Raw genomic sequence first — 144179 nt, 5'->3', positions numbered from 1 at the left:
TTTCCTGGGTAGTTTTGGTTGTAGCTTGACCCTTTGGGATGGAGTTTTCCTTCTAGTACCTTCTGTAAAGCTGGGTTTGTGGATAGGTACTGTTTGAATTTGTTTTTGTCATGGAATATTTTGTTTTCTCCATCAATGGTTATTGATAATTTTGCTGGGTAAAGTAGTCTGGCCTGGCATCTGTGTTCTCTTAGGGTTTGCAGGATCTCTGTCCAGGCCCTTCTGGCTTTTATGGTCTCTGCTGAGAAGTCGGGTGTAATTCTGATAGGTTTACCATTAAATGTTATTTGGTCCTTTTCCCTTGCAGCTTTTAATATTTTTTCTTTGTTCTGCATGTTTTGTGTTTTGATTATTATGTGGCGGGCAGTTTTTCTTTTCTGGTCAATCTATTTGGTGTTCTGTAGGCCTCTTGTATGTTTATAGGCATCTCTTTCTTTAGATTGGGGAAATTTTCTTCTATGATTTTGTTGAGAATAGTTTCTGGGCCCTGGAGTCTGATGTCTTCTCTTTCTTCAATGCCTATTATCCGCAGATTTCTTCTTTTCATGGTGTCCTTAATTTCTTGGATGTTTTGTGTCAGCAGTTCCAGATTTGGCATTTTCTTTAATGGTTGATTCAATATCTGTGATTGTATCATCTAGCCCTGAGATTCGTTCTTCCATCTCTTGGATTCTGTTAGAAAAGCTCACCTCTGTGTTGCTCACCTTCTTCTCTGAGGTCTCACGTTCTCGTTTTTCTTCTGTCTGTATGTTTATCATTGAATCCATTTTCATTTTCAGATCTTGAACTGATTTTTTGATTTCTTTCATCTGATTTTTTGTATATTCCTGAGTTTCTTCCATTGCCTCTTTATAGGTCTTCAGAGCTTGAACCATTTTATTTATTTCTTTCATCTGGTTGTTTGCATTTTCCTGCAATTTTTCCAGTTCCACTCTATGTGCTTCTTTTATGTCTCTCACCTGTTTGTCTGCGTCTTCCTGCATTTGATTACGAATTTTATTTGTTTCCTCCATTATCATCCTCATTACTAAGGATTTGAGGTCATTTTCTTGTATTTCCATTATATTTGAGTTCTCTGGGTTGTTTTCTTTGGGATAGCTGGAAACTGGAGACGCCATGTTGTTTTGGGGTTTTTTCATATGCTTTTTCGTTGTCCTTTAGACATCTTGCCGTCTTTGTTTTTGTTGGGTAGCTTCCAGAGTTGAATGGAGGGTGTCTGACGATAGATTCACTTGTTTTCTCACGATTTCCCTAGGCTGCGAGCTCAAAGCTTCACTGGTGTGGATGTTAGGAGGTTAGCCCTGTTGTTCTGGTCTCTCACAGCCAGTGATCCTCAGCCCCCCTCTGCTATGGATCTTGCAATTGTTCTGGGTCTCTGAATGAGCGTTGGGTCAGGCCAAGGTATCCACAGCCTTCTGTGTTCCCTGCCAAGTCCAGCCAGGAGCACTGGGACCGAACCACCGGCAGAACTCAGCTAGATTCTCAGGGCCTGAACCGTCTGCCAAGCTCAGCTAGGGATTTTGGGCCCAAAATGCACACAGGGTCCAGCCAGAAATTTTGGGCTGGGACTACGCACCAAGCTCCACTAGGGCCTTTTGGCCCAAAGTGCATGCTGTGGTCAGTTATTGACTCAGGGCCCGAACTGACCACCAATCTCAGCCAGGAATTCTGGATTCAAACTGCACACTGTGTCCAACCAGAGTCTTAGAGCTGGTGGAACCGAGAGCTCTGTCCAGCCTGCGCCACAGCAGGAGAACTGCAGCTGCTCTGAGTTAGTGCCAGTGGTGGAACAAGTGCTCTGCCCAGACTGTGTCACCGCAGGGGAGCTGCCGCTGAGCTGAGGTGGTGCCTAGGATGGAACTGAGCACGTCACCAAGCCTGCGCCACAGCAGGAGAACTGCAGCTGCTGTGAGTTAGAGCCTGTGGTGAAACCAAGTGCTCCGCCCAGACTGTGTCACCGCAGGGGAGCTGCCGCTGAGCTGAGGTGGTGCCTAGTGTGGAGCTGCGAGCTCAACTAAGCCTGCGCCACAGCAGGGGAGTTAGTGCCTCAGGCAGAATTGCTTGCTGGGCCGGGCCAGTACCCGGGACTCTGGGGCCGAACTGTCCGCCGAGTCCAGTCTGGGTCCAAAGGCTCCACGCGACCCAAATCCTGCCCCGAGTCCCCTCTCCCGCAGCAATTCCCACCAGCCACCACACCAATCACCTCCACCGGAAGGCTATGAGCTGCAAACCTCAGCCACCGCTGCTGGTGCCGCTGGTGCTGCTGCCTCTGCCGCTGCCACTCCGATCAGAGAAAAACCACGCTCCTCCCGTGTGCATGGGGCACACAGGACCTCCGCACCCTGGTCCCTCCTAACCGTGGAGCACTCCCGCTGCCGTGATGTTCGGACCTCGGTGTTCCTGGTTCAGAAATCTGTGCAATTCCCTGAATTGTTCACTGGAGCCTCCAAACACGGTCCACACTGCTCGCCGCCATCTTGCATCAGGCGTTTTATTTTGATTGAGGTATAAGGAATGGATTAGAATATGATAAAGAGATGGATATCTATAATCCAGATATCTGTGCTTGAAAAGGTCTGTTGAGCTTGTTCCACAATAGCCTGTCCCTGTGGGTTACAGGGGATGCCATCAGAGTGTAAAACATTAAAAGTTAACCATCAGGTTTTTTTTAAATCTTTTTTTTAATTAATTTATTCTTGTTACATCTGCCAAGAGTCACACGTTGTCACCGTAGCATGAGCGTTGCTACAAAGGAGACAACCACCAAGCTTGGTGTACATTTTAAGAATTGTGTCCAATGGTCAGTGTGTGTGGGTGTGTGTGTGTGTGTGTGTGTGTGTGTGCATGTGTGTGTGTACAAGTTTACATGAGGCTCAAGTTGCACGTGGACATGTATGTCAATACACGTGTGTGTGCAAGTTCATGTGGAGGCCAGAGACCTTAGGGTCACTTCTTCTGTACTACCCACTTTTATTTTTGACAGTCTTTCACTGACCTGATGCCCCAGGGCTTTGCCTGTCTATAGCTCCCCAAGCCTGGCATTACAGGCTTGTGACACCACACTAGATTCCTGCCCCTCCTATCACCTATGGCTTTTTTTTATTTTGTTATGTTTCATTTTTAACATATATGTTTATATTATTACACATGAATAAAATAAACTACACACAGCAGGAAGAACCATGAGACAATCATGAGTTATATAAATGTTACATTCATAGTGATTTGGCTATTTGTATTTGTCAAACTTGAAGTAAACATCTTTCCTATCTCCTCGGGTCTAAATTTCTGAATGAAATTTAATAATAAGTGTATCTCATCTCTATTAAATTAAATCATCTATCTTGATCTAAAAAGATCTTTTGCCTTAAACAACTAAACTTGATTGTAAGACTATCTGGTCTTCAACACCAATCAGAGACTTGAGAAGGAATAAAACTTAAATGCCTGAGTGAACCAGGACTGCAGGTTAGCAGCTTCCAAAATGGAAAAAAAATGACTGAGACAGTTTACTGCCTGACCAGTCACCCAAAACTCTCCATAATGTTGTAGCATCATCTTTGGCCTTCTATCCCAATATCTCTACCAAGCATATTAGCAAGGCAGGAACTAATGAGGACTTGCTTAACCTGTCTCAGCAGAGTTCAGCTGTCAACTCTAAGCTTGCCCAATTTTAGGCAGCATTCTCTCTGTGGCAGAAACAAGAACATTTTGCCCAGTGGCTGGTTTGCCACGTTTGAAGGCATCTCCATAACGAGGCTCTTTGATGCTCATCATCTTCTTTGAGGTTGGCTGGGTGTTGCCAGGAGCTAACTTGTCTTGTTGTCCAAAAAAAATCTTTAGAATAATAACAAATTCTTTAAATTCCATATTCTATAGAACTCTGAGGCTTTTGAAGGCCTTATTTAACTATTTCACCTTATGTATCTATAGAATCATATCTATATGTTAGACCTAGGATATATATTCTTGTGACAAAATTAGACCCAGCAGAATTGGACAGCTTCCTGGACAGCATTGTAGAAAGCCTCTGATCCCATTTGGTCCAGCATTTCAGTCTGTCTGACACAGGACTCCTATTAAGCCTGGAATCTCTCAACATTTAGAAGAAACTGGACCACAAATGTGATCCCTGGCTTGCTTAGTGATTTTCCCCAATTTTGGGGCCACTTCTAAGGTATTATTTGCCCCAAATCTGCCAAAAAAAACCTTAAGAGAATGATGCCCCATTTCCTCTAAGGGAGGTTGGGTAGGGTTCCGTTTGTTCTCTTGGGCTACAGATGCTTACTCATCGGGAGGTGGTTATAAGTTATTATTGATCTTATACAGAGAGAAAACTAGGTTGGACTCAGGGAAGTCTCACTTTTCCTTTATCTGTCTTTTGTAGGTAAGGAGATAGGAGCTGAAAAGAAAGAAAGGGAGATATAGAAATATAGAGGGAGGATAGAACAAAAGGTAGATGATTGAACCTACTCCTTAACTCAGGGTCTTAATTGTTACTCATAAATAATGTTATTTTTAATTCATTGGTATAGAATTTTGTATATCGATGCAAATCATGGTCATGTTAAATATGGCTTTTTATGGTTAATTTAATTACCTGGGAAACTAAAGAGAAATATACTAAGCTGAGATGTTCATCTCGTGGGCAAACCCACACAGCAAACAGACAAGCTCAAGATTATTTTGAGCACAGGATTATCATTTGAGAATGTGGCTGAAACAACAGGAAGGCAGCAGCCAGCCTCTATTGTCTGCCTTTGGTTTCTGGGAATTGAACTCAGGTCCTTGTGTTTTCACAGAAAGTTCATTACCGACTGAGCCATCACAAAACAATGGCTTCTGGATCTCTTCAGAGTCACAGAGCTCCCATGAGCATGGATCAAACACACCTCAAGCTCCCAAGCACAGCTACAGCCTCTTAGGAGCACTTCATTTCTTTCTCATGAGACTGTGAGAAGTTACTGCAGGCTAGAGATACATCATACAGGGAACTGGGTCCTGGATCTGGGTCCATGAAGCCTTGGTGAAGGTTATGTTTGTGAGCTGGCATGATGAAGCCAGGCTGCTGAGACTGGAAGAGAGCAGGTGTAGGGTAAGTGGTGAATAAAGATACTTATATTGAGGAACTTCTATTGTGAGCAGATGAGAAAGAATGGAAGGCTGCTGGGAGACTTTTTTTTATTCTGAGTCAGATAATCGAAAGTGTCCAATGGTAGAAGGCATAGTTAGGATTTAAGGCTCTTTAAGGCATTCTATCTTATACTAGAGCTCCCTGAATCAAGAACACTGTCCTCTCAATGTGAGACTGGGTCTTAAACAAACAAAGGAGGAGCTCCATGAGTGAAGATCTTTTCTATTGTAGTGGGAGCTACATTGAAGAGACACTGTGCCTCAGCACCACATGTATCCATTTGTGGAGAGAGAAGCTGTGTCTGCCAGCACACTAAAAGCCCCTTGAGGGCAGAGTCCCTCAGAATGAGCACTCTCTGGTGCCAAGGATTATGTCTCCTTCATTTGACTGAGAAGTCCTGAGAGAATACATTGTCTCCATTGGGCTAGAGGTCCTGGAAGCAAAGGTCACTTCAGCCCCTTCCTTACATGAGTACAATGTTTCCAGTATTGAAACTGACCAGACACTTCTCTCCTTCCCTGTGTCTATTTCTATGCTTTTAAAGATTGGCTTCTTCTAGGAGGCAGCCTGTTCTTCTGATGGGGATGTTGCCTTGCTGTGTCCTTGACAACAGCACCCCCTACAGATAGACTGTTAGTTTGACTGTCAGTCACCCATGGGCTCATATTTTGAAGATTTTCCCCAACTGGTGGTGCTGTTTGGCATGAGAACTTTAAAAGGCAGGGGCTAGTTGACAAAAGGAAGCCAGTAGAGCCTGGGCTTTGAAGATGGAGGCCCTCTCCATTGCGTCTGCCCCTTCTAGTCTTCCTGCTTCCTAGCCTGCTGTGAACAGCCTTCACCTTACACTTCTGCCATCATGATCTGAGATTCCCTCCAGGAGGGATCCCAACCCTACTAAAGCATGAGCCAAGGTAAGTCTTTCCTCCTTCAAGCAGTGCACACCAGGCACTCTGTCTCAGAAATGTGGAAATAATAAAAAGACACCGGGAAGGCACACAAGGCCAAGTGATGTTTATCCTCCAATAAAATATACATCATACTCTCTGCAGTGGTTTGAATGAACAATGTCCCCATAGGCTCATGTTTTTGAGCACTTGGCCCCCAGTTGGTTGCGTTTGCAGGAGGTTATGGAACTTTTAGGAGGTGTAGCCTAGCTGGAGGATGTATGTCGCTAGGGCAGCCTTTGGGGGCTGATAGCCTCACTGTCTCTGTCTCTCTCTCTGTCTCTCTGTCTCTGTCTCTCTCTTTCTGTCTCTCTCTGTGTGTTTCTCTCTGTGTGTCTCTCTCTATCTCTCTCTGTCTCTCTGAATCTCTCTGTCTCTGTCTCTTTCTGTCTCTCTCTCTCTGTCTCTCTCTCTCTCTCTCTCTCTCTCTCTCTCTCTCTCTCTCTCTTCTTTCCTCCAGAACTATAAACCAAAATGAGGACTTTCATTATAAATTGCTTTTGATCATGCTGTTTTATCATAGTTACAGCTGTCCCCGTCCCGCGGGTTCAGTTATTCGGGTTCTCGAAGAAGGTCGCGGCCTGTAAATGAAAAATGGGCGAGAGAAGACACGACTCAAGAAAGGGTGTCTTATCAAGAGTCATTTACTGAAAGCAGGTGTATGATTTTTAAAGTGTGCTTCAGGAAGGGCGGGGGAAGGAGGGAGAGCAGTGGGAAAGTACAGAATCTTCCGGGGTAGGAACCCCTGGGACAATGTGTGGGGCGGGGGGAGGAGACAGGTGGCCCCGTGGTCCTCTCCCAGAGACCACAGCACGTCAGATGTTCATGTACCGTGACTTCTGAGAAAGGCTACAAAGCCACGGTACACTGAGTGTTCCTTTTCTCAGGGCCAAGTTCCCTCTCCTGGGGCCAAGCATGATGTTTGCGGTTTGTCCGTTGCCAGGCAAAATGTTTGATAAGTTCTTTCTGTATAGGCTGGCTGGAAAGGGTCAGCTGGAGTTCAATGCAACCAGGGTCTCTCAGCTCAGCCAGGGTCTCTCGGCTCCCAACATACAGCAAACTAACTATTATACTTAAAATTATTATTACCATATAATTGAGTAATTATCTTCATAATTTATTGAATTAAAAACACATAGAGGAAAGGAGAGGTGGCTCAGTGGTTCAGAACTGGATGCCCTTCTGAGAACTTAGATTCAGTTTCCACGCCACATGGCAGCTCAGCACTGTCTGCTACTCTAGTCCTGGGGGTCTGATGCCCACTTATGGACACGTGGCCACGGGCATGCATGTGGTACACATACATACATGCCAGCAAAGCACCGTGCACATAAAATAAATATATTTTAAAGCAACATAGAGAACACATTTCTGATTTGTACAGAACATTTCTTTCCATCAAATGGAAGCTATCAGACAAAAAGGGTCTCCTGTTGTATTATTTTATATAGGCAATTTTAAAGCCAAAAAAAAACTAACATAGGAAGAATATCCTAAAAATAGTGCCTTTCTGTCTGTTAAAGGAGTTCAAGGCCATCCTTGGAGACATAGTGATTTTGAGGGCAAACTGAGCTACTTGAGATCTTGTCTCAAAAACACTGTGACTGTATTTGGAGGTTAGGGATTTAAATAGTGATTGAATTAAAAAGAAGCCATTATGGGCAGCCTCTAACATCATGGCTGCTGACATCATGTGAAGAGGCCTGGACACAGAGGAAAGACAATGGGAGGACACAACAAGAAGGTGGGCATCTGTGAGTTCCTGGGACACCACTCTGGAGAAGCCAGCACTTTTGCCAGTGTGTTGATCTCAGACCCCATATTCAGCGTTCCTGTTCTCCAGATTGAATCTATTCCTGTTACTTAAGCTCTCCAGTGTGTAAGCAGAAAAATGATGAGTAAGTGTCTATGTGAACAGCAAAATTAGTACTACTGAAAATAGTAGGGCTGGCAGGTGGCTCAATGGTAGGGTTTTTGGCAAGCTGAATTTGAATCCCAGAACCCACGTAGTAGAGGAATAGCATTGATTCCCATGGCTGTCCTCTAACCTCCATTCAGGTCTGTACACACACACACACACACACACACACACACACACACACACACACACACACACACTGTGAGTCATTCAAGTAGATGTCCACCTGAAAATTTCAAATTTACTTCATTTGCTAAAATGCAGATTTTCAGCCTCCCGGAAGTGGCTGTGCATGCCTTTAATCACAGCACTCAGGAGACAGGGGCAGGTGCATCTGAGTTCAAGGCCAGCCTGGACTACAGAGCAAGTTCCAGGACAGCCAAGGGTACACAGAGACACCATATCTTGAAAAACCAAGATTTTTTTTTAAAAAACAGATTTTCTTCAAATATTTTATTGGTTGAATGGTGTCCCCCTTTCACTACCTCATTTTCTGTTCATGTCTTGGAGCCTTCGAATATGACCTTATTCAGAAATAGGGTCATTACAGATACTAATTGTTAAGGTGAGGTCGTTAGAACCCTGACCCTAGGACACAAAAGCGAAATGTGGGTCCAAAGAGGTGCTCACAGGTGACATTTTCTACTACCCAAGGAGTCCAAGATACCAGAAACTACAGCCAGAGTATCCTGAACTGACTCCAAGCCCTCACAAGGATCGAACCAACAGGCCGCCTCTTGTCTCTGCCTCAGAGCCTTAAGCCAATTAAGTTCTGCTACTTATAGTGAGGGGTGGGGAGCACTCCAGGAAGTGTAGCCTGGAGTGTAATTCACAGTAAGTTGAGAGGTTAAAGAATTTCCCTTTACGTTTTTTTTTAATTTATTTATTTATTAATTCATTCATATTACATTTCAATTATTATCCCATCCCTTCTATTCTCCCATCCCTTTCTCCCTCCCACTTTCACCCTATTCTCTTCCCCTATGACTGTGACTGAGGGAGACCTCATTCCCCTGTATATGCTCATAGAGTATCAAGTCTCTTCTTGGTAGCCTGCTATCCTTCCCCTGAGAACCGCTGGGCCTCCCTATCAAGGGGACATGGTCAAATATGGGGCACCAGAGTTCATGTGACAGTCAGACCCCATTCTTCACTCATCTGTAGAGAATGTCCTGTCCCTTGGCTAGATCTGGGTAGGGGTTCAATGTTTACTGCACGTATTGTCCTTGGTTGGTGCCATAGTTTGAGCAGGACCCCCAGGCCCAGATCTGCCCGTCATTATGTTCTACTTGTAGGTTTCTAGGACTCTCTGGATCCTTCTATTTCCCCATTCTCCCGTTTAGAAAAAGAAGAAGAAAAAAGACTAGAGGGCACCATATTGCACAGCATAGGTGTGACCATCAAGAGGTTATGTTGACAATAATACTAAAGTCTACAGCATGTTTTAAAAGTAATACTGATATGTTTAACAATGAAGTAAAAGTGAACTTTATCTGTTTCTTATCTGTTAAAGACTGGAGAATTTGTTTTAATGTAAACATTACATTCAGAATTCTTTTTACACTCACTCATTCTGATTATCCTGAAAATGTAATTTAAAAAAAAAAGAATTTCCCTTTACCCTAGCAACCACAAGGTGGCTCACAACCATTTATAATCAGATCTGATGCCCTCTTCTGGCAGGCAGGTCACCTCCAGATAGAGTGTTCATATATATAAAATAAATAAATAAATCTTTAAAAATAAAAAAAAAGAATTTCCCTTTCTAAAGAAAGTTGTAAAATGGATTTATAAGGGGTCTTGCCAGGAATAATAAGTTCTAAATAAACCAACTTTAAAAATCATTTAGGCCCTAAGTAGGCATGGCTTAGTTTGTCTTTAACAGTTTTCAGTTCAGATGTCTTTAGGAAAACCCCCATCATCTCTGCAGGTAATTCTGGCACTATAGCTGTGTGTGGAGCATCCTGGCTGTGCCATCAGGAAAGAGAAACCAACCAGACCTCAGGGTGAAGGGCTTCCTTCTCATGTCACCCCAGTTTTTGGTCACAGGGCAGGAAAAAAATCTGGCTGTTAGCCCCCACATGCCTCTCAGCCCAGAGTCCCCCTGTGAGCACTTGGAGTGAAGGTTCCTGGAGATCTTATCCTCTCAGGTGGACCATTCCCCTTCTGTCCAACCTCTGACTCTGGAGAGCTTACTATGACATAGGCAGAAGCCACCTCCCCCTCTGTACATCCTGGTGGCCCCACTGGGTCCAGGATTTAAGACTTCATCAATTCTAAGGACCCTGATGACACCAGAAAGGGCTTCTGTGGGTAGCCTTGGCTGTCCTGGACTCACTTTGTAGACCAGGATGGCCTCAAACTCACGGAGATCCGCCTGCCTCTGCCTCTCTGAGTGCTAGGGTAACAAGCATGGGCCACCAAATCCAGATTCTGCAGGATGTTTTTTACATCAAACTTTGAGCAAATTGGTTATGTTCCTTCCCCCCAATGTCTAACCTAAGGTCTTGGGCATCCTTGAACATGACAAGATGTCTGCTCACATGGGAATCATGTGCTGGTTGAAGGTGATGAAGACCAAAATGTGTTCTCTGACAAACAGATTCATAAATCTTCAACCACATCCTCACAAACCAGATGCAAAAATAGGTTAAGAAGGTCACAACAGGATGACATGGGATGCATCCCTAAATGAAGGATGGATTGGTACCTGTAAATCGATGAAAGAATACATCATGTGCTAACATAGAAGTGAAAGCATCCAGCCACCTCAACAGGTGTAGAACAGGTATTTCATATGATACAATCTATTTTATGATTAAAAACCTCACAAATTAGATATGAAAAATGAATATACTTCAAAATCCTAAAGGCTATGTAAGATCACTACCTTTATGTTTCTGCTCAGTTTTATTGAATTAGCTCATTTTATATGGTTTCAGATGCTTTTAACCCAAATTTAGTTTATTAATTGTAAGAGTATCCCTTTATTTATTAATTTGGTGCTGAGGACCAAACCTAGAGGCTTGCACATGCTAGGCTCATGTTCCCTCACTGAGCTACAACTTCAGCCACTTACCTGTTCTTTTCTGTGTTTGACTGAAAACAAGCTTTTTTTCTTTTTTCTTTTTTATTCTTCTCTTGTACATTATAACCCAAGCCCAGTTTCCCCTCCATCCATTCCTCTCAGTCCCTCCCTCTACCCCAGACCCTCTTCTGTTTCATTTCTCTTTTTAAAAAAAAGCAACCCTCCCAGGGATACCCACATAACAGGCCTAACAAAATACAATAAGCGTGGGCACAAACCCTCATATAAATGGCTGAATGAAGCAACCCAGTAGGAGGAAAAGGATCCTAAGAACAGGCAAAAGAATCAGAGACACTCCCACTCCCAAAGGGTCCGTGTTTGTTGCTTCAGTCTCTGTGAGCCTTTATGAGCCCTGCTTAGTTGATTTTGGGACAAGTTCTTTTTTTTTTTTTTTTTTTTTTTTTTATTCTTGTTACATCTCAGTGGTTATCCCATCCCTTGTATCCTCCCGTTCTTCCCTCCCTCCCATTTTCCCCTTATTCCCCTCCCTTATGACTGTTCCTGAGGGGGATTACCTCCCCCTGTATTTGCTCATAGGGTATCAAGTCTCTTCTTGGTAACCTGCTGTTTTTCCTCTGAGTGCCACCAGGTCCCCCGCCCCTCCAGGGGACATGGTCAAATGTGAGGCACCAGAGTACGTGAGAAAGTCATATCCCACTCTCCACTCAACTGTGGAGAGTGTTCTGACCATTGGCTAGAACTGGGTAGGGGTTTAAAGTTTGGTATCCTAATGCCCTATGGTCCTGTGATCCTTTATGCCCCCCTCTTCTGTGGCGTTACTCTGGCTCCCTCTCGTGTTTATCTGGGTCCACTACCTTCTTAAGTTTCCATCTCATCACAACAGTCTGGGCTTTTAAGCGACAGTTACACTCTAAAACATTACACCAGCTCACTAGACTCTTTCACTGTATCCAGAATTTCATATTTTCTACAATACTAAGATTATCCATGTTGTTGGAGTCAAATAACCTAATATATTGTGACGGTCCTTTTGGCCTCGGAAGTTTTGGGTCTTCGTTGTTTCTATATGAAGCTCAGTATTACTTGATTTTCTAGTTTGGTGGAGACTTCCCCAGGAATTTTGGTGGAAAATGCACTGATATCTTTTGTCGGGTTAAGTATGGAGTTTCTCTGGTTGTTTTCTTTTTCCTGAGTGATCTGTGCATCAATGAAAGTAGCATATTAGTGCTCCATCTGATATTATATCTAGATCCATCTCTCTCTTTATATCTGGTAGTGTAACAGAATTTAATGTGTGTAAGTTGCCTGGTTTGTTTCTCTATTGCTGTGATAAGACACTGACCCGAAGCAACTTGAGGAGGAAAGGGTTGATTTGGTTGACAAACCACAGTCCACTGTTGAGGGAAGCAAGAACTCAAAGCAGGAACCTAGAGGCAGGACAGAAGTAGAGACCATGGAGGGATGTTTTCTCTCCATGGCTTGCTTAACTTGTTTTCTTATCCAACCCAGGACCACCTGCCCAAGAGTGACACTGCCCACAGTTGGCTGTGGGCCCTGCCACATCACCCACTCATCACGACAATGCTCCCACAGCCTTGCTCATAGGCCAATCTAATGGAAGCAGTTCCTCCACTGAGAGTCCCTCTTTGCTAGAGGGCAGCTCTAGCACAAAGGGTAAAGCAAGTCATGTTGCAGCATCTGTGAATACCAGCTGATGGTTGGTGCTTCTCTCCGTGCTTTAGCTCTTCATCCTTCAGCCTGGTAGCCTTGCTAAGTGGGTCTCTATATATATATACACTTTCGCTCTCAAAGTTCCAGGCAGGCTGGTAGCACCGCTATTTTGGGGCTCTCTATGCATACAGTTTAACTATCTAGATAAGGTTTAGTTGTATATGAAGCTTAATTCCCAGGGGATGCTGGCCTCTAAAGTAAAAGAGAGGTATCATGGAATCGAACCCTGATCTTTCAGATTCACCTCTGAAGCTTTATCAATTGCCCTATTGAGTCTTCTTGTTTTTCTGCCACCAAAACAAGTCTCTGGATAAAAAATTTTATTGTTTGACATAACAGTATCTATGGCTAAAAACTTTTATTGTTTAACGGCAGACGGTCTTCGTCTTAATCTTTTAACTTAGAGTACAAGTGAACCGCAGCCATGAGAGGTTCTTGCTATAAATAAGAGGAGCTATAAAAAGGAAAACCTTAGTTCCTTTTCACTTAATGGTTTAGCAGTGAACAGTTGTTTGCTGGCAGCGAGAGTCCTAATGAAGAAGACAGATAAAACACTCATGACTGCTTATCACTTACCAAACATATCTTTATCTCACACACACACACACACACACACACACACACACACATACATACAATCAATAGATGAAACAAGAGAGCTCCCAAAAGACACTATTCACCTACATATATGTAAACATACAGCTATACATACAAATATATACATATATATGCATATAGAAAAAATATACAGACAATTAGATGTATAAACAGACAGAGACATTTTGGGATGAAGCGGGTGGCCTCAATAACTGTTTAACTCTGCCTTGCGTGTTTGTACAATATAATGCAAAGGTTCTCTATGTATGTAAAAATTACCTCATTGAAAAATAGATAACAATTATTACATAAAAAGGGAGTTACAGTAGGACTACTGAACCTAATACATAACTAGATGCTTTGTTTATTATAAGTTCAAAGCAGTGGTTTTATCTATATGCTCATTATGAGTTCAAAGCAGAGGTTTTATCTTTTTCTCATTTCAAGTGTACATTATATGTTCAAAGCAAATTTTATTTGTCAAGGTTTTTCTAAAAAATGGGTGTCTGTCTTGTCTTGTATAGCTAACCATTTCCTTTGTTTCTATGTTCATATGGTCTTTCTTAGCATGGTGTACATCTAGGCCATATTCTTGCACTAAACCTGGAATGAATGTATCTCCTTGATTATTAGTTTGTTTCAGCCTTGCTTTCCATCTTGCTGTAAATCAAGTGCTTGACATATGGAGGTTCACAGAGGTCCTGTCGGGCTTTGCTGTACTGCAGGAAGGCTTTTAAATTACTTGAATCAAGTCAGAAATTCTTTAAAATCATCATCAGGGATTATGAAATCAACTATTCATTTATACAACACTAGGCCGTTAAGGTACATCTTCAAAATAATCTTCGGAAATCTGCCCAACAGAGCAAAGCAACAGACACTGAGGGGCTCTGCCATACCAGATACATGAGACAAGCATGGAGAGGCAGTATAGCAACAGTAACCAGTCCTGAGGTTAAATGTTTGGGGGTTAGCACCATACCCTTTCCGATTAATTAAATGAAGTGTGAATCTCTGCGAAGACCATACAGAAGACTTATAGACATTTGAAGAAGACTGAGAATATAGAGTCCACATGTTAATAGTAAGCTGTGAACTATGTTAAACACCTGATAGGTGTGTTTGTGACTGATCTCTAGACATCTCAGAGCCATCATATTGTTGAGGAGTCACGTAAATCTAGTTATAATTAGCAAAACATGAGGTAGTTAGACGTATCTCATATTTTTTTAATCTGTGGAAGATAACTTGTTCTAAAGCATTAGTTGTGTTTGTTAAACCTTGACCATTTCTATCCTGAGTAATCAGTGCTAAGGAAATATTTAAGTCAAGGAATATATGTGGCTTAACAGTGTGTACCTGTTGAAGTGCAGAGGTAGCTTAAGCTGACATGTAGATCCTACTATCTAGAATAAATAGAGCTATACGTCTCTTAGACTACAAAAGAGCATTAACAAGCCCTGCTAGTGCATGCACAGCAAAGTCCTCATATCAAAGCTGTGAGAGAATAACAGGTAACAATGCCTACACTGAGAAAGAACATTAGGGCTCGTGGCATAAATTTCAAAATAATTAAATAGCTTTTTTTTTAAAACAGGAAACGTTATACACAGACCCATATTAAGTGATTTTGTATATCCCTTGTAACCCTTGGGTATGGAATAGCAAAGGTGAAATAACAGGATTAGGGATTATAACAGGTAGAGGATGCAGGTGCCAGTCCTCCTTGTCTTCTTTTGGTGAATTATCTGACACAGGCTGGAGATGCTGATGGCTGAGGTGGGTGGAAATCTCCGCCTTGTTGCTGGAGCAGGGTGTCTCGGCACAGTCAATTGATCTGGCATCCATAAAGGTGGGCCATTGTTTAGGCTTTGAACTTTTTCAAACCTACTTTTTTGGGGGTTCTTTAGTGCTTCTACCTCCCTTCAAACCCACCTACCCCGGGTAGGAGAGAAAAGACCTTAATGGAAATAAGAGACCTTTTTAGACTCAGTTCCTTGGAGCAATCCCACTGGCATAGTTGGCAGGATTCCACAGACATGTTAAACAGATAACAAACAATTCAACAAAAGGTGACTACAACTGCAGCGACTGGAACCTGGTGCAGCAGCTGGAACCTGCAGCAGCAGCCACTGGAACCAGGAACCTTGAAGCACTCACTGGAACAGTTCTCTCTAAGGGCCTCTCAAAATGGAGTGATGAACAGACAAGGCCAAAAAGCTCCGCCTCTTGTTTTGGACATATATATCCTCTCAGAGTTTGTACTAGGATGTTTATGAGTTGGCAAAAACCATGCTCCCACAAGAGGTGGTTCCTCTTATAGAGGACAAACATCACCTGTTCTCTCACAAGTCTGTTTTCAGTGGAAAAACACTGCACAGTCTTACACAAGTCTGTTTCATATCCTACACTTGGGATAAAAACGAAAACATGTTTACATTCACTACATATCCTCATTTCTATTAAAGATAAACTATAGACAATGACAATAACTATGGGGATTATCTGGTAAATAATTACATTTACAAGGTCAAGTCCATTTCTCTTTCACAATCTTGGAGAAAGTATTCCACCATCTATCCTATCCTAGTGAGTCCTCTCATAGTGGTGAAAGTTTCCCTAAACGACTTTCTTATCATCACTTATATTTATCAACCTATAAACATGTCTTTATCTCTTAAACAACTAAAACTTAAGTGTAGTAATACTATGGCAATCTAGTCTTTGACCCCATCAGAGACTTAAGAAGGAAATATTATCTAATATGAAGGAAGTGCTGGCAAGCAGCTTCCAAATGTATAGACATGACAGACAGTTGACTGCCTGTACAGTCACCAGAGGTTTTTCTGTATCATTGGGGCATCCAGTCTTCAACCTACCAGCCCAGAATATCTGACAGACTTTTCTGTAAAGCAGGAATTTTGAAGAACTGGCTCATCTACTCTCTGCAAAGCTGCATAGTCAATTTCCCAGTGTCATGTTTGATCACAGTTTGGACAGTCAGTCTACTAACAGCAGTAGATATAAAAACATTTTTTTTGTTCTGTGGCTATTTTGCCACATGTGTTTCTTTTATGCCCATCATCTTCACTGAAATAGATTGGAGGTGCTGCCAGGAGCAGATGTGTCTCTCTGTCAGAAAATCCCTTTGTTACTAAATGCCATATTCTGTACATCTCTGAAGTATTTGAAGATCATCTATCTATTTACTGTAGCGCATAATCCTATCTGTCTGTCTATCTACCTACCTATCCATTTATCTATCTATTTATAGATCAATCAACTTACTTGTCTATCTCAGAATATCTAAATATACAAACATTGCTTGTTTCTAGCTATGTACTATCTGCTTAAACTTGAAAACATACAAGTGACTAAATAAAGCTTATTCTGTAATTAATTAAACTAGTATCTAATAAGACTACAAGTAATAATTATAGGTGACTAACTACTAACTTGTATCTCCAACCATCCTGAACAGTTTGCAATAGTTAGCTTTCATAAGACTAGAACTTTACATCACATTTTCAAATTGTTTCCATATTTACAATACATTAAGCAAAAGTTGAACAAAATAATCTTACATTTCTATCAATATACAATGCCAGTGTAAAATATTTTAGACTAGTAGATTCAATAATCTACCTTATATCCTATAATTCTATATCCCTTCCCCTTTTTTCCATTGCCTTTTTAATCTCTTTTCCTCTAAAACTAGGTAGGATAGGAAGATAAGAGAGAAAGAAGGATAGAGGGGAGAAAAAAGAAATCCCTAAATGTAACCTTTACTAACTTATAACCAGCCCCCCTTAGACAATAACAAACATTGATAACCCACCACAAATACCCACACCACCTATTGAGAATGGAGACATCATTACTTTTTGCCATCTGGGGGTAAAAACATCTTTTGGGTACCCTTAGAAAATTAATATATTGCCCAAGCACTAGAAAAACTCTGTCCAGTCATTTTGGATTGATCCTTTAGGCTAGCCCTTTCTTTGGCTGTGAGTCTAGCCTTTAATGGCTGAGCCATCTCTCCAGCCCTGGGATAGCCCTTTTAAAGTCGATATGCATGCAAATTCTTGAGGAAACAGTAGCTGAGGCAGTCTTTGGGGCTAAATCACTTAGGCTACTTGCGTTGTCTTCATTATTATCTGGTCTTTTGCTCTGTAAATAAGCAAACTTTTAAAAAATATTAATATAGGTACATTTCTACACATATATGGTGGATATAAACATGTTTTTGTTTTGATCCCAAGTGTGGGATAAATATTGACTGTAACCATGTTTTTGTTTTGATTCCAAGTATGAGATGGGGAACAGATTTGTAAGAGAACAGGTGATGTTTATCCACTTAGAAGTTGAACCATCTCATGGGGGGGGGCTTGGTTTTTGCCAGCTGAAACACATCCTAGTACAGACTCTGAGAGGAGATAGACAGACAGACAGACAGACTGATAGATAGATATGAGCCCAAAACAGGAGGCTGGGCCGTTTGGGGTCTTGGTATTATTTGGCTGTTCATTGTTCCATTTGAGACCCTCCTAGAGAGAACTGCTCCAGTGAAGGCTTCAAGGATCCAGGCTCCAACTGCTGTTCCAGGTTCCAGCAGCAACTTTGGTGGAATTGCTGGTCTGCTGAAATCCAACTGATTATGCCAGGGGAATCACTCCCAGAGACTGAATTCAACAAGGTCTATTTCTCCTGTTCCCATAAGCCTCTCTTCTCTCCCACCTAGGGTAAGTGGGTTGGAAGGGAGGTATATGCATTAAAGAAGCCCAAATAAAGTAGATTTGGAAAAGGTGAAGCCAACAGGTGGAGCCAAACGTGCTTTAGGCATAATGGGTAACCTAACTTTTTAAAAATTAATTTATTCATATTACATCTCAATTGGTCTCCCTTCACTTGTGTCTACCTGTTCCTCCCTCCCTCCCACTTTCACCCTATTCTGATCCTCTAGGTCTATGACCAAGGGGGACCTTCTCCCCAACTATGTGGTCATAAGATATCTATCAAGTCTCATCTTGGTAGCCTGCTTATCCTTTCTCTGAAAGTATATACTCACTTATAAATGGACACTAGCCCAAAATGGATGTCCCATGAAAGTCTTCACTTACAAGGAGCTTGGGATAGATGTGAGGACATCCTATTGGGACCCAAGGTGAGAGAAGTATGGGAGAATGGGAAAATTGAAGGATTCGGAGGGTCCTAGAAACCTATAAGAAGAACATCATGATGAGCAGATCTGGACCCAGGGCGGATCTGTTCAAACTACTGCACCAACCAAGGACAATACGTGCAGTAAACATTGAACCCTACTCAGATCTAGCCAATGGACAGGACATTCTCCACAGTTATGTGGAGCATGGGGACTGACTCTGACATGAACTCTGGTGCCCCATATTTTACCACTTCCCCCTGATGGGGAGGCCTGGTAACCTAACTTCTAATGTTGTGAAGGAAGATATAGATTTTGAAGATTTAGAAATGCTATTTCAGGGCGTCAGCAGAATCGCAGCTGCTGTTTCAAACTTCTTTTCTACTTTATACCCACGGGGAATTTTTTGTTTTTTCTTTGTCTTTTTATTATATTACATTTTTTTTTAAGATTGGAAGAAAGACCAATAACATTACAAAAACCAGAAGCGTCATTAAATTCTCTCATTCTGGAAAGGATTGCAGAGTTAGCTGTACAGCTAGAGAATTTGTGGGTAGAGGTTGAAGCAATTGGGAAACAAAAAGTGCTGTTGGTAAAGGAAAAACACCTGGTGACTGAGAGCCAGCGTTTCCCACAATTGCCACCCCACCCTGCTCTGTGCACCAGGTGGTGAGAGCACCAGCATGTGAAAGGGGACAGAGAAAAATGGGAGCCAGACAGGCTGTAAAGATTCTAGAGGAACAGGAAAGCAGACAGGCCAAAAGGGCTTTGGACCCAAGTACTCTGATAGAGGGATTCTGTAGGGCTCCACACACACAATCAGCATTTCCAGTTTTTGTGCAACTGCTTTTTTTTAAATAAGATATGGCAAAATATCACTGCTAATGGTGGTGGTGAGGCTTCTAAGGAGATAGCATGGCATCCAGTAGACATGCTAGATTTAAAGCATTTTAAAGAGGGTATCATACAGTATGGAATGTATTCAATTTATATTAAGCAAATGTTAAGTAACTGGGCTATGCAGAATAAACTTACTCCCCAAGATTGGAAGGGATTGCTGACAGCTGTGTTAGAAGCTGCTCAACAGTTACAGTGGTTATCATGGTGGAGAAACGAAGCCATGAGAATAGAACAACAAAGTATGACAAGGGGGATAAATGTTGATGAAGATGAATTGCTTGGCGACAGGCGTTATGCTGACTTAAGAGAACAAAACCGATCTGATGATGTAGTAATTGAACAATGTCGTGGCGCGGCCTTAAGAGCTTGGTTGAGGAGCCTGGTGAAAGAATCACTTCATTTACTAAGGTATTTCAAGGCCCTGGAGAATCCTTCACAGAATTCTTACAGAGACTGGGTTCCGCTCTAGACAGAGCCATACCAGACCCTGAGACCAGACAGGCATTGACACTGATCATGGCGTATGAGAATGCAAATACTGAATGTAGGAGATCAATTAGACCATTAAAATCATGAAGCAGCCCATTAGATGAATGGATAAAAGAGACAATTAATATTAGCTCTCCGTAGCATCAATATTATGGGCAAGCTGTAGCTAGAGGTCTCAGGTATCAAAACACCTGGTGCTTTAATTGTATGCAAGGTGTACAAATCATCTAAAGATAAGTTTCTGTCCTATTTTTGAGGAGCTGTAAGGCATAAGCTCTATACATCTGTTTGAGCTGTAATATCCACGCTGTGTGAAAGGATGGCATGTCATGAGGATCATATAGCCCATAAGATTTGCTTCCTATGCGAAGACATTCATGTTTCAGATAGCAGAATGTCTTCCCTGATCAGATCTAATCTTTATAAGTTATGTTGGCAACCATGTTTCTATTCCATGTAGATACATAAACATAACCATGCCCCTATCTCAAAACAATTGCAGTTTCCATTACATTGTCAACAGATCTTTATAGTATATTTTTTTTCTATAACCCAGTGTCTCTCAGTGGCTGTTGGCTTTTTTTTCACCAACTTTAAGAAAATTTAAAGTACACAAAGCTTTATTTGATCTATCCCTGGTGGTCTTTACTCTTCCCTTTTGTTTAATAAGCACCTCTTTTAAGGTACAATTAGCTCTTTCTACAACTGCTTGTCCTGTTGGATTTTGTGGTATACCAGTAATGTGCTTTGTACTATAATATATAAAGAGTTTCTTTATCTTATTGGATACCTATGCAGGAGCATTGTCAGTCTTAATTTGTGTAGGTATCCCCAGTAATTGCCATTATTTCCAATTAAGTGTGTAAATACACAATCAGCCTTTTCAGAACTTAAGGAAGTTGCCCATTGAAACCCAAGTATGTATGAATGGTGTGATGTATGTACCTTCATTTTCCAAATTCTTCAAAATGAAACACATCAATCTGCCAGATTTCATTTCTTTCGGTACCACTGCGGTTACTTCCGGCAGGCAATGGAGTTTGGTTATTCAAAGAACAAGTAGGACACTTTTTAATTATCCTTTGGCTTCTTGCCAAGTGATAGAGGAATTTTTTTTTCTTTAAACCTTTCCTGTTAACATGATGCTTCTAATGAAAATCTGAAGCTTCTAACATATTTCCTACTTCCTACTAGTAATTGGTCAATTTCCTCATTTCACTGTGCCAATGGACATGGTAAACCCATAAGCGACCAAGCATGAGCACTATATCATGTACAGTTTCCAGTTCTGATGTCCTGCTGCAAGCCCATGAATATCAAAGTCAATTCCGAGTTATCAGGAGTACATTCAGCAGTTCCCATATCCAAAACAACTCTTTCTGCATATTGAAAGCCAGCAATTAGATTAAGAGATTGATGAAAATCTAACAGTGCCATAAGGATTGCGCACCATTCTGATTTTTGAACTGAGGTATATGGGCTTTTGATCACCTTGGCTATTTTGTCTGACTTATGACCTGCCATTCCCATCCTGATTGCATCAGTATAGAAGGCTGGTGACTCTGGAACTATTGTTCTTTTTGCAACATGTGGAAGAATCCAATTACTTCTTTTTACCTTTGAAGTTCTGTGTTTGGACAATGGGTACAGCTTGTGGTTTTCATTATTACACATATCAATACCTTCCCCCAGAAGCATTTGCCATTTCACCCCTAATTTTATCATATTCTCTCTCTCTCTCTCTCTCTCTCTCTCTCTCTCTCTCTCTCTCTCTCTCTCGCTCTCTGACTGCAGAAATATTAATCTGAGTACCCTATTGTTGTAAATGTTCCCTTCTCCATGAATTTATGGGTATGTCAGCCACATAGAATCTCAGATTTCCTGTTTGCCCTTCTGGTCCCACACATTTAGCCCACTGTCTACTTTGTCTTATTTGAGATACTTTACTAATTACTATAAATTGTGTATAAACCTTCTGAAGTGCACAATCTTGATTCTAAAACATTTGATGAAACCTTCTATTTCAACACCATTCATTTGTACCATTAATGTGGGCCCCTGATCATTAACCATTCTTTACCAGAACATTGTCTTCTAGTACTCCCAAATGCACCCATTCTTTCTACTGGAGAGACTTTGCCCTTGATGTAAGGAAAGAGGAACTGCTAAACAATTCCATCCTCTGCATTAATTTGCATCTCCTTCTTTACATATACCATGATTTTAATTTCTTTCTTAAAATCCTCATATATAATACCTGGATGCACAGTAAAGCCTTGAGAAGTTAGTGCACTTCTTCCCAAGATTATTCCTACTGTCCCTGAAGGTAAATGACCATAAACGCCAGTGGATATTTTGTAACATTTAACCTGTGTGGATAGTGTGGGAGATTCGTACGAGGCCAGATCTGAACTGCATGGCCTTCAGCAGCATGAATTAAATCGTCAGTGCATAGTCTTTATCTTCCTGCATGTTTGTTACCTCCTGACTGACCAAAGAAAGATGGCTTCTTTATTGCTGTGGGGCCACCATCTAACTGGCCCCTACCTTTGTTTCTTTTTTGTAGGGCATATTTTTTATATTTTATTAATTTATTCACATTACACCTCAATGGTTATCCCATCCCTTGTATCCTCCCTCCCTCCCATTTTCCCCTTACTCCCCTCCCCTATGACTGTGACTGAGGGGGACTTCCTCCCCCTGTGTATATGCTCATAGGTTATTAAGTCTCTTCTTGGTAGCCTGCTATCCTTCCTCTGAGTGCCACCAGGTCTCCCCATCAAGGGGATGTGGTCAAATATGGGGCACCAAAGTTCATGTGAAAGTCAGACCCCACTCTCCACTCAACTGTGGAGAATGTCCTGTCTATTGGCTAGATCTAGGTAGGGGTTTGAAGTTGACTGAATGTATTGTCCTTGGCTGGTGCCAAAGTTTGAGCAGGACCCCTGGGCCCAGATCTGCCCATCATAATGTTCTTCTTGTAGGTGTCTAGGATGCTCTGGATCCTTCTATTTCCCCATTCTCCCATGCTTCTCTCGACTAGAGTCCCAATACGATGTCCTCCCCTCTGTCCAACTTTCCTAGTAAGTGAAGACTTTCATGGGACATGCCCCTTGGGCTAGTGTGCAGATATAAGTGAGTATATACATTTGTTTCTTAATGGTAAGAGATTACCTCATACATCTCTCTCAGATTGGCAATCTCTAGACCAATGATTTTCCTTCCCACAGTGGCTACAATATTCTGGAAGTCTTGGCATATCATTACCATCACAGCCAAAATCTCCTTATTCTCTTCCTTCAGTACCAGAGTTGGTGCACCTGTTATTTTGAGGTCTAGAACTTTTAAATTTACAGTTTCTTTGCAAATGACTAAATTTACCATGATTAAGGCACTGGGTATTTTGATATCTGAGACCTCTAGCTACATCTTGTCCTATGATATTGGTTTGATGCTCCTGAGAGCTAACTTTAACTGCCTCTCTTACCCATTCATCTAGTGGGGCTTCTTGTGCTTTTAATTGTCTAAGTGCTCTCTTATATTCTGTATTTGCATTCTCATATGCCATGATCAGTGTCAATGCCTGGTCTCAGGGTCTGGTATGGCTCTATCGAGAGCTAAGCCCAATCTCTGTAAGAATTCTGTGAAGGATTCTCCAGGGCCTCGAAATACCTTAGTAAATGAAGTGATTCTTTTACCAGTCTCCTCAACCACCTCCCAAGCTCTTAAGGCTGCAACACGACATTGTTCAATTACTACATCTTCAGATGGAGTTTGTTCTCTTAAGTCAGCATAACGCCCTTCACCAAGCAATTCATCTTCATCAACATTTATCCCCCTTGTCATACTTTGTTGTTCTATCCTCGTGGCTTCGTTTCTCCACCATGATAACCACTGTAACTGTTGAGCAGCTTCTAACACAGCTGACAGCAATCCCTTCCAATCTTGGGGAGTAAGTTTATGCTGCATAGCCCAGTTACTTAACATTAGTTTAAAAAAAAAAAAGATGAATGCATACCATACCATATAATATACTCTTTAAAATGCTTTAAATCTAGCATGTCTACTGGATGCCATGCCATCTCATCCTTAGCAGGGCTGTGTTGCACAAAGACAGGAAGGGCTGATGGTGTCTGTGTAGCCCCAGAGAACCAGAGCACTGGCCTCTACAGCCCTTTTGGCCTGTCTGCTTTCTCATTCCTTTAGAACCCTTTCAACCTCTCTGGCTTCCTGTTTTTCTCCACCCTATTCCAAATGCTGATGCTCTGAACACCTGGCATGTGGAGCAGTGTGGGGCGGCAAGAGCAGAGAACTCCTGGTTTTGGTTATCACCAACTTACAACACCTTTTTCCTCCATTTGTCAGTGGTGCTATTTGCTTCACAAGCGCTTCCATCTCTACACATAAACAGTCTTGTTGCACCACCAGCTCTGAAATCTTTTCCAGAATTATAGAACTTAGTGACATTTCTGGTTTTTCATATCTTATGAGTCTGTCTTCCAAGTTTTTTTTAATGGAATGCAGCAAAAAGACAAAGCAAAAACAGAAAATTCCCTCTATGTATAAATCAGGAAAGAGCCTTGCAACAGAAGGCCATTTGCTGACACCCTGAAACATTATATTTATACCTTCAAAATCTGTATTTTCCTCAATAGCATTATAAGTTAAGTTACCATTATGTCCGAGCAACATTGGACACTCCATGAAGGCTTTGAACTTTTTCAAACCTACTTTATTTGGGGTTCTTTAATGCTTATACCTTCCTTCTAACCCACCTACCCTAGATACAAGAGAAAAGTGGTTAATGGAAACAGAAGAAGTAGACCTTTTTAGACTCAGTTCCTTGGAGCGATTCCACTGGCATCGTTGGCAGGATTCCAGTTGACGAGTTAAACAACACACCAATAATTCAACAAAAGGGACTGGAACCCAGAGCAATAGCCGTAACCCAGAACCTCAAAGTGTTCCCTGGAGTGGTTCTCTGTGGCAGCCTCTTGAAGTGGAGTGATGAACAGACAAGACCAAGAAGTCCTGCCTCTTCTTGTTTTGGGCTCATATGACTATGTCTCCTCTCAGAGTCCGTACTAACATGTTTATCAGTTGGCAAAGACCATGCTCCTGCAAGAGGCGGTTCCTTTTCTAGTGGACAAACATCACCTGTTCTCTCACAGGTCTGTTTTCAGTGGAAAGATACTACATACTGTTACACAAGTCTGTTTCATATCGCACACTGGGGATCAAAACAAAAACATGTTTATGTCCACTACATCCAGTGTCCTGTGGAAATACGCAAACAAAGCTTCTCCCAGAATGATACATCCGGTTCCGCTTGTCTGGTGAGTGAGGCTTTTTATTTTGACTGTGGTATAAGGCATTGATTAGAATAAGAAGGAGGAGTCTATAATCTAGATATCTCTGCTCTAAAATGTCTGGTGATCTTGATCCAAAACTGCCTGTCCCTGTGGGATAGAGGAGATGCCAGTAGAGTGTGAAACATTAAAAGTTAAACATCAGTTTTTAAAACCTTTTGAAGCACACACAGTAACCAGTTTCTAAGGCTCTTACTATATCCAAATTTGTAAAACATTAAAATAAAAGCTGTAGTGTATCTTTGAGAGCCTCCCCAGATGACGCAGAGGCACTAAGACATAAAAATGGATGGCTCTGCTGAGCTAACTCTCAAGGCTTTCACTCCTCTGAATGGGGACAAGAAGTGAGCTTTCTCAAAAAAAATTGATAGAAAACAAACCAACAATATAAGCTATAGTAGTGGTGCACCCCTTTAACCCCAGCACTTGGGAGGTGGAAGCAGCAGATCTCTGTGAGTTTGAGGTCAGCCAGGGCATGTGGTGAGTTCTAGAGCTGCTGAAGATACAGAGCAAACACTGTAGGTAGAGCTCATTCTCAGTATACTTCTTCCAGATGTTTCCACTAACAGGCAATGGGAGTGTAAAATTGCAGCCCATGGACTAATATTCTTCACCCTCATCATCTCCTTCAGCACTATCTGCCTCAACCTCCTCACAATCCTGTTCTAGAGCAACCATGTCCTCAGGGGCCCCAGAGGACTCCCCTCCTCCTAGGCTCTCATCCACACACCAGAGGCACAAAGGCACACTTGGCCCATGCTGTAATTTTCCCCCAGAGTTTCTTTTTTAAAAGGTTACATTTATTTACACTCTAATTCAAGGTCAATCTGGTCTATATAGTGAGATCTAGGATGGCCTGATCTACATCGCGAGTCCTTATTTCAAAACAAACCAAAACACACCTAAAATGATCACATTTATTTGTTTATTTATGTATTTATGTATTAATTTCTGTGTGTTTTGTGTATGCACATACATGTGCATGATACAGCGAGCATATGGAGTTCAGAGGACAACTTTCAGGAGTCATTTCTCTCCTTGTACCACATGGCTGCTGGGATTGAACTCAGGTATCAGGCTTGGTGTTAGGTGCTTTTAATGATGAGCCAACTCCCATGACCCTCAGCTGCTTTCTCCATCTTCTTCCTATTTCTCCTCCTCCTCTTCACTATAATTAACTCTGAAAACACTTAGGTTTCTGAGAACAGTGAGACTCTTGAGTGGATAAAGAGATTCCTGGTCCTGAGGCTCTCAGTTTGCCTCCCCGGCCATTGCCCACTTGCTCATCCCTCATGTTCCTTCACTGGGAAGCCAGTAACCAGCTTCCTCTCCCTTGGCAGCATTTCTAGTCAGGGCCTCCTCCAGAACCAGCTGTCAATCAAATACAGACACATCCCTTATCTTCCTGGTCTTTCAGGCCTCCTCAACCACCACCATGTCTGTCTGTTTTCATTTCCTGTGACATATTTACAAATTCTTACAGACTTGATGGGTTAAAATAGCACCTATTCATTCTCTCACAGTAGTGGAAGTCAGACTCCAAGATCTGTTTTGCTGTGTACAAACCAAGGTGTAGTGACCCCACCCCAGCCTCCATGAGGTTCTGGGGGAGAAGCCATGTCCTCACCTCTGTAGCATCCTCCAGCTGCAGAATCAGGGGTGTGGCATCTGCTTCAATGGCAGTGCCATTTTCTTCCCATGGCAAGACTCTCTTTGCCTCCATCCTATAATAATAGACACATTGCTGTTCTATCTAGGATCTACCTTGCTAATCCTGGATAATCTCTTTATTGTGCCTCCCTTACTTTCCTCACTCCTGCCACTCCTGTGGCCCTGTGAGGCCACATTTACAGGTTCCAGGGATCAGGTCCTGGACATCTTGGGTACCACTTGGAGATCTTTAGAGTACTTCAGCCTCCATCCTTGTAACCTTCCCCCTAGACACCCAAGAAAGCAGGTTTCTCTCTAGCCTTGCCCCTTCTTCACATCTCTCATGATCCCAGGGGTGCCTGGGAAGCTGTACTTGCTGGTAGCATTCGTGTGAGGGGCTGAGAGCCCCAGGGCCCTGAGGAGTGGGAGCCTTTTCTTGATTGCAGTCCTCCCACCAGCTCTGCCACATTCTATTTAATAAGCCTTCCTCCTTGAAGCTCTGTAGGCTCAATTTTCTTAACAACTATACTTTGTTATGAGCCTATTAAATGAGTGTACCTCCCTTATCACCCAACTAGCCTAAATAAGAGGAAAAGGAGATTAAGGAAAACCAGAATGAAACCTGGTGTCAGTTCCTAGAAATGATTCTCCAGGATTTCATCAGGATAGCAATCCCACCAAAGTTGCTGCTGGAACCTGGAGCAACCGGAACCTGAAGCCTCAGCCAGAGTCCAAAGCCTTGACGCCTTCCCTGGAGCAGTTCTCTTTAGAAGTGTTTCAAAGTGCAGGGATGAACAGCCAAAAACCAAGCCCCAACAAAAATCTCCCAGCCTCCTTATTTGGGGCTCATATCTTCTCAGTCTATTCAAAAATTTTTTCACCAAACTCCCCGACAAAGTTGTTCAACTTCTAAGTGGAAAACATCCTGCTCCCTTCCCCATCCCACACTTGGGATCAAAACAAAAGCATGTTTATCTCCTCTTCATCTCCCCCTTTCTATTAAATATAACAAACTGTATACAGTAAAAATAATTATGAGAATTGTTCAATAAACATCACATCTACAAGGACCAGTCCATTTGTATTTGACAATCATGGAGAAATTATTCCACTATCTATCCTATACTTAGAATACTGAGTCTCCTCCTAGTGTCCAAAAAAAATTTTGTACTAAAGCTTATAGTAACACTGTGGCTATCTAGTCTTTAACCTCATCAGAGAACCCAGCAGGAAATACTATCTAATATGAAGGAAGTGCAGGCAACTTCCAAAGGTATAGACAGGACAGAGAGATCTGACTGCCTGGAGAGTCACAGGAAATCTAATCTTCAGCCCGCTGGCCCAAAACCATCTGACAGACTGCTCTGAAGCAGGAATCCTGAAAGACTGGCCCACCCAATCTCTGCAAGGCTGGGCAGCCCATTTCTCAGTATCAGGTTTGATCGTAGTGGACGGTCATTCTGTCATCAGCAGTAGAGATAAGCACAGTTCCTCAGTCCAGTTGCTATCTGCCACTCTCGTTTCTTGATGCTCGCATAATTAGACTGGAGGTGCTGCCAGGAGTGGGTGTGTCTCTCTGTCATGCAAGCCCTTTATTATTAAATGCTATTTTCTGTGGATCTCTAAAGTGTTTGAAGACCATCCATCTATCTATTATATCCATCATCAATCTATTCCTTTTAAAAACATATAGAAGAAACTAAATAAGGCTTGTTCTGTAATTGCATAATTTAGTATCTAATAATATTTAAGGTGACTAACTACCAACTTTTATCTCCAACCATCCTGAACAGGTTATAACAGTTATCTTTCATAAGACTAGAACTGTACATCACCTTTTCAAATGAGTTGCACATGTATAATACATGAAGTAAACGTCAAACAAAATGATCTTAAGTTTCTACCAACATACAATATACAATTCAAGTTTCCATCAATATACCATATACAATACATAAAGAAAATGTTGAATAAAATAGTCTTAAATTTCCATCAATCTACAATACCAATGTAAAATATTTGAATACCAATATAAAATATTTGAGTCTAGTAGATTCAATAATCTACTTTTTTATTCTATAAATCTGTATCCTCCCTTACTTTCCCTTCTTCCCTCCTTTTTCCCTAACATTAAATAAGATAGAAAGATAAGGGAGAGAGAAGGATAGAAGAAAGAAATCCCTAACTGAAGCTTTTATTAACTTATAACTAATCCCCCTAGGCAAAAATGAACATTGGTAACACACCGAAAACAGTCACCCCCACCTATTGGGAATGGGGGAATCATTCTCTCAAACTTATTTCTTACTGTCTGAGGGTAAAAACATCTTTTGGATACCTTTAGAAAAATAAGATATTGGCCAAGCACTGCAAAAGCTAGCTGTATCTGGTTTTGTCCAGTCTTTTTAGGATCGATCCTTTTGGATAGTCCTTTTTACAGTTGAAATGCATGCAATTTCTTGAGGAAACAGTAGCTGAAGCAGTCTTTGAGGTTGGATCACCCAGGCTACCTGCTTTCTCTTCATAATTATCTGGTTTTTGCTCTGAAAATAAGCAAACTTTCACAAGTATTAGTATAAATATATATATATATATATATATATATATATATATATATATATATATATATATATATATATATATGGAATATGCAAGGAGCACAAATTATCTAAAGATAAACATCTGTCCATTTTCGAACAGCGTAAGCCATCAACCGTATACATCTGTTTGAGCTGTAATACCCAAGCTGTAGAAAAGAATGTCATGTTATAAGAACCAGGCATCCCTTAATATTCCCTTGCTATACGAACACATTCATGTTTTAGGTACTAAGAGGCCTTTCCTGGTCAGATCTAATCTTTATAAATTTTGTTGGCAACCATATTTTTTCACTCCCTGTAGAAACATAGACATAATCCTGGTCCCATCTCAAAACTTTTGCAGGTTTCCAGTCCATGATCAATAAATCTTTATAGTAAATTGGTTGTCCTACTTTCTCAGTCTTTTCTATAAGCCAATGTCTCCTAGCTGCTGTTGTCCCTTCATCACTAACACTAAGAAAATTTAAAGTGAACAAAGCATTATTTAATCTGTCCCTGGGGGGGGGGGAGGATTTACCCTTCCCTTTTGTTTAATAAGCATCTCTTTTAAGGTACAATTAGCTCATTCTACAACTGCCTGCCCTGTTGGATTTTGTAGTATACCAGTAATATGCTTAATATTATAACATGTAAAGAATTTCTTCATCTTAAGGGACACATATGCAGACACATTGTCAGTCTTAATTTGTGCAGGTATTCCCATAATTGCCATTATTTCCAGTAAATAAGTGATTGCACAATCAGCCTACTCAGAACTTAGGGCAGTTGCCCATCTAAATCCTGAATAGTTATCAATAGTATGATATACGTATCTTAATTTTCCAAATTCTGCAAAATGAAACACATCCATCTTCCAGATTTCATTCCTTTTTGTACCCCTAGGGTTAATTCCAGCAGGTAAAGAACATGTAGGACACCGATTAATTATTTCTCTGGCTTGTTGCCAAGTGATAGGGAGCCTTTTTTCCCAACTCTCACCATTAACATGATGTTTTTCATAAACTTTTGAGGCTTAAAGCACATTCCCCATTAATAATTGGTCCATTTCCTCATTTCTTTGTGCCAATGGACCTGGTAAACCTGTATGGAACCAAATATGAGTATATACAGGGGATAGTTTCTACTTCAGATGGTCTTTTGCAGTTCTATAAATAATGTAGTTAATTCAGAGTAAATTTAGCAGTTTCGATATGCAGAACAACTCTTTCTGCATACTGAGAGTCAGTACCAACAGCACCGTAAGGATTGCATATAATTCTGATTTTTGAATGGAGGTAAATTGGCTTTTGATCACCTTAGTCACTTTATCAGACTTATAACCAGCCATACCCATCTTATTTGCATCTGTATAGAAGGTGGGTGCCCCTGGTATCAGTGTCTTCTTTACAATACTTAGAAAGATCCAATTAGTTCTTTTAATAAACTGTATAGATTTTCTTTTCTTTTTTTTTTTTTACTTAACTTTTTTTTATTAATTTATTCTTGTTACATCTCAATGTTTATCCCATCCCTTGTATCCTCCCATTCCTCCCTCCCACCCCCCTTTTCCCATTATTCCCCTCCCCTATGACTGTTCCTGAGGGGGATTACCTCCCCCTGTATATTCTCATAGGGTATCAAGTCTCTTCTTGGCTACCTGCTGTCCTTCCTCTGAGTGCCACCAGGTCTCCCCCTCCAGGGGACATGGTCAAATGTGAGGCACCAGAGTACGTGAGATTTTCTTTTTGGGTATTTGTTATTAACTTCTCCCAAATAGTTACTACAAGCCCTTTGCCAATCTTCGTTAGTTACCCATAACGACATAACCGCAGAATTAGTAAGACGCACTACAATATCTCCCGGGTCTGTCCCTGGTGGTTGATGCAATCTTATTCTTCCCTTTGTAATCAATTCAGAAGTTTTTCCTATGCACGTTTTCACCTTCTTGCTTTGTTTATTTGCTAAAAAAAAAAAAAAAAAAAAAAAAAAAAAAAAAAAAATCCATTCCATGATTCTATCTTCCCTTTGCATAAGGAGCCCAGTTTTGAAGGCAAAATAACCAGAATGGAGCCAAGTTTAGGATAATTCTATCCACATATGCCTTTTGCAGTTTTTGCTCTACAAAAATTAACTTTTCTGCTTCAGCTATTAGACACCTTGGACTGTTTAAATCTGAATCCCCTTATAACGTTTGAAATAAGTTACTTGACTCATAGGTAACTAGTCCAATTGTAGGCCTTAACCAGTTAATGTCTCCTATTAATTTTTGAAAAGTCATTTAGAGTTTTCAACTGATCTCTACGGATCTGTACCTTTTGTGGTCGAATTTTTTGTTCAGTTATCTTGTAGCCTAAATAGGTAACTGAATCTCCTTTGTATTTTTTCTACAGCAATCTGTAATCCCCAGTATGGCAGGATTCTTTGTTTCTTTAAACATTTTTTTCTAAAGTCACCGAATCAGAATCAGCCAACAGAATATATCATCCACGTAATGGTAAATGGTAGATTGAAGAAACTGCGTACAAAGCATTTCTAACGGTCATTGTGCGAAATTTTGGCATAAAGTGGGGCTATTCAGCATTCCCTGTGGAAGTACCTTCCAATGGTATCTCTTCATTGGACTACTACTGTTCAGTGTAGGCACTGAAAAATCAAACCTAGCCTTATCCTTCTCCTGCAAAAGTATAAATAAATAAATAAATAAATAAATAATTTTAAAAACAATCTTTTAAATCAATTACTATTATAGGTCAAAACTTGGGTAACAGGGAAGGCAAAGGAATTCCAGGCTGTAAATGACCCATTGGTTGGATTATCTTATTTACTCCTCTCAAATCCGTTGTCATCCTCCAGCTGCCCGACTTCTTTTTTAACCACAAACACAGAAGAATTCCAAGGGCTAGTAGACTCTTCTATATGCTGAGCCTCCAGCCTGCTCTTGTGCTCAGTGATGAAGCACCTGCGATTTTTCTTTTGTTATGGGCCACTGCTCTTGCTACACGGGGCTGTTTGAAATCCATTTTAGGGGCAAGGCTGTTGATACATCAGCAGTGGCCCCTCTTAAAAAAAAAATTGGAAACTCAATACCTGTCTGAGTTTGGACAATGGACAGAGCTTGCGGTTGCTCCTGATTACTCGTTTTAATATCTCCTCCAGATGCACCTGCCACTTCACCCCTAGCTTCATCGTTGTCTCTGTCATTGCAGGGATATTAATGTGAGTACCCCATTATAATCTGAGTACCCCATTATAGAAAGAGATCCCTTCCCCATAGTCTATGGCTGTGTCATCCACATAGGGTCTCAGCTTCTCTGTTTGCCCTTCTGGTCCCACACACTTAAACCACCATATGCCTTGTTGTATTTGAGATAATTTACCAATTCCTGTCATTTCTGTATTAACCTTCTGACACGGCCAATTTGGATTCCAGTAATAGTTCGAGATAATCATGATGTCAGCTTCAATATCGACCAGACCTTGTATTTCAACACCACCTTGTATTATTAATTTGGGTCTCTGATCATTAGCCATTGTTTGCTAGAACACACATTTCCCCGTACCTCTGTTCCCTGTTTGTTCTACTGGAGCAGCTTTGCCCTTAATGTAAGGAAACAGTAACAGCTGAGAAATTTTCTCTCCTGCATTAATTGGCATCGCCTTCTTTATACATGCCTTGATTTTGATCTCCTCTTTACAATCCCCATCTCTAATACCAGGATGCACAATAAGACCTTGAGAAGCCAATCCACTTCTTCCCAGAATTGTCCCCACCGTCCCTGAAGGCCAAGAACCATAAACACCAACACTTAATTTGTAGCATTCAACCTGTGGAGACAATGTAATAGATATATCTGAGGCCAGATCCAAGGCTGTGCTGCCTTCAATAGCATGCATTAGGTCATTAATACCTAATTTCCGTTTTTCTGCAAGTCTGTTACTTCCGGACTGGCCAGGGAAATCTGTCTTGTATTTTTGTTGGTGGGACACCAAACTGTTGGGCCCCTCCTGCCATTTCCTGCCTGCAAGATATGACCTTGCACGTCTCTTTTAGATTGACAATCCCTAGCCCAATGGTTTCCTTTCCTAGATTGGCTACAGTACCCTGTACATCTTGGAACCTCATAATCATCATGGCCAGAAGCTCCTTGTTCTGCCCTACGAGTACCATTTACTGCAAATTGAGTGCACCTGTAATTTTGAGGTCTGGAACTTTTAACCTTACAGTTTCTTTGTACCTGACCAAGTCTGACACAATTAAAGCACCAGGTCTTATGATATCTGGGACCTCTGGCCATAGCTTGCCCTACAATATTGTCTTGATGTTCTGGAAAGCTAATATTAACTGTTTATCTTACCCGTTCATCTAATGGAGCTCCTCTTTCCTTTAAGAGTCTAATTGCCCTTTTAGATTCCGTGTTACCGTTCTCATATGCCATAATGAGTTTCAGTGCCTGTTTGGTGTCAGAATCCATTATTGCTCTACCTACCACTGATCTCAATCTCTGCAAAAATTCTGTGAAGGCTTCCCCAGGCCCTTGAAATATCTTAGTAAAGGGAACAGTTATCTTACCAGGTTCCTCCACCATGTCCCAAGCTCTTAAGGCTGCAACATGCTGTTGTTCAATCACTGCATCATCATGTTGGACTTGTTGTCTATGTCAGCATATCGCCCTTCACCAAGCAATTGATCTTTACCAGCATTTATGTCCCTTCCCCTATTTTCTTGTTCTGTTCTCTGTGTCTCCCTTCGCCACCATGATAACCATTGCAGCTGTTGCTGAAACCAAACTTTTCCAATCTTGGGAAACAAGTCTATGCTGCCTGGTGCAGTTACTCAGTATTTGTTTAACAAAAGGGGAATGTAATCCGTACCTAATGATAGATTCCTTAAAATGTTTTAAGTCTAGCATATCTAATGGACTCCATGACATTTCATCATAACCCCCAGCACCATCCTGAGGAGGCACGCGTCTTACAGTAACTGGGAAAGGTGGTGGTGACTGTGTGACTTTGGAGGGTTCTTCTATGGGAGCATTTCCTCCTCCAAAGACCCTTTTGTTTTTCTGCTGTCCTGTTCCTCTTGGTTTTTTACTACCTCTCTGGCTTCCCGTTTCTCTCTGCCCCCTTCCACATGCTGGTGATTTGACCACCTGGTCCATGGAGCACGGCGGGTTGGCAATTGTAAAAAATACACTCAGTTACCAGGTTTTTCTCCTTTATCAATGGTGCCTTTTGTTTTCCAATTGTTTCAACCTCTACCCTCAAATTCTCTAGTTGTACTGCCAACTCTGTAATCTCTTTACTGACCCTTCCAGTTTTCACATTTTATCAGACTTCCAATCTTTTTTAAAATATTATACAGTAAAAAAGACAAAAACAAAAACAAAAAATTCCGTCTGGGTATAAAGCAGGAAAGGACTTTGCAACAGCAGCTGTGATTTTGCCGGACACCCTAAAAGAGCATGTTGGGCGTCACCTGTAGGCTCAATTTTCTTAAAATTTATACCTTATTCTGAACCTATTAAGTGAGTGTACCTCCTTTATCACCCAACTAGCCTTAAGAAGAGGAAAAGGAGATTAAGGAAAACAAGAATGAAACCTGGGTGTCAGTTCCTAGGAACGATTCTCCTGGTGTAGTCAGCAGGATTTCAGCAGACTAGCAATCCCACCAAAGTCGCTGCTGGAACCTGGAGCAACCAAAACCTGAAGCCTCAGGCAGAGTCCAAAGCCTTGACGCCTTCCCTGGAGTAGCTCTCTCTAGAAGTGTCTCAAAGTGCAGGGATGAACAGCCAAAAACCAAGCCCCAACAAAAAGCTCCCAGCCTCCTGTTTGGGGGCGTGTGTGTGTGTGTGTGTGTGTGTGTGTGTGTGTGTGTGTGTGTGTGTCTCCTCTCAGTCTGTTCAAGGATATTTTTCATAAAGCTTCCCCATGAAGTAGTCCAACTTCTAAGTGGAAAAACATCCTGTTCCCTTCCCCCATCTTACACTTGGGATCAAAATAAAAACATGTTTATTTCCTCTTCAACGCCTTCATTTTCATCAGTTTAGCCATATGGCAGAGTCTCTGCTCCTACCCGTTAAAGCATCTATCTTGAAATCTTCACCACACATCTAGCCACCACTGTTTCTGTCCTCCACAGAAAAGGCACCCCAACTGACTGAGGGACCAACCTTGGCCTCCTTCATACAGACTGGTCACTGTGTTAGAGAGCCCCTGGCCTATTTCTGGGAGTGTTTTTCTACTTGAGCATGTTGGAGGTCTGTGTAGCCCTTCCTAAGTTCTCTCAGGCTTTCCACTGCCCCTGTGGTGGAAGCCACAATACCACGTGCATTCCTTGCTCTTTAGGAATCCCACTCAGGAAGGCAGCCATCTTGAGAGGCCTGTGCCTTTCTGCCCCTCATAGCATGGAGCACTTATAGAGTAAATACTCTTCATGCAGCTGTTGACGTCCTCTCTTAGCACAAATGACATTCATTGCACCTTCTTTCCTCATAAAGCCCCAGCAGGAGGAGGAAAATGAGGAAGGGCATAGAAGCCTGTCTTCAGTCAGTCAGTTTCCAGGCTCTGTTTCCTTATGGTCTCCCATCCCAGGGAGCAGCAGGGTGGAAGACAGTTCTCACAAAGTAGATGAGGCTTTCTTTTTTTTTTTTTTTTTCCCAAGACACAATAAAGAATATATTTTAAATACAATATTATAATATATGATCAGAAGCTCTAAATGTTCATATTTTTACTTACAACAGCAAAATATAAAAACAGCCCAACAATAGTCAAACAAACAATAGGGAAGTTATTTTTACATTTAACTAAATTATTCAAAATCCAAATAATCTAGAGAATAGCATTTAAAAGGTTCAAAATGCAATCATACAAAGAAAAGGAAGACAGATGTACACCCTGTATGACAAATTATGTTATGTTTTATAGAAGATATACTCAAATGTTAACAAAAGTAAAATTACCAGAGGCTAGAGAGGTGGTTAGAGCATTTGTTGCTCTTGCAGATGAGGCTTTCTTACACCTATTTCTGAGAAGAGAACCCAGGGCCAGAGAAGTTTTATAACCTGTTCTGCAGTATTTTTCTTTATTTTCAGATTTATTTCATTTCTCTGTGCTATGTCCAGGTATCTGTGTCTTTGTATGTGCACAATTGTGTGAGCACTTGCAGATGGTCAAAAGAGAGCTTTGAGTCTCTGAGTTATGCTTTGGCAGCAAAGAGCTGCATTTGTGTAGCTTCTTCAGGGTCTCAGTGGAGAGTTCAAAGTAGATGAGTGCTTTCCATTTTGCTCAAGGCAGTGAGGGCTCAAGGGAATAGCCTAACAGCTGTCAATTACAGTAACAAGTCACCTCAAACCCCCAGAATCATAGCTTATTTAAAGAAACATGAAAAAATAGTCCTTACAATGAAGATATCATGAACACTAAACAGTGATCCAAAGGCATTTTCCAACACTTATCTTCTGCCTAGAGATCTCAGGGAGTGGTAGGCCCCTTAATCTACCTCACTCCCCCTGCAAACACTACTCTCAGGGAACTTTTCTCCAAGGCTGGCTGAGGATGACACTCTCAGAGCCCCTGGCATGAGGACAATGCTCCCCCAGCAGTCTCGTGACTTGTGGTAAGGACTGAGCCATGACATCTGTGCCCTCCACATCTGGATTCCTGCTAGGAGGCTGTGATGAGGAGGTCAGATGATGACTGAGGACATGTGTTCAGGGCTTCAAGAACCTTCTTGAGTTCTTTGGTCAATGCAAGGGAACCTGTTAGATGTCTAAAATGTCACTGGAAAGGTGACAAGCAAACTTCATGGTTTATGGTTTCTATGACTACAATTAGATTAGGAGACAATGCAGAGACTCAGATGATGGCTGGCATAAAATAACAGTCATGTTTTAAAAGAAATAATAAAATGGCATTTTCTGAGTCAATACAAGTGAGGATGGCCTTGGGAACTCAGATTCAGCTTTCCCTGAGTGGCAGACTCTTCTACCCAAGGAGAGACTGCTTTGTATGAGCATGGCTAGTCACCCAACAGCAGGTGGGTCATACAGCCAGCTGACTACAGAACTCTTCCAGTTCATATGCTATCTCTCCTGAGGCAAAAGAAGCTCTGCCAAGGTCAAATGATGTCAGCTTAGTTTGAGGTTTGCTACAAGCTTGACAACCATCAGGCTTGGTGTACATTCTAAGAATTGTATCCAGTGGTGTGTGTGTGTGTGTGTGGGTGTGTGTGGGTGTGTGTGTACACGCGACCCAAGCTGCATGTGGATGTGTATGTCAGTACACATGTATTGTATGTCAGTACACATGTATGTGCAAGTTCATGTGGAGGCCAGAGACCTCAGGGTCACTCCTCAGGACTACCCACTTTTCTTTAGTGACAGTCTTTAAGTTACCTGAAGCCCCAGGGCTTTGCCTGTCTGTACCTCCCCAGGTCTGGGATTACAGACTTGTGCCACACACTGGATTCCCACCACTCATATCGACTATGGCTTTTTTCTTAATGGTTAATTTAATTACCTGGAAACTAAAGAGAAATATACTAAACTGAGATGCTCATTGTGTACACAGACCCACACAGCAAACAGACAAGTTCAAGATTATTTTGAGCACAGGATTATCATTTGGGAATGTGTCTGAGGTAACAGGGGAGCAGCAGCCAGCATCTGTCGTCTGCCTTGGAAGTGAACTCAGGTCCTCGTGTTGGCACAGAAAGTTCATTACCGACTGATCCATCTCACAACTTTGGCTTCCAGATCTCTCTGGATTCACAGAGATGCTGTGAACATGGACCAAACATGCTACAAGCCCCCCAAGCACAGCTACGGCCTCTTAGGAGCACTTCATTTCTCTCCCGTGAGACTGTGAGAAGTTACTGCGGGCGAGAGATGCATCATACAGGGAAGTGGGTCCTGGATCTGGGTCCATGAAGCCTTGGTGAAGGTGGTGTTTGTGGGCTGGCATGATGAAGGCAGGCTGCTGAGCTCAAAGGAGCAGGTGTAGGGTAGGCGGTGAGTGCAGATACTTATATTGAGGAAGTTCTATTGAGAGCAGGAGTGAGAAAGAATGGAAGGATGCCACTTTTTGTAGTCTGAGTCAGATAATTGAGAGTGCCTGGCGGTAGAACTCACAGTTAAGGTTTAAGGGTCTTTAAGGCTTTCTATCTTATTCTAGTGTCCTCTCAATGTGGGATTGGGTCTTGTACAACCAGAGGAGAAGCTCCATCAGGGAAGATCCCTTCCGTTGCAGTGGGACCTAAGCTGAAGAGCCACTGTGCCTCCACATAACTTGTATCCATTTGTGGAGATAAAAGCTAAAAGGCCCGTGAGGTGTCTTTTTTTTTCTGCTCATACAAAGGACAGAGAACCATCCTTAGTTGTTCTGTGCATCACATACACTGTAAATATTTATAATTTTACGACTGTATAACGCTTGTGAGAAATTATATGTTTTCAGAACAAAAGAACCAGACGCTGACATTGGATCAGACCTGACCAGGTTCATTCCTCTCAGCATGCTGGACACTGACATCCTGCATTCATGTTCCAGCTTCAGTTGCTGTTCCTCATCAGAACAAGACAGCTCCTAGGACACCTTCGAAGAAAGCTTCTGATCTCAATTGGTCCAGCATTTCAGACTGTCCCACACAGGACTCTAATTAAGCCCAGAATTTCTCAAAATTTAGCAACTGAACCACAAATGCTATTCCTGGTTTGTTTAACAGTTTGCTCGATTTTATTTGGGCCCTTACAAAGATATTATTCATCCCAAATCAGGTGGAAGAAACTTTAAGAGAATGATGCCCCGTTTCCCTTAAGGGAGGGTCAGGTAGATTTTTAGTTACTTTCTTGTGCTATAGAGGGTTATTTTCTATGGAAGTTGGTTACATATTATTATTGGTCTTATTTAAAGAAAAAACAATGTTGGACTCAGGCATGTCTCTCTTTTCCTTTATCTTCCATTCTTAGGTTTGGAGATAGGGGTTGCAAAGAAAGAAGGGGAATATAGAAATATATAGGGAAGATAGAACAAAAAGTAGATTAGTGAATCTACTCCTCAACTTAGTGCCTCAACTGTCACTCACAAGGTTATTTTTAATTCACTGGCAGAGAATTTTGTGTATTGATGCAAAATAAGTTTAATTTTAGATACAGTAATATAAATTCAAATATAAGATTATTCTTCACACACATTAGATATATTTCTACTCTAATATGAGGTATTGCACCCATATGATTCAATTATAACACAAGGTTTACTTCCAAGACCTTGAAAGTGCTATTGCAGGCTGTTTAGGGTAAATAAGATAGACAAGTTAATTGTTACTTGACCGGATCGTGGTCATATCAATTACAAGTACATTTTTACCACAAGAATATACATCCTAGGTGTGACAAATAGATATGATTCTGTAGAAAGATAAGGTAAATATAGTTAGATAAGGTCTTCAAAAACTTGAGAGACATAACAGAATATGGCATTTTAAAACGTTTTTATTATTTTAGAGATTCACTGACAATGAGACAGGTTAACTCCTGGCAATACCCAGCCGACCTCAAAGAGGATGATGAGCATCAAAGAGCCTCCTTATGGAGATGGCTTCAAATGTGGCAAACAAGCCACTGGGCTAATTTTCCTCATTTCTGCCACAGAAAGAATTCTGTCAAAAAATGGGCAAGCTTGGACGCAGGCAGAGTCAACAGACAAACTCTGCCAAGACAGGGTAAGCAAGTTCTCAATAGTTGCTGCCTCACAAATACGTCTGTCAGATATATTAGACCAGAAGGCTGAAGAAGATGTTCCAACATTATAGGGAGTTTTGGGTGACTGTTCATATAGCAAATGTCTCTGTCATCTTCTCCTTTGAAAGCTGCTAACCTGCACTCCTGGTATACTTAGGCAATCAATTTTATTCCTTCTCAAGTCTCTGATGGGGTTGAAGACTAGATAGTTCAGTTTTACAACTAAGCATAATTGTTTAGGGATTAAGATGTTTTTAGGCCTAGATAGATGTTTTAAGTTGATAATGAGGAGATATGATAGATATTGATTTACATGGAGAATTTCAGACAAAACCAAGGTAGGAAAGATATTTTCTTCAAGGCGGCCAAATGCAAATCGACAAAACACTAAGAATGTAACATTTATATAATTCCTGATTATGTCATGGTTCTTCTTGCTATATGTATTTTATTGTACATATGTGTAATAATATAAATGCATATATAAAAATATTTAATTAAAAAATGATTGTTTACAGTAAAAAAGACAACTAGCTGGATATCTTTTAATAAATAAACAGTTGAGAAATTTAAAAAATAACAGTCTCAGCAATCCATGTGACTCTGATGCTGTAGCAGAGAGGACGAGAGCACTGCTTATAGACAGAGAGCTTTTACAAAGGGCCCCTGACAAGTGGTTCTCCGGCTTCCTAATGCTGCGACCCTTCAATCCACTTCCTCACGTCACGGTGGCACTCCCAATCACAAAATTATTTTAATTGCTACTTCATAACTGTAACATTTCTATTGCTATGAATAGTAATGTAAGCACCTGATGTGCAGGCTATCTGATATGTGACCCTGTGAAAAAGTCACTGGAATCCCAAAGGGGCCACAACCCACAGGTTGAGAACCTAGGGTCTAAGCCTTTGTCCTTTTTCTGACTGGCATCTGAAAAGGCCCAGTCAGTCTTTTAGTTGCAGATGTCCCTCAGCCATTGGTTTTGCACCCAGTCCAGCTTCCAGGCACTAGAGATTGTTGGAAGGAGACACTGTAGGTTTTGTGTCTTTGGAGAGTCTCCTAGGCACCTCGAAGATAATTTACACTCCTAGCTCCACCTGCAGGGATGTCCAGAGCCCAGTAGATGGCAGCACAGGAGGCATGATCTGAGGGGTGAGAACCTGGGTTGTTTTGGTATTGCCTTGTCTCTCATCCCCAACACCCTTGTTGTTATTGTTGTTGTTTGTTTGTTTGTTTGTTTGTTTTTGAAGTTACACAGGCCAACAATAGAGGTACAGTTCAAAGCTGTGGGAAACCAAACAGTTTTTCTAAAGTAAACCCACAGGTCTGTTTTGCCGCTTTCAAACATATGGCATAAATAAGAAATAGCTAATCATTTTAAGTAATGATGATATCCATCCCCTGATCAGAGAGGAAGGGAAAAATTTGTCTCAGCCGTGGAAGCTTAAACCACAATGCAATTACCAATTAGCCTTATTTTGCAAAGCAATGGGCAGTGTTCTGAGGTTCTGTGCCCAGATATTCGACGTCACTGTAGCAGATCCAAAGTTGGAGAGTCAGGCAGGATTGGATGTGCTGGTCCACCTCTGGGAAGCAGACACATGTTCTCTAGCAGGTGTGAATTTGCATGTTAACTGCCGCCAATTGCACAGAGTAACTTGTCTGCTGAGGTCTGAGAACTGCAGCCATCTTTGTCTCCCCAGTTCTTAGGTCAGGGAATTTCTACTCTTCTGGGAAGTGGCAAATGAGAAAGAGACCAGAAAAGCACATATCCCTTCTCAGTTAAAGCAGCTCACTACAGAACACATTTCTATTCATAAAAGAATCTCCTATTATGCTGTTTAATTGATTTTGTTTCTTGGTAGGGTTGAGACAATTCTCATGTGTCTGCCTCTGCTTCCTGATGATGAAAAGTGTACAGCACCACACCCTGCCAAAGCCAAGTATTTAACACACAAGCTGCTTTTAATTTGTTGGTCAGAGACAATAGAGATGAGGGTATAGTGACTCCTGTCTGTAATTCTAGCCCTCAGGAGGCTGAGGTAGGAGAATCATCACCAACCTGGTCTCCTTAGTAAGTTTTAGGCCAGCCTGGTCTACAGAGTGGGATCTTGCCCTTTCCTTCTTTAAAAAAAGGAGACAGGAGTTATCCTTCAGGACGGAGTTTTATTAGGAGAGTTATTAATACCATAGGCAGACACACCATAGTGCAGCTAAGATCTAAAGAGAGGGGGGGGGGACAGAGAGATGGAGGGGGAGAGAGAGGGTGAGGGAGAGGGAGAGGGAGAGAACATGATCCTACAATAAAAAACAATGAGCCATCATTCTTAAAGGACTCTGAGGGACAGGGTGGATCCCACCTCAGGAAGCAGCAGAGTTAGTTACTAAGTGGCAGCACTGTGTGCCTGAGTCAGGTGCCTGGATTCAAGAGTGGTAGGGGGAGCAGTCCACTCTAGCGAGGGGGTAGAGGGGAAAGAGGACCCAGCTGCAGCAGGCACTGCAGGGAGCCTACCAGCTCTTCGCAGCCACACCTGGAGCAGATGGAGACTGAAGGGTCTGTGATCTGTCCTCAGCAGGACAGCAGGACCCTGACCAGAGATACCCTGAGTTTCCAACCTTCTCAGCGCCATTATTAAAAGGACTCGATTGTCCAATAAAGGTTTTTAGCCTTTATGTGGAAAAAAAACAAAACAAAACAAAACAAAACCTTCAAAAACAGTAGGCTGTGTTTTCTGTTTCACTGACGTGTGTGTCTGAACTTAGGCCAGCACCGTGTCCTCATTTCAGTGTGGAGAGCATTGTGAGATTAGCAGGAATCGTGCCTCCTGCTTCAAGCCTTTCAGAGATGACCCGTGTTGTTTGGTATTAGTGTGGGCATCTCGTGTGCTTGTGTGTGTGCATGTGCATGCTTTTCTATACGTATGTGTGCATGTTTATGCATTGACATTTGTGTCTCTGTTCTGTGTGCTTGTGTGCTCATATGTAATTGTGTATATTTGTACTGGCCCATGTATTTGTTGCGTTTGTACATTTGTACTTGTGTATCTTTGTGTATTTGTGTGCGTTTCTGTTTGTGTGTGCATTTCATTTACATGCATTATATGTCTGTATAAACAAGTGTTTATATGTTTTCTGTGTGTTTGTCTATGTATTCGTGCATTTGTGAATGTCTGTGTGTGCATGTGTGTGCACTTGTGCATCTGTGTGTGCTGGTGTCTCTTTGCATTTGTATATTGTGTGTTGTATTTGCATGTGTGCACATTATATTTGTGTGGGGCGCGTGTGTGTGTGTTTGTGTGTGTCTGTGTGCAGTAATATACTTGTGTGTGGGTTTATGTTTGTGTATATGTGTAGGCCTGTGTGAATCCATACATGCACATAGGTGTTTGTACTTATCCCTGTGTGTACTTTTTGTGTTAAAACATGTGCATGTATCTTGTGTGCATGCAAGGTTTCTTTTGGATAACTCTGTGTTTGTCATTTTTGTTAACATTCGCATGTTGGTTTCTATGTATTTGTATGTGTGTGTGTTTATGCATGTATATTCTGTGTTTGTGTGGTTTTGTATTTTTACTTCTCTGTACAAGTGAGTTTTTTGTGTATGCATATGTCTATGTGCATGTTTTTATATGCCTAAGAGTTTGTGCTTGTGAGGTTGTGTATGCATTTAGGTGTGTGTGTTTGTGTACATATATGTGAGTTGGTGTTTGAATGTGTATGTGTGTTTGTGTGTTTAAGCCAGTGATTTAAATGTGTCTGTATGTTTGTTTCTCCTCATTTATATGTTTTGTCTACTTGTGCATGTCTGTTTTTGCAGGTATCCATATGCTTTTATATGTTTCTGTATGTTTGTATATATGTGTGTACATAGGCATGTTGAGGCCAGAGGTGGACATGAGGCATCTTTCTGAATTGTTCTCTACCTTTTTGCTGTATCAGTCTGGGTCTCTTAGTGAACGTGGAACTCACCAATGCAGCTGCCTGGCTGGACCCAGCATCCTCTTGTCTCAGCCTCCACACCCTCAGATGTTACAGTTACAAGCATGTCTATATTGTCATGTGGGTGCTGGGAATCCAGGCCCAGCTCCTCACACTTGACCAGCACTTTGCCCACATGGCCAGCTCCCAGCCCTGGGGTCAGTATCTGCCAGTGACCACATGGGACCAGTGGGTCCCTTTGGGCTGCGTGGCACTCTCTTGGGGCTGCTTGTTCCTCGTGAGCAGCACAGGGACAGGGTTTCTCCTGATCCCTCCTCCTCCACAGTTCTTCAAGGCTCCAGTGTTTTATAGTTCCTGTATTAGAGCCCTCACCAAGTCAGCCCTGGGGAATTCAGGTTTTGTGACTACAGTGTGTGAGTGCTTCCTTGATTTCAGTTAGCATAAATCACTGCCAGTGTTTCTAACACTACGGTTCTTCTCTCTTGATTTTGTATCCTGAAACTTTTTAGTCTTTTTGGTGGAGTCTTTGGGGTTTTTCCATCTAAAAGAGCATGATGTGTCACACTGACAATTTGACAATCGCACTGTCTCTGTCCTGGTTTGTCTCCCTTTGTAGTTACCTGAGTGATTCCTTTGATTTTTGTTGTTGTTGTTTATTGTTTTGTATTTGTCCATCATATATTTTACCCAGTGAATACCACAAGCCTTGTAAAAAACTTGTGTTGATCAGAACGGGCTGGTGTGGAGTGATAGCAACAGGGCTTGTCTGTCTTGATAGATTAAAAAAAAAGAAAATAGAGTCACTTTCCAATAGAATTAGTATTATTTTCCTCTTTTATTTATTTCCTTATCCTTATAAACACATTATCTGGCTGTCCTTTCAAATTACCTGTGACATTCACTAAACTCTTTGACTTAAGTTTGTCAAAATAGTATCTTTTGATTCTGAGTCTCCTGTAGTCCAGGCTGGCCGCAACTCCCTGTCTAGCTGAGGATGGCCTTGAACTTCTGATCCTGCTGCCTCTGCCTACAGAATACTAGTATTATAGGCATGAACCACCATGCCTGGTTTATCTGGTTTATTTGGTGCTGGATCTTGAACACAGGGCTTTGTGCATGGCAGTCAAGCACTCTCCCAACTGAGCCACATTCCCAGCTATGTTTTAAAAAAAAAAAAAGATCTAATTAGGGGCCAATGGTGTAGTTTAAGGCATGGATTTGAGAAGCAGGGCCAGACGCTTTGCTTTCTTTTGAAATTGTGGTGATGGAGCTGAGATAACACCAGGACTTTGAGATCCTCTATAAACAAAAAGAAGCCCCAAATAAATAGTAAAGACATCCTTCAGCTTAGTCAGTCTCTCACTGTGGCTTTCCATTTTAACCAATATGTTTTTTGTTTCTGACTTCCTCAAATACTTTCTAAAAAATTTTTTCTCTCTTGTCTCCTGTGGTGGTTTGAATGTAATTGGCCCCCACAGGCCATAGGGACTGGCACTATTCAGAGGTATGACCTTGTTAGAGGAAGCATGTTACTGTCAGAGAAGGCTTTGAGGTCTCCTATGCTCAAGCTACACCCGGTATGGCACACAGTCCCCTTCTGTTCCTGTGGATCAAGTTGTAGCACTCCCAGCTCCCTTTTCATCACCACATCTGCCCGAACACTGCCATGCTTCCCACTGTCATGATAACACACTTTTTTTTTTTATTCATGATGGGGCTTCTCTGTGTAGCCCTGGCTATCATGAAACTTGCTCTGTCAACCAGGCTGGCTTCAGACTCAGAGATCTGCCTGCCTTTGCTTCCCAAATGCTGGGACTAAATGCATGCGCCTGCCTGGTTTAAATCTGCTAGATTATATTTGACTAACTTTATGTTTTAAACTATTCCAATCTGGCCTGAGTCATGGTGCTACCAGTTGGCCTAACACCTTCCTCTTAGCATCCTGAGAGACCCTCAAGCTGTCATGGGTACATCCAACCTATGGCCACATGTGTCCCAGGGCAGCTAAGGAACACAGTCCAACACATTTGTACATCACCATGCCATGTCTCAGTGCCAGCCTGTGGGAAACCCCTGAGTGTAGCATGTGTCACGGATGCTGTAGGCAGTGGAGGGGTGGGAGTGAGTCTGAGGGAGTCAAGGCTGGTGTTGTTTGGGTGCAATGTCCATGTCTGTCACATAGTGTCTCCTTAGCAGTTAGAGAGAAAGTGGTGAGGTGGGAAAGCCATATGGGTGTCACCATGAACAAACCCAACTTGATTCCACCGGTGGCTAGGCTGCCTTTGTCCCTTAGGACACTGGAGTGAAATGAAACGGATTCTTGTGTTACCAGTGAGCTCAAAGCAGAGATGGCGGTAAGTGAGAAATCACTATCTCCCCCTGGCTAGATGGCATGAACTCCTCAGTGTCCCCGCTGCTGCTCTGGCATGGGACACTCAAAGACCAGTCATCACTCTGGATGGCTCCTGGCTTTGACGTTCACTCTTCCGGACACTCCCCAGGTGTCATCATGCCTTGTGTGCTCTGTGACTGCGTGTCGAGAGCCATTTTCAACAAGGAAAGTTGCTGAGTCCAGGGGTAAATGACTTTCTTTTCTTTAAAAAAAAAAAAAAATATCACCAAATTTATTTTTTTATTTATTATTGATATGAGTATGCATGTCCCTGAGCCCTGGTGTGGATGTGGAAGCCAGATGCCAGTTCACAAAATTTGTTTTTCTCCTTCTACTATGTGAGTGCCAGGGATCGAGCTGGTCCCGGCTGGGAGGCAGGCACTTAATACCTAGTGAGCCATCTAGCAGGCCCTCAGCACCTTTCTAACTGACCAATTCTTAGCCCTCCTGCGAGTGAGCTCTCTTCACAGCATGCCAATGCCACTGGCTGCTGTAAACAGTTTTGTTTTATTGCATTCATTTTCCTTGCTCGTCCTCCATCCACCATTGGAGCCATTCTTTATGTTTATTTGGATGAGTGGTTCCTTGAGAAGAACTCCGTGTTTATGTAACTCTGTGTGCCCTTTTAAATTACACACAGGATTCTGCACTGTACATTCCTCCGCCCTCCCCCCCTCCCCCCTTTTTTGTGCCAAGACTGCAAATTAGCAGAGGCTCCTGGCCTCTTTGCCAAAACCAGTCTGGCAGAGTGACAGACCTGAAAGGGAAGCTTGGATCTGAGGAAAATAACAAATGAATCTATGTATGCTAGGCCTTGTAGGAAACTGGGGCAACCTGGACCGCAAGGTGCAGTTGCAGGGGCCTAAGCTGGTGGGTCCTGGAGCAGAGGATCAGCAGAGAGCAGGGGTGGAGGAAACTGTTCTTTTTCTTTCCTTTCCTCTCATTACGTAGCCTAGGCTGGTCTCAAATTGAGGCTCCTCCTCAGCCTTCGGAATGCTGGAATTACAGGTTAAAGCTACTACACCTAGCTAGGAGTCTTTCTAGGTTGGGTTTTTCCTCTGTTTGCGCTTTGATTCTGAGACAATCAAGCTCCAGAGGTGTGATGATGTCACCAGGGCCCTTGAGGGCAGAGGCTGAGCCCTGGCAGCCATAACAAGCCTGACTCAGCCTCCAGACCTCAACAAGCCAATTAAATGGAAGCAACGGAGAAAAGCAAGACGTATTCAACGTAGCCATCACGGAAAGAGGACCAAACAGGCCCATTGAACCCCAAATCCATCTCCTTGACATGACATGAGTCTTGACAAGAAGAGAGCAAGAGGTACAAGTAACTAAGCAGCCCTAGTCAAGGTGTGGTCCTGCCCATCACCCACCCATCCTCCTTTCTGCTTTAGTCACTCCTGCAAGGTGATCTGGCCAGTTTGTCAGACATTTGTAGGTCAATGTCTTCCACTGACTGGCACCAGGCTTTAGCTTTTTTCCTTCTTTCAGTGTGAGACTCCTGGGGAGATTGAAGGGCAGGGCACAGGGGTCTGTCAAAGAGAAATTCATCTCTGTCACAGTCATGGCTGTCCCAAATCACTCTCTGGTGAGAAATGATGAAAACCATTGCAAGCCACCTCCTGCCCGTGGAGTTTCTTCCTCCTCCTTTTTCTTCCATCCTTAAACCCAGGATGGTAGGCCACACCTCAGGATGAGGATCTCAGCCAGTGCTGCCCGCTCAGGGGCTTGGTGGCAAGGTGCTGAGCACAACACCTGTCTGTGGAGGCAACAAAGTGGATGTTGGAATGGAGGGCTTATCACCTCTCTGACCCCTACCCAGAGTGACAGTCACCAGAAGATAGGATATTTACTGGACGGCACAGAATATATGTCCTGACAGATAAGGAAGATGTCAGCTGTACAAGCAAGGGCACGAATCTGCCTGAAAACCCATGAGTATAAATGCTAGTTATAAAGGACATAATTATTGACACAGGCTGGCTGCTGGGCATGAGAGGGAGTATGCCTGTAGACCCAGTGTAACGGAATTCGGCGGGTTAGCGTCTCAGCGGCTGTCTTAGATTCTTTTCCTTTTGCTGGGACAAAACACCTCCACAGAAGCACCTGAGGAGAGACTGCAGTGGTTTTGGCTCACACTCAAGGTAAGCCCATCCTGGTAGGGAAACCAAGGCAGTGGGAACAGGAGGTGGCTGGTCCTGGTGCATCATTAGTGAAAAGAAGAGAGTAAGAATGTGCCCTAGCATTCGGTTTACTTTCTCCTTTTTAGAGAGTTCATGACCACTAGTCCAGGGAGTGGTGCAAACAGGGAAGATGGGTCTTTCCACACCTGTTAACAGAATCAAGACAATCTATGCCAGGCATGGTAGTGCACGCCTTATTCCCAGCACTGTGGAGACAGAGGCTGGTGGGTCTCTCTGAGTTCGAGGCCTGCCTGGTCTACAGAGTGAGTCCAGGACAGCCAACAGCCAAGATTAGACAGACAAACCCTGTCTTGAAATACAATACAAAAAAAAAAAAAAAAAAGATAATCCACACAGACAAGCTCAGAGGCCCTTCTGCCAGGTTGAGTCTAGAGTCTGTACAGTTGACACAGTGAGGAGCACCCTCCCCAATGCCACCCATGAAACAAGGTTTCTCTGTGTCACCCTGGCTGTCCTGGACTCACTCTGTAGACCAGGCTTGCCTCGAACTCAGAGAGACCCACCTGCCTCTGCCTCCTGAGTGATGGGATTAAAAGTGTGGGCTACCATGCCTGACTTTTTTTTTTTTTTAACAGTTAAGCCTAGGAATGCTTTTTGAAAACAGAGAGAGTGGACAAGTAGCATTATCTCATGTTATTCACGGGTCAAGGAAAAACACAAAAAGTTAAATTGCTGGACTCGACACCAGGAAGCATCAGATGCTGCATTAGGTCCACCTTACATGCTTACGACCTTAAATGTCTGACAGGCAAGTATGAACATTTCTGCCAACAAACCCAGGCAAAAATACATGCTCACAATTACTAAGATGACTATGCTTTTATTTTAACAAATATTTAAAGCCTTCTGACTTATCAGTAATTTCCTAAAGTCATGTGAGTTAAAAAGCATTGTGATAATTACTTTGCTCCACATAGTCTCAATCTAGTGAATGGTCACTCATCTATGATCCAACTAGAAGATCATGACGCTACTAAGTAGGCCCAACATGTAACAGGCATGTATGTGGACACAGCTAAACACGGGTACAAAAATCTTTTTTTAATTAATTTATTCATATTACATCTCGATTGTTAGCCCTTCCCCTGTTTCCTCCCATTCCTCCCCTTCTCCCCTCCCCTATGTCTGTGACTGAGGGAGACCTCCTCCCCCTATATATGCTCTCAGAATATCAAGTCTCTTTTTGGTAACTAGCTATCCTTCCTCTGAGTGCCACCAGGTCTCCCCATCCAGGGGACATGGTCAGAAAAGGGGCACCAGAGTTCATGTGAGAGTCAGATCTCACTCTCCACTCAACGGTGGAGAATATCTGTTCGTCGGCTAGGTCTTGGTAGGGGTTTGAAGCTTACTGCCTATATTCTTCTTGGCTGGTGCCTTAGTTTGAGGAGGACCCCAGGATCCAGATCTGCCTGTCATAAAGTTCTTCTTGTAGGTTTCCAGGACCCTGTGGGTCCTACTATTTCCTCTTTCTTCCATGCTATTCTTGCCTAACGTCTCAATTGGATGTCCTCTCCTCTGACCCACTTTCTTGGTAAGTAAAGATTTTCATGATACGTATCCCTTGGACTAGTGTTTTGATATAAGTGAGTATATACCGTTTGTCTCTGGTGGGAATGCAAACTAGTACAACCACTTTGGAAAGCTATCTGGAGCTTTCTCAGAAAAATGGGAATAGGGCTTCCTCAAGACCCAGCCATCCCACTCCTTGGAATATACCCAGAAAATGCCCTACCACATAACAGGGACATATGCTCAACCATGTTCATAGCTGCTCTATACATAATAGCCAGAACATGGAAACAGCCTAAGTGTCCCTCAATAGAAGAATGGACTAAAAAACTGTGGTATATTTACACGATGGAATATTACTCAGCTATTAAAAACGAGGAATTCCTGAAATTTGTGGACAAATAGATTGATCTAGAAATTATCATAATGAGTGAGTTCACCCAGAAGCAAAAAGAGACAAACGGTATATACTCACTTATATCAAAAATCTTGATTCTGTGGTAGGGAAATGACTTTGTGTGCAAGTTTGAGGACCTGAGATCCTCAGAGCCCATGTAAATGCTGGGTGCCAAGGGTACAAATATATATATATATATATTTTTCCCCCCCAGTGTGGAGATAGGCAGGCACAGGAGGATTCTGGGGAAATCTGGCTAGTCGAGCTGCAGTTCAGTGAGCTCCAGGTTCAGTGAAAGACTCAGTCTCAAAAAATAAGCTGGAGAATGACCGAGAGCCTCAGCCTCTGGGTTCTACGTGTGCACCTCTTCCCATCAGTGCTGATGCTAAAGCACATGTCCTTCCCTGGAGCCTGCTCAGTCTTGAATGGGTTTGGGGGTGAACTCTCTGATGCTCCATGTTAGCGAGCACTGGAGAGGATAACGTTGTGTGCCTACCTGTGATGTCATTGCCTACCTGCCATGGAGGCATGGCCCTGCCCAGTATATAAAAGGACAGACCTACCTCACCCCTCCCTCTTTTACCCCCTTAATCCCTTTCCCTCCCCCCTTTTCTCTCCCTCTGCCTCTCTCTCCCTCCCTCCCCCCTCCTCCCCTTTTCTTCTCTCCCCATGCTCACTTAATAAACCTCATATAATCTAACATCTGTTGCCTGGCATTATATTGACTTATTTTTTATTATTAAACATGAAATTGGTGGCCCGTATTGGGAAGGCTCTTCCAAAATGGCCTTAAGTCTGGAACCCTTTCTACTGAACTCTTTCTATCTAACACACTTCCCACAGCAATTTCCTTCTGTTCCAAACTTCACTCTAAATCTCCATACTGAACACATCAATGCCTTGCCTTTTAGAATAGGAATGCTAAACTGAGATAGATCTCTGCCTCTCCCGGGGCACAGCCATGGGCACAGCACACAGATGATTCACTCTGCTTTGTGGCTGGGCACCCCTCCCCCTGCTGGTACCACCTGTGAAGAATCCTTCCAGACCAGCTTTTCAAGACTGCCACTGAGGTAGATGGATGCTCTCCTGAGGCTAAACTTGGCCCTAGAACACTGCCTGAGCACGGGCATGATCTGGGAGCACTTCGCCAGCTTAAAAAAAAAAAAAAAAAAAAAAGGACAGCTCAGAGGTTGGGAGCACTGTCTGCTCTTCCAGAGGTCCTGAGTTCAATTCCCAGCAACCACATGGTGGCTCGCAGCCATCTACAGAGTGGTCTAATGCCCTCTTCTGGGCTGCACGTGTACATGCAGGCAAAGCATTAGATGCATGCTAATGAATAAAAAAAATTTTTTTAAGATGCTGCTACACTGATTTTAAAGTCAGGTGGGAACATAGATTGCACCCCACTGGGTGCACTCAGAGTGGCCAGGTTGCCCTCTGCACAGTGTGTGATTCGAATAGGCACTCCCTGTTCCATGGCCAACCTGTGCATCCGCACTGTTCCAAAGCACCCCAGACCATTTCTGGGGTGCTTAAGGACTGCCAATTAGTTCTCTTCCATTAAAAAAATTCTTACACATAGCCTGGCCATGGGACCACTGGCTTCCCACCCCTGCTCTGGCCCCTCCCCCTTTCCCACTGCAGATCAGCCAGAGATTCGCACTTGCCGGACCTCTACTCCCTAAGTCCCTGCCTGCCTGAAGGCGGGGCCAGGAAAGGCCAGGGGGTATGTAGGTTCTGGGGGTTGAACACAGGTCCTCATGCATTTGTGGTAAGCACTTTGCACACTGAGCCATCACCCCAGCCTCAAGGCCGATACTTTTATCATGCACGCTTTCTATCAGCGTCTCATTTTGAGATAAGAGAACAGACACATGGTTGTTGATGCATGGCTTTATTTGTGAGAGCCCCACCCCCGTGCCCCGGGACTCTCTTAGGTAAATGCAGGGGTCACAGAAGTGGCCCTCTTAGCAGCTGGGTGCCTCCTCATTGCAAAAAATGTTGGAGTAAAACCGGTACTTTAGACTGTAGCTTTTCTGGTTCTGAGCAAAACACTCCGCAGCAGCTTTATCACATTCGCACAGCTGTTTCTTACAGGAGCCCTGGTCTGCGGAAATTAGGCAAAAACAGACACTAAGCTGAAGTTGCTAATACCCCACGTCTGCTTGTGGGGGGAGGGGACCTTGTCTCTTCTGAGAAAACAACCAGGACTGCCTGGAAAGGCAGCACCCCATCTGATACAGACGTACAGTCGCCACACCTGGCACTACCAGAGGTTTGCATGACTTCCTAGCACCCCTCATTTTTTAAATTAAAGACAAGGTCGCACAGGCTGCCCTTGAGCTCTCTAAATAGCTGAGGATGACCTCGAACTTGTATTCCTCTTGACTCGACATCATGAGTTCCGGGATTCTAGACATGGCCAATCTTGCCCAATTCGTACAGTGCTGGGGATGGACCGCAGGCCCTCAGGCATGGTAGGCTAGCACAATGCCAGCTGAGCTACAGCACTGGCCTGATTTCTTGCTAGCAGGTCTGCTTGTGTTAGAGGCCTCAGATTCAGTGGCCTCAGGATGGGTGGAATTGGTGAAAGCCTGTATGGTCCACCATTTACCTGTATGATCTACCATTTTAACCTTGGCTGAGATTGGTCTTAAGGTAACATGTAGCTTTATTCTGACTGAAGTGCCAAAAGTAGAACTCAACAGGGGCTTCTGAGATGTGTTCATTTCCCCTCTCCTCTTAGAGAAGAAAGTCACCTGTTGTCACAGGCCACGGTTAGGGTTAGGGTTAGGGTTAGGGACCTTTAATGTGTCTTATTGAATAAGCACAGATTCTGGCAACACATGTGGAGCTGAGGAGCAGGGCTAATCCTATGCTGTAGAAGTTGCCCAGATCCATCAGCACACTTCTCTGGAAATCTCCCAGGGTGAGATCTTTCCATCCTGACTGTGCCTGTTTTACACAAGTGTCCCTCTCCATGCTGCCCATGCCCTCTGCAGCCAGGGCAAGTCCTCCTTTTGCAAATGTGCTTCTGGCTGCTTTGCTAAATAATAGGCCCCTGTTGATGGAGCACACAAACCTCAAGACAACGGCAAAGAACACATGGCTTGATCTTGTATCCACACAGCTCAGACTTATCCTCACATATCCACTGGACAGCACAGAGTGACTGACAGTCCTCTTTGACACTTTGGCCATACTGGGCCCTGTTTGGGGGATGGCTGTGTGTTCCCTGTTTTAGCGAATGTGTGCTTCATTGACTCTAGGAGTCTTTTAGGACTCAGCTAAGACACCACTGCTTGCAGGATCCACCTCAAGCATCAGACAGGGTGAAGGCTTTTTCTGCTCTCCTAGTGGAGTCTTCACCCCCCTCTTCACCATTTTTCTTGCTTCCACTTGACTGTGAGGTTCTTAATAGATTCCCCTCCTGCACCAGTGAAGTCCCCAGTATGCATGTGATCAACAAAGAAGCAAAGGAAGCTTGCTGGCCTCTCAGGGTCTTTCTTACCAGCACAGATGATATTGTTCCCTTCGGAGGTGAAGTCATAGGTCAGAAATTTTGTGCCACATCCACTTTCGTCCAGACGTTTGTAGCAACAGTCATGAACAAAGCAGCACCTGGTTGGGGCACATGTCCTGTTTAGGCTACTTGCTTACAGGCCTGGAGTCCTGGTGCCCAGCGTTTCCCCTTGACCCTTGACCCTTGACCCTTGACCCTGAGCAGGGAGACTCAAGAGCTTTGGAGTGGTCCAGAGCAGAGTTCCCAATGTGCTATTGACTTTTGCTGCCTGGGATCCACCACGACACTGAGGCAGTGGACACCAGCTCTGTCCTAGTCCCATTCCAGGCAGAGTGACAGAGGATAAAGAGCACTGGGGTGGCCTCACCGATCTGTTGCATCCTTGGGGGCTCCTCTGCCACTCACGCCACAGTAGCAACCATAGAATCCATAGCTAGTCTCAGCGTTCTTTCCCGTCTTAATCTCAATCATTTTCCTAAAATTCAGAAGGTTCCCCTGGATCTGGATTGGGCCTGAAAGGAAATGGAGAAATAGCCTGGTGAAGGGTGGCAAGCCCTGTGCTACATCTGTGCATGGCAGGTCTCTGCTACCATCCCTCCATACAAATCGCTTCCTTCCTCCTCCCACCAAGAGACAGACCTAGGAGGACAGGAAGGAAATCTGAGAGAAAGGGTGCCTCCCTCCTCAGGTTACCTGCTTAGTTCAGGGTCAATTCTTACCAAAGACCATGATCACGGCTGCTAGCAGCAGGAGGAACTTCATGCTGTCAGCTCTGTGAAGGATGTACCGAGGGACAGGCCTGAGCATTTCCTCCCATGCTGTCTCAGCCTCTGTCTGCCCCAGCCCCTGCTCTGCTGTCCAACTCAGCCACCCCAGAGCACAGACATGCTCTTGCAGAGAGTGCACACAGAGTGGCTTCCAATGGTGTATCACACATGTCATCTCTTGTCCCTTCCTGGTCTGTGGAACTGGTCCTCATACACGAATGGTGTAGTAACGGAACCACCCTTGCACCTCCTTCATTCCTCCTGGCTGACTGGACTCGTTCCACAGCATGGGGAGTCAATGCCCCCCTCCCCAAGTACCCCACATGGATCCTCATGTCAGATTCAAGGCTTGGGAATCCCATCCATGAATTCTGATCCCCAAAATTCTCCTCCCAACTAAAACTGCACATTCCCTTTGCAAGCCTTTCTAACCCTTGACCAATAACATGTGCACACACATGCGTTCGAATTCTCACTGTGCACCCTCACAAACCCATACAACGCACTTGTCTATGAGTACTGTCTTGTACACATTTAGCTGATGGGGGCTCACATCCACAGGCACACATACACACACACACACACACACACACACACACACACACATATGCACACACATGCACCTGCACAATCCCTCAAATGCAGCCAAAGGGCAGGAGTTTCTGGGCATTTACCTTTCAGATGCTGCTGCAGTTGCTTGTTCAATAGCCTGTCTTGTTTTTCCTGAACTCCAACTGCCCTTAAATAGTTGTTCCTTCCTGCAGGGTTGGGGATTGGTAAGGCGGAGAAAGTGAGGTAGGTGTGGCCAAATAATGGATTCACAGATGGGCATACCCAAGGCCCTGAGTAGATAATTCCCCCTAGCAGCTGGTTTGATGTCATAATAAATCTCAGCTGATTTTGAAGCCCCATTCAGCTGCTGAGAAGCATGGCCCAGCTCCTACCTAGGCAATTTTCCATAAGCTCACCTCCCAACAACCACTTCCAAGAGTGGTCTAGGACTGTGCAGAGTGGAGGGAGTGAGAGTGTTTGAACGCCTGCAGTGTTCCTTTCTTCTGATAAGCTGTGACATCTGGTCATAGGAAAGAGAATGTGGATTCTGCATGGTTTGTTCTTTTCATCCATCAGACATTCATTTGACCACAGAAGGGACATTCTAAGCCTCTGTGAAGTTCCAAGGCTGCACAACCTTCTTTGGAGGTGGTGAGGACGAGTTCTTGGGTCCCCCACAGTCCAGTCTAGCATGGGAAGACTAGGATGAGGTGGATTCTCTGTTGTCACAAAGGCCAGCACCTCCATATTCTCTCCTTCCTCTTCTCTCTCCTCCTCCTGCCCCACCCCTTGGTTTTTCAAGACAGGGTTTCTCTATGTAGCCTTGGCTGCCCAGGAGTTGCGTTGTAGACCAGGCTAGCCTCGAACTCACAGAGATCCACCTTTCTCTGCCTCACAAGTGCTGGGATTTCATACATGCGCCATAGTGCCCAGCTAGCTTCTGGGTGTGTTTATGTGACTGTGGTTGTTCCTGGGTGCATGTACACATCTGTGCAGGTACATGCATATGAAGGGTGTGTGCATATGTGTGTGCCTGCATGGGGAGTTCAGAGGGCAACCTTGGAGATTGTTCTTCATGGGCTGTCTGCTCTGTTTCCTGAGACAGGGCCTCCCATCAGCATGGAGTTCACATAGTAAGCTAAGCTGGCCATCTCAATGACCCCCACACGCACACACACACACTGGTAGCGTTGGGGATATGTAGAAGGAACACAGACTGTTGTTAATAACATAGAACTGGCCTAAAACCTACCCAGGCTTGCCCAGAAACCAATGACATCATAACGGGTGACTAGACCCAAGCCAATGACAGGGAGCCACAGCAACAGCTTATAATAGTCCAAGAACCAATGAGACAGTGAGCTTTTGGGGGGAAGTCTAAAGGGTCATGCTCTTCCTTCTGCTTTTACCACTTGCCTGACTTCCATAGTCTGTGTGGTTGACCTTCTGCCAGCTCATCCTCACCTCCAAGGGTCCCAGGCCTGGGTTCAAGCAACAGGGTTACAAAGGCATGCTATTGCACTTGGCTTTTTTTTTTTTTTAACATGGGTTCTGGGGGCTGAACTCAAGTCCTTGGGACTACAAGGCAAGCACTTTACTGACCGAGCCATCTTATCAGCCCCATATGAATTTTTAAGCCTGGGAAAATCCCATGGCTGTTCCCAATTTTCCCACCAAACTTCTGCCTCCACTGTCCCTAATCCTGACTTGTTTGGTGATGGGCCTGCTGATGCTTCCTGGGTCCATGACGTCTTCATTCTCCAGTCTTCAGGGATACAGGGATTTCATGCCTCAAGTAAACATCCTTCCTCCATGCTCTTCAAGCCCTGCGAAGAATTTGGCTTCCACAGCCCTAAGTAAACCACTTGGCACCGGTCCTCCAAATTTCCTCTAGCAGAGGCTGTGGGGTGCACAAACACTCCTTCTGTTTCTCACTATTCCTAGCCGATGGTGGGTAACGTCACAGATCTGCTTCCCACATAAGCACCGGTTGGAAAGGTCACATCCAGGCCGGACAAACAGAAACCAGATACAACCCGTGACCTTTCCAAGTTCCTCTTGGAAGATCGTGAAGGAGGGGAAGCAGGCTTCTGGGACACTGGATCCAGGAACAAAGGGCAATGACACTGAAACAGTATGAGTGAGAGGTGAGATGTTTTGGACGTTAAGCTATTGATAAATGAGATTAGTAATCGTTGCTGTTTCTACCGTGAGTCATTCAAGCAGATGTCCATCCGCGTGAAAAAATTCAAATGTACACCATTTGCCAAAATGCAGATTTTCCAGCCACCCGGAAGTGGCTGTGCATGCCTTTAATCACAGCACTCAGGAGGCAGAGGCAGGTGCATCTCTGAGTTCAAGGACAGCCCGGACTACAGAGCAAGTTCCAGGACAGCCAAGGCTACACAGAGGAATCCTATCTTGAAAAACAAAGATTTAAAAAAGAAAAAAAAAAAAAGGCAGATTTTCTTTTAATATGTTACTGGTTGAAATGTGTTGCCCTTTCATGACCTCATTTCCTGTTCATGTCTTGGAGCCTTCAAATATGACCTTATTAGGAAATAAGGTCATTACAGATAATAATAGTTAAGATGAAGTCATTAGAACCCTGACCCTAGGACACAAAAAGGAAAGGTCAGTTGGGAGAGGTGCTCACAGGGTGATATTTCTACTACCCAAGGAGTCCAAGATGCCAGAAACTACAGCCAGAGAGTACTGGACTGACCCTCAGCCCTCACAAGGATGCAACCATCAGGCCAACTCTTATCTCTGCTTCAGAGCCTTAAGCCAATTAAGATCTGCTACTTACAGTGTGGGGATGGGGTCAGCACTCCAGGAAGTATAGCCTGGGGAGTAACCTTCCCCACTTAGGACTTGCACTCAGGTCAAGCTGGGTTCTTAGCTTTACTATATGGTAAACATGTCAGGACAAGGCAGCAGGAAGCAGAGCTCATTAAAGGACTTTTAAAGGACTGCCCCTAAGTACAGAGCTTACTACAGAGGTGTTCAGGGGAGGGGTGAGACGTCCCAGTGTGGGTGCAGGCTTCTCAAGGGAAAGTCACTCCTTAGTCCCCAATCATTCAGTGTAATTCACAGCAAGTTGAGGGGTTTCCTTTGTAAAGTGGATTTATGAGGGATGACACTAGGAATAAAAAGTGCTAAAAAAATAAAATGAAGGTTAGAAATCATTTTGGCCCTAAGTAGGCATGGCTTAGTTTGTCTTTAACAGTTTCCAGTTGAGATGTCTTTAGGAAAAGCCCCCTCATCTCTGAGGGCAGTTCTGGCATTAATAGGCAGTATGTGGAGCATCCTAGCTGTGCCCGCAGGAAAGACAAACCATACAGAAATCACAGTGAAGAGCTTCCTTCTCATGTCACGCCAGTTTTTGGTCTTTCTACCTCACCTCCTTACTCATTTTGGGGAGCTTTGCTCTTATCAGGAAGCCACAGTGAATACTTACCTGGCAGGGCTGAGTCATAAAAGGTGGTTTTCCCAGGGTAAGGCTTTGCCATTGCACTCTGCATAGGCTGATGCTTGTGATCCCCCACCTCCCACCCGCTTCCGGTGACTACAATTTATGGTAGGGGGGCAATGTTTGTGCTCTCTCATTAAAAAAAAAAAAAAAAGTAAAAAGAAAGAAAGAAGTAAGCCACAGTGACATAATAAAGCCTCCAAAGCTGCTGGGAGCCCCTACATGCCTCTCAGCACAGGGTCCTCCTTTGAGCAGCTGGAGTGAAGGTTCCTGGAGATCTCATCCTCTCAGGTAGACCATCCCCCTTCTGTCCAACCTCTCAGACTCTGGAGAACTTACTAGGACATAGGCAGAAGCCACCTCCCCCTCCATACATCCTGGTGGCCCCACTGGGTCCAGGATTTAAGACTGCATCAATACTAAGGGCCTCGATGATACCAGATAGGGTTTCCGTGTGTAACCTTGGCTGTCCTGGACTCCCTTTGTAGACCAGGCTGGCCTCAAACTCACAGAGATCCACCTGTCTTTGACTCCCTGAGTGCTGGGATAACAGGCATGAGCCAAGGTAGCCGGATTCTTAAGATTTTTTTTTAAATAAAAATTCTGACCACGTGGTTATGTTCCTTCTTCCCCCAATGTCTAACCTAAGCCCTTGGACATCTTTGAACAAGACAAGATATCTGTTCACGTGGGAATCACATGCTGGTTGAAGGTGATGAAGACCCAAATGTGTTTTCAACAGGGTCAAAAATCTTCAACATCCTCTCAAACCAGATGCAAAAATAGGTTAAGAGGGTCCCACCCAGACCAAGTGGGATTCATTCCACTATAAAGGATGGTTTGGTACCTGTAAATTGATGAAAGAATATATTGTGTGCCAACACAGATGCAAAGGTATTCAGCCATCTCAACAGATGAAGAGCAGGTATTTCATAAGATGAAACCTACTTTTATGATAAAAAAAAAAAAACTCACAAATTAGAAGTGAAAAAAGAATATGCCTCAAAATCCTAAAGGTTATATTCGAAAAGCTCTTCGCTCACATCTTGACCATGGGAAGCTGGGACCTTCCAAGACAAGGAGTTGCCACTCATAATGAGGCAGAACAGAAAGAAAATTGAGGAGGTGGGAGAGGGAAAGGAAGCCCTTTATCCTAAGATCTGGTTGGTTTCTCTTTCCTGATGGCAGAGTCAGGAAGCTCCACACATAGCTGGTAATGCCAGAACTGCCCTTGGAGCCAATAGGCATTTTCCTTAAGGCATGTCCAATTAAAAACAGTAAAGATAATGCATAAAATAAGTAAATATACCTACTTGTTGCTCAGGCAACTTCTAACCCTGACTTTTGGGACTTCTTATTGCCGACAACACCCCTCATATATCTACTTTAGAGCTGCGTCTATTAAAAAGAAATCAAAACAACTCCTTGATTTTTAATTTGCTGTGACTGACATTCTCCAAGTGATGGGACTAGAAAGTCATGGGTCATATGTGCAGCCACTGCCAAGAATGGGGACGCCTCTCCCTTGAGAAGCTGCCTCACTGTCCCCTGAGCACCTCTCTGTGCTTGAAATCTATGTCAAAATGCCTTTTTAACGAACTCCAGCTCCATTACCCTGAAATTCTTTTCCATTGTGTAGCCAGGAACATGGTTGTACTTGAGTGGAAGTCACTGAGGGGTAAAGGAAAGCTTCAGGCTGCAGGCGGCCATGTGGAACCATTCACTTGATATGATGTTAGTGTAACAGGAGACAAAAGGCAGTGCTCTGCCAGCCCCAGCTGGACACACGAGGCTGCCATTCCCAGACCATAAATGTGAGAGATAAGTAATAGTGCAGAATAGGGAGAGGGGGAGGGGCGGGGGGAGAGAGAGAGAGAGAGTGAGAATATTAAGGATTCATATAGCCCCTTTCATGGCATGGCCCCAGTGATCTCCATTTTGTTCACTACCTTTTCTTCTTCTTCTTCTCCTCCTCCTCCTCCATTTTATTGAATTATCTTATTTTATATGATTTCAGATACTTTTAATCCAATTTAATTTATTACTTATAAGAGTATCCCTTTATTCACTAATTTAGTGCTGAGGACCAAACCCAGAGCCTTGTACATGCTAGGCTCCCACTGTCTCACTGAGCCACACCTTCGGCCACTTAGCTGTTCCTTTCTGTGTATGACTGAGAACAATCTATCTTTTTCTTTCTTTCTTTTTTTTTTTTTAATTCTTCTCTCATACCTTACACCTCAACTGCAGTTTCTCCTCCCTCCATTCCTCCCAATCCTTCCCTCTACCCCAGATCAAACCCTGAAGCTCCCCACGAAGCCTGGGTAGCTGCTCCGCCTGTGACCTGATAGGCCAGCAATCACAGCAGCATCTCTGAGTGACAGCCCTAGGTAAACATTGTCAAGGGGACCAGGACGGGTCTGGTTCTAAAACCTTTAACATAGCTGTAAATATCCAAGAAGTTTTTGATAGGTTTAGCAGTGCTTATATCTAGAACAAAATGAATATTCTTAGGGGGTATATGCTCAAAGGCAGTTATTGATTAGTGGGTTTGATTTTTAAAAGTTTGAGGTCAAGAGTGAAGGGCAGCAGCACCCAACTTGTGCTTTCAGGGTCCCACCCCACCCTTAGCTGTAGACATTGAGGGGATCTAGTTAAGCAATAGACTTTATAAGGCCCCTTTCATTCCAAGTGGCTCCATCTTGAAGTGACGGATATAATGTTATTAAAATAAATAAGCCTCTGACTTTTGGGCTTGCTCTCCTGTCAGTCCCATATTAGCAAAATGTCTGCGGGGTATGGGGGGGGGGGAGGAGCAGCAGTTCTTTCAAGTCTAGAGAATTGGATTGGTCTGTGCCTCTGCACTTTCTCTCTCTCTCTCTCTCTCTCTCTCTCTCTCTCTCTCTCTCTCTCTCTCTCTCTCTCTCTCTCTCTCTCTCCCCTCCCTTGGTAAAATGACCTGGAGGGTGCTAGTTCGCATTTCCCATCCGACAAGTTTATTAATGTTTGAGTGCCCAGATGATGGTAGTTTTTATTTATATCTTTTAAAGGTCTCAGGGAGTGGCTTATAACGAGGTGTGGTGGAGGTTGCCATAGGGACCTGAGAGGGGCAGTTCGAATTATGGTACTTTGTTGCCTCCCTCTTCAAGTTAGATTTCTCCTCCTAGGCTGACTTCTTTCTCCGTACATTATTAGCCTCTCCTGAGCTGTCTTTTTTAGGCTTTTGTACCAGGGAAAAAACACTATTTTGAGTGAGGAAGCTGAGGGCTCTGGAGCATATGGAAGATTCTATTGTCATTTGTTAATGTCTGTCTAAACAGGCTGTAAAGAAAATACACAGCAAGAGGCATGTCTTTACCTCTATTTTTTCGTAAGTGAGTTCTTAATATTTACTTCTACCTTTTTCCATGAATCCTTATCTAAGGCTCTCCAGTCTAGAAATTGGGGGCTGGAGATTGTATCTGAACCTTTTCTGGAGCCATCTGAAGTCCATATGAGCTCAACTGCTCAACTAAGAACTGCAAGGCCACTTCTAAATAAACCCTATCTTCATAAAAAAAATAAAATAAAATATCATCCATATGGTAAATAAGATAAACATCAGAATACACTTTACAGACTTGTAAGATAGCAATATCCACAACCTTCTAATAAAGGGTAGGACTACTTTATTTACTTTTATATGTTCTGTATTTTTATGCCCTAAGGACACATTTTTATGGGGTACCCTTAGTAAGGTCTCTGGAAGTTAGGTGAAGCTAAACAAAAGGCAAAGTGTTGACAGTCAGAAGAATGCAGTGGAATGTGAAAAGGCAGTCTCGGAGACCAAGGACAATATTGTCATCTTCGGAATGACAGAAGGTGATGGCAGCCCAGGCTGAAGGGTTCCCGTGCCTTCTCTGATATCAGTTATCTTCCTAAGGTCTTGTATTATTCTCCACATGCCTGATTTTTTTTTTTCAAGAACAAAGATTGGGGTGTTTCAAGGGGTAGTGGAAGGCTCCGTGCGATTTCAACTTTTGCTAGTCTGTTTGTTTGTTCGTTAAGGGCATGATACGGGAGCAGGGGCAGCTAAACAAATTTCTGTTCTGAAAGAACTTATAACATTTTTGGTAGGAAGTTGTATAACGATCTCAATTTCTTCAGTGAAATCAGAACCAATCACCCCTGGGACTATTGTTGAAGGATTTAATATTGAATTTTTGAATATTTAATATTGAATTTTTGTTTTAGTGAAATCAGCAGTCGCTCTTTAACCAGCTTCATTCCCAACTAACCACACAGAAAGCGTAGGATCTGTTTAACTAGCCTATAGCATAAGGCTGTGCAATGATTCTTCCATCCTAAACCTCCATGCTAGTGTAGTTTCTTCCCATTCAGGTTTCCCATATTATACTTGCGTGTAAATCATCTCCTAGATCCAGTTCATTTCTCCTGATATTTCCCAGTCTTGTCCTCATGGCTCCATCCTGTCCTTCCTGCTCATTCTCCCCGCTCATTGGACCAGATTGTCCCACCCCATTCTCTGTTACTGTTCAACATTGGTTAGTTGGCTTTTATTGACAATACAGAGAACAAATGTTTGCACAAACTTGAGACAGGAGATACTCTGAATAAACATCACAATGAATGTCTGGATTGAAACCTGAAAGTGGGGCAGAAAACTCAGCATTTGAATGAACAAGGATAAACTGTACACAGTCCACAGGAACATTTTCTCCTTTAATCCAATAAAAGACTCCTTTTCTTTCAATAATAAACTAGAAAATGTATGCAAACCATTAGGTAAGATCTACATTCACAATGTCCAGTTCATATGCATTTGGCAACTTAGGAGAAAATATTATCTATCCTATTTCTGAGAGTCCAAAGTTTTGTACCTAAGTCAATCTCTTTCATATCGTATCTCTACCAACCTAAAAACATCTATATATACCTAAAAGCATCTTTTTAACTCCTAAGCAACTAAGCTTAATTGTAAAATTAAACTATCTTGTCTTCAATCCCACCAGAGACTTGAGAAGGAATAAAATTAATTATCTGAGTGAACAGGAAGTGCAGGTTAACAGCTTCCAAGATGTTAAAAAAAAATGACAGTTTGCTATCTGTACAGCAACCCAAAACTTTCCATAACGTTGAAGCATCATCTTCGGCCTTTTGGCCCAGTATATCTGACAGACATATTTGTGAAGCAGGAGCTATTAAGGACTTGCTTACCCTGTCTTGGCAGAGTTTGGCAGTTGACTCAGCCTGCATCCAAACTTCCCCATTTCAGGCAGAATTCTGTCTGTGGCAGAAAACGAGGCCGTTTTGCATGGTGGCTGATTTGCCACAGTTGAAGCCATCTCTAAAAGGAGGTTCTTCAATGTTTATCACTTTCTTTGAGGTAGGCTGGGGGAGTTGACATGTCTCATTGTCAAATAATCCTTAAAATAATAAAAAAAAATCTTTAAATGCTATGTTCTGTAGGTTTCTGTGGTTTTTGAAGACCTTTCAATCTATTTATTTTTACATAATCTATCTATCTATAGAATCCTATCTGTCTGTTAAACCTAGGATGCATATTCCTGTGATAAGTTAGACTAGTATTTGACATGACCATGAGTTGATAAACTAATAATTAACTTGCACCATTTAATTATCCTAAGCAGCCTGCATAGCACTTTCAAAAATATTAGAAGTAAACCTTGAATTATAATTGAGTTGTATGGGTACAATAACTCAAATTAAAGTAGAAATGTAGATAGATGATAGATAGATAGATAGATAGATAGATGATAGATAGATGATAGATAGATGATAGATAGATAGATAGATAGATAGATAGATGATAGATGATAGTAGCTAGATAGATAGATATAGATAGATAGATAGCTAGATAGATCGATAGATAGCTAGATAGATAGATAGATCGATAGATAGATAGATGATAGATAGATAGAGATAGATGATAGTAGATAGATAGATGATAGATAGATATAGATAGATAGATAGCTCGATAGATAGATAGATAGATAGCTAGATGATAGATAGATAGATGATAGATAGATAGATAGATGATGATAGAGATAGCTAGATAGATGATAGATGATAGATGAGATAGATAGATAGATAGATAGATAGATAGATAGATATTGATAGATAGATAGATAGATGATAGATCGATAGATAGATGATGATTAGCTAGATAGATAGATAGATAGATAGATAGATGAATAGCTAGATAGATGATAGATAGATGATAGATAGATAGATAGATATCGATTAGAATAGATAGATAGATGATAGATAGATAGATAGATAGATAGATAGATAGATAATAGATAGATAGATAGATAGATAGATAGATAGATGATAGATAGATAGATGATAGATAGATGATAGATAGATAGATAGATAGATAGATAATAGATAGATAGATAGATAGATGATAGATAGATAGATAGATAGATAGATAGATAGATAATAGATAGATAGATAGATAGATAGATAGATAGATAGATAGATGATAGATAGATAGATAGATGATAGATAGATAGATAGATGATAGATAGATGATAGATAGATAGATAGATGATAGATAGATAGATAGATAGATAGATGAGTGTGTGAAGAATAATCTTAAATTTGAATTTTATACCAATGTATCAAAATTAAACTTATTTTTGCATCAATATGTAGAATTCTATATCAATGAATTAAAAATAACCTTATTTGTGAGTAACAAAATAAGGAGTAGATTCAATACTCTACTTTTTGTCCTATTATCTCTATATAATTTCTATATTTTCCTTTTTTTTTTTCAACCCATATCTCAATACCTAAGAAAGAATGATTGACAGATAAAGGAAAAGAAAAGAGAGAAACCCCTGAGTCCAACCTCATTTTCTCTGTGAATAAGATCAATAATAACTTAAAACCAATTCCCAACGACAATAAACATCCATAGCCCAAGAAAACAACAAAAACCTCCCTAACCCCCTTAAGAGAAATGAGGCATCATATTCTCTTCTTATGGCTGCTTTTTGCTCTTTTCCTATGAATAATGCCTTTATAGGGGCCCAAATGAAATTGGGGAAAAAATGGCTAAGTAATAATAGCAATAACACTTGTGGTCCAGTCTCTAAATATTGAAAAACTTTAGGCTTAATAGAAGTCCTGTTTGGAACAGTTTGAAATGATGGACCAGTTGAGACTGGCAGCTTTCTTCAAAGCTCTCCTGGAAGCAGGCTCTGATGAGCCGCTAGCTGTGAGGCTGCAACATGCAGGGTGCTGGAACAGACGTGTCAGTGTCTCCACATGCTGGAGTATGAATCCCGTCAGGTCTGATCCAGTGTCACCTGTGTCACTCTCTTTTGTTCTGTAAATACATAGTTCCTTACAAGCATTATACAGTTCTGACGTTATAAATGGATGAGATGTGCAGGGTGCACACATCAATTAAAGCTGGCATCCCGCTCTCTGTGAGAGCAAAAGGAAGAACATTTGTATATAGGTCTGTTTGATTTTTGACCCTTCTCAAAGAGGATTATGATATTACCATTACCAAAGAACATACAATCATTATCCAATTGAAATCAAAACAAGATTGTAAGATCTAAATGTCCTTCTCTGGGCTCTATGGTACCTGATATATAGGCCAGGCCACTATCTGACTCCAGAGAGAACACCTCTCATTTTAAGAAACAGGCCGGTTGCCTGAGCCATAAAAAGGCATTATGTCTTAAATAAACTTTACATAAACTCCCATTTGATTTTAGTGTTCAAACATACCCTAGGCATCTCATACCCGTTTCGAGGTTTGAGCCTGGTTTTCTATATTTGCTATTTTCACCCTGCCCTTTTCCATATGGAATGTTTTTAGAGCCAAACTTTATGTAAATTCCTTTATTTTGGAGTTTAAATATACCCTAGGCATCTTGTAACCGGGTTTTTTTTTTTTTTTTTTTTTTTTTTTTTTCTCTTGTTGTGGCTATCTTTGCCCTGTCCCTTTTCCATCTGGAATGGGCGGTTATGTTTTTTACCCTTAGAGTTTTTGGACTTAATTTAGGCTGTAAAGTTTTTTGTCACCTGTAAGTTCTCTATTTCTTGTGCCAGGCATGGCCATAACCTGTTGCTCCTGAGAAAGTGCCTCATGTTTAAAGGAATAGGCCTATGCTAGAGCAAAGTGGCTTGCATAATTCTCTCAAAGCCAAACCTTTAGCAGTAGGAAAGCTTAAACTGACCTTTTTTTTTTTTTTTTTTTTTTTTTTCCCCTTTCTTTCTCTGTGGCTGAGGCTTTGAAAATCAGCTTACCAGCAAGGGGTTCCTGCTGCAGATCCACGGTGTAAACAGGCTGACCCAGAATTCCAAGATCTGCCTGCCCTGGACTCCTTTGTGTTGAGATTAAAGGCGTGTGCTCTAATTGCCCTGTTTAAAAAAATTTTTTTTTTTAATTTCAAATCCAGTCAAAAACCTCTAAAAGTCTCATGTCTTAGCAATGCCAAGAAACACAATATTTCTGCTATAAGGAAAAGCAAAACCTTTCAAGCAAAATTCAAGCAAAGAGGCAAGAAAATGTTAAGTTTTGGGCCAGTTGCACCAATTTAGGCTTTAACAAACAAAGCCTTGTCTATCATTCCTTAGAACTGAGTTGTTCCTAAATTGTATCTGCGGGCCCTTCCCAGAAAGAGCTGACAAACTTCTTGTAGCCAGGGAGCTTTGAATTCTAGCCACGATCAACTCTATCGAGAAGAGAAGAGTCTTGTTCCCTCCTCCCATTTTATTGTCCGTAATTGAGCCTTGTATCTCTTGGTTTTCTTCCAGCTTCCTCCCTGAACTTTCTTAGAGAAGGCATGGAGAAACACACTGCAGCTAGGTCCAACAACAGTCAAAACAAAGCCAGAAAAAAAGGTCCAAGCGCTTTCCATTTTGGGGTGCCATTTTGAGCCTAGTTCTGTCTAAAAGGCTGCCTGATTTCCCAGTTTCACCTTTTCAACTCACCATGTGTCCAGAGCCATCTCTGCCCTGTGAGAGCTGAGCCCTCAAACAGCAGCAGGGAAGCAGCCCTTGTGAATGCATTTGTCTTCGGTTTCCTGTTCTTTGGCTAAGAAACTGTCTCTTACCTAAGCCTTCTCAGGCTATAAACTTAGATTCAAGCTCCATGTTGGTCTGACAGACCAAAGTGACTCCATTTTGCTTAAAATCTGCACTTTGTACTAAGGTGGCCTAGTCCTGAACTCGGGTTTCAGGAAAAACCAATGAATATACATTAGGCACAAACATAGAATAACTAATCAGCTGGAAACAGGAAAGTATCTAAAGCTCAGACACTTCCTCAAATCCACTAAAAGCTAGCTGTTTGTGGTTTGGCACCGGACTGGAATCATTCAGTTTAAAGGGCAACACTCCCCACAAATGTCAACCAATGAGATGCTTGCCAGGCTGGAAACCCCCTTACTTGCTTGCTTCAATCTACAAAAACCCCTCTTCCCCTGGGCTCAGGGCCTTACATCCAAGATGCATTGCATCGGTGATGGTGTGGGCCTGAGCTCAAACTTGTAATAAAGACCCCTGTGTGTTTGCGTTGGAGGTGGCTCCTGAGTGGTCTTTGGTGATCTTGTGATCTGGGCATAACAGGTTCTCCATTTGTTGAATGATTATTAACATTTAACATTGAATTAGTATTTTAGTGAAATCAGTAGTTACTGCTTAACCAGCTTTATTCCTAAATAACCACACAGAGAGCCTACAATCCATTTAATTAGCCTATAGCATAATGATGCACAACAATTACTCCATCCTAAACCTCCATGCTACTATAGTTTCTTTCCATTCAGATTTCTCACTTTATACTTGCTTTTAAATCTTCTCCTAGGCCAGGTTCATTCCTCCTAGTGCTTCCTGGTCTTCTTATCATGGCTCCATCCTGTCCTTCCTGCTCTTTCTTCTCCTCTCACTGGACCAGGTTGTCCCACCCTATTCTCTGTTCCTGTTCAACATTGGTTAGTTGGTTTTTATTGACAGTACAAAGAACAAACTGTGACATGTTTACACAAACTTGAGACAGGAGATACTTAAGAATAAACATCTCAATGCAAACCAGATAGTGGGGTAGAGAAATCAGCATTTAAATGAACAAGGGTAAAACTGTACACCATCCACAAGGAAATTACGCCAACAGATAATGTTTATTTTCCATAGAGGTAGAACAGAGGTCCAGTCTTGCACTGATTGGGGTTGCCTGTTCCAGTTGCTGAAAATAGTTCTTTTTGGACAAGTGGATTGGTTGTCTGAGGCTGTTGGGTCATCTTTGCTATTTGGAGGCCCTGGGGTGGTCCCCTGACCCAGTTTCCTTGGTTCAATGGTGGCCTTACATATTTAGGAGGTACAGTAATATCAGATAAGGGAGTACCACTTTCTCTTCCAATGGCATCCCCTTAGGCAGTGAGGGCATAGTGAAGAAGGCAAGCTTGGATTTGTGCCTTGAGTGGGATCAGGAGTAATAAAGTTCATGGAGCATCCTGACTTATTGGGACATTGTCTGCTAATATGTCCAGGCTTATCATATGACTAGCATTTGTAAGCCATGTACCCTGGTCAGATTTTTCTTTCTCTTTACTAGACAGAAAGCGGGCAGTAGTCTGGCCTTCCAAAGCAGCTGTAGCAGTTACACCTTGGAAATATGATGAAGCAACTTTAGTACATGCTTTAAGAAAATCATAAATATTTCCACATTCTCCAATCAGTCTCAGTAATGACTGACAAGGAGGCACAGCATTTTCAAGCAGTATGTTTTGCTTCAGAACTTGGAACCACCTTTTCCACTGTCTCTGTCAACCAGGCAAAAAAAAAAAATCTTCAAAAGATTCCTCCAGTTTCTGTATCACATTAGCAAGCTCTGTAGTATTTCTATCTTCTATAGGTAAAAAGGACCTTCTGTCTGTGGAGTCACCTTGTTCCATTCTAAGGGATATTAGAAGATGTATACAAGGATGTCGGGTTGTTGGCTCCTGACAGGGGTTGGACACTGCTGGTACCCAAGAAAAAATAACTAGGTCCTGGCAGCATGTATTAATTTCAACTCCAATTGCTCACATATCTTTTCCCGGCTATCGGCAAAGGGCTCTGCAGTAACCCAGGTGAGACCTAAGCTGCAACTTACCTTCCTCAGGTCCCTGTTCGAAAGGCCAGCTCTAGCACACAGTGTAAAGCATGGCTGTTAGCATGTAAGCAGATTCACAAGCCTGCCTCCAGGCTGCCTAGCAACCTATGACTTTATCACCTGCCTACCACTAGGTGTGCCAGCTGCCCTATAAATAAAAAGGGCAAACCCACCTTGTCTCACTCTTTTCCTCTCCCTCTCTCTCTCTCTCTCTCTCTCTCTCTCTCCACCCCCCCACCCCCAGTTGGGTAATGTTCCGCCTTTCTGCTCTCCTATGCTTCTGCAATAAACTTTTCCATATCATTTCTGTTGCCTGGCATCTTATTTTTTTATGTTTATGTTGCAGCGTCGGTGAACACCAGCTGACGGCTGGCGTTTCTCTCTATACTTTAGCCCTTAATCCTTCAGGCTGGTAGTCTTGCTGTCCCGCTCCGCGAGCCATATCGAATAAGTTCTCCGAAAAGGGGGTGCGGATGAAAGAGAAATATGGAGCCAAGATGAGCAAATCCTGATCAAGGCTCAACTTTAATCCACATAAGGCACAGTTTATATAGCAAGAACTACAGACTTCATCCCTCGCAGCCCACCTAGGCAGCCTGAAAAGAATGCATTCCCAGAGAATAGCTCCTAAGTCAGAATTTCCTTGTTTCTCCAGCAACAGAAAGATTAGCAACTCAAAGAATACAAGGTGCAGTGCAGAGGGTCAGACAGTTCAAAGGTAGCAGTGGAGCAGCACACCAATTCAGGCAGAAGCGCGGCTTCTACTCAGCTTTTCTCCACAGACTGAAGGCACAGTAATACAGCCCCTGACACCTTGCTATTTGGGGCTCTCTATATATACAGTTTAACTCTCTTAATTCTATATGCAGTTTAACTCCCAGGGGCTGCTGGCCCCTAAGGAAAAGAGAGTTGGCAGGGAATTGAACCTTGATCTTTCAGATTCAGGGTCTAAAGCCTTATCAATTGAGCTACCCAGTCCTAGTTTTTCTGCCACCAAAAGGGGTCTCTGGCTAAAAACTTACATTGTTTAAAAGCAGAGGGTCTTAATCTTAATCTTTTAACTCAGAGTACAAGCGGCCCACAGCCCTGACAGTTTCTTGTTGTAAATAAAGAGGTTATAAAAAGGGAAACCTTAGTTCATTTTAACTTAGTGGCTTAGCAGTGAACAGAGCTGCTTGCTGGAAGCGAGAGTCCTGATGAAGAATGCAGGAAAACACTCCAGACTGCTTATTACTTCCCAAACAGATCTTTATGAAACACACGCACACACACACACACACACACACACACACACACACACACACACACATGCACAAACATGCAATCAATAGACGAAGCAAGGGAGCTCACAAAGACACCATTCCTCCACATATATGTAAACATACAAATGTAAATACAAATAAATACAATATACATCTATATACAATACATACAGACAATTAGATGTATAGACAGACAGACACATTTTTGGATGAAGTGCGTGGCCTCTGTTTAACTCTGTCTTGGGTTTTTATATGATCTAATACAAAGGTTCTCTATGTATGGAAAAATCACCTCATTCAAAAATAGATACTATTGTTGCATTAAAAAGGGAGTTACAGTAGGACTACTGAACCTAATATATAACTTGATACTTTGTTTATTATAAGTTCGAAACAGTGGTTTTTATCTATATGCTCATTATGAGTTCAAAGCAGAGGTTTTATCTTTTTCTTGTTTCAAATATACACTGTGTTCAAAGCAAGTTTTTTATGTCAAGGTTTTTCTAAGAAATGGATGTCTGTCTTGTATAGCTAACCATTCCCTTTGTTTTTGTGTTCATATGGTCTTTCTTATCGTGGTGTACACCTGGGCCTAATCCTTAAACTAAACTAGAGTGAATGTATTTCCTTGGTTATTAATTTATTTCAGCCTTGTTTTCCATCTTGCTGTAAATCAAGGGCTTGACATATGAAGGTTCACAGAGGTCCTAGCATTTTTTGCTGTACTGCAGGAAGGTTTTAAAATTACTTGAATCAAGTCAGAAATTCTTTAAAATCGTCATCAGGGGTTATGAAATCATCAATTCATTTATACAACGGTAGGCCATGAAGGTACATCTTCAAAATAATCTTCAGGAAGTCTTCCCAATAGAGTGCAGCTATAGGCAGTGAGGGTCTCTGCCATGCCAGATACATGAGATAAGCATGGAAGGGCAGTATAGCAACAGTAACCAGTCCTGAGGTAAAATCTTTGGGCCTTTGTCTAAACCAGGGACACACTCATTTATTAGCCCTACACAACTGAGTGGGCTGCCTCCAGGAAGCTCACCTCCTTGCTTCTGCCAACCCAGCATGTAAGTGCTCCCAGCACCTCTTTGCAGTTATGTCATGGGCCAGAGGAAGGAGGTGCCATTTCTCTCTGAGTCTCACCCGCTAGGGCAGGGGAAGCTTTGCCATTTTCTCATGGGTCTGAGGACTTTACTCCTTCGGGCTTCCTCTACTTCTTATAGTGTTGGCAGCCAAACCTGATGACCTGAGTTCAATTCCTAAGATGGTCAGAGAACCAACTCCAAGTTGTTCTTTGACTTCCACACATGTGCCACGGTACCCAACATACATACACACACACACACACACACACACACACACACACACACACACACACTAAATTAATTAATTAATTAATTAACTAATTAATGAAAAGCAGATTAGCTGAGAGTGGGGAAGATTCATTCCATAGGCTGAGGTCCTAAACTGAATAAGAAGGAAACCAGCAGACTCCTCCCTTTTCTGGCTGTTGATCTTCCGAGATGTGATTGGGCAGCATCAGACCCCCATAGCATAGTGCTGCCTCCCCCCTCTCCATGCCGTAATGGACTGTATGACCTCATACGAGGAGCCAAAATAAACCCTCCACGACTTGCATTGCTTTTGTCGAGATTTGGTCACAGCACTGAGAAGAGTTAACTGCTGCAGTTCCTGCCCCTGGGAGTATAAACTTAGATGGTGCACTGGCTACTTTGTGTCAACTTGACACAAACCAGATTCACCTGGGACAGAGAGAGTATCAACTGAGGAATTGCCAGTCTCTGTGGAGGGTGCCACCCTGGACAGGTGGGCTTGGGTAATAGAAAGTGAGCTGAACAGGTCAGGAGAATAAGCCAGTAAACAGCATTCCTCCAAGGCCTCTGTTTCAGTTCCTGCCTCTAGGCTCCTGGCCTGAGTTCCTGCCTTCTTTCCCCTCCGTGATGGACTGTAAGCTGTGACATAAAATAAACACCTTCCTTCCCAAGTCTCTTTTTGGTCATGATGTTCATATCACAGCAACAGAAAACAACCAGGTCTCTTGAGAAAAAGACTGGAAGAATATTATGGTTTGGATCAGAAATGTTACTCACAGGCTCATGTGTTTGAACAGTTGGTCTCCAGATGGTGGCACTGTTAGGAGGAGTTTGTGGAGCTTCACGGTGCATAGCAGCTCAGTTAAAAGTAGTCACTGGAGGCAGCCTTGAAACTGCTGCAAATTTCTGCTCCTCATCGGAGCATTTTTGCCTCCTGATTCACCAAGACCTAGGAAGTTACTGAGATGCACTCCAGCCACCATGAAGCTGCTCCACTGTGCCTCTCCCTCCATGATGGGCTAAGCAGCAAGCTTGAGAATACTCAGCTCCCCCAACCTTGGCCTATGTGATAGTCTTACTAAAAAATGGCGGGCACTATTCCTGTGAGGGAACAGACAAATCCAAGTTGAGGGGGTTCTGCAGAGCAAGTCCTGGCTTCAAACATCAGTGTCCTATACAGAGCCAAGGAAGGGCTTCAGGTTAAAGGAGGGCAGCAAGTCACAACAACTGAACAGAGTACCCAGTGTGTGGATTCTATGGGAAGAAAGCAAGAACAAAATAAAGCAAAATGATTAAGGGCTTTTACAATAGGAAACTTTTATTTGTTAGATATTTAATGGACACCAGATAACAATATCGTGTTAGTGTTAAATTTCTTTTTTTAAAAAAACAAAAACAAAAAACAAAACCCGTTTTATTGATTCTTTGTGAATTCCAGTCATCTCCCAGTCCCTTTGTACTTGCCCTCTGCCCTTACAACCTCCCCCAAAAAGAATATAAAAAATAAATAAAAAACAGAAAGCAAAAACAAACAAACAACTCATCTCATTAGAAAAGCCGCAGTGTTTTTGTTGTTGTTCTTGTTGTTATTTTTGTTTGTTTGTTTGTTTTGGTGTGTCCCATAATATACTCTCTTGTCCACACACTTTTACTTACAAATGTTTGTTACAATGAGTCTTTCATTGATCTGGTTCAAGGCCTCTGGCTTCTGCTACACTATTAATACAGGATCCTCAGTGGGTCTCCTCAGTTCATAGATGGTGCAGATGTTGGAGTGGGCCAGCTCAGAGCCCTGGATCTGGGCCTGGGTGGTAGCTGAGTTAGTCAGCCTGCCATCTCTCCTGCACCTACAACCACCAGGGTGAGCTCTCCAGCACCGCCGCCATGGCTAGCTGACCCAATGTCACAGCCAGCAAGGGGCTGGGCCAGCTCTCCTGCTCTCCCGTCCTCAGGGCTGGCTCACCCTCACCCACACCACAGGGCCAGCTCTACTGTGCTGCCCAGGCGAGGTGCAGGACCCACACTCATGAGTGCTGCAGCCAGTGAGGGGCCGGGCCACCTCTGCACAGCTTTTGGATATCAGCATGGTCCTAGATGGCAGCCCAGACCATGGACACCCACACGGCCTTTGATAGTAATATGAGTCATGGACATTGACACAGTCCCCTGCTGTTGTATGGCCACAGACCCAAATGTGGCCCTCAGTGACGGTATAGACTGAGTCTTCACCATGGCCTCAGGTGACAGGAGAGGCCACTCACATCAGACTATTTCCATCCTTGAGGCTCCATTTCTGCCTTTTCATAGTGCTCAAACCACTCTGCTCCACTTTCTTTACCATCTCTCCACCACATACTTGCACATCATAGTGGCTCCCACCGCGGTTGGGCTACACGGCAGGCAGGCCTCTGGGTATCTTCCCTAGTGTTACATTTCTTCTTGGTCATCATTTTGCTTGTTTGTGTAAAATACCATCTTCTTACTTGGAGAGAGACTGGAAATAACTCAAGGGAAGTTTCTGTGGTGTGTGTATATGTCTGTGTGTGTGTGTGTGTGTGTGTGTGTGTGTGTGTGTGTGTGTGTGTGTGTGTGTGTGTGTGTGTGTGTGTGTCTAAGAAATAGACGGGGGAGAGAACAGCAAAATATTAGTAATTAAAGGTTTATGGCTAAATCTCATAACTTTCAGCAGATTTCAAATTTTTCAAAATGAAATTTGGGGAGAAACGTGACTACTTGATGATTCAGCATTTCTTCTTGTTCATTTGTTCCTTTTCTCTTTCTTTCTTTCTTTCTTTCTTTCTTTCTTTGTTGTTCTGGACAAGGAATGCTTGTCTGCTCCCTCTGTTCTAAGCTTGTCTGTCACTCTCTTGGGCGGTGGATGCTTTTGGTGACACGCTTGCTTGTGCACAGTGTCCAGGATTGAACCCCGAGTTCCCCAGGGCCCATGGCTTTGCCTTATGAGTCTGATCCCCAGGCAAAGACTCACATAGAAGCTTTTCCTTGTTATTCAGAAAGGAACTTCAGGATGACGGGAACTGGCGCTTCTCTGACACTTCTCTCAGCCTCAGACCTAGCGTCCGGAGACACTCTAGCCTTTCCCAGTGGTTTCAGCAGCACCCACTTCCCCTCCTCCGCCATCCTGGCCATCCCAATGATGGCCTCTATGTTCATCTCCTGGCTCCAACAATTCTGAGGTACCTGGGTCCTCAGGTAGTCAAGACACTTAGCAGCCTCTCAGATAATTAAGAAAGTTCCAATGCAGGCTCCATGGGGGTGGGGGGGGCAGGGAGCGGGTGGTAGTAGGGATTAAGGAAGGACTTGTGAAGTAGATAAGGCTGTGACCTGGATAGCTTGCCATCCTTCCCCTCCCCTCCCCACTGGAATGTTCTGGGTGACTGCCCAGGGCTCTGTGGCAGAAGGGCCAGTGCTGTGCCAGTCTCTGCTTTTGCTGGACTTTCTGCCACCATGAAGGCTGTTGGGGCCTGAGCAGGGTGCTCATTGTGTGCTCCGACAGACGGCATCACAAGCAGAGTCTGTCCCCTCTCTTCTGCAGCTTCTAGTCCCTCATGCTTGGGCTCTGGGCCACAAAACTTGGGGATCCAGACTCTGCCTACTGAAGTTGCTCATGGGACAGCCCTGGGAGCAGGAGCTGAGACTGGATCAAAGAGGTCAGTTATGGGGGAGAGAAGAACTCAAAACAGGGAGGGGCAGTGGGCTGGAGGGAAAGAATCTGGGCAGGTGGGGTTCAGGGAACCTAAGAGTGGCACAGCTTCTGCCAGAGGACTTTCTTCAGGTTTCAGGATCCCTTACAAGCCTTTTGTCAGATCAGGGCTGGGGCGGTTCCTGAGGGCAGGTCACATCTGAAGTAAGATTGTGCATGGTCATTCCTAAAATGAACAAAGCCATGGCAGGGTTGTGAACAGGTGAGCTGTGGCTCATGCTTACAGCCACCTGAAGGCTGGTCCAACTTTCTCATATGTATTTGTTTATGTACGTGCGTGCATGTGTGTGTGTGTGTGTGTGTGTGTGTGTGTGTGTGTGTGTGTGTGTATGATACGTATGTGTACAGGCATACATGCACAGGTACGTGCATGCATGTGGAGACAGAGGTCTTTACCTCAGATGCCTTACTCCATGGCTTCTCCAACTCATTGTCTGAAGCTTTTTATTGACCCTGGAGCTTAATGATTGACTGCATTGGCCATCCAGCAAGCTTCTTGTCTTCCCTGTGCTGGGATGGCAGGCATATCACCCTCTGCCTGGGGTTCATTTCATTTTATTTACAGGGATTCTGGGGAGCTAGCTTACATACTTGTATGGATAACCTATCTCCTCTTTGGGGAAAGGGTTCACCCACATCTAGCTGACCGTGCCCTCCTTAACTCTTACGGGCCAGTCACCTAGGGCACAGACCAAGCAATCTAGAGAAGGGTGCTATGCCATTGCTGGCCCAGACAAGGAGCTCTTTTTCCTCCCTCCAGCATCCTCCAGACCCCTCTCTCTGTTCCCTGAGCACTCCTCTCTGGAAAGTATTAAGAGGCCTTGACCTTGACCTCGGCCTTCAAGTCACTGTGGTTCAACTCGGAGCCTAAGTGCTGTGTGGCACAGAGGAGCCAGTTCTGGTCTGTAAGCGGCGCATACTGCTAAGGGAGAAAATGACAAGCCTGGCTTTAGCATCTTTCCACAGGCCTTCATTGTGGCGGTGATTTGAGTCAGGCATCACAGCAGACCAGAAGTGGCTCCGGATGCCCCATCCACTTAAGGGCAGCTTGTATTTATAGCCTGAGGAAAGGAAGTGGTGGGGAAAGTGAGGGAGAGACAGCATGGCTGCCTAGGACTAACTGTGCTGTGAGTACCTGCTTTGAACAGTAGGGAGCTTGTGATGGCCCAAGTACTGGATGTTAAAAACAAAAACAAAAACAAACAAACAAACAAACAAAATGGAACAAACAAAAACCCTAAACCTTCAGCCCAAATACTCACATAGGCAATGACTTTTGGCTTCTTGCGTTGAGACTATCTTTTAATTTTTCACTATCATGCATTAACTGTACAAAATGATAGATTTCATTAAAAACTTTCATTTATTTATTTCCTTCCTTCTTTATTTACTTTGGGGGAACGTGGAGACTTGCACAAGCTACAGTGTGTGTGTGTGTGTGTGTGTGTGTGTGTGTGTGTGTGTGTAGATCAGAGGACAACTTGTGGGAGTCAATTCTCTCCTCCCACCATGTGTGTCCTGGGAATTGAACTCAGGTCATCAGGTTTGGTGGCAAGCCCCTTCACCCACCGAGCCACCCCTTTGGCTCTCACTATGACATTTTTATTGATGTGCATCACATCCTCTGCACATATTCATGACCCATTAGCTGCTTTTGTCTCTCTTCCCTCCTTTACTGGCCCTTTTATCTTGTCTCAAATAGTCTCCCATCTTCTTTCATGTAATATAGGTAATTATAGATAAATACTGATTGATAGATAGGTGGATAGATAGACAGGTTCCATATACAAGAAAAAAAAATGTGATATTTATCTTTGTGTCCCTGCCATTTCACTTAACATGATAATCTCCAGTTATGCCAATTTTTCTGCAGATGATGTAACATCTTTCCTTAGGGCATTTTGCATGTCTGCCATCTAGCTGGGCTCCTTAACTTGTTGGGTGTGCTACTATTCTCGTAGATATGTTTTATTTATATGTCAAGTTAAGCTTTGGCTTACTATTTACAGAGAAGTCTGCACCAAACTTTATGGAGGTGGTGTTGGAGGAAACATTCGATTTAACAATGCAAGGATCTACCCTATAGATAAAAGGATATGTCCCACAGTGGGCACAAAGATGTCAAACAACACACAATGGCGGTCTCTAGGGATTCTGGTGGAGGACGTATCACAGCATAATCTAATGAGGTTCCAGGGTCAGAGTCAGGACTTTGCAGTTAAGGGTAAGGCAGATTCACAGGAAGGCCTTTGGCAAAGGGAGAGCTGGCTTGCTTGTTTCTCCAGCTCACAGGCAGGGTCCTACCCCAGGGCCCTTGCACTTATTCTTCCTGCCTGGAGCATTCTTAGGATAGCCCCATCCCTGCATCCTTATAGCTGTGCTTACTAAGTAGTTATTGAAGGACAAGTATGCTGTGTCTAGAAAGATGAGCAGAAGCAGGAGGCTAGAAGACAGCCAATGACTAAACAGGTGAAGAGGGGTGGAAGGGGGTAGGGGGGGAAGACTCAAAAAGAAAGGCTGAGAAGTGGAAAAAGAAAACAAAATGGAGGCAGGACATGATGTGTGCTGACCTGGCAGTGGGAGAGGTTGAAGGAAGATCAGTTCTCTTGGGCGATCAGCTGGGACTATCAGAGAAACAGAGGCCCTGGGAAGGGAGTCAGTGTCATTCCAGGTGCTGTGGGCATTCTGACGGGCTCTTCTCTCTGGCCCTTCCCAAGGACAGACAGCACTTTATAAGTGTGACACTGGGCTGCTGGGTCTGGGTGGGCCTTGGCTGCAGCTGCCTCTGTGGCAATCGATCAAGAACAGCTTGCTTGCCAGACCGGATGGAGCTGAGTGGTATGGACAGGAGCTGTGAGTCCCTCCCACTCAGGGTCAGGACCCTGAAGCTCACTCTAAAGGCTTTCCTGCCTCTGAACAAGGACAACAAGTGGGCTTTGCCAAAAAATAAATATTGGTAGAAAACAACAGCAATATAAGCTGCAGTAAGTGGGGCACTCCTTTAATCCCAGCATTTGGGAGGCGGGGGCAGGCAGGTCTCTGTGAGTTTGAGGCCAGCTTGGGCAGTGTAGTGAGTTCAGAGCAGCTGAAGCTCCAGAGCAAAGGCTGCAGGTAGGGCTCATCACTAGTACGTTTCTTGCAGATGTTTCCACTAACAGGCTTCTGAGAGTTAAAGCAGATGCTAATATTGAGGCTGGCCACTCCTGCCAAGGTGTTAGTGAAAGCTACTGTGTTTAGGGTCAGAAGCTAGACCCTGACAGCTCCTCCACCTTCAACAAGCTGGGTTTACCATCTCTCCTCACCTGCCCAATTACTGGCAATAATGTTGATCGTGGAAATCAGAAAAAGAGCAAAGAGGTCCAGTGAACGCCCTCTACGTTCATGGTTCATGCTCAGGGTCCTAACATGATGTTTAGCCTTAAGGGGAGGACACACATATGCATAGGTAAGCAGTCCTGACCAAGGTGTGGCCCCGCCCCTCACCACTGTCCAGGCTTCCATTAAAACTGTGAGACTTTTTCTCCTTAGCTAGAGCTAAGCATGCATGCATGCGCAACACACACACACACACACACACACACACACACACACTGCTTCCCAAATCTTTTCTTTCTCCTAGCATAAGATCTGATAGCCAAAGGGAAGAGTATGAGTGGCTACATTTCTCTCCAGGATAGTTACAAAGGTGTACGTGGGCCAATGATTGAGTGTGGCCTTGACAGGCCATGAACCACCAGGAAGGGAGGACTAGCTGTGTGTTTCTGTAAGACCAGCTGCCAGGCCCGCACTGGACTCCAACCAGGTGGAGCGGCTGTTTCCTCCAGACTCCAAGACTTCATCCAGTACAGGAAAGAAAACAGATGTGCCTTTGTCCTCGGACACTCATGTTCTGGAGGGTTCTCTGGCAGCGTCTCAACCAAGGGAGCACATAGTGTTTTGAAGGAAAGGAAAAATGTGGTGCCTTTAAGAAGGCAGTTGGAGAAGGAAGCCTGGAAGGGAGCATTTAAGATGAGGCTTAGTGGCTAATGAGTCAAGATTACCATAACTGCTAAGTGTTCTAGAGGGCAGTCAGTGAAGAAATCTGAGTAGAAAGTCCTCAGAGGTTGTACAGCAAACCAGATGTCCTGCTGGTGGAGCAGCAGACCTGGGGGGCACCTGCTGCCCAGTCTGGCTCCCACTTTGTGGATGTTGCTTTGTCACTCTTTGCCATGTCACCAAACAAGACTCTGGCCTGCAGAAAAAGTAGGGAAGGGATTCCCAGGTACAGAGGGAATGAAGCATATGGCGACTGACTGCTGCATGACTTTTCTTCTTAAAAAAAAAAAAAAAAGAAAAGAAATCTTGAGCCTGGAGAGATGGCTCAGTGGTTAAGAGCACTGGCTGCTCCTCTATAGGACCTGGCTTTGATTCCCAGCACCCACATGGTGGCTCACAACTGACTGTTACTCCAGGGACCAATTTCTTAATGTTCTTGGTGGGCACTATACATGCTATAGATGCAGGAAAACACCCATATGTTTAAAATAGAACAATAATATACTGGTGCCAGGTGTGGTCACACAAGCTAGTGATCCCAACACTCAGGAGCCTCAAACAGGTGGATTGCAACAAGTTCAGTGCTAGCCTGAGCTCCACAGTGAGTAGGCCAGCCTGGGCCACAAAAGCAAAAACCCCAAACCAAACCAATAACAACAACATACCCAAAGCAAAACAAAAAAGCCAAAAATACTAAAATATTTTTTGTTTTATCACTCGCCACTCCATTTGTTTGTTTGTTTGAAAAATTGTCTTCTATAGCCCAGGCTGGGATTCAACTTGAAGTCTATCCAAATCAACTTGAACTCCAGATCCCCCTGCCTCCACCTCCGAAGTGCTGGGATCAGAGGTGTACACCACCACATCTCATTAATGTGGTGCTGGGGATGGGCCTTCGAGTGTGCTAGCTAAGTGCTCTGGCAGCTGAGCCACACCCCTGGGTCTTTGTTTTACCACTTTGCAGAGCAGCATAGAGGAATTGCAATAGTTAAAACTTCCTTTGCTTGAAAGGTGAAGTGGGGGGGGGGGTGAAGTGTCCCACCAGCTCTATCCCCACATTCCTCATGGTATTGCTTTTCCTGACAAAACGCCGATAGAAAACGCCGTGTGGGGACAAGAAAGTCTCCTGGGATAGATAGCTCATTCTTTTCACAGGATACATGAGCTGTCTTGGCCTAAGCCAAACTCCATCCAACTCCTTAGACTGTCTGTCCATCTGAGCCCCACAGTGTATCTGTGATCTCCTTGACTCCCTCAGCCTTTCAGAGTTTTGGAGACAGGGCTTCTCTAGCCACCTTCACAAAGCCAGTCAGCCACCTCTAACCCATGTCCTGTGATCTACAAGTCCCCTGTTCCTCCAGAAGCCTGTTCAGCACAAGACTGGGGCCCTGGGTTCCCTCTTGCCCTCCAGGAATGGCCTGTGGTCTGCTGGACTTCCTGTGGATACGTCCTCCTGCCACAGGTTCAAGGCGCCTCCTGCTGGTGATGTCATGGAAATCGGATTGGAGGTAGTGTCACACTTGTGATGGCTGAGCTGTGTCACCTCCCTCCCCTTGTGCATTTCAACCGCAGAACAATCAGAGTCTCTTCCTACTGACTTCCCCCGGGTCAGATCCAAATCTTCCACAATGAAAGACGTCAGACTGAACTCCCATGCTTGGTCTCCTAGGTTCTGTCTGACACCCAGCTGCATGCTAGGCCTGCCCTTCCCAAATCTCTTCCAGAATCCCTATTCACCATTTAAAGACATTCCTCTCTGTAATAAGTTAAAATAAAAAAAAAAAAAAAGTCAACATTTATCGATACATTCCCATATGCCTAAATGCCTGGTTTGTGTTAACAGGGAGAAATCACTAGCCCTATTAGTCCTGATGGTAAACTGAGATGTGGAGCAGTCTGAGTAAGTCCTCCGAGGTTACGTATCTACTCAGATTTATGTTCAGGGAACCTTGTGCTGGTAGCAGAGGATGGTCCTCTGTAGGGATGGTTGGCTGCAGAAGCTGTAAAGTGTTGACAGAACATTTTCTTCCCTTACAGTTAGTTATTACACACCAAGGCTACCACAGCTATTTTCAGTTCCCTGAAGGTGCCTGTGAGTCTGGCACAGGCTGTTCATTCTACCTCAAGTACCTTTCAATCTAACTACCCTTTACCCCTGTTCACGCCCTTAGAAACAGGGTTTTGTGTGTTCCAGACTAGTCTGGTGCTTGATACGAAGATGAGGGTGACCTTGAACTTTGGATCTTCCTGGTTCCATCTCAGGTGCTGGGAATACAAGCACGTGCCACCATGCCTCGTTTATGCAGTACTGGGGATTGAACTCAGGGCTTCCAGCATGCTAGACAAGCTCTGCCAACTGACCAACCCACCCTGGAAGTTTCAATACAGATGTCTCTTCTTCCTGGGGTGGGCATTCCTGGCTATGCCTACACAGTACTGATTGAGCAATTACTGTATACAGACCTCAGAGCTCAGCGCTTGACCTGTAAGATGGCCTAGGAGATAATTTTTGCTCTTTGAATTCTGAGATAGGCCACTGATTGCTCCCTCTTCTAGCAATGAGCCACTGTGAATCAGGTTGGGCTAAAGACTGTAAGGACTGGTGAGGACTGTCATAGAGGAAACTGAGGCCAGCATAGCATGCCAGCTGTCTTCAGGGAGGTTGGAAAGGCAGAGCTTTGTTTAAGATTTTGTCACTGGTATATTGGAAGCTGACTACATGGATGGGTATGTGAGGGCTTGTGTATGTAGAAAACACAGGACAACCTTGGCTGTTGATTCTAAGGCTCTATTTACCCTCTCTCTTTTGAGACAGTCTGTCCCACTGGTCTGGAACTGCCAAGTAGGATAGGCTGGCTGACCAGCAAGCCCTAGGGACCTCTTGTCTCTGCCTCCCTAGAGTTTGGATGGCAAGGACATACCACCATGTCAATTTTTTTATTTTTATTTTTGGTGGTTTTTGTTTGTTTGTTTGCTTGTTTTTTTGGTTTGTGTTTTTATGAGACAGTTTCTCTGTGTAGCCTTGGCTGTCCGAGATTAATTTTGTAGACCAGGCTGCCCTTGAACTCACAGAGATCCACCTGTCTCTGCCTCTCTGAATACTGGGATTACAGGCGTGTACCACCACACCTTGCTTCCATGTCCATTTTTTTTTTTTTTTTAATATGGGTTCTGGGGCTCGAACTCATTTTCTCATGACTGCATTGCCAGCATTGTGAGCTATTTCCCAATCCTGGTTACATGTTTGAAAAAGCACCACACAGGCTAAGCCAGGCCTCATGTAGGAGAACATATAAAGTGTTTGCTCTCTGGAACTTGCTGGGTCTAAAAGGAGCAGGCTGGTGCCTAGGCCAGAGCAAGGATGCCTGGCCCACTCCGGCTCCAAGTGGGGCTCAGCTCTGCAATGCCCCCTGGCCTGTGAGGAAAGCACTGGGTGTTAGGGAAGCAGGGCAGACTGATGGCTCTGAGGCCTTTCAAAGCCATGTGACCTCCAGGAGCGCTCTAACACAGCTTTCCCTCAGTTTTCCTCAGTTTTTCATATCCGTACTTATGGACTCACTATGCATCCCATAACTAAAGGAGTTTAAGAAGACTGCAGAGGCTGATATGGCGTGGACCTAGTGGGTGCTTAGTGAAGCCTGAATTCTTCCCTTCCTGAACCACCTCTGCAGGAACCTCTCTGACAGGAAACACACAAGGAGACATTTGTATCTGGGGGCAGCCGACATGTTCCCAAGACCAACTGGCACCCCGCAGAAGGAGGAGTCCCAGAAGACGTCCTGCAGGAGGAGAGCTCCAAGCAGATTTTTCTACCTGGGATTCCCGGATGGACTGTTCTACACACCAGCCTCCTGGGGGTCACAAATCCATATTCCAAGGCCACAGTTATGGTCAAAGCTCAGGTGTTTGGAACAGGAGTGGCTAGGCATCCTTGCCTTGGTCTAGGCACCAGCCTGCCCCTCTTACATCCAGAAAACTCCAGAAAGAAAAAGAAAAAAAAAATTTTTTTTTTTTGGTTTTCTGAGACACGGTTTCTCTGTGTAGCCCTGGCTGTCCTAGAACTTGCTCTGTAGACAAGGCTGGCTTCAAACTCACAGAGATCTGCCTGCCTCTGCCTCCTGAGAGCTGGGATTAAAAAGGCTTGGGCTGCCGCTGTCACCACCACCACCTAGAGACAGCAAATATTTTACTATATGCTTAAGTCATCCCATGGGGACTTTCTGAGGCCCTTTTACTATGAGAAGCTGTTCTTGGAACTGAGAGTAGGCAGAATCACACCAGAATTCTGCCCTCAAGAGCCCATCTCAAGAGCCCATCCGATCTCACCAGGCTTTCTTTGCCACTGCTGGAGACAGCTATGGCTTCACTGTAGTGGATATAAGAAAACTACGCTCCCAAGAAGTCCTTCCCCTGGACATACACACACACACACACACACACACACACACACCACATACACCCCGAAGGTGAGGACTTGCTGGTTTGAATTGGGGTGTGTGACTGGAAGCTCGTGTTCCCAGGCCTGGCACTGTGCTGCCTCATGCCTACATTCTGTCTTTCTTTCTTTTTTTTTTTTTTTTTTTTTTTTTTTTTCCCCATTAAGCCTGTTTGTCTTGCCCAGTCAAAACTCCTACCAAACTCTGCCCAGCCCCAATCCCCGCCTAGACACCTGTTCAGAACTAAAGGTGGAGAGAAATATTCCTGAGGGCAAGTTAGAGTGTGTGTGTGATTGTGTTGGAAATCTACCTGTGTCTGGTGGGTTTAGGGGTGGGCAGTAGGGTCAGGGGAGGGGCTGTGAAGGGGGCTGACCCAGTGCGGCTTGTGCCAGCAAAGCGAGAGCCTGAAGAAGGGAATACCATGAGAAACTCGGGGTAAACCTCAAGCACAGGCACAGGCTTGTGGCCCTGCAGAATCCAGGCCAGGACGGATGAAGGTTAGGTGACACAGAGATCTCTACACAGGATTGTGACTTTTACAGGAAAAAAATGAAAGACCAGAGAAGACCATCGGAGACAAAAGGGAAGGTGGTTTTTGTTTTTTTGAGACAGAGTTTCATGTAGCCCAGGCTGGCCTTGAACATGCTAAGGTAGCTGAGGACAACCCTCCTTGCCTCCACCTCTTGGATGCTGGCCTCACAGGTGTGTACCACCACACCCACTTTATGCTAGTGCGGAGGATAGAACCAAGAATTTCCTGCAGGTCAGGCAAGCACTCTACTAACTGAACCCGTATCCATAGCTTCTTGTTACCCGTTATTTAGTCAGTTTTGGGCCAGGAGATGATGGCGAGCCCAGCAGGTGTTTGTGATAGAGGAATTAATTTGAGGGGCTGGCAAGTTGCCTTAGCAGGGAAAGACACTGACTGCTGCATCTGATCCTGAGAGTTCCATCTCCGAGCCTGCCTGGGAGGAGAGAACCAACTCCTGGGAGTTGTCTGCTCACTGGCTCCACACATCACAACGCCCCATCCCCAGCTGTAGACTTCACCTTCTCCAAGCCTGCTTTATTTGGGGTTCGTTAATGCATATATCTCCCTTCCAACCCACCTACCTTAGATAGGAGAGAAAAGAGGTTATTGGGAACAGAAGTAAACCTTGTTGAATTCAGCTCCTGGGAGTGACTCCCCTGGTGTAGTTGGCAGGATTTCAGCAGACCAGCAATTCCACCAAAGTTGCTGCTGGAACCTGGAACAACAGCCAGAGCCTGGAGCCTTCGCTGGAGCAGTTCTCTCTAGGAGCATCTCGGAGTGGAACAATGAACAGCCGAACCCAAGACTCAAAAAGCCCCAGCCGCCTATTGTGGAGATGTGTGTGTGTATGTGTGTGTGTGTGTGTGTGTGTGTGTGTGTGTGTGTGTGTGTGTGTCCTCTCAGAGTCTGTACTAGGATGTGTTTCATCTGTCAAAAACCAAGGCCCCAGTTAAGTAGTTTGACTTCTAAGTGGATTACCATCACCTGTTCTCTCACAAGTCCGTTCTCCATCCCATACTTGGGGATCAAATCAAAAACATGTTTACATCCACTACATATCCCACACTTGGCGATCAAAACAAAAACATGTTTATATCCACTACACCCACCCCTTTTTCCCCAAGGAGAAGAAGGTTGGTCAAGAAGGAGAAATGAGAATATGCCGAACAGATGGTTCTGGCTGCAGCACCTGTCGCTGCAGAGCGTAGAAGATTTGCCTTTCCTAGCTGTTTCTCTTCATCAGAAGGCAGGGGCTCTGCCTCATTCACTGCTGGATCCCCTTCAGGGTCTGGCACACAGCAGACAAGTATTTTTTGTATTGAGCTGAGCTCCCAGGGTTGTGTGGAAGACTCTATGCTTAGTTCCTAGGGAGATAAATAGTCATAAGGGTTTTGTTTTTTTTGTTTTTTGTTTTTTTGCTGCTGCTGCTGTTGCTGCTGGGAGAGATGGAAGGGAGGAGGGATGGAAAGGCAGGGGCTGGGAGAGGCCTCAGGCAGCAAAGTAGAGACACAAATATGAGGCTCTGGCTTTGATCCCTAGGACTAAAATGAAGCCAGGCACAGCGGCATGCATTGATAGCCCCAGGTACCTGTGGGCTTGACAGCCAGTTTAGCGGCACTGTGAGGCCCAGACTAAGTCAGACAACCACTCCAAAACCCAAAGAGAGTAGTGCATGGGGAGGGGGGGGAGAGAGAAGGGGGAGGGAGGAAGAAGGGGGAGAGGGGGAGGGGAGGGACAGTCACTCATTCCAAGGCTTCTTTATGGAGCATGAGCATGAGGATTCACACAAGTGCACAACATCCAGTTTCTAGAACATTCCATCATTTGTTTACTATCATAGGTAGAAGTGTTGATACATGCACTGATTCATTAAGGCTCAAAGCCGGTGAGCTCCCTGTGATGATGGTTTTTTTTTCGGTTAGGAAGACGTCTAGATTTGAACTCAGGATGTGGAATCTGGGATGCTCCCCCACTGAGCCGCATGCTATTCTGTGGGACTTCATTTTATAGTTTGTCTGGTACTCTCCTCACTGGGTTTACAGGGGTGGGGGTGGGGGTGGGGTCATGTTTCACATGAAGAAACAGAGGCATAGTTATTTATCCGGGGTCACATAGCTACTAAATAGCTCCTGGAAACAAGCTGGGGTGTAAGGATTCAGCTGTGAGTGAGTCAGATGTCAACAGCTGGACTAGGGAGGTGGCATCTTGCAATGTCCCCAGAGGGGGCTTTCCAGGCTCCTGAGAAATTTGGGGGCTGGCAAGTAAGAAAGGGGAGGAAGAAAGTAGGGTTGTGAGAACCACTCTGCTGTTTTCCAGCGGTTGCTCCTTGAGCTGAGGCCGAAGAAGACAGAACAAGACAGAAGCAGTTGCTGTGGGCTGGGAAACCACAAGCAACCAAAGATTGGACCATTCCACAAAGGCCCACTATAGCACAGGAAGTGAGGCTGTGCCTGGGAGAGGATTGGGCTCCGTCTCTGGTGAGGGAATAGTCTCGGGGCACCCAACCCAGGTCAGCAGCTCAAGCCGGCCCCTTCTGGACATCTCTCCTGAGAGCTCCCCAGCCCTGAGGCCTGTATCAAGAGTCTTAGAGAGGGAAAAACAACAGGGGGTCTCGCAGTGAGGCTCCTGACTTCCTAGGAATCTTGTAGGCGGCCCAGCCAGTGGTGTGGGAGGCGGGCGACAGGACGGGTTTAAAACCACGCAGGCCCTGCTGCAGCCTCTTCTCCAGGACTGAGGACAGAGGAGAGCAACTCGGGTGAGACTCTCATTCTTGGGGCTGCCCTATGGGGGAAGTGGGGGCTCTGACCCTCTGTCGGGGAGCAGAGGCAGTAGCACTTGGTGCGGATATCTCAAAGCTGACTGGACCATTGGGTTCTTTTCTAGGCAGGAAGAGATGGAAATGCAGGTCCTGGGCATACGGGGCTCCCTCATGTAGCCTTGATGGGCCCGCTGGGTTCCTCATATGACTTCGGCAGCTCCCTGGCTTCCGCGTCCTCCTCTAAGCTTCTGTCCAGTCCGCCTTGCCCTTCTCCACCTTTCATTATCGCAGGGTTGCTCCACCCTGAAATTATCTCACAGTGTCCTTGTGCTCATCTGATAAAAGCAGACAAGTCACATCTTTGTCTCAGGGTTGCCTTGGGCTCCAGCTATGGTCTGGATTCCTGGACGGCTGTTTCCAGGCCCAGCCACTGGCAATTCCTCCCCCAAACTTGCTTTATCTTTGCAACTCTTTTTGTAGGGACTCGTACACAGCAACAGCACAGCCCAGGGGGCTCTGTAGAGTCCTGTGTGAAGACAGCAGACCCCCGTGGGGGGGGGGAACAAAGATTTAAGAGTGCCCTAGAGGGTTGACAGTGCCAAACTGAGTCAACCTGGGTGAGGTCGTCACCTGAGTGAGTGAGTGTGCAGGGAGAGAAAGGGAGCAGAATGGAGTGGCTAGTGAGATTTGTCTCAGTAGCTCTAGGCTTCCCTCAAGGGGCAATTGGGCTAACATTGGCTGGCCTGGCCTGAAAGGGTTAAGCATGTGGGTGCTGCGGTCAAAGGTTTTCACTTGCTTGACTGTGAAAAGCATGCCCACAGGAAAGCCAGGTCCTATAGGAACTGGCAAGCCTATTGGGGGGGGGGGGCATATTCTCTTTATCAAGATCCTTGAGATGTCAAAGCCTTGTGTAATATCTGTATATGGGCTGGGAATGTAGATCAGTTGGCAGAGCACTTGCCTAGCAGGCATGAGACCCTGGGTTCCACCCAGCACCGTATAAACTGGGCATGGTGGTATATGTCTGTGGTATATGCCCTCGAGGGGAGGAATTCAAAGTCATCCTTCAAGGTCAGTCTGGACTTCATGGCAGCCTGTCTAAAAGAGAAAGAGGGAGGGAGGGAGGGAGGGAAGAAGAGAAGAAGGAAAAGACAAGAAAAAGGAAGGAGAGAAAGATGAAAAGGAAACAGGAAAAGAGAAGAAGTGGAGATAATCACAGAGGTAACTCAGAGAAGTGGAAGAGACACACCCACACCCACATATACATACATACATACATACATACATACATACATACATACATATATGTCTGACCTATATGTGCACATAGAAGCACAAGAAGAGCATCAGATGACCTGCTCTATCACTGAGTCTGAAGAGTCTGGAGTCTGTGCCCCACAGCACTGGTGTTAGAGGCAAATGCAAACACACTCAGCTCGCTTTATGTGGACACTAAAACCCGAACTCAGATCCTCACGCTTGCACGAGCCAGGGCCTTAACTCACTGAGCCACCTCCCCAGCCCCCCACCTGAGCATTACTGTTGCTCAGTCTGTAAGACCAGCAACTGTTATCCATTCATTGGCCAAATCCCCATCGAAGGGGACATACAGTGGCTTGCCAGTGTGTACCTGTCAAGGACATGGGTGGTTTGGGAGTGACGTGGATGGAGTCTGGCACACTGAAGATGTCCAGTGTGTAGTCGCTGGTGTCTGCTTCAGAACAGCCTCTAAAAAGCAGCAACAGCAGCAGCAGCAGAGAGAGGGAGCCTGGCGTGGAAAGTAGAATCTACAGCCATTTAACCTGAGTGATTAGAGCCATCAGAGCAGAGGTTGTGTGGGGACAGGAATCTTAGGAATGTTCTTGGAACTCAGAGGTGCTGTTGAATAAAGGCCAGCTCCAGGCAGAGCCTGGAGTCTGAAATGCTATGTTTGGAGGCCAGGCTTCTGCCAGGGACCTGGCAGAGTGCAGGGGCACAAAGGCCCATCCACTAGGGGGCTTGGAGACTATGCGGCATCAGAGAGGAAGTCCTAGCTGACCACAGGCCAGCTAAATGGCTGTGGATGCACAGGGCCTTGGGGAATCCTGGGAGGGCAGAAGAAGAGGCAGCTGCCAGCGGAGGAACCTCCTAGAGGCCACATTGGAAACCTTGCATTTCTTCTGCCTGTGGCCACCACAGCTTCTTTCAAGCTTCCAGCCAGGAGTCATGTTTTTGCTAAAGACAGAGACTAAGGTTGGAGTTCTAGAAGATGAACTTCATGGAAGACAGACCCCGGGTTGAGAGACTCTTTCCTTCTGGGAGAGGTGGCACGGTGCAGTGAGGGGGTTACATCCTGAGTGACCTCTGAGTCGTCACTGTTGACTGAGTGACCTCTCGCATATTCTGGGCAATTTCTGAGCCTCATCTTTCCCACTGGTAAATGGGGACAGTGACACTTGTAGAACTGTCAAAAGGCCTGCAAGTATGCCTGAGGGCTGCAAAGCCATAGAGAAGCCCCCACCAATGACCAGAACACAATATGGGTGCTGGGCCCCCTTCAGGGGCACTCATTTTGGTCAGCCACCATTCTCAGTGCAAGAATAGCAGGGGAGACCAACAGCTATCACCCTTAAATAGCCATCAGAGACCCCAGAGCTGCCAGCCCCATGAGCTACAGAAACAAGATCCAAGCTCCAGCTCCCTCACCCTCCATGCCCAGCACTATGTTATGGATTCTCCCTGCTGTGCTTTCACCGCCCCCCCTCCCCTCCACCTTTTACAATTTACTTAGTGGTATGGTATGTATGTGTATGGGTGTGCACCTGGAGATCAGAGGGCGACTTACGGAAATCGGTTCTCTCCTTCTACCATGTGGGTCCCAGGGATCAAACTCAGGCCATCAGTCTCGGTGACAGTCACCCCTACACACTAAGCCATCTCACCAGCAGCTCTTTACGCTGATGCTTAGCTGTGCCCAGGGCCTGTTGATTCCTGTCGTTGATCTTGCACCAGCAATATCCATTTACCCATTGCCGAGGGGGTAAATGTAGGGGGCACCTGTCACTGCCAGTTCTGGTGGTGAGAGTAAGGACTGTCTGTCTCCAGGGAATTCCACGGATCAAGCCCTGGAGGCTTTGCTTCTTGTCTCGTCTTTTCCGGCTGGAGCAGTTGGTGGATTACCCAACAAGGGAGGGAACAGGCAGACCTAGTTTGGAGCCGGGTGGGGTCTGAACAGGCCTTGGCAGTGACGACTTAAAAGACGCCATGGGATGTGTTTTGTTTTCCAGAACCCAAGAGATGAAGGGCCTCCTCACGCTAACTTGGTTCCTGGCTTGCAGTAAGTCCTGGGTTCTTGACCTCTGAATGCTGCGTCCCCCGCCCCCCAGCCTCGGGAGTGCCTGGGTAGTGGAAAGGAAGGCAGTTATTAGCCTTTGAAATGTGGAGACCTGCGTCTGAGTCTCAGCTCTGGAGATATCAGCAAAGGCCTTGGACTCCCCGGGCTCCTGCTTTTGTGCTGGGGGACATGGTGCCATAGCAGGAATTGAATACTGGAGGTCAGAGTAGGAAAGCTGTGAACGCGAAGATGTGTAGTTTGTGAATGTGAGAGGCCGGTATTTTCCTGACATGTAAAAATAGAATGAAGACAAACAGTGAGGACGAAGTGGAACATGAAACTCCTGGGAAATATTCCAGCTCAGGGTTGGGGGGTACATCTCAGTACAAGGCCACTTACAGCATAGTTCAATGAAGCAAGGAAGTGGGGAGATAGATAGATAGATAGATAGATAGATAGATAGATAGATAGATAGATAGATAGATGGATGGATGGGTGGGTAGGTCTGTGGATGGGTAGGTAGGTATGTAGGTAGGTAGAAAGGTAGGTATGTAGGTAGGTAGGTAGGTAGGTAGGTAGGTAGTTGGTAGGTAGGTAGACAGACCTTAGTTGGTGATTCTGAAGCCATTCTCTGCTCAGTACTGCAAACCACCCCATCCGGAAGGTGTCTGAAATGATGTGAGGTAGCCACCAGAGAAGGCCGTGGACATGGGGTTAAGCCAACAGAAAGTCTTTATTAGCTGGCTGGGTGATCACAGTGTAGCCTTGAGCCTTTTGCTTTTTAAACACAAAAGCCATATTCTGGGCTGACATGCTTCAGTCAACAAGAACAGTTAGCTAGAAGTGGAACTATCACAGCCAAAAAGCAAGGTTAGTACATTTAGAGACTTTCCCAGAATTATACACCTTGGTGGATTAGGTCTTTGTCTTCATTTTAGCTCATGGAACTTTCTACGTGCTGAGTTTTGTGGCCTGAATGGTACTTCCATCACGGAGTCGGTTGTGCTAAAATCTGAGGGCCTACTAAGGCCTGGGGGCCTGTTACAACACATCTGGCTGTAGACTTCACTCCAGCCCCCTAACCCCTCATACAAGCCGCTCATGGGCTACACTGTTTTTAACATCTTGCCAACTAACTGGAGAGCCTAGGAGGAACTTGAGACCCGACACAAGGAAAGAACCCCTGGCTCCTTTCATTGAAAGTCTTAGTCAAGCCAGGCGTGGTGGCTCATTCCTGTAATCCCAGCACTTGGGAGGCAGAGGCAGGTGGATTGGTGTGAGTTCGAGGCCAGCCTGGTCTACAAAGTGAGTCCAGGACAGCCAAGGCTACACAGAGAGACCCTGTCTCGAAAAAACAAGCAAACAAAAAGAAAGAAAGAAAGTCTTAGTCAAGATACCACTAGACTTAAAGGAGCCTCAGTTTTCCAATTTGTGGATACAAGAGAGCTGGCTCCAAGCTATGGCCCACTCTGTGTTTAAATTCAATTTTTAAGGAATTGAGTTCTTTTTTTTTTTTTTTTTTTTTTAGATAGCATCTCATGTAGCCCAGGCTGGCCTTGAGCTTGTATAGCCAAGGATGACCATGAACTTAACCTCCTGCTTCCACCTTCTGAGTGCTAGGATTACAGGCATGCCACGCATCCGGTTTGCATAGCACTGGGGATCAAGGCCAGGGCTTCACGCATGTTAGGAGAGCCCTCTGTCAGCTGAGCCACACCCTCCCTGCTCCCAAGTACAAACTCTTAACTTCTCTTCTGGGTTGACTTGCCTCGGTCGACTGTCTGGCCCTCCTCCCACGAACTGGGAGAATAAGAAAGGGCGGGAAGGGGCCAGTGGGTCTGCAGCAGAGTGTCTGGTGTCACCTCCGGGCTTGGAATGTTTTCCAGGTGTGCCTGCAGTGCGAGGGGGCTTGCTAGAACTGAAGTCCATGATTGAGAAAGTGACTGGGAAGAATGCCCTAAAGAATTATGGCTTCTATGGCTGCTACTGTGGCTTGGGCGGCAGAGGGACCCCAAAGGATGGCACTGATTGGTGAGATGACATCATCATCTGATTTCATGTCTGTTCTAAAAGAGAATTGCAACCGAGGCTCAGGAGTGAACTCTCCTCTTGCAGGGGACCTAAGTTTGGTTCCCAGCATCCATATTGGTCAGGTCACAATCACAATCACCTGTTACTCTAGATCCAGGGTACCTGATGCCTCAGGCCTCTTTGGGTACTAGTGTTTACATGGGCATGCATGGGCATGCATGCACACAATTAAAACTAAAATAAATTTTTATTTAACTTTTTTTGAGGCAGGGTCTCACTATGTAGCACTGGCTGTCCTGGAACTCACTGTGTAGCCCAAACTGGTCTTAAACTCAGAGGTCCACCTTGCCTCTTCCTCCTGAGTGCTGGGATCAAAGGTATGCACCACTACACCCAGCTTCTAAAATAAATCTTAAAAGTAAGTAAAACTAGGGCTCAGAGCTTTTAAAGCTATACCACTTAATTCCCAAGAGTCCCAAGATCTCGGTGAGATAATGTATCACTTGGTTTATTGAAATATAACAAGTGGGTCTTACATGTTGACTTGATGCAACCATGTTTGTTTACTTTGCTCACGAACCTGCTGTCTGGGGTCGGGGGGTGGGGTAGCATGGCAGAGTGACTCTTACCTCCTGAGTTTCCCTTTGCAAAGCCTGGCTGAAATGGGCTCATGGCTGTGGCTCAGATTGTCACTGTTGTGGGTAGAGCTTTGGGCTCTTTCTATTGGTCCTTTCCAGGGCCATGTAGATTTTCTCACAGCGTGGTGACGCTTGGGAGTTATGAAGAGGGTGGCCAGTTGGATGTAGGCGTGTGAGTCTGCATTACCAAGAGTAGGGAGGTAGAGACAGGAGGATCAAGAGTTTGAGGTTGATATGGGCTGCATAGCAAGTTCTAGATCAGCCTCAGCTGCATGACAAGACCCTGTCTTAACGACAAGAAAAGATGGTATTTTTATCATAGACCTCAGAACCTCCACAGTGTTGCATATGTGGTCCTCTTAGTTGGTCCAGCCACAAAAGCTTAAGGGAAAAGACCTAAGTTGGTCAATGAGTGCACAGCTGCAGTCAGAGAAGGAATGCGCTCTGACGTTCTACAACTGCAGTTAATGGTGTGATGAGCATCTCAGGAGGGATTTCTAATGGTCCCACCACAACGAAATGTGTGTTTGAAGCAATGGATAACTGGTTGGCATCCCTACAATGGTTGCACCGTTATCATGGTTGCCTTTAGTTACTTTTCTTTCCCACTGTGATGAAATAGCTGTCAGAACAACTTAAGGGAGTAATCAGTTATTTTGGCTCACAGTTGCAAAGGGTTCAGTTCATGGTCACTTCAGTCCATGTTTCTGGGCCTGTTTTTGAGGTGGGATATCATGATGATGGGAGTGTGTGGCACGGGAGCTCCTTCATGGTGAGCAAGAAGCAAAGAGAGAGGGGGATTCAGAAAGATGACAGGGCAAGATTGTCATCAGGAGGGATGCACTTCTAGTGGCCCACTTCCTCCAAATAGGTCCTACACCCACCTTTTACCACTTGCTAATAATGCCATCATATTACGAATCCACCAAGTGGTGAAGCCACCTCATTAGCACTCATGATCTACTCTCTGGAGAAGCCCTCACAGACGCACCCAAGGGTGGGATTCTATAATCTCCCAGGCAACTATTAATCCAGTCAGCCTGACAGTCAGGACTAATGATTTCAGTGGTATGCCGTATAGTACCACCCTGTGCCCACCAATTTGTCTAGTTACTGTGTGTCAGCTTCCAGAGAGAAAGAGAAGATTTGGATTCTTCCTTTTGCTAGGTGAGGGGGGGGTCACCATTCTAGAAGACTGTGTGGCACAGGGGATGTTGTCCTTTGGAAAACTTAGTGTACAGAAGTAACAGTTGTAATGCCACTGGGTGCCATGACGGATGACATTAAATGAACATCAGGGAGGTGGGGCAAAATTGAAGTGGGGCTCTACGGAAAGGAAAGGGAAGGCTAGAATGACCTATGCAGTAATGGATTGTAGTTGAACACACCATTAGGAACTGTTTAGCTTAATATGTAACAGTTTACAGAAATTTATAAATGCTGGAGCGATGACTCGGTCAATTAAGTTCTTGCTGTACAAGCATGAGGACCTGCTTTCGAGTCTCCAGAATCCACATGAAAATTCTGGATGCTTCTAGAAGGTGGAGGAGTTGGAGACAGGCAGATCCCTGGGCCTTGATGGTCAACCAGTCTAGCAGGATCAGCGAGCCTCAGTTTCCAGGGACCATATCTCAAAAACCAAGGTAGAGATTGGTTGGTGGAGATGCAGGACATTGACCTATGGCCTTCGTGTGTGTGTGTGTGTGTGTGTGTGTGTGTGTACACATGTGTGGGAGCCATTTTAATTCAAACCACCACATACCATTTCCTGACCCTCGTAGGCTTGTAGCTATGTCATAATGCAAAACTGCATTCAGTCCAACTTTGAAAGTCCCCATAGTCTGCAACACTCTCAACACTATTTAAACATCCAAGTTGAAAGTCTCTTCTGAGACTCAAGGCAATCTCTTAGCTGTAACCTCTTGTAAAAAAAATAAAAATAAAAATAAAAAAACAGATCACATCCTTCCAACACATAGTAGTGGCACAGGATAGACATTACCATTCTGAATGGGAGCAAAGGGAGCATAGTGAGGATATATGGGACCAAAGCAAGATGAAAAACTGGATAGGCAAACTGCAAACTCTGCATCTCCATGTCTGATGCTAAAGCGTTCTTCAAACCTCCAAGTCCTCTCAGCTATGCTGACCGCACGCAACACACTCCTTTCCCTTGGGCTGGTTTCACTCCCTGTTAGCAGCTCTCCATGACGTGCATCCCTTGGCCCTGGCAACTCCAACACCTTGGGGTCTCCAAGGCAATCTAGGCTTCACCTTCACAGCTTCAGGCAATGGCCTCTGCAGGCCTCCTTGCAGGGACACCCCTGGTACATACCTTCCTTGGCCATGGATGGAGATTCTGTAACCCCTTTCTTGTCTCCTTAACTCTAAAGCCGGAACCATGTAGCCGAAGCTGTTAAGTCCTGCTGCTGGCTCTGGCCGGTGCGCGGTCCCCTTGTTCAGATACATTTCCATCAGTTTTCTGTTTCTGACTGTTTTCTTCACTGCCTAAGCTTGGATGTCCTGTAACTTGCTCTTTAGGCCAGGCTTGCCTTGAACTCTGAAATCCACCTGCCTCTGCTTCCCCAGTGCTGGGATTAAAACTATGCTCCACCACATCTGGCCCTAAGTTTTTCTTTAATTCCTTTTCACAAATTGGAGGCTCAGCTGGGTGGCCTATTGCTCTGAGGCTCTCCTTCCCTTTATTCCACTAATCTTTTTATCTCCTTAAACACAAAACGTGGCTCCGTTAAACATCCCGGTGCCTATTTTCTCCTCAAACTGTACATTTTGTCTTTTTCCTTGCCCCACTTGTTCCTTTTCATTGTAGATCTGCAGAAGACTGGCCACTAATAACCAAGCAACACAGTCAATACTAGGCTGCTCTGAAAGGTCCTTGGCCAAAACTGTTAATCCATACCTCTTCAATTCAGCTTCAGGCAGATTTTTTTTTTTTTTGACAAGGGCTAAAGTAGCCACATTTTTCGCCCCCCAAAATCACATGAATTGTCTCTAGGCCACATGCTAAAATTCTTCTCCTCTGAAACCTCTTGGGCCATGCCCCCACAGTTCAAATTACTTTCAGCACCACTGTCTTCCATGATCCTATGCTAGTGTGGCCCATTAAACCCCACTTAAAGTGTCCAGTTGCCTTTCTAGTCCAAAGTCCCAAAATATTCCACATCTTTTCCAAAAAAAAAAAAAAAAAAAATCATGGTCCAGCCCATCACAGCAATGCCCCAGTCCCTGGTACCAACTTCTGACTTAGTAAGCATTCTATTGCTGTGAAGAGACACCATGGACCATGGCAACTCTTATAAAGAAAAACAGCTAATTAAGGCTGGCTTACAGTTCAGAGGTTTAGTCCATTCTTGTCATGGCAGGAAGCATGGTGCCATGCAGGCAGACATGGTGCTGGAGAGGTAGCTGAGAGCTCTACATCTGGGTCAGCAGGAAGAGAATACCACACTGGGCATGGCTTGAGCATCTGAAAGCTCAAAGCCCACCCTCAGTGACACGCTTCCTCCAAGACCACACTTACTCCAACAAGAACATGCTTCCTAGTTGTGCCAGTCCCTATGAGCCTATGGGAGCCATTTTCACTCAAACCACCATACCTGGGCTCTGTCTAGCCATTAGGAGGCAAAAACAGGTCAATAAACTTCTGACCAGTGGCAGTTCTAGTGGGTGGGAGCAGCTAACTTACCAGACACCATCCCTGCCAGCTCATACCGACCTGCCACAGCTTCTGCCAGAGGGGTGTGGCTGTAGTTTCACGTTCAGAGAGACTCTCCAGAGAGTGGCTATTGATTTGGGAAGAGTGGGTGCACTGCAATGAAAATATAAATGCCATGGAAACCATGGGCCTATTCAAGGAGGGTGAACTAAGGGGAAGTTTTAATAAGCAAGAGAGCCAACACTTTTACGTAAGCTCCTTAGATACCAAGCTCATTGGTTATGGAGTCCAGAGACAAGAGTCACCGTTGGCTCATTGGTGGAGGTGCTGTTGCTAGGCAGGCCTTCTGTGTAGAACATCTTGCCTGAACTGCTGCAGTCTTAGAGAAAGCCAAACTTTGTTCCAGGCATCTGTGCTCACAGACAAGCTGAATAAAGCTTGGCATGCATGCAGGACAAAGAGGAAACCTCTTGTTGGGGCGCAGGGTTAGAAAGTCTTTCAGAGAGAACTTAGCCTGACTGTCCAAGCACAGTGTCCCCCAGTTGTCCTTGGCTCTAATTCTGTTTCAATTGGACATGAGCTCTATCACCTCAGAGTCCCCCACAGGTAGGGAGGGGGTCAGGAGGGCACCCCTCTAGTCAGCATCTCCATCTTGTTGACAGGTGCTGTTTTATGCATGACAACTGTTATGGGGAATTGGAAGAGAAAAACTGTAACATCCGGACCCAGCCCTATGACTTCAGATTCACGCGCGGCCTAGTCATCTGCGGTAAGAGTGGCTTGCCCTTCAAGCTGGGAGGTGCTGCTGCCCAAGATGTGGGCCAGCCAGTATCTTGTGAGGCAAAGTGAGGTCGAGGGGCGTGTGAGAGACTTTCGCAGCCTTCTTTTAGACTTCCAGGGAAGGGAAGGCATAGTTTAGAGGCAGCATTCACCAGGTACTGTGGGCTTACAGACTTCCTCTCCTGAGAGGTCTGCCACTGTGTAGCAGGATTCATGGCCAGGCCCCTGAGTTCAGTGCCAGGCTCCAGGCGCCTCTTTATTTAATGCCTCCACAGAAACTGGCTCCACCTTCAAGCTAGTTGCTCTGCCCAAAGGGGGTGTGTCTACTCCACCAGATTGGGGACTCCCTGAACAGAAACCTCACTGTAATCAAGTACAGGGCATCTAGTTCAGCAACCAAGCCTCCTCCCTCAGATTATACATATGACTCCTTAGTTCAGGAACCAAAGCTCTTCTTCCATCAGATTATAGATCATTCTGTTCAGATTCCTCCTCCACACACACGATGAGATCCCTCAGAGCAGGACACAGATGAGGCATCTATGCAGACTAGAAGCCATCCTCTGATACGACTTTGAACAAGTCAACATTGGAGAGGCACAATTTTACTATGCTCATTAGGCACTTGGTATCCTTTTTGCAGAACAGGGGTCCTTCTGTCCAACGAGGCTTTGTGCCTGTGACCGGAAGCTGGTCTACTGCCTGCGGAGGAACCTCTGGAGCTACAACCCTGATTACCAGTACTACCCCAACTTCCTCTGCTAATGCCGTCTGAGGGCTCTGCCCTGGGAGAGCCTCCCACAGTGGAGGTCCTCCCTCAGCTGCATTCCTGGTGTATCCCCCAAGGCCTTGGATCTGTCTTCCTCTGTCCTCCACTGGGCTGGACAGAGCCCTAGGGCTACACCTTTCCCTCCAGAGTCCTAGAGAGGGACTCCAACCTTGACTTGGCAAACCCCCAGCATGGCTGAGCCTGCACCTGTGAAGCTGCCTCTGGGCCACGGAGCTCCCCCAGCTCCAGGCACATGCCGTGTTGACTTTTCTTTCAATTTCTGGAACCGAAATGTCGCTACCACCCCTCCAGAGACTTTTTACTGGAGAAGAAGCCAAATTAACTCCATAAATCTGCTATGTAGATATTAAATAAAACCCATTCTCGAGGCTAGTGAAACACCACCCTAGCATTTCCTCTGACAAGGCTGGGCTAGGATTGCCTATGCTTTCCTAACCCCTGAGGCATCTATGTGCCTTCAGGCCTGGAAGTCTTCTTAGTTGCCTTTCAACCTTTGTCTTGAGTTCATTTGCTCAAGCCTTAGGGTCTATCAAGGCAGACCTGGGGTTCCTGCTTCCTCTAGAGGAAGATGAGATATGGCCCTGCATAACCATGCGCTCCTGGCTGGAGAGGACAGCATTCAACTCCCAGCCCCGGCTTCTGCAGCTGTGCACTCTCCAACCTCTGAATAGTCTGAGTCTCTCTGACCTCCTTCCAGGAGCATATCGGTGCACACCCCTAGTCCCAGCACCTGGGAGGTAGAGGCAGGAGAATCAGGAGTTCAAGGCCAGCCTCTGCTCCCTAGAAAGGAGGATAGCCTAGACTACATGAGACTGTGTCTCAAAAAGGACCAATGAACTGATTAGAGTGAGGCTCCTAATGCTCACGTGGTGCAGATACAGGGATGCTGGGGTTCTGGGATGTTACTGAGTGGGGAAAACTGGTTTAAATAAGATTCAAGGGGCTGGAAGTACAGACTAGTGGCAGAATGACTGCCAATTTATTTTTCACCAAGTTAAGTGCATTGAAAATTCCCAACTCATCTCTCACTTTATAAAAGAGAGAGCTTTTTCATATGACCAGAAGAAGAGATGTGTCTAACCATAAAGGAAGGGTCTAGGCTTCTCCACACACAATCTCCAAAATATGCGCGGGATGCATGGCGTCTATACTTAGAGACCTTTAGTGTTTGATCATTTTCTAAATAAAGTAATGATATGAGATCACTCCCAATTCACACCTGTTGTTGTACGTTAGGACCTATATTTAAACAATGCCAGGGTGGGCTTCACATGAGGGTTTCACACATGAAAATTACAAAATCAGGGCGGGGGAGGGGAGGCCTGGGGAGACGGTCAGTTGGTAAACAGCCTGCTTTGAGCAAGCATGAAAACCTGGACTGGCTCTCCAGAACGCATGTCAAAAACAGGTGGCATGGCAGCATGTGCTTGTAATCTTAGTGGTTGGGACGTGAGACAGGCAGATTCCCAGGTAAGTAGCCAGCCAGCCTTCCCCCAGGCTTATCTAGTTAGATCCAGGCCAAACAAAACAAACTGCAATGACAGTACCAAACAAGAAGGAGGGCCGCATCTGAGGAATGACACCTGAAGATGTTACACACACACACACACACATACACACACACACGCGCGCGCGCGCGCGCACACGCACGCGCACACACACACACATGCACACACGCACACATGCACACACGCACGCGCACACACACACACACGCACGCACACGCACGCGCACACACACACACACACACATGCACACACGCACACACGCACGCATTCATGTGAACATAAACACATATATCCACACACATTGAAAAAATTGTTTTTTCAAAAATCAGAACCGTATGCCAGGTTCAGCCTTGAGTGGGTTTGTGCAGGACTCAGACGTATCCCTCTTATGCCTGGTGTCTTCTGTTGCGACGCATGAAGAGACCCTGGATCCTGCTTCTCTTGTCCTGTCAGGGGCAGGGGAAGGCTAGGCGCAGCGTTGTTGGTAAATTCTACAGAAAGGCAGGTGGTCAGGCCTCTCTCTCTCTCTCTCTGAGCCTCTTGGCTCTGTGCCCCCTGTATCTAAAGAAGTTCAGCCAGGCCAGGGATGCTGTGAGGTTAGGAAAACAGCAAAGCAACATGGAGGCTTTGAGTTGGCAGGGACCGTGCGGAACCTCTATGTATCCGCTAGGGCCAGGAGAGGCTGCAAGACTGATGTCAGAGCACACGGTGCATCAACACCAGCACAGATCCAGACCTAAAGATCTGATGCTAAGCCTTCACTCTGCCCACCATGACACGCTGCCCCCATGCACATAAGGGAGAGAGCAGGATGAAGCACGTTCAGTGAACCCCCCGCCCCCTCCGCTCCAGGAGACACCCCTGGACTTAAACCAAGAGCCAGCCGCAAGCCGACCATGGTGGTGCACATCTTTAATCCCACCACTCGGGAGGCAGAGGCAGGCAGATTGATGTGAGTTCGAGATCAGCCTGGTCTACAAAGTAAATCCAGGATAACCAAGGCCACACAGAGAGACCCCGTCTTGGAAAAACAAAAAACAAAAAACAAAACAGAGAGACAGAGAGACTTTTCTTCTCTGCTCTAACTTCCTATTTGAATTCCAGAGGTGGTTAGTCTGGGGGAGGGGGAGGTGCCCCCATGGAGCAGCACCCAGGGGCTCACCTTCACTGCTGTGAACAGCTCTGAGGAAGCAGAGAGCTGAGTGAGCCCCAAGCCTGTAAAGAAACCTTCTCATGCTCAACCTTCCAACTCCCTAGCAGAAGCACCATTACAGAAGCCAAGTCCCTGAAATGTCGTGGTTCTCCTTTAAGAGATATGGAAATGCGCAGGGTGTAAAGGTCAGTGGAAACCATGAAGGGCCCCTGGGACCATGGGAACTGTGCCAGCATCTGAAATTAGGTTTTGGACCCAAATGTGACACCAACATAGGCCAAATCTATCTACATATGGATGCCAGTGTGTGTGTGTGTGTGTGTGTGTGTGTGTGTGTGTGTGTGTGTGTGTGTTTACATGCTCATAGGTATCCCTAGACTGAAAAGGAAACAAAGGAGAAGGCTTCTAGTGGTGACTGAGGAGGGGAGGACATAGCTGAGCCAAGCTAGTGTGGTGGCAGACATACTGAGCTCCGTCATGCAGGATGCTGCCTAGCCCAAGCACCTGCATGATAGGCAGATGGTCTCTTTGCACAGTGACAGTGCCACCAGACGTTCAGGGAGATGGAGTGCTTTGCCGGAGGCCACACAGGTTCCCAGGAAGTTGGGTAAGAAGGAAGCAGTCAGCTGCCTGATGGCTGAAGCTGAAGCAGATGGTATCTGCCTGCCTCAGAAGCTGGGAGCTAGGGCCGGGTCTCGCAGCAAGTCTGGAGGAAGACTCGTTTTGTTTCCATCAGGGTGGTTGTGGTAAACTGAGCCTAAGCTGTGCTTCCCAGAGTTCCTTTCCCTGCAGAGCACTGGGTTTGCGCGGGGGGGGGGGGGGGGGGGGGGGGGGGGGGTTCTGTGTAGTGTGTCTAGGAAACAGAAGGGAAGTTGTAGATGTTCTCACTTTGCACCTGGAAGGTCATGAAGTCAAATCTGCCCACAGCTCAGACCTGCTGTCACAGGTTGGTCCTCACTGGACCCAGGCATTTTTGTTTTATGTTTTTGTTTTTGGAGACAGGGTTTCTCTGTGTAGTCTTGGCTGTCCTGGACTCCCTTTGTAGACCAGGCTGACCTCGAACTCACAGAGATCCACCTATCTCTGCCTCCCAAGTGCTGGGATTAAAGGCGTGTGCCACCACCGCCCGGCTCCAGGTGTATTTTTAAGCTCAGAGAGACAGAGATGGGGGGTGTTCAGGGAGGAGCTTCTGCAAAATATGACATGTGACATGGCAAGCTGGCCTGAGGATGCTGATCCATGTGGCATTACAGAGTGGTGGCAGGCATATTGAGTGCCACCATGCAGGATGGTGCCTAGGCCCGAGCACCCACATCTTATGCCCCTGGATGGCGTAGATTTTGTTATTAGCTGAAGTTCCTAAGGAACAGAACCTGAAGGGAGGCTTTCTGGCTTGCTTCAGGACTATCTGGAATTGGTTTTTCTTACTATTAACATGCATTTATGGCTGTAACTCTTTCTTGGCTTTTTTTTTTTTTTTCCAAGACAGGGTTACTCTGTGTAGCTATCTATCCTGGAGCTAGGTCTGTAGACCAAGCTGTCTTCAAACTCAAAGATCCACCTGCCTCTACCTCCTCTGGAGTGTTGGGAGTAAAGGAGTGAGCCACCACCGCCCAGCTATGACTGGATTTCTGTGGTAAAAGACACATGGATTTTTCCATAGCCTGCAGGTCTCAAGCAGGATTTGGTATGTATACCCCATTCAAGCACACAGTCCTTGGCCAGCAAAATAATTGGTGCCACAAAGCTCTCTAGTGAAATACAAAAACATGGGATAGGAGGGTTTATAGAATCTTACATAAATCTTCTAAGAAGAAACCATAAGTTTGAGGCTTAAATTTTTTACTCAAGCCCCACATGGGGCATGTATGTTTTCTTGCTGCCTAGGTGGGACACGGGTGCACAGGTGAGAGGGCGCCAGAGCCTCCAGGGGTGCAGCTGTTTGGAAATGGTTAGATCAAACCTACACCATCCTGTTTCATAGATGCTTGGCTGTGTGACTTGTTCTCTGCTGTGGAGCTGTCACACACTCTGGCTTTAGCTATCAGAACTGTACTTGTTCCCTTGCTTTGCAATGGAACAGCAGCGGGGACTCTCCGTCCTGGTCATGACTTGGGCCAGAAGGACCTGAACTGGAATATTTCTCAGTCCACGAGAGATCATGCTGCTCTGTCCCACAGGTCATGTTAGGCTGGATGGACCTGATGACTGCCCCACTCCCACCCCCCACACCCCCATCGTGTGTGTGTGTGTGTGTGTGTGTGTGTGTGTATGTGTGTGTATGTGTGTGTGTATGTGTGTGTGTATGTGTGTGTATGTGTGTGTGTGTATGTGTGTGTGTATGTGTGTGTGTGTATGTGTGTGTGTATGTGTATGTGTGTGTGTATGTGTGTGTGTATGTGTGTGTGTATGTGTGTGTGTGTATGTGTGTGTGTATGTGTGTGTGTGTGTATGTGTGTGTGTGTGTGTGTGTGTATGTGTGTGTATGTGTGTGTGTCTGTTTTGAAGGAAGGTTTCTCTGTGTAGCCTTGGCTGTCCTGGAACTCACTCTGTAGACCAGACTGGCCTCAAACTCAGACATCTGCCTCCTTCTGCCTCGGAGTGCTTGAATTAAAGGCACTCGCCACCATCGTCTGACCTCTAACCTTTCTTTTCCTTCCTTCCTTCCTTCCTTCCTTTCTTTCTTTGCTTCTTTGTTTCTTTCTTCTTGTCTTGCCCTTCCTTCTTCCCTCTCTCCCTTCCTCTCTCCTTTCTTTCTGCATGACTGTTTGTCTGTCTTGTCTTTCCTTCTTTCTATCCCTCTTTCTTTATGTGTTGGTGGCTCGGGGAGCAGGGTCTCGATATATATATAGCCCCAAATGGCCTGGAATTTGACATGTAAACCAGGCTAGGATTACAGGTGGGAGCCATTACGTCCAACTGGAATGCACTTTACACTAAGACATAAAAATACTGTGTAAAACAGAAAACCCCATGCAACACAGGATCTGCTGTCTCAGCGGCATCTTGAAGGGCCTCATGGTCTGGAGTCTATCGATAGACTTCTTTTGATAGACATTGCTGATTTGTTGTTGGATCGACTAAGTCATAAAGTCACATATAATTCCACCATCAAAGGGCAGTGACACATAGGACTTGGTGCTGTGCGTGTGGGCAGAGAGCACAGACACTTGACCCCAACACATGCCAGGAGGAAGAAGTCACAGTTGTGAGGGAGGGAGCACCTGCAGGGAAACTTGAGTTAAACACCAGGCAAACAGGCCTACAGCTTGTCCCAAAGGCTGCCCACTGCCACACTTCATCGCCCTTTGCCTGTGTGGTGTACCAGGCCCAGTGCACCAGCTCTGCCTCACCAGCCAAAGTCCTCTGCTCCAGGGCTTCTTCCAAAAAAGCATGTCATCTCCATCCTCCCCAGCAGGGGTCCTCCTTCCTCTTCTGCTCTCCTACTGTCATTTCCACCCCACCCACCCCCCACAGTACCCCCCCTCCCTGCCCCGCCATGGTTAATCCTATAATACATGCTTACAGAAGTATCTTGCTGTGCCAGGCTTGGCTGGACTCAGTGTGTCCCTCCGGAGAGTTATGCTAGTGCAGGGAGTGACTCTTAACAGGCAAGTACTCCCTTTGTGAGGAAACATGAGGCTGAATGAAGAAGATTTGCCTTGAACCAAGAGACTGTTTGAGCAGGAAGGTGAAGGCTTGCCAAGGAGCCCTGGGCCCCACGTCCACAGAAGCAGAGTCGCATCCAGGTGGACATGAAAGACCTGGTTTGTGTTCCCTAGCGAGCACCTGTCTCTAGCACGGAGCTATAGGCTCTGGATCAGGAAAGCCACCTTGCTTGGGAGCCCAGTTCAGCCTCCCACCCTTGACCTGTGGGGGTGGAATCTCAGCCTAGGTGGAGCCTGGGAGAGTTTAAGGCTGTCCTAGGGATACACAGGCAGAAAGCCCATTTCAGAACGACCAGACACCCAGGTGATCTGTAGCCTTGGAAATCTGTGGTCAGATGTGGACACGTGGGGGTGGGGGGAAGGGACAAGTCTTAGAAAGAAATATAGGTCACATACATGGCATACTATTCTGCCGCTCCCAGTCAAAAAGGTGGGCAGAGCCCATCTGACGCTAACATATACTCCTGAGTATACTGAGAACATCTGGACCTACGTCAACTTGCGATGCTGGCGCTAAGTTTTCAGATCTCTGAAACTGGGACATGGCCCAGGGGTCAAGGTGTAGGAGGCGTATCCTGACCATGAATATAGAAGACACCATGACCAGCATCCACCCCACAGGTACACCTCATCCTCTTACCTTTACGAGTTTATTTATACCTTTCATCATCGGTTATGATAGAACAGTATCTTACAACATGATCTTCACATTTCTGCCTTTAAAACTGAGTACATATCTATAATTGCCGCTGTGTGTGTGTGTGTGTGTGTGTGTGTGTGTGTGTGCAAGTACGAGTGCACAGGCACACACGTGCATGTTCCCATGTGTGCATATGCATACGAGGCCAGAGAGTGATGCTGGGAGCTCTCACCAAATCTAGATGTCATCAGTTCAGTTATACCAACTAGCTAGCCAGCACCAGGTATCTACACATCCCCTACCTCCTCAGCCTTGGTCACAGCTGTTCACCACTGTGAACATGCAGCAAGTGATTTATAGGCTAACTTGTCTCACCAGCCCTTTTTTACCCTTTTTTTTTTTTTTTTGGTTGGTTTTTTGTTCGTGCCTGCCTCTGCCTCCCGAGTGCTAGGATTAAAGACGTCTGCCACCACGCCCAGCTTTTTCATTTTATTTTATTTTATTTTAATTACCCTTTCTAAACGGTTTTGAGTCATCAGGTAATCCCCCTGCACTGATCTACAGCTACCAACTCACTGCTCTCTTCCTACCCCAGCAAGGAGCTTACGAGAACATGAGAAGACTCGTAGAAGGAGAAAGATTGCATTTCAGTCACTTATTTGTGCAAAGAGGGAGAGTCTGGAGATGAGCCAAGCCACTTGTCAAGTCTGAGCACCCAACTCAGAGACTCTGAGGATTGTTTGTTTTTTGGGGGGTTTTTTTTGTTTTTTTTGTTTTTGTTTTTTCAGTGTCAAAAATTCATTGAGTCATCAGTCTTGAACTGCTGATCTGGTAAGTTCAGAATGTTGCACGACTGGTTTCCCATGAATCAAAGTGAGCCAGCTGCTGGGCGGGAGCTTACTGAGGTTTACTGTGGGCTGTAATGTACAAGCTTGTCATTAGCTTCCAGACCATGGCTCGGCCTGGACAGGCCTGCCGCCCTGTGGAACATGGGGTATTCCAAAGGTTTATTCCAGTGTGGAAAAGTCTCAGCTCTTAGGGTTGTGTTTTCCCAAGTGTTCAGAGCCAGACTGAATCTCCTAGGAGCCCACTTGACTGAGAGGGAACCTGAGAGATGAAAGAGTCTCAGGGATGGTTGCACTAGAATTTGTGATGGAGGTGGGACCCAAAACAGGCTCTCTGACCCTGGAGGAAGGGCCAGTCCAAGCAATCCAAGCTGGGTCCCTGTAGCCAACATACAGGGCAACTCAAGGGACCAGGACAGTGCCTCAGTGCTGTCCCAGGAAGAGTGGTACATGCTGGTGGCATCCGTGAACTACCTTTGCCTCCCCAGGTCACAGTGACAGCAGAGAGATCACTTCTCCGTAGCCTGCTGGATCGGTAATCACAGAGTTCAAATAAGTTGCCCTGGGGGACAATGAGCCCTGGGGAAGGACAGAAGGACACAGCCATGAAAGTGTCAATAAAAACACATCAGCCATCACTTCCAATGCTGATGATAATGATGATGGCCACAGAGGCTGGGTTGCACACAGGCCACTGTGCTGTAAGACATACTCCATTTCACCATCCTCTTTTGGAACTGGTGGGGACAGACATGTAATTCCTCTTCTTCGGTTTGGAGGTTTGCAGACTGCCAGCCACTTGCGCTCAAGATTCTACAGCCAGGAAGTCAGGAGAGCCCAGCGCTGACAATCCTGCCCATGAGACTCAGAGCCCCCATACACAGCCATGGCGATGGTGCCGTCTGCCTGCCTTCCATTCAGCATACCTCTGCCCTGTAATGTGTTTGGAATTATATAGTCATTTTTTTCTATTAATATGAGGTTTTATTTTTAATTCTTGGTCATTGGAAGGTTGATGGGACATTTTAAGCCTCTGTTGGAGAGACAATGTTCTTTACCCTCTTATGTTGGGTCACCATGAGGCCAGAAAAATTGAACTAGCAAAGGGAAGATTAGCAGTGGAAATACACACTGTGTGTGTGTGTGTGTGTGTGTGTGTGTGTGTGTGTGTGTGTGTCGGTCCATTCTTGTAAATGTGAAATAAAGTGATAACTTTAATAAAGAGAAGTTTGGGTTTCAAGGGATGGTGAATCGCTAGGAAATTCATATATATAACAGATGAGTGCTTTTAAGGTAAGGTTTATTTGTGCAAAGTCATCTTGATGTCCATGGCCAACTTCAACAGGACATGAGGAAAGGTGCTACACCCTCAAAAGGAAATGTATACCTTGCTGGTCTGATAAGGAGAGTCCAAGAGCTCTCTGCCTAAATCTATGGACTCTCCGTCACTGTTTGCGTTAAACAGTCCTTACATCAAAACAACACGTGTTCTGTTCCCCCTCACTACTGTGATGGTTAGTGCTGTAGTCAGCCTGCCAGCATCTAGACTCCCTGAGGAGATGGGCCAGTGATTATCTTGACTATGTAGATTGATATGGGAGAAACCCATCGTGATTGTGAGTGCAACCATTCCTAGGCAGGGGACCCTGGGCTGTATCAAACAGGCATAGCAGGCACACATTTGTCCCTCTAATTTCCCAGTTTGAGTGGGTGTAACCAGCTACTTCTAGCTCTGACTGCCTTGAATTTCCCACGATGACGGGCTGTACCATTGAACTGTGCTTTAAAAAAAAAAAAAAAAAAAATCATTTCTCCCAGAAGTTATTTTTGTCAGTGTATTCGATCATAGCAACAGTGAGCATGGATCATTTCCTGGAGACTTTGAACCAAGGAACCAGAGAAAGATTGAATCAGAGAGGGATATAAATGTCTTTCTTCAACAGATTTAGATCAACAAAAATGGAAAAGGGAAGAGATCTGGACTACAGCTCAGCGTAGATGACTGGCCCCTGCATACACAAGAAGCTCTAAATAAAATCAAGGAATCAAATATTCAGTGGCCCCTGGGAAGATTCACCATGGGCTGAAGCTCACCAGCTGAACTGTTGGCGAGTGGTAGAGGCCCATGGACTCCCCTGGGCTAGAGTTTAGTCTAGACTGTGCCTTGTCTTTTTCGGCTCAGTGGCTGTGCCTTGGCTCAAGAGACTGGACCCATGAAAGGATGGATGTATGCTGTAGGTGTCCAGTGGAAGAAGGTGGGGTTAGTGCTGCTTGAGGCCCAGCGCTGGACAAGAAGGGCTTGTTCAGAGGGCGAGGTTAGGCCAGGCACAATCTGGAGCTGAGCTGTCTCCAGTGGCAAAGTGCCTGCCGTGCAAGCACAAAGAGCGGAGGTTGACTCCAGCAGCCACATAAAAAGCCAGGCACAATAGTGAGCTTCTGTAATGCCAACATTGAGGAGGTAGAGTTGGGAGGGTCTTTGGGGGCTTGCCAGGCAGCCAGTCTAGCCTAAGAGGTGGGCTCCAGGCTCAGTAACCAGACTGTGGCTCAAAAGATAAGGTGGAGAACAATCAAGGTAAATTCTCAACATTGACCTCTGGCCTCCATGTGCATGCACACACCTGTATACTTACACCTACACACCCACACATATATACACACAGGAACACAACACCGACCACACAAACACACACACACACATACTCACATGCATGCGTGCGCACGTGCTTGTCGGCACTTGTGCTTTCAGCTAATTGGAAAGCTGAGGCACGAGGATCCCAAGTTCAAGACACAGCTGCGCAATTCAGCAAAACTTAAAATAAAATAAAATAGAAATAGAAAACCTACAGAGAGGGCTGGGAAGCCAGGCATGACGGTATACATTGGAAATCTCAGCACACAGTGGGTGGAGGTGGAAGATTCAGGAATTCAAATCCTGCCTCAACTACATATCAAGCTCAAGCCTTGGGCTGTCTGAGACCCTGTCTTGACACTCACACCCTCAAAGGTGGAGGGTGTTGTATAAATCAACGGTAAAGTGATTGCCTAGCATGTGGGCAAGGCAGAAACCAGGGAGAGAGAAAGAAGAGGCAGCAGAGAAGGAGGGGAGGGAGGGAGGGAGGGAGGGAAGGAAGGAAGGAGAGAGAGAGGAAGGGAGGGAATGAGGGAGGGAGGGAGGGAAGGAAGGAAGGAAGGGGAGAGAGAGGGAGGGAGGGAAGGAGGGAGGGAGGGAGGGAAGGAGGGAGGGAAGGAAGGAAGGAAGGAAGGAAGGAAGGAAGGAAGGAAGGAAGGAAGGAGAAAGAGAGGGAGGGAGGGAGGGAGGGAGGGAGGGAGGGAGGAGGGAAGAAGGGAGGGAAGGAGGGAGGGGAGGGAGGGAAGGAGGGAGGGAGGGAGGGGGGAAGGGGAGAGAGAGGGGGAGGGAAGGAGGGAGGGAGGGAGGGAGGGAGGGAGGAAGGAAGGCTCTTGTTATCTACTTCAGATCTAGGGGGTGAGGATCCTGAGGTTGTGAATACAAAAGGGACCGTCCTAACAAAAGCTGCTGACAGAGTAGTGACAGCGACATGGTATTGTTTACTTGGTTCACTTAGGAACCCAATAAAATCATCTCCGCCCTCAAAATGGAGTCACGGCTGCTTGTTAATAGAGTCTCTCAGGGCAAGGCACTGAGGCTATCAGGGTGATGTTGTCTAGGGTTGCAGGCGTGGACTCTTTATCTCCTCCAACTTGAAGAAGAAAAAGGCAGAAAAAGCAAGGTCTCAGCACTCAGCCATGTTCTACTGAAAGCAGGAAACTCACACACATGCCCAGGGACATGCACACTCACAGGCAGAGCCACCCCACCCTCCAGTGAGATCCATATATGTAGACCTGGAATCTGAGTCCATGTGGCAAGCCAAAACTGTCATGTTTTCAGTGTCAGCGGAATCCCCCTCTCCCTCAGAATGGCTTGGTGCCTGAAGGGGATTGCATAATCTACACACAGAAAGGGAAGCTGCCTGGTTCCCACCACAGAAGCCTGCCCCACATGTGGGAGATTTGAAAGTCCCACAGACCAGTATCCCCTAGTGAGGAGAGGGGGAAAGCCACCATGTTCACAGGGAAAGTGCCTTGATCTACCTGGAGCCTGTCTGTCCAGCACAGCCTGAAAAAAAAAAAAAAAAAAAAAAAACCCACTGTTTTATGTAATGGGAGTAACTTAGAAAAGGGTAGAGGCCAGCCTCAGCACCATCCCACCTTCCCATCAGTGGGAAGTGCTCATCCAGAGATGGAGATTCGCTCAAAAAGTCCTTCTCAGCTAGATTCCGTCTTGTAGATGATAAACTGAGGGCTGGGAAGTAAAGCCAGTAACTCAAGTCCACACAGCTAGGAAGTGACCCAGCTGGGAGAAATAGCATGGGCTTTCCTAGCAGGCCATAGCGATTGATTCATTCACTTATTATTCATCCAGTTAGAAGAATTCCATAGCCCCTCCCCCAGCCCCGGTGTGGATACCTGGAGCATTACCATCCATCCTTGCCCTGCCTGAGTGGAGGATTAAGAGCCATTAGAAAGTGCAAAGCAGAAAGAGTGTCTCAACAAGTTCGAGGTCAGCCTGGGCTCCAAGGCAAGTGCTAGTTGAGAATTACCTAATCTAGGGTTAGATAGAGATCCTAGTTTGAAAGATGAAAGAAAGGTGAAAATTGTGAGGTAAGGGGAGGCAGAGAAAAAGGAAGGAAGGAATGAAAGGAGAGAGGGAGGGGAGAAAAGAAAGAGAAGGAGAGTGCAAGGCAGAGTAACAGTAGAGTGGGTAACATCCCAGGACTGGGGAGGGCTGATTATTTCCTCTGAGGGACAGCTGATCTCTGGGAGTCAAGGGCAGGTATGGGGAAGAGCTGGTTCAGCTAGAAGCCTGAAACTAGGGTGTTAGTCAAAGGGCAAGAATAAGACCACTACCACAGTTTTTGAGCCAATTTTGAAGCAAGCGTTATTAAAAACTGGTCAGGATGGAGGGCACCAGCCAGGTCCATACCAGGACGCCCAGAGTTATGGCCCCAAATTACGTTAGTCAGAGACTTATACGTGCAAAACTCACAAGGCTACATACTTCCTGCCTTCGCCCAATCAGGGGCAAGCATGCATCCTGATACACTTCCTGCTTAGGAACCTCCCACCTACATTTGGCCAAGCACATCTTGTGCATTTGGGGCAACGGAGCTTATTTACAGAAGCTAAAATGCAGGGGCTTATTATCTTACAGGAACCACGGCCCCCAACATCCCAGGAAGCTATCTGTCTTTGGGCAAGTGGGGCTTACCGATTAGAGACATTTATTTATTTATTTTTTTTATAGATCTCTTAAGCACAGCAATTTAGACTTAAAACATAACTTTAGCCCTCACAGAGGAAGCAGAAACTGGAAAGGAAGCAGGAGGAAGCCTCAGCCAGCTGTGAGCTTTCTCAAAATACCCTCCTTATTTCCATTTAGAAAAAGAAACCTCAGAGGGAGAGCTGGGGATGCAGGTCAGTTGGAAGGGTGACTGCCCAGCACTGAGACATCCCTGTTACCCTAAGCAAACACCGGTAAACCCAGCACTCAGAAAGTGAAGGTAAGATCTAGAGTTCAAGGTCATCTTCCACTTACCCAGCAACTTCAAGGCCTGAGAAACTAACAAGTGAACAACCGCAGAACTCTTAAAAGGGCGAAATCTGGGTCACCCGACAGCCAGGCCCTGACTCTGTCTATCCAGGCAGTCTGGGAAGTAGGGGTATTGGAGGGTGGGCGGCAGAAATTCCAAGTGAAAAAAAAAATACTCCTATCCTCCAGTCTCCATCAAGGGGACAGTGTGGGATAGCAAAAAACCAGCCACACATAAGCATATCATAAGGTGGGGAAGGAAGATGGATGGGAGGACCACAGGTATTTAGGGGCAGAATCCAGCTAGAAAAACAGCCAGGCACAAGTCAAAGGCATCACCAAGTTACCTCACTTTGACCTGGTCCATGGAGATAAAGCCCAGAATTCACAAGGCCAGAGGACTATAACAGGCCAGGGCTGAGAAGGGGCTGAGTGTGAGATAAGGCAGGGCTCCGTTTGAAAGTCCCCCTCTTGTTTGATACATAGGGATGGAACCCAGGCCTCTCTCTTCACCCCCTCTTCCTTCTCTCTCCCTCTCTCTCCCTCTCTCTCTCTCTCTCTCTCTCTCTCTCCCTCTCTCTCTCTCTCCCTCCCTCCTTCCCTCCCTCCCTCTTCCTCTCTCTCTCTCTCCCCCTCTCTCTCTTTCTCTCTCCCTCCCTCCCCCTTCTCTCTCCCCCCAACCACACAGACACACACAGACACACACACACACACACATACATGAGCACATATGTCTTGGAGGACAAGCAAAGACCAGAAGAGGACATCAAGTGCCCTCTATCAACCTATCATTCCTTTGAGGTAAGGTCTTTCCCTAAACCTGGGGGCTCAAGTTTCTCTGCTAGTCTGGAAAGCCCCAATGACCCTCTCATCTTTGTCCCTCTCAGGGCTGCAATTCTAGGCATGCCCAGGACATTTGCTTCTTCTGTGATTTCTAGGACCCTAATTGTGGTCCTTACGATCATGCAATGAGTCTCTTGGCTGCCAGGCTGTCTTTCCATCCCCTGACCTCTGGGTTTTGAGACAGGGTCTCACTAAGTTCCCCAGCCTGGCTTTGAACTCACTCTGTATCCTAAACTGGCCTTGACTTTGGCATCTTCTTTCCCCTGTCTCCTTAGTAACTTGGATTACAGGACCATTGCCACCAGGCTGGGCTTCAACACCATCATCGCCATTGCGCAATTATAGACATTTTCCCCTGGTCCCTTTGGCTTAGTCCACCCCACACTCACTGCAGAGTCCATGACACCTGGGCTGACTCAGAAGCTGTCCCAGTTAAGAGCGTAGGAGTCAGGGTGGGACAGGCCCCTGCAGCCAGAGAGCTCCGGGTTCAAGTTCCAGCCCCTGTGCTTATCAGCAGCTGATTCATCCCCAGAATTTCTGTAGCACCAGTAACAACAGCTGAGTCTGAGGCAGTGAGGAAGGAGTGGGCTCCCAGGTGTTTGACAGGTGTCCCGAGCTGCTCACCCTTCCCCCGCAGGGCATCCCTTGGTAGGCTCAGAGTGGAGGAATCAGAAACCCAGGAGATGCTTCCTTCTGGTCCATCACTGGTTCGCCTGAAGGAGAAGTGAGCAGAGCCCTGGGAGGCTCTCCCTTTTTTCTGTTTCTTGCCCAGTTCCAGTAATAGAAAGTTTGTTCAGGACTCTTGGGCATGTGGGCCTCCTCTTTCCTTGAGGCCCACGGACGTGGCGGCCTGGTGACTCCATCTGTCTATCTGGGTCCCGAGTCCCATATCTTTACCGTACAGACAAAGGGAAGCACAGCTCTGCCCCAAACCCTGCCTTCCCCACTGACACATCTCAATTCTCAGCCCCAGCTTGTCACTCTGGCCACAGCACCCCCCCCCCAGCCCCCCACTATCCTGATTCTATCAGCCACTTATCCTCTGGTACAGTGATGGCCTCTGAGTCGTGAGTCATGGTGTCACGAACACAGGCCCATGTGTGTCTTTCTACAATAGACTCACAGACAACATTAGCATCTGTTGGGTTCACTGGCTACAATTTACCAAGTAATCCGAACATCCCTTGGTAGCGTTGCCTGGGATACACAGCAATCCTGTCTCACTCTATAGACCAGATTGGCCCTGAACTCAGAGAGATTCGCCTGCCTCCCAAGTACTGGGATTAAAGGTGTGCGGTGCCACCGCCGCCACCGCCACCACCGGGAACCTTGAACTTCTCACCCTCCTGTCTCTACATCCCAAGTGCTGGGATTATACGCATGCACCACCATTTTATTTGTTGGTTTTTCCTTTCCTTTCTTTTCTCTTTTCTTTGCTTCCATCCTTCCTTCCTTTTTTTCTTTTCTTTTTTTTATTGTTGTTGTTCTTTCCTTCTTTTTCTCCTTTCATTTTTTTTTCTTTTTCCAAGACAGGCTATCAAGTAGCCCAGGTTGGCTCTATGTAGCCAAGGATACCCTTGAACTTCTGACCTTTCTGCCTTTACCCATTGAGTGCTGGGTCACAGGCAAGCACTGTCTCCCTGGGTTTTTGGTGTGTTTGTTTTTTGGTTTTATTTGTTTGTTTGTTTTTTCAGTGCTGGGGACAGAACTCAGGGTTTCCTGTATCCTGTCAGGCACTGTGTTTAAAATTGCTTGGCTGCTAACTTCCCTGTACTCACACTGACCATATATATCCATCCTGGTTTTATCTCTAGCTTTTAAACACACACACACACACACACACACACACACACACACACACACACACACAGCCTTAGATATCATCATGCCCAACCTGGAATTCTTTTTCACTAGACTTTAAGAATAAAGTGGCAGCTGAGTATGGTGGTGCACACCTGTAATCCCAGCACTCAGGAAGCAGAGGAGATGGATCTCTGTGAGTTTGAGACAAGCCTGGTCTACAAAGAACCGCAAAGGCTACACAGAGAATCCCTGTCTTGAGGGGAAAAAAAACAAACCAAACAAACCCCAAAAATAAAATTAAAAAATAATAATAAAGTGGCAGGTTTTTTAAAGATTTATTTATTACATATACAGTGTTCTGCTTGCATGTACACCTGCACACCAGAAGAGGGCAGCAGATCTCATTATAGATGGTTATGAGCCACCATGTGGTTGCTGGGAATTGAACTCAGAACCTCTGGAAGAGCAGACAGTGCTCTTAACCACTGAGCCGTCTCTCCAGCCCCTAAAGTAGCAGTTCTAAGTTCATTGTAGACCCATCGCTAACACACACCGCTTCCTGCTCTCACAGTCCCCACTAGAAAGGACAACTCAACTGTGGAAATTTGAACCCAGAGTCCATAGCGGGGAATTCTTTCACCAGGGTTTTGAGAAAACTGCCCTGTCATTTGTTGTTATGTGTCACAGCCTGGAGGGTGTGGGTGGTTCTGGATGCCTCAGCTCCAAGGCTGGAAACACAGCTAGTCACCCAAGGATGACAGATGTTTTCTGAAACAGTTGTTACCAGGCAAACACCAGCTCCGATGATACCGTCTGCCCACACGTGTTCTGTTTCAGACACTACACCAGCTCAGCCAACCATAGGAGCCTCAAAGACTCCTGAAGAAGACTCCCTCACAGTGGGGCCTCTCTCCCAGACCCTGGATTACACACAAACCACACACAAAACCCCTGTTTTCACAGTAAAAGCAGCTGCTTTCTGACCGAGGCAGAAAAGAGCAGCAAATGACCTTGCAGGTGTCATTTATAAGAAGAGAGAGAGAGAGAGAAAAAAAAAAAAAGGCTGGTCTGTGTTAGAATGGGTGAGAATGTGGTGGTATATTTTGATGAGGTATGTTAATTAGGTGAACCAAAGGAGGCTTTTGATTCCTGGATTTTAATACTTTGACAGCTGGGCTTTGGTAATCAGCCTCAGGAGGAGGAATTGCCAAATAAGGGAACAGACCTTGGTGCCTGACTTTAGGAATGCAATCTAATGTTTTTTAGCAAAGCAGAGGGAATGGGGGGAGAAGGGCCAGGCCTGCCAGAGCCATGTTTGCCAGGCCGAGGCCGGCTAGAGTCCTTCCAATCCCAATAGCTGCAGGGATGGAGGTAGACTGAGTCAGTTTGAGCCAAAGAGGATACCCAACGACACCACCCCTCAAACCATAGCCCCCCCTTTTATAAGGGCCATCATCCTTGTTCATCTGGGAAGCTGGTCTTCTAAGCATCCTGTCCCCCGACTCTGCCTGCCTCTAATGAGCACACTTTCCTTGGCTGCAGCATCAGCTCCAGGTTTTGCAATTAGGTCTATGGTCCTGGGAGGGAGGAAGATGATGGAGCGTGTAAATGTTACCACAGTGTGTTTTCCCAGAGGTGGAGCCTGAGTCAGGGGGCTCTTCTGCTGGCAGTTTATTCAGAAGGCTCTTGGGAGAAAGCTTCCAGGGAACCAGGTAAAGAAGCCAGGCCTGGGATGAGGCATGCCTCTGGGACATCTCACCATCCTAGTGTCAGGAGAAATGTGGGGTGTTACGCCACCCAGACAGTCCAGCATAAAAGTCCTTAGAGCTGGGGAGAGGGGCCAGCCAAGAGAGGCTTCCAAAGGAGGGGCCCCTGAGCCTGCATTGCAGCAGGAAACCCCAGAGAAAGCACAACACACAAACAGTAGACCAAGCTCCAGCACCCGGAGCTGGGAGATTGTAGGTTCCCCCATCCCTTGAGTCCCTGTTGTAGGGGGAACCCCTGCTGGCCTTGGCTCTAGGAGACTACCTGGACATGAGGGTGCCACTGAATCCAAGATGGGTCTGGGCTCAACCTGGAGGGTCTTAAACTTTGCTTGGGAGAAGGTCACAGGGCCAGAGGGCCGGGCTCTGAACACATAAGTTTTTAATATTTTAAAGATTTAACTATTTATTATTATGTATACAGTACAATGCTCTGCCTGCATGTACACCTGCAGGCCAGAAGAGGGCATGAGATCACATTATAGATGGTTGTGAGCCACCATGTGGTTGCTGGGAATTGAACCCAGAACCTCTGGAAGAGCAGTCAGTGCTCTTAACCTCTAAGCCCCATATGTAAGTTTTAACCTTGGTCCAGAAAGACAAGAGTTTGAAGGGAGGGAAGCACCAAGGATAGAAAGATCAAAAAGGTCAGGAAAGATCAAGAAAGATTTAAAAAAAAAAAAAAAAAAAGGCCAGACTTCCTTGCAAGGAGGACTTTAAAAGCCAGCTAGTCTAAAAGACTACATACTGGGGTGGAAAGAAGCAGTCCTGCAGGGCTTCAATGCTTGAGGTACCCTGGAGCAGGGTGGATTCCAGGGGACAGACAGAGTGGACTCTCCTAGCATGTGGGAGTCTGGCCTTTGCAGCGGGACCGCCAGTATAAACGCAGGTGCTTGTTGTAGCTGTCCAGGTTTTGTTTCAGGCACAAGGCCACCTCCTTGTCACAGGCACACAAGTGCTTCTCACACCAGCTCCCTTTGTCAGCTGTGGACGAAAGAAACAGCGATGGCTCAGTATCTGTCCCTGAGACTGAGTGTGGGGTGCAGAGGGGCTCCTGAAAGCAACAGGGTCCCTGCTGATCTTTGGAGACAACCCTCCACGCCAACAGCCTCTTTGATTGGACAGTGCTCGGGTCCTCCACCTCTCTGTGTCCTCACTCCTTTACCTGTCACCTCATCTGTTCACTACACATTCACTGGGCAGCTGCTGAGGTGCTAGGCTTGGATGGAGAAAGTGGAACAAAATGGACAGGTGGGAAGGCAAGTGGCAGAGGCCCACAGAATGAACAGACAGACAGTGCCAAGCAGAAGCAGGAGAGCTACAGGCCTCCAGGAGAACAAGGCATATAGAGGAGCCGTCCCAGCTCAGAGCTCAGCTCTTAGTGAAAGCTGGGGTAGCGGGTGAGTGTTCCCACAAGGGGAGTATCTCAGTTAACTCCCACATTTCAATTAACCTTAAGGTGAGGTGTTCTGGGGTCCAATGGTAGCAAAAGGAAAGAAAGGCCATACTGAGGATACCTATGTGTTTCCCCATGGGAATGGGGGTGGCTAGCACCCCCTGAAGTTTTTCCTGTTGGCTTGTTTTGACAGATTACCAATGAGGCCATGAAATCTCAGAGAGGTTAAACAGTATTAAACACACAGCTGGTCAGGGATGGGCCCGCCTTCTTCATACCAAAAGGGTGGGGTGTCCCCTTGGTCCTCTCCATACCCTCAACCCCTGTTCCTGCTTGTTCCTCACTGCCCACCAGAGAGAAACAGTATGGGGTGTCAAGTGCTCCATGTAATGCCACACTGGGTCTATGGAGACAGGGATGGCCAGGACTTCCCAGGTCCAACCAGTGCCCCATAGCTCTGGGCACTCACAGCACTGGATGACACCCTGAGAAATGCTGTATTTGTAATTGTCTGTCAGGATCTTGCAGCCATCGATCTTCAAGTGCGCATAGCAGCAATCATGTTTTTGACAGCACCTACAGGAAGAGGCAAGCAGGGCACAGCAGCTCTGATCTCTGTCTGCTCCCCACACGCACATACCCACCAGGGATGATAAAAGACATGTGGGTTCCCTTGAGGTCATAGAAGCTGCTGTTGGTCAAGGGCACCTGTACACCAGACACCTGTACACTGGACACCTGTTCACTGGACACCTGTTCCCATGATGGAGGTGCTGGTATCGTCTCCACTTCACAAATGGATAAACAAACATCTGGGCTTTGAGATACTTGTCCAAGGTCATGTAACTTTTCTGGCTGACTCTCCAAATGGTTATGAAAACCAAATAAGCACAGGCAATGAGTTTGGGCTTCGGAATACACGGGTAATGGTACCAAGGAGTACTGGATATTAACGTTTGGTTAGGAAGAGGTCAGGATTTCAGGTCTTCTGGGGGAACCTTCTAGAAGGCCAGCTCCAAGAGGGATGGGCTATATCAGCACTTACTAGAGTTCCCAGCACATAGTTCATGCTCAGCAAAACGCATTTCCTAAATGAACCAGTGAACAAGGAAGGAAGGGGAGTCCCAAGTAGGCCAGGGAGGGAGCTTACCAGTCTGTGGCATCTTTGGGTTCTCCTTTGCCACCAAGTCCACAGTGACAGCCATAGGGCCAGTAGTTGAGGAACGCTGTCTTCCCAGTCATATGTCTGACCATCTTGTTCAAATTCAGGAGCCCACCCTGGGTTGGAGTCATATCTGCCAAGCAGGAAGAAAAGGGGTGAAGGTTATGGGGTGCTAGGATCCCACGGGAAGGGCGAGTGGTGGGGGACAACTGTACTGAGCCAAGCAAGGGACTTGAAATGGTGACGTCATCAAATAGTGACAATTGCTCTTCCTATTTAAAAGTGTTGGCTTGGGTGGTGTAGCTTAGTGGTTGATAGAGCACGCGCCAACTGATAGGGTACTTACTTACCATGTGTCAGCCTGGTGATAGAGCACATGCTTACCATGTGTAGCCTAGTGATAGGGTACGTGCTTACCATGTGTTAACCTGGTGATAGAGTACACACTTCCCAAGTGCAGCCTAGTAATAGAGCACATACTTACCACAAGAGGCCTGGTGATAAGGCACAGCACACACATCCTATATGAGGCCTCCTGATAGGGCACACATTTACCACGTGAGGCCCTAGGTTCTGTGCCCAGAACTAAGAAGGTAAAATAAAAAACACAGTGACTGGAACTGAGTCCTTAGTACACGTCTTTCATGTATTAATTTCCTGATTCTTCCATCCCTTTTAACTTATTTATTTATTTAGAGTGTGAGTGTGTGTGTGTGTGTGTGTGTGTGTGTGTGTGTGTGTGTGTGTGTGTGTCTTAAGCTCACCAATTAGGCTAGACTGGCTGGCCAGAAACCCAGGCATCCTCCTGTCTCTGTCAGGCACTGAAACAACAGTCACATGCCACCACATCTGGCATTTTCCACTAGGGCTCTGAGGCTCGGTCTCAGGTTCTCATGTTTTGCGAGGCAAGAGCTTTAGCAACCAGGCTGTCCCCCAAACCCAGGAATCCACTGGTAACCCCCATCTTACAAATGCGCAGTCGGAGGCTCCCTGACTTACTCAAGGTCATAGAAGGAAGAAAACCAAGGCGGAATCAAAAACAATGCCTTCTGGTTTGGCTCTGCCTCTGATTTCCCACTTGGAATGGGAAGAGGAGGCCTGACTCACCCTCCCTCCCTCCCGCAGCCCGCCCTTCCTCTCTGGAGAAGCTCTTACAGCAGCCTGGTAGGTCTCCAGGGAGGCCCTGTGATTTAGAAATCAAAGCTGCTCATTTCAGGCCTCCTAGCTGCCGGCTAGAATTGATCTTAGGGGAAATTTGCTTTACTGGGAGAGAGGAAGACATTATGTTAAATTGGGAGAAATAAAACACGTGTAATTGATGAACTCAGGGCAGAGATGAGAGAAACAGAAAGGATGAGGATAAAGTGTCAAGAATGCAGAGAGCGCAGGTCAGGTGCAGCCAGGAGGCTTAGGGGAGTAGGGACTAAGCTGCTGGTTCCTGGCCTGGCATCACAGTGAGTCACTTCAGGCACACATAGTAACTATTAATGAGAGGAGAGGCCCATGTTGGAGGACTCTGGTGTGAGAAAAGGGGTACTGAAAGGCATTAGTGCAGTGGACAAAGAGGTGGTTATAACCAGGGGACCTTGGTCTGCAATTAGAAGTGTCTGGCTGTTGTGTGAGTGGAGCCGTTCCCTCTGTGTGGGAGTCGGGTGTGCATACTCCTGCTTGGCACAGTGCTCCTGGCTGAGAGATGTTAAAGGGAGACCTTGGTAATCCTTGATGTGCTGAGAAGTGACCCCAGGCCCCTGGGAATCATCTAGGATTCCCATCTGGAATTAGAAAAAATCTCCTATTCCATGATGCAGAACCACAAACAACGAACTGCAAGACCTTGGGCACCAACTGGAGATCTGGATTCAGAAGCTTGCCTTCCTTGGCCTCTCTGTTTCTCCATGGACCCACCCTGAGCATTCCCCACCCCCTCTGTAATGGAAACTGGCCTTGAACTTACTGCTATCCTCCTGTCTCAGCCTCCCAAGTGCTGGGACTACAGTTGTGAGCCACCATACCAGGCTCCCCCTCCTCTGTTCCTTTGCTTCAAAGCTCGCCCTGGCAGGCAAGAAATGCATTCAGCTTAGATTCCGCATTCTTTGTGTGGCATCATCGTTTGGTAGTGAGGCAAACCAAGCCTGAGGAAATAAGGCCAAGTGGCGGGCGCACCAAAGCGTAACTCCTATCTCAATAGCGCTTCCAAGCCTCACCACCACCCCACCCCGCAATCCCTCCATGCCCAGGGGTGAGGAATACGTGGCCAGAACGGACACTGCTGCCATTTTGATGCTCAGCTCTCATGTAGCATCTTCAGTGGGACAGGGAGGATGCTGTGGTCCACTGAGCGGGCGAGGAGATGAAACGGTTGGCTGGCTTGGCCTAGGACGTGCTGCCCAGATGTGCTGGGTGAATGCAGATCCATCTAAGAAGAGTGCCTCTGCACTGCGTTGCCTCTATACAGTGAAGGAGCAGTTCTGTGGTTCCATTGCATGTTTGCTGATTGCTTCACTGTAACGCAGGGATGTGTCCCTCTCGAGGGTGTGGGACACATTTTTTTTTTCTCTTTGAGACAGGGCTTCTCTGTGTAGCCTTGGCTGTCCTGGACTCACTCTGTAGACCAGGCTGGCATCAAACTCAGAGATCTGCCTGCCTCTGCCTCCAAAGCACCAGGATTAAAGGCGTGTGCCACTGCGGCTGCAAGGCTTTAAAATCTTTTTTTTTTTTTAAATGAAAGGCCTTTCTAAAAATCATATATTTTGAAGTGGATTAAGAAATGAAAACCCAGCCAAGGCTACACAAAGAAACTCTGTCCTGAAACAAACAAGCAAACAAACAGAAAACAAACAAACAAAGTAAAGCCAATTTTCAAGCAGCCATGTTTTCAAATCTGATCTTCTAAAGAGTGAGTAGAAACCAGACATCCCCCCCCTTTCCTGCCAATAGGAGTGGGACCTTCTTCCCAGAATGCCACACAGTCCAAGGAGTGGGATCTTCTTCCCAGAATGCCACACAGTCCAAGGAGTGGAACCTTCTTCCCAGAATGCCACACAGTACAAGGAGAGAGACCTTCTTCCCAGAATGCCACACAGTCCAATCTTGCCCAGCTCTCTGATTGAAGCCAGAAGCCAGTGTGCTAGGGGCCCTGCGGCCACTGGTGATTCCTTGCTGATGGCAGAAACGCTGGGGACTGGAGTTCTAATGTCCCCAGGATCAGAGCAGCCCAGTCATGGATCTGCCTTCAATCCCACTTCTTTCCCAGTCTCACACCTGTCCCCACTCACCAGCCAGCAGCAGCAGCAGCCCACACAGCAGGGCAAGCCCCATGGTTCCAGCACAGAGCAAGGCAGGCAGCTATTAGAAGTTGCCTGTCCCACAGGCAGCCCCTTATAGTACGTCCTCCCCTCCATCCCCCCCATTCCCTCCCCCACCTCACCCCACCTCCGAGCCTTTCCCAGCCCCTGCAGAAGTGTCCCACGTGCCTCCTGCTTCCTCTTTTCTAGGACTCTGGGGTTAATTATTTTTTTTAGGTATTGGCCCCACTCCCAGATTTTTTATTTTAAAAATATATATATATCAAAAATGCAAGATGCAGCAAGCACCTTCAAGGTCTAGGGGATAGAACCTAGACAAGGCAGGCAAGCACTTTGTCACTGAGCCACAACCCCAGCCCCACAGGAGAAGACTTGAAAAACAGGCAACTTACAATTTAGGATCATCTGTGAAGACAGGAAACACGACTGGCAATTTGGTTTTCGTCCTTATGGTACTATTTTTTATCTATATCTATCTATCATCAATAATCTATTGTTTATCTAATAGCATATCTATTATCAATAATCTACCATCAATCATGTACCTTGTTTACGTCCTTATTTTTTATCTATATTTATCATCAATAATCTATTATTTATCTAAGATCATATCTATTATCAATAATCTATCATCAATCCTTGTACATAATTACCTACCTATCTGTCTATTTGCCTATTGCCAATCAATCTAACATTTATCATCCTTCTAATCTATCATCTATCATCACTTATCTACTTATCCGCTCTCAGTTTATTGCATGCTTCTCTATAGACCTCTCACCTTGCAGCCTCCATATTGTCACTTTACCAAATTAGGAAAATGTTACATGTAGTGCTTTGTAGTTGGTCCTCCATCCCGACCCCAGACAAGTCTCATGTAACCCAAGCTGGCTTCAGACTCTCCATTTAGCCAAAGCTAACCTTGAACTTCCAGTCTGCTTCCACCTCCCAGGTTCTGGGATGACAGCTGTGCGCCATCAGGTCCAGTTGTGAGTTTCCAGGCTTGCCACCCAGGGCCCCACGCACACTAGGCCGACACTCTGCCAGCTGAGACCCATGCCAGCCTTAGTCTTTCCTTCACTTCCTGAAGCTAGTTGAGAGCGTTTTGTGTGTGTGTGTGTGTGTGTGTGTGTGTGTGTGTGTGTGTTGCTAAGTGTTCTTCAGCAGTAGTTTTGGAAAGCAGCTCCGCAGCCTTGTATAATGCTTGTATAATGAGTGTCTTGCGGATGGACACTCAGGTTGCTGACCATTTTTTTTACCATTCAGGTTCAGTGAAAAAGACGTCCCGGTATCCGTGTTCACGCCCAGCTATTGTCTCATGTAGGGTTGCTGACTCAAAGGACACCTACGATTAGAAGGCAATTGGCCTGTGTTGACAACTTAGCCTGTAGACGATCTGCCTCAATTTACTTAGGAGAATCCCAACATGACAAATGGCTGGGACCTGGCGGATGAGGGTAGAGCTATTGCCTGGGTTACACACCCAGGGACCTTGTCCATCAACTGAAGAGATGGGGCTTTTCCGTCCTTGCCCCAGGCCAATTGGTTCATCCAAAAAGTGTGCCAGCAGGAGTCACTGCTAGGGACATTTGTGTCATTACTGTTGTTTCCTCCCTTTCTCCCTGTCTCTCCCTTCTTTTCTTCCTTCCCTTCTTCTATACAGACTCTCACTCTGGCCCAGTCTGGTTTCAAAGTTGGGGCCCCGGCAGCCTCAGCCTCACCAGTGTTACAAACCATGCTGCCTTCTGCCCTTTGTTTTTTGACTCCATCCACCAACTAACACTCCTTTGTGAGAAAGCCATGTATGTGCAAAAGTAATTAGCCAGGCGTGGTGGCTTACAAAGTCCATCCCACCTCTCGGGAGGCTGAGGCAGGAGGGTAGCTGCAACGTCAAAGCCAGTCTGTGTTGCATGGAGAGTTCAAAGGCTGTCAGGCTCACAAACCTTACCTCAAAAGCAGAAAAAAATAAAATAAAAATAACCCCCTACCCAATAATAATGTTTCAAAAGGATAAGCATATTCAACAGCAGAAACATCAGAAGCTTCTGGCATATTTTTAACTTGTATAACTTAGCGGAAGAGCCATTGGCAGTCGATAAATCACAGAAACTTGGTGGGGGCGGAGGTGAGCATTCTTGTGAAACCATCACTCCTGGGGAGGCTGCTGACATGTCCACGCCTCCAGCATTTCCTGTAACTGGCTGGCTCTTGGTGAATCTCCACATGCTCAGGACTAGGTCTGTGTTCCTGCCCCAGTGCCTCTTTCACCAAAAGCAAGCCTCCTAGATCGGGGTTTTTGGTAGTGGTCACCTCCCCTACCTGACCATCTTAGGCAGGAGGCACAGCAGCTGGATCCAGCAGCTCTCTGTTGGTTCCAGGAAGCCACAAGTAGACTTTCAACCCCCCTGCCTCACTGTTGCCTCTGAGACATTCAGCAGAGTCAGGACACACCTGGCAGAGAGACTCACCTCTTTCTTTGACCAGCTCTGCCCCACGCCCGCCCCCAATCGTGCACGCGCGCAAAAAGATTTTGCCCCGTGAAGAGCCTGAAACATATTGGCACAGGAGACAACTTCCTGAACAGAACACCAACGGCCCAGGCCTTAATGTCAACAATTAATAAATGGGACCTCATGAGGCTGAGAAGCTTCTGTAAGGCAGGAGACACTGTCAAGAGAACAAAGTGACAGCCTACAGATTGGGAAAAGATCTTCACTAACCCTACATCTGACAAAGGTCTAATATTCAAAATATATAAAGAACTCAAGAAATTAAACACCACCAAACCAAATAACCCAACTGAGAAATGGGGCTTGGAACTAAACAGAGAATTCTCAACAGAGGAGTATCAAATGGCTGAGAAACACTTAAAGAAATGCTCAACCTCCTTAGTCATCAGGGAAATGCAAATCAAAACAACTCAGAGATTCCAACTTACACCCATCAAAATGGCTAAGATAAAAAAATTCAAGAGACACCACATGCTGGCAAGGATGTGAGGAGAGAGGAGCACTCCTTATTGCTGGTGGAAATGCAAACTAGTACAGCCACTTTGGAAAACTATCTGGTGCTATCTCAGAAAAATGGGAATAGGGCTTCCTCAAGACCCAGCTATTCCACTCCTTGGAATATACCCAGAAGATGCTCCAGCACACAACAAGAAAATTTGCTCAACCATGTTCATAACAGCCTTATTCATAATAGCCAGAACATGGAAACAGCCTAAGTGTCTCTCAGTAGAAGAGTAGATAAAGAAACTGTGGTACATATACACTATGGAATACTACTCGGCTATTAAAAACAAGGAATTCCAGAAATTTGTGAATAAATGGATTGAGCTACAAATTGATCATAATGAGGGAGTTAACCCAAAAGCAGAAAGAATCAAATGGTATATACTCACTTATATCTGCATACTAGCCCAAGGGGCATGTCCCACAAAAGCCTTCACTTACCAGGAAACTGGGACAGAGGGGAGGACATCCTATTGGGACTCTAGATGAGAGAAGCATGGGAGAATAGCAAAGTAGAAGGATCCAAAGGGTCCTAGAAACCTACAAGTAGAACATTATGATAGGCAGATTTAGGCCCAGGAGTCCCGCTCAAACTAAGGCACCAGGCAAGGACAATACAGGCAGTAAACTTTAAACCCCTACCCAGATCTACCCAATGGTCAGAACATTCTCCACACTTGAGTGGAGAGTGGGATATGACTTTCTCACGTACTCTGGTGCCTCACATTTGACCATGTCCCCTGGATGGGGAGACCTGGTGGCACTCAGAGGAAGGACAGCAGGTTACCAAGAAGAGACTTGATACCCTATGAGCATATACAGGGGGAGGTAATCCCCCTCAGGAACAATCATAGGGGAGGGGAATAAGGGGAAAATGGGAGGGAGGGAAGAATGGGAGGATACAAGGGATGGGATAACCATTGAGATGTAACAAGAATAAATTAATAAAAATAAAATAAAATTAAGATATCTAAGTAAAAAAAAAAACCCAAATCCAAAAAAAAAAAAAAAAAAAAATTTGCCCCGTGAGGCTTGGTGTCCTCATTTGCAAGGGCCCTGTTGTTGCTGGATGATCCGAGGTGAGCTGACTGAAGCACACCACACTAAGCCGCCCACGCAGTGAAGGATGCCTCTCGACAGCAAGCCGTGCCTGGGCACAGTGCTACACGGAGTGGGAAAGGGCTCAGGAAGTGGGAATGAGTCAAACACAGGCTACCTGGCTTAAAGAGCCAGGCTTCCCCACTGGAGCAGGCTGCTGCTACACTCTGCCCCTCCCATTGCTCCTGGGTGGGACGGTTTGAGGATGGTACCCACGCAATAGGAGTGTCATAAAGCTTGGAGTCCGTGTGTGTGTGTGTGTGTGTGTGTGTGTGTGTGTATGTGTGTGTGTGTGTGTGTGTGTGTGTGTGTGTGTGTGTGTGTGTGTGTGTTTGAGTGCACCCCATCTGCTCATGCTTGGTCCTCTGTATGGACTGATTAGGAAATGAGGGGACCTTTAAGGGGTGGGGTGGGGCATCGTGGTGCACACCTGTGACCTCAGTACTAGGAAAATAAAGGCAAGGACCTGAATGACAGTTTGAGGCTAGTCTAGTCTATATAACAGGATTTAGGTGGAGCCTAGCAGGAGGTCACTATTACCCTTCCCTGTTTTTTTCTGCCCACCTGTCTTGCGGATCTGGCTGCTACCACTCCATCTCACGGGTACCCCCCCACCATGTTCCTTCATGACACCAATCACTGAGGTGTGACCCAGCCAAGAAGGCCTTCACTATAAAAGAATACAGTCTCCTACTTTTAGTATTCTGAAGCGCAAGCTACATTCACCTCTTTTCTTTATAAAGGGTCCAGCCTTCGATCTTTCATTACAGTCACAACAAATTAACTAATCTAGTACATGAACATAGGGTTTTGTCAATAGCTCAAGGTAAATAAATGTTAGCTGAGGTTATCCCCCTGTCAGTATTGTCTTCTTCATCCTCACTGCTTATAGTACCCAGAATAAAAGCTAACACTCTCTTCTGCATTGTCTAATCTGCTGTTAATCTTATCAGATGTCTTAATTCAATATATTTTTCTCTATGTATATACCCTCTATGTTATTAACTGTGTTTAAGCTTTCTTTTATCTTTAGAAGCAGACAGGGTTTCATTATAAACTTCAACCCTACTATCTGGGTAGTTCCCATGGCTTCTTCAATGGTTTCTATAGAGTAGATTTTAGAAGTGAGGTCGTAGGAGAAGGTAAAAGGTCTTGAAAGTCTGCTTGGCTTTAGCAACCCCTTCCACCACTTCTGCTCCAGCTGAAGTGCCCTTGGGCATTTCCTGGTACCATCAGAAAGTCCACAACTTGCTTCCCTGGTCCCAGCCAGGAAGACTCTCTCTTGCTAACACTGTGAGCATACAGCCCAGCACCCTCCCTGGCTGGTGGGAGATAGGAAAGAGGAAGGGGCTTGGGTGTCAGAGGGAAGATTCTACAAGAATCCTTACCACTGGGGGCGATGAGATGGCTTCATCACTAAGGACTTGTGCAAGCGTGGGGATTTGAGTTTAATCCTCAAACACCCACACAGAAAAGCCAGATGTGCACACCTGCATTGCCAGCACTAAGGGGACATAGAGACAGGAGGCCAGCCAGTCCAGCACACAGTGGCAAACTCCACGCTCAGTGAGGGATGCTGTCTCAAAAGAAAAAATAGAACATAATTAGGGAACGCACCGATGTCAACCTCTGGCTTCCACACGCATACACAGGCACATACACATGTACACAAACATGTATGCACACATGCACATACAAAACAGGGAACAAGAGCAGAGTAGAGGGCTGGAGAGATGCCTCAGAGGTTAAGAGCACTGACTGCTCTTCCAGTTGTCCTGAGTTCAATTCCTGACAACCGCATGGTAGCTGACAATCATCTATAATGAGATCTGGTGCCCTCTTCTGGCATGCAGGTGTACCTGCAGGTGAGCACTCTATACATAATAACAAATAAATAAATCTTTTTTAAAAAATAGGAAAAAAAAGTTGCCGTTGTTCAGGGCTTCCTTTTTCACCAACCACTGTGTTATTACCTAACTTGACTCTCACAACTACACCAGGAAAGAGAAACTATTATTTCTATTCCAGAAACAGGAAAACTGAGACTCAGAGATACAATGAATATAGCACAGTAACCCAGAACATACATGGCCAACTTGGGGATAGCACACATTCGGCTAGGGCCCTCTGACTAATATGTGCAGAACATGGTTTAACATGTCTCACAGGAGTGTGATGCAGGAAGACATGCGTCACAGCACGGAGGAGCTTCCTGACCTTCCCAGCATGCACAGGGGTGGAACCAGAGCCTGCATGCTGCTCTCTCCATCCACTTCAGGAGAGAAAGGGGACCTTCTCCTAAGATCCTCCCAGGGAGTGAAGACTTGTCGACCCAGCCAGGGTTGGAGTTCTTCCCTCCAGAGCCTCCCTGGGTATCTCCATTTGCCAGACAATCCCACGGACTAGCTCTCTCCCCAACAAAAGCCTCTGCTGGGTGATCAGCAGGTGCCACTTGGAAACATGACATGGCATGTACAAACACCACGGAAGACACTGCAGCTGAGCTCCCCAGGGGAGGTGGGGCAGAACTCAGGTATAGGAAGGTAAATTTGCCTTTAGTGGGAGTGTGACAGCATCAACCATCTACGCCCAGCAGAACCCAAGGAAGTGGGTCAACCCACAGGAGCCAGTCTCATGGCTGTCACCGCGGAGTGCATAGATATGTGTCACTCACCAAGATACCAGGTCAGTAAACCATGACACACTTAAACCTGATGAGCCTCCCAAACATAAAAGAGGGCAGCTCAGGGGAGGGACTCCAGCTCTGTAGTATTCCAGAACCATCCAGGTAATCCACACTTGCTCCAATCAGGATGACAGTGGCCCCTAGGTATGTGTAGTGACCGCAAAGTGTTCCCAGGGGTGCTTGGAGGAGCCACAGGTGTTGCCTCTCTAGTGCTTGGTTGTGTGGGCATTCACATGATCAATATTCATAAACCAGGCATGGTTTGTGCTTTTTCCGAGGCACGTGTTTCTTGTGTGTCTGGAAATTAACACTGACTGAAATAAATGAGGGCAGGTGTCTGGGGAGGGCGACAGCTCAGTCAGCAGTTATTGCTCAAACACAAGGGCCTGTGTTTGAGTTCCCAGAAACTGCATAAAAACCAAGTGTGGTGTCTGCATTTGTTATCCCAGGGCTAGGACGGCAGAGACGGGTAGATCCCTGGGGCTCACTGGTCATTCAACCTAGCGTAATAGTGAGCACCCACATGCAAGTGTGTGCAAGTGTGCACGCACATGCATATATACATGTAAACATATTCATACATACACACACATACAGAGAGAGAGAGAGAGAGAGAGAGAGGAGAGAGAAGAGAGGAGAAGAGAAGAGAGAAGCAATGGGCTCAAACTTAGTAGGAAGGACTTCAGGGAACCTTCTAGACTGCCAGATACCTTAGCTTACAAACAGTTGCTTCTCCGTCATCAGACAGGTTCATAGCACAACCATCACAATGATGTTGCTTCATTTCTCGGAGCCTCGACTTTCCTGTGTGGAAAGTGGGGTCCAGGAGGCTCTGCAGGAAAGGTTACAGGTGGAATGATTGGCACCCAACTGTTGGAAAATTAGTGAATGACACCTGGTGGCCTCTGCCTTCCAGAAATGAGGCTTGGAACTGACCCCTGGGAAGGGCTGTGACTCCCAGGCTCAAAGATCCTCATTTCTAGATGAGAGTTGGTCACATGCAAGGGGATTTCTACTGGGACTTCTCGGTTCATCCAGGGTGACCCAAGATGCTTTTGGGGTTGGGTTAGTCAGTAAAATTGCTAGCCATGCAAACCTGGTAACCAGAGTTTGTTTCCCAGAAAACACATAAAATGCCAGGCTCTGTGGTACTCATCTGTAATCCCAGCACTCTTACATTGAGATGGGTGAGGGAGACAGGAAAAAAAAAGCTTGCAGGCCAGTGAGCGTTGGCACACTAGCAGGCCAGTAAGTGTGAAGACACCAGCAGGCCAGTGAGTGTGGACACACCAGCAGGCCAGTGAGCATAGGAACACCAGCAGGCCAGTGAGTGTGGCCATACTAACAGGCCAGTGAGTGTGAACACACCAGCAGGCCAGTGAGCATAGGAACACCAGTAGGCCAGTGAGTGTGAGCACACCAGCAGGCCAGTGAACATGGGCACACTAGCAGGCCAGTGAACATGGGCACACTAGCAGGCCAGTGAGCATGAGCACACCAGCAGGCCAGTGAGTGTGGGCACACTGAGCAGCAGAAGAAACAAGAAGCAAGATCCTGCCTCAGTAAGGTGGAGTTGAGAACTGACTCCACATGCATGGGAGGGCACTTGAGTGCCCCCCAACACACACAAATAATTAATGAAAAAAAAAAGTCAAGCTCTTTCAAAATTCTTAGCATTCCCAATGGCCAGAAGCTAGAAGGGGGTCATTGCTGGGAGGTTCTTGCTTTTTTTATTTGCAGCCCGTTTCCTCCCTCAGGGCCTGCCCTTTGACCCCAGCCCATTCTTCACAGCCACAGACCCTGACTCCTTTTGTCCTGCTCATTTGTGAAATGGGGTCACAGGGAAAATGATAGCCATCAGATGGGGGAGGCCATTCTGAGGATCCATGCCATGGGCTGAGGACAGTGGTCAATGTGCCTGGTACACAGCAAGTTGCTAATGCAGCTGTCAGCCTTGGCCTGTGGGAAGCAAAGAGAATACTTCTAAGACCTTTCACAGGAGCCAAGCAAACGAGTCCATTCAGCAGATACTTCCTGAGCACCTACTGTGTGCAGGAGGCAGAGAGGGAAAATCAGGGACAGTCCCTGTCTGCTAGGGCTTTCCATGTCCCCAGTGGGTCTGTGCTACATGCAGACAGTTGGTGGTAACACATGCCTTGTTTATTTATTTATTCTGAGGATGCAGAGTGGGTGCCAACTTACACAGGACAAGAAGGCAGAGGCAGTAGTTTAAAATCATTAATCAAACCTCAGAGTGACCTATGACCCAGAGGGACATGCTATTAAGTCTGTAGGAAATGATAGTCCTCTGGCATGCACAAACTTCCCCTTCCTCCAGGAAGCCGGCCTTTGTTTGTATTACTTTCTTAGGCTTCTCTCGGTACCAGTGTTACTCGCGTCTCACAGGAAGGTTGGCCTCCTGGCTGGTTCCTTCTAGAAGAGAGATGAGTATGGTGGTGTGAACCTGTGACCCCAGCATCTGGGACGCAGAGGCAGGAGGCTAGCCTGGTCTACCTAACAAATCTGAAACCAGTAGCTAGACCCTTCCTCAAAACAAACAAAAACAAAACAAACAAACAAAACAAACAAACAAAAAAACACCCCAAAGGACACAGAAGGTTGAACATGCAAGGGCCCAGGAAGGCAGCAAGCTCTGGGGAAAGACCACAAAAGGAAGCGATCCCCACCTTCCTTTTAGCTCAGACTTCTAGCTTTGAACAACTGTGAAGAAAAGAAATTTCTAGGCTTGAGGAGATGATCCCCTCAGTTAAGTGTTTCCTGTGCAAGCCTTAGAAAGAGCATGTGCTTGGACCCTCAGCACCCACATAAAAAAACATTGTATGGTGGTACACATGTAATCCCAGCACTGGGAGAGAGCGAGGATCCCAGGGGCTTGTTGGGTAGGTGGGCTAATGGAAGGGGCGAAACCCAGGGTTCATCGAAAGACCCTATCTCAAAACTAAAGGGAGGGCAACCTTTGGCCTCTGCATGCACACACATGCATGCATGCGTGTGAGCATGCTCTCTCTCTCCCTCCCTCCCTTCCTCTCTCCCTTCCCCCTCCCTTTCTTTCCCTCCCTCCCTCCCCGTTTTGTCCCATGGTATCTTGTAATAGTAGCCCTAGGAAACTCATACAGGCATTGAGAACTCTAAGAAAACAGTGTGAATGTAACAGGGTCTTCTTGGAAGAATTTGGGGCTGGTAGATTGTTGTCTGCTTTGATTTGACCCCATCACAAGGTGCGACACAGTCCCTGCAGAGTGGCATCCAGGTCTGAGGCCTGGCTCTCAGGGACCTGCTTGTGCAGGGCTGAGATGCGTATGTAGCTCATTGCCTCAGTTTCTACTCCCCAAGGAAGGGGAAGGATCACCTCTGAGAGTGCCTTCCTCCAGGGCTAATGACTAGAAACCATTTAGTCAGCCATAGAATTACAAAATGGTTTTTGAAAATCAGTTTTATTGAGGCATAATTTCCTTTCATTCATTCTTTTTCTTTTTTTAAAGTTATTTTGAGACCAACTTATTTATTCCCAGTTGACCTCAGACTTGTCAAGTAGCTGAGGAAGACCTTGAACTTCTGATCCTCCTGTCTCCACCTCCCAATTACAGGAATGAACAGCCATGCCTGGCTTCATGTAGTGTTTGCTGGGCTTTGCATCCAGAGCCTTTTGTACAGTACATATGATTTACTGAGCTACATTCAGCCAGTCCTTTTTCTGAAGTATAACTTGTATAAGATAAAATGTATCTACTGAAGGAGAGATAAACCTGTTTCCCAAGTGTGGGATGGTGAAAGGTCTTGTGAGAGAACAGGTGAGGTTAATCCACTAGAAGACCAACCACCTTGTGGGGGAGCTTGATTGTTGCCAGCTAAAAAGATCCTGTGAACAGATCTGGGAGGAGATATATAAATGAGCCGAAAACTGGAGGCGGGGCTTTTGGAGACTTCGGATAGTTTTGGCTGTTCATCGCTCCACTTCGAGACGCACCTAGAGAGAACCCCTTGAGAGAAGGCTTCGGGGCTCTGGGCTCCTGCTGAGGTTCTGGGTTCTGGTTACTCCAGGTCCCAGCAGAAGAAATCCTGCTGATTATGCCAGGAGAATCGTTCCTCAGAACTTATATCTTTATGATTTTGTTATTGTGTTCCTTAATTCTCTTTTCATGTTGTTTTGGTTAGTCAGGTTATAAGTGACGTACACTCACTTAATAAGTTATAATAAAATATATTGGTTAAGAAAATTAAGCCTACAATCCACTAGTAGTTTGGCTAATTCAAGTCTAATTCAAGTGAAGACACACCTGGAGATCTTCCTTAATCATTAACATTTTCATTAACCTTTCCCCACATCCACTCCTCCCTGGCCCTCCTACTCTTCACCCCTTCCCCCCTCAACCCACCCCTGCCAAAGACACACTTCTGTCCCTGAGAAATTGCTTTCATTCCCTCTTCCAGTCTAAGACAAGCACCAACCCATCCCATCTTTATGGACAGGGTTGTTTTGTAAAGTTCTCCTAGTGTGTCTATGACCCCAGCACAAGGAGGAGGAAACAGGCAGACACGGGAGGGAGCTGTGGGCACAAGATGGCTTTCTGGCCAGCCAGTTTGCCCAAATGGATGAGCTCTGATAAACCGTGTGTGTGTGTGTGTGTGTGTGTGTGTGTGTGTGTGTGTGTGTGTGTGTAGCACAGGGGATTAACTCAAGGGCCGATACACATCACTCACCCTCAACGTTCCAGCTTCATTTAGTTGCACAGGCTGGTTTGAACTGGGTCTGTCCCTCAGGCAGACTTTGAATCTGTGATCTTGCCTCAGCTTCTCAAGCAATGGGGACTGTAGAATCGTGTCACCATGTCCTGCTTCGATGGAGTGTCAGAAGATGGAAGCATCCAGTTTGATGACTTTATCTCTGCCCACCTTCCCTTGGGATCATGTTTCTGAGGTTTGTGCATGAAGCTGTGTGGATGGGTTGTGAATTGTGTCTCTGAGTCTTGTCCTATGGACGTGCCACAGTGCCGTTGTCCTTTCTTCAGGACTGAACACATGCATGTACTCTGCTCTCTGTGTAATCACCGGGGCGTAGAATGACTGTGTTGGACAGTGAGTATGCGTTTGTCTTTATAGGAAATTGCCACGCCATCTTCAAAGGCTGCTCAATGTTTATTCCCCCTGGAAGTGTATGTTCCAGTTGTCCGATGTCCTCACCAGGATGCACCAGTTTTCTTAACCCTCAGATATGTTAACAGAATATCCACCACCCACTTCTCGCTCTTTGTCTGACTCTCTTTCTGTCTCTGTGTTTCTCTGTCTCTCCCGAGTTCAGTTCCTGCCTGGCACCTATGTCAGACAGCTCACAACTGTCTGTTAATCCAACTCCAGGAGATCCACTGCCCTCTTCTGGCCTCCACGGGCAACTGCACCCATATGTACATACCCACACAAACACGTGCCTATAATTAAAAACAAAACAAAATATTTGGGGAAATTTTGTGTGTACACTGAACACACAGAGACATTCTCATTTTCTTTGTTTTTCTTCTTGGCAGTTCTGGGGATAGAACACAGGGCCTCATGTATGGGAGGCAAGCACTCTGCCACTGAGCTACAGCTCAGTCAACAGATTCATTTTCTTTTCCCATTATTAGTCCCTAAAACGACTATTTATGTGGCAGGAGAGATAGCCCTGGGGGTAGGGGTCAAAGTGCTGGCTGGACAAGCCTGAGGACACAAGTTCAGATCCCTGGTACCCTCATAAAAGCCAGGTGTGGTGGTGCGTGTCTGTCGTTCTGGTTCTGTGAGTGAGGATGGCACAGGCAGGTCGTGGAGGCTCACTGGCCAGCCAGTCTTGCCAACACAAGCAATCTCGGGTTCCATAAGAGGCCTTATCTCAAGATGTGAGATGAAGTGTGATAGAAAAATATACCTCTGACTTCTGCTTGCACAGACAAGCACAACTGCACAACTAACACACACACAAACACACACACTCTCTTCTTTCCCTCTTTCTCTTTGTATGTGTGTGTATGTATGTATAACACACACACACACACACAACTATTTACATTATATGTGACCTAAATGTGATTAGTTAGGTGACTTACTTATTTTTCAATTTTTTAGCTGGCTGTGATCTCCCAGCCTCTGCCTCCCAAGTGTGAGGACTGTAGCCCTGCATCACCATGCCCAGCTTCTAGAGTGGATTTAAAGCTATTTAACAGAGATGTGCAGATGAGTGCAGATTGTATGCAAACACCAAGCCATTATGCAAGTGAGGTGGGCCTGAGTATCTACAGGTTTGGGTATTGGCAATGGGTCTTGATTTAGTGCCCCCAAGGATAACAAAGCCTGGCTATATTTAAAACATCCAACTTAGGGCCAGAGCGATGGCTCAGTGGTTATGAGTACTTGCGGCTCTTGTAGAGGCTCTGAGTTGGGTTCTCAGCATCCATGTGAGAGGCTCACCACAAGCTGTAACTCCAGCTCCAGGGGATCCCCTCCTGGTCTCTGTGAGCACAGCACTCACATGTAGCAGCCACCCGTGCACAGACACACATAATTAAAAAGGAATTTGGGTATCAGTACTGACGATTTGCATTTTCTGGGAAATTGATTGGAAATGAAGTCACGCAGCATTTACATGTCTTGTCTGGTTTCACTCTGCATAATTATCCAGCGACTCATCTTGGCTGCTGCATGCTGCTTTTTGCTGCTGAGTAATAATATTCCATGGTGCCGATATATGGAATTCCTTATGTACTTACGGGTCTCTAGGCATTTGGTTGTTTAGACAAATGTTTTTATTTCTCTTGGGAAAGCACCTATAAATGGAATGGCTGGGTTGTTGCCATTTCAAGGAAATGTCTGGGCTGGGGAATGCTCCTTAGAAGTGCCATGCATGTGTGGGGTCTCTAGAAGAACAGAGAGGGAAAGGGAGAGGAGGGAGAGGAGGAGGAAGAGGAGGAGGAGGACTTTCAAACAGTTCTCAGTAACTTCCCCCATGTGCTTACGTACTACTGATGTATCTTCTTTGGTGAAGTGCCTGTTCAAATATTCTGTTCCTTTTTAATGGCCGCCTTTCACCCCTCCCTCCTGCCTCTTTCTCTTTATTTCCGCTGGAGATTGAATCCATGCCTCAGTGGATGCAATGCCCCGGGACTGGACTTACAGATGGTTGTGAGCTGCCATGTGGGTGCTGGGAATCAAACCTGGGTCATCTGCAAGAACAGCCAGTGCTCTGAACTACTGAGCCATCTCTCCACCCCCAGTTTTTTTGTTTTGTTTTGTTGTTGTTGTTGTTTGGTTTCCATTTCAAGACAGGGAGTCATGTAGCCCAGGCTGGCCTTGCCTTGAGCTCTTCATCCTTGAGCCTCTAACCCCCCAAGTACTGAGAATGAAGGTGTGCCTCACCCTGCCCAGCCCCTGTTTCCCTTTAGAAATACTCTAAGCTCAAATCTTACGTGTAGACCCACATACCATTTCCCAAAAATATGTATTTAACATATATAGAATGCATACAATATGATGCCCATTTCAACCGTGCAGGTAGCACCCTGGCCATTAGCATACTCACGGTGTTGCTCAACTGCCCCTGCCATCTGCCCACACAACTTTACATCTTGCAAAACTGAAACTGTGTCCCCAGTGAGCAGCCAGAGTTCCCGCTCTCCTCCCAGCCCCTGCACAGCACCACTCTCTTCTTTGGCGTCTGAGAATTTGAACATTCTCAGAACCTCACAGAACCTCAGATTCTATGAATTTGAACCTCACAGAAGCCAGACTCTTTGATGATGTTCGTCTCTATGGTTGATAGCTCAAGTGTTTCATTATGAGATTAATGTCCTTAGATTTGATCACATTGTGAGATGTGTTGGGACTTCCTTCCTTGAGGCAGAACAAAATGATCCATCTTCAAAGGCAGCTTGTTGAGCATATATAGTGTTCTTTCAAGTATATAATAATAATAATAATAATTACTACTACTACTACTACTGAGATAGATTCTCATGGTCCAGACTGGACTTAAGCTCAAGATGTGGAAAAGGATGACCTAAAATTCTGATCCATCTGTTTCCATCTCTCAAGTATCAAGACTGTAGGTTGGTGGCACCATCCTTGCTTTATGGGAGCTGAGCTCAGGGCTCCATGCATGCTAGACAGGTGCTCTACCAACTCAGCTACATTCCCAGCCCTTAACTCAATTTCCTTTTTGTTTTCTTAGCAGGACCTCGTGTAAGCCAGGCCGGCCTTAAATCCTTAATCCTCCTCCGTCTTCTTCCCGAGGATTTGGGATGATAGATGTGTGCTCCCATTCCTAGCTTTGATTTTTATCTTTACAGTCACATTCATGTAAACCCTAACCATGATCTAGTTTGAAACACTGTCAATGAAGCTCAGCCAATGGCAGCCACTCCCTGATCTGATCTGCCACACACTCCCTCCCTCAGCTCTAGTTAACTAACCCATTTTCTACCCTGTTGTCTACTTCAGATCTGTATGCAAGTGGATCCCTGACACTTATTGCACCCACATTGTGGCATTGGCTGACACTGGATTTCTTTTTTGTTCGGTGTATCTGTGTGTGTGTGCTTGTATGTATGTATGTATGTATGTATGTATGTATACGCATCTGTGTGTATTTGCATGTGTGTATGAATGCAAGTGTGCGTATGTATGTGTATGTATGCAAGGGTGTGTGTGTGTGTGTGTGGTGTAGGCCAGAGGTCAACATTATGTCCTCATCCTCTCTCCACTTACTTTCCAAGAGATGATCTCTCGATGAACCCAGAGCTTAGCTAGGCTCACTGACCAGCGAGACCCATGGGTCCTCCTGTCTCCACCTCTCAGAGCTGGAGTTATAGGCATGCGCCACTGTGCCAGGTGCCAGGATCTCACTCTGGTCTTCATGCTTGGATGGACCATATCTACTGATAAGCCCTAGAGTGGATGCCTATGTATTAGTTTCAATGATTGGATAATATGTCATAGTGTAGCTAATACACAGTTCATACATCCACCGCTATTTTCTCCCCCACTCTTGGTTTGCACACTGCACAGTGTGACTGTGGCCAGGGCACACACATCCTGTGCACACTTGCTTTTGTTTCTTTGGGTATAGACTCCTGGAATGGAAACCTCTAGAGCTCACGCTTTGAGGAAGGGCCAGGTTATTTTCCAAAGCCAGGCAAGGGCTCCCAGGTGTCCCATTCTTCTCACCTCCCTTTTCATGAGTTGTCTTAGTGGGTGTGAGGTGTTTCCTCACCATGGCTTTGATGTGTATTTCTATAGTGACTAATGATGGTAAGTACCTTCCCGTGTGCTTTTTGGTCATTGGATTATCTTACTTGGAGACATCACTGTTCACGCTCTTTGTCATTCTGAAATCAGGCTGCTGTCGCTTTACTGTTTACTTGTGAGAGTCCTTTGTTTATTCGGGGTATAGTCCTTATGAGAGACGTGATTTTCTCCAACTCTATAGGCTGTTTTTTTCTTTTAACTTTTTTGCTGGTATTGCTCGCAGCACAGAGTTTTAAATTCTGATGAAAATTCAATTTTGTTTTTATGTCTTTTGTGTTATTGTTACACTATTTAGGAAACCACTGCCTAACCCAATACTGCAGAGATTTAGTCCCACACTTTCTTCGAAGAGTTTTTTGTTTGTTTGTTTTAGTTTTGTTTGCTTGTTTGGGGCAGGGTCTTGCTATGCGTCCCAAGTTGGCTCCATGCATTGATGAGACTCCCACCTTCGGTTCCCCAGTGCCTGGATCACAGCCACATACCACCATACCTGGCTGTTATCTAAGGTCTTATATTTTACACTTGGTTTCTGATTCATTTTGAGCTAACCTTAAAAAATAAAAATAAAAAAGATTTGTTTTATTTTCAGTTATGTGTATGTGTGGGTGTCTGTGTGCGGGTATGTACACATAACTGCAGTGCCCTCAGGCGCCAGAAGAGGGCGTTCAATGCCCTGGAGCTAGAGTTACACTACAAGCAGTTGTAACTGGATTTCTGATCCTTTTGTCTCCGCTTCTCAAGTGCCAAGATTGCAGATGGGTACCACCATCCTCGGTTTGTGTGGTGAACTGATCTCAGGGCTTCATGCATGCTGGCGGGGCAGGGGGGGACCTCTAGCAACTGAGCTAGGTCTCCAGGCCTTAACACAATTTTCTTTATGTTTTCTGAGCAGGGCCTCATGGAGGCCAGGGCCTCAAACCACTGATCCTCCTACCTCTATGTTCCAAGTCTTTGGGATAGTAGGTGCATGCCGCCAAGCCCAGCTTTGGTGTTTAAAAATTCACATCTGTGTAACGGTGGCCACCATCTAACTTTAGACACCCCCAAACGAAGCTCTACCAATAGCAATCACTCACAGATCTTCTCTGCCACATACTGGCTCCCTTCAAGCCTGGTGAACTCACCTAACAGACTCAGGTGCTGAGAACCAAACAGCTTCCTTCGAAAGCGCCTCAAGCTTTCTCTACCACTGCCCCCATCTCTCTGCCCCCCCCATTGTGAGCTAACTTTTGTGGGTTCAGCTTCATTCTTTTGAATGTAGATATTCAGCTATCTCCTCCAGATTTGTTGAAAAGGGTGCCTTTCCTCTATTTATTATATTAACACCTTTGTTGAATTATGATCCATTAATTCTGCTTTTTTTTTTTTTAATGCAGGATCGCATACAGCCTGGGCTTGCCTTGACTTCAGTATGTAGCTGAGGGTGACCTTGAACTTCTGATCTTGTGCCTCCACAGTGCTGGAGTTACGGTTATATGTCACTATACCAGGTTTATGTGGTGCTGAGAATTAAACCCAGGCCTCCCCCACATACCTAACAAGGACTCTAGCAACTGTATTATGACCCAGACCCCTCCAATCTACTTAAGTTCAGTATATGGTGAGAGGTAAAGATTAAAATTATTTTTCTGATTTTACTCTTTCTTTCCTTTTCATAGTTGACAGGGAGGTTTTCCCGGCCCTTGTTCATTTCAGAACGAATTTTAGGAGGAGCTTGGCAAACCCTATAAAGAAAAGTCTGCTAAAGTTTTGGTTGAAAGTAACTGACATTGCTGGGCGTGGTGGCGCACGCCTGTAATCCCAGCACTCGGGAGGCTGAGGCAGGCGGATCTCTGTGAGTTTGAGGCCAGCCTGGTCTACAAAGTGAGTCCAGGGCAGCCAAGGTAACACAGAGAGAAACCCTGTCTTGAAAAAAATGAAAGTAACTGACAAGACACCCCATCAAGCTGGGAGAGGAGCTGGCCTCTCAGTGAATCTGTGCTTCCTGACCCACCACCACGGATACCCCTTCACTTATTTGGGGTTACTTTAGTCTTCTTTGATTCTTCTGAACATTATTTTAGTTTCTAGTGTGCACATTTTCCATTTCTTTATCGAGTTTCATCCATAGATATTTGATGTCTGGGGCATTGTTAGGTTTTCGGTTTCTAAGCACTCATTTCCTGCACTGAGAAATAGAAACTGTTATTGTTTTTTGAATTTTCATGTTCTAATCTGCAACCTGACTTAAATTCAGTGTGAGAATTCAGTAAGTGTGGAGTCTGCGGGGCTTTTGTTGTTGCTGTTTTGTTTTGAGACAGGGTCTCCCATTCCCTGGCTGTTTGGGAACTCGGCACCGGTCCAGGCCTGCCCCAAACACTCAGCCTTCTTCCTGCTTCCCCTTCCTAAGGGCTGAGATCACAGTGTGAGCCGCCACTTCTTTTCAAAAATGTTAAACAATGACGTCATTGCCTGAGAGCAGAGATGAGTTTGTAGACCTGGGACAAAGCTGGAGCTGACTCATCATCCTGAGTATGGGGGAGGACTCAAGTGATACTGGGTTCATCTCTCCATCAGAACCATCCAGAGGACTCAAGTGATACTGGGTTCATCTCTCCATCCAGAACCATCCAGAGCATAGGCAGGAGGTCCTGGGACCTGAGAGTGCTCTTTGTTTTTGAGATCCGGTCTCAGTTCATAGCTCTGGCTGATCTTGAACCTGTGATCTTTCTGTCTCTGCCGCCTGAGTGTTGGGACTTCAGGCAGAGATGCTGCTCGCCAAGTCTGGCTGAAGCCAGGCTTAACTTTATACAATGCATACTGCGCTGCGTCAGCGAGTCCCTCGAGGTCACACAGGTTGGGAAGAGAGTCTGGCCGTTCTTATAACCTTGCTCCTTCCCGTCATCAGATGCCAATTTCAGCCAATTGTAGACACCATTGTGACAGGGTAGGACAGCGAGCACGTGATGGGCAGTGTCAAGGTCAGGCAGGAGTCCTCATGTGGACTATTACGCCAATGCTCATAGAACATTACTTTGTTGTTGTTGGCTGCTTGTTTTTTGAGACAGTGTCTCTCTGTGTAGCCCAGGCTAGCTTCAAACTCATGGAAGGTCTGCCTGCTTCTATCTCCTGAGTGCTGGGATTGGGCAGGTCCATGGACAGTTGCACTCTTTGTGGTCTTAGTGTGTTTAGTGTGTTCTATTTCTTTTTTTAACCTTACTGGACTAAGTGCACCCCTCCACCTCCATGCAGTGCCGAACAGACCCAGTGGGCGGGACACTTTTGCCATCTATCCAGCAGGGGGCATTCAGTTTTTCAGCCTTTAGGCATGACATGGGCTGTGGTTTCTAATTCAAGTTGAACTTACATCTCAAATTTTTGATTTATTTATTTATTTGCCAAGAATGAATCTGAATTTTGCTACATGGTGTTTCCTGGTTGGTTTGATTATATCTGAGGTATATTTCCTTTTTTAAAATTTGTCAATGTGGTGTATAATACACGTGGGGTGCATTCTTAGTGTAAAAGGAACCTTTCATTCCCGGAATGAAGCCAACTTGGTTATGGTTTACTTTCTTGTCTATACACTTATAATTTTGCTTATTATAGCTTCTGTCTGTCAGCGTTTTGTTATGAAGTTCCAAGTCTGTGTTCCGGAGAGTCAGTGGGTTCTGCTCTTCCATTTTGGTGGTGGTGTTAGCAGCTTTGGTGTCAGAACAGATGTGGCTTCAGGCGGTGACTTCAGCATTTCCTCACGCAAGGAGCTCCTCTTGGACTTTGTTCTGGGCGGAACTCAGACTCAGAACTCAGTGCTCCCTCAAAATTCCCGGGGTGAAGCCTCCCAAGCACATTAGGCCAGAGCCTCTGAATGTGTCTGTGTTTTCAGAGAGTGCCTTCAAAGAAGCGATTAAGTTAAAGCCCACTTGCTTGTCCAGAAAAACAAACGTCATCAAGTCACACACACACACACACACACACGGTTTCTCTTTGCCTCCATCTTTGGGAGCAGCTTAGGTTTGTGTCTGAGGTGCTGTCCCACAAGTAGAATTTCTGGGCTGACCAGTTTCTTATTCATTATTGAGCACTTGGAAGGGGAAGGTGGGAGCGGAGGAGTCCGCCCCTCCCTGGGAGGACCTGCCCAACCTGCACCTGCACTAGAAGTAAGAGGCAGCAGGTAGCTTTCTAGGGTCCCAGCTCCCAGGCTGGGAGATGCATCTCCTCTGAAATCCAGTGATCTTCATGAGAGACGAATGCAAGTAGGGAGGTAGGATTAGAACCCAGCTCCCTGAAGACACGTGAAAGCAATACCAGCAAAACCACTGCCAGTCTGAGGTGGCAAAGCAAGCCATTGTCACACGGGGAAACCCTGGGGCTCTGAGAAAATAAAAGCCCCTGCTCCTCAGGATCGATCTGTGTCAAGATCCACAAACCAAAACACACAGGTTCCTGCAAAGGAACGCACATGCAAGCACAAATTAGAGCCAGTGATTGGAGGCTGTGAGGAACTTCCTGGGGAGAGGAGGGACCTCTCCTCAGACAGGAAACTGAGCAGAAGAGGGGTTGAGGGAAATGAATGACACCCAAGATAGGTCCATTGGCTTGGGACAGCCAGAAGAGGTAGTTTGAAAGCCCTGAGGAGGAAGAGAAGCCTCTGCAGAACTTTGTCAACGGGGGGGGGGGGGGGGGGGGTCATTTGGAGTACCAGTTCCCAACAGGACTCTTTTCCCATCATCTCCAAGTCCCACACCCATCCCAATTCACTCCAGACCCCTGTCACAATCCAGTCTTTAAAACTGAGCCCTGCGCACGCCTCATAGCATAAGCACTTGACATTGGCAATTATAATCTTTATTCCTGGAAGAAGGGCCTTGGTATGCTGACTCCACAGCTGAGGGAAGCACAGAACAGGGAAAGAAGCCTGTTCGCCAAGGTCTCAGC

The 144179-nt window shown here is 45.4% G+C and overlaps 3 protein-coding genes across 5 annotated transcripts; 1 reads left to right on the top strand and 2 right to left on the bottom strand.

Annotated features, from left to right (window-relative positions):
* Positions 1–52633: 52633 nt before the first annotated feature.
* Positions 52634–54992, bottom strand: LOC127211768 (phospholipase A2, membrane associated-like). Its single transcript, XM_051171813.1, has 4 exons — positions 54950–54992; positions 54598–54742; positions 54219–54328; positions 52634–52814 (listed from the first exon to the last, which is right to left on the bottom strand). The coding sequence occupies exons 1-4, from the start codon at positions 54990–54992 to the stop codon at positions 52675–52677; spliced, it is 438 nt and encodes a 145-aa protein (XP_051027770.1). The 3' UTR covers positions 52634–52674.
* A 21316-nt stretch (positions 54993–76308) lies between these two features.
* Positions 76309–99704, top strand: Pla2g5 (phospholipase A2 group V). Of its 3 annotated transcripts, XM_051171819.1 has the most exons (6): positions 87622–88245; positions 91333–91395; positions 91515–91564; positions 93448–93592; positions 98569–98675; positions 99330–99704. In XM_051171819.1, exons 3-6 carry the CDS (start codon positions 91525–91527, stop codon positions 99449–99451), a joined length of 414 nt encoding a protein of 137 aa, XP_051027776.1. In that variant the 5' UTR covers positions 87622–88245; positions 91333–91395; positions 91515–91524; the 3' UTR covers positions 99452–99704. The 3 variants fall into 3 exon arrangements, 1 of the variants encoding a protein (XP_051027776.1); XR_007833456.1 differs by lacking the exons at positions 87622–88245; positions 91333–91395; positions 93448–93592 and adding an exon at positions 76309–76434; XR_007833457.1 differs by lacking the exons at positions 91333–91395; positions 93448–93592 and having other exon boundaries at positions 87624–88245.
* Positions 99705–118077: 18373 nt separating this feature from the next.
* Pla2g2d (phospholipase A2 group IID) lies at positions 118078–123259 on the bottom strand. The gene is made up of 4 exons (XM_051171809.1): positions 123144–123259; positions 119857–120001; positions 119176–119282; positions 118078–118294 (listed from the first exon to the last, which is right to left on the bottom strand). The coding sequence occupies exons 1-4, from the start codon at positions 123184–123186 to the stop codon at positions 118149–118151; spliced, it is 441 nt and encodes a 146-aa protein (XP_051027766.1). The 5' UTR covers positions 123187–123259; the 3' UTR covers positions 118078–118148.
* Positions 123260–144179: the final 20920 nt, after the last annotated feature.

This window comes from Acomys russatus, chromosome 29 (genome assembly GCF_903995435.1).
Source record: "Acomys russatus chromosome 29, mAcoRus1.1, whole genome shotgun sequence".
NCBI lineage: Eukaryota > Metazoa > Chordata > Mammalia > Rodentia > Muridae > Acomys > Acomys russatus.
Note: the sequence above shows the minus strand (reverse complement) of the source record. Positions and strands in the feature narration are given on the sequence as shown.

Coding starts and splice junctions, on each gene's coding strand:
- LOC127211768 (XM_051171813.1), bottom strand. CDS start 54,992: ATGAAGTTCCTCCTGCTGCTAGCAGCCGTGATCATGGTCTTTG. Junction 54,329..54,597: donor CCCAAGGATGCAACAGATCG/GTGAGGCCACCC, acceptor TGCCCCAACCAG/GTGCTGCTTTGTTCATGACT. Junction 52,815..54,218: donor GAACAATATCATCTGTGCTG/GTAAGAAAGACC, acceptor TAATTTCCGCAG/ACCAGGGCTCCTGTAAGAAA.
- Pla2g5 (XM_051171819.1), top strand. CDS start 91,525: ATGAAGGGCCTCCTCACGCTAACTTGGTTCCTGGCTTGCA. Junction 91,565..93,447: donor AACTTGGTTCCTGGCTTGCA/GTAAGTCCTGGG, acceptor AATGTTTTCCAG/GTGTGCCTGCAGTGCGAGGG. Junction 93,593..98,568: donor CCAAAGGATGGCACTGATTG/GTGAGATGACAT, acceptor TCTTGTTGACAG/GTGCTGTTTTATGCATGACA.
- Pla2g2d (XM_051171809.1), bottom strand. CDS start 123,186: ATGGGGCTTGCCCTGCTGTGTGGGCTGCTGCTGCTGCTGGCTG. Junction 120,002..123,143: donor GCTGCTGCTGCTGCTGGCTG/GTGAGTGGGGAC, acceptor CCTGCTTGGCAG/ATATGACTCCAACCCAGGGT. Junction 119,283..119,856: donor CCCAAAGATGCCACAGACTG/GTAAGCTCCCTC, acceptor CTCTTCCTGTAG/GTGCTGTCAAAAACATGATT.